The sequence below is a fragment of the Dryas octopetala genome, chromosome 4 (assembly GCF_963921425.1).
Source record: "Dryas octopetala chromosome 4, drDryOcto1.1, whole genome shotgun sequence".
Taxonomy (NCBI): domain Eukaryota; kingdom Viridiplantae; phylum Streptophyta; class Magnoliopsida; order Rosales; family Rosaceae; genus Dryas; species Dryas octopetala.
Window position 1 is genome coordinate 8,372,323 of NC_141369.1, and position 143,681 is coordinate 8,516,003.

General features: G+C 36.7%; 12 protein-coding genes, 1 long non-coding RNA gene and 1 other non-coding gene across 15 annotated transcripts; 7 read left to right on the top strand and 7 right to left on the bottom strand.

Moving 5' to 3' along the window:
* Nucleotides 1-341: 341 nt before the first annotated feature.
* LOC147286502 (uncharacterized) lies at nucleotides 342-1,793 on the bottom strand. Its single transcript, XR_015122038.1, has 2 exons — nucleotides 851-1,793; nucleotides 342-649 (listed from the first exon to the last, which is right to left on the bottom strand). It is a non-coding gene; the product is annotated as an uncharacterized LOC147286502 (long non-coding RNA).
* A 25,078-nt stretch (nucleotides 1,794-26,871) lies between these two features.
* LOC147286503 (uncharacterized) lies at nucleotides 26,872-32,232 on the bottom strand. Its single transcript, XM_086240780.1, has 3 exons — nucleotides 28,974-32,232; nucleotides 27,990-28,874; nucleotides 26,872-27,860 (listed from the first exon to the last, which is right to left on the bottom strand). The coding sequence occupies exons 1-3, from the start codon at nucleotides 32,230-32,232 to the stop codon at nucleotides 26,872-26,874; spliced, it is 5,133 nt and encodes a 1,710-aa protein (XP_086096906.1).
* On the top strand, nucleotides 31,622-31,728 carry LOC147286504 (small nucleolar RNA R71). The gene has a single exon (XR_015122154.1). It is a non-coding gene; the product is annotated as a small nucleolar RNA R71 (small nucleolar RNA).
* Nucleotides 32,233-38,534: 6,302 nt separating the features above from the next.
* LOC147286505 (Clathrin light chain protein) lies at nucleotides 38,535-41,676 on the bottom strand. The gene is made up of 3 exons (XM_086240781.1): nucleotides 41,339-41,676; nucleotides 39,230-39,383; nucleotides 38,535-39,020 (listed from the first exon to the last, which is right to left on the bottom strand). The coding sequence occupies exons 1-3, from the start codon at nucleotides 41,674-41,676 to the stop codon at nucleotides 38,535-38,537; spliced, it is 978 nt and encodes a 325-aa protein (XP_086096907.1).
* A 2,277-nt stretch (nucleotides 41,677-43,953) lies between these two features.
* Nucleotides 43,954-46,314, top strand: GCL2 (GCR2-like 2). Its single transcript, XM_086241421.1, has 3 exons — nucleotides 43,954-44,623; nucleotides 44,723-45,040; nucleotides 45,638-46,314. The coding sequence occupies exons 1-3, from the start codon at nucleotides 44,036-44,038 to the stop codon at nucleotides 45,974-45,976; spliced, it is 1,245 nt and encodes a 414-aa protein (XP_086097547.1). The 5' UTR covers nucleotides 43,954-44,035; the 3' UTR covers nucleotides 45,977-46,314.
* A 6,236-nt stretch (nucleotides 46,315-52,550) lies between these two features.
* LOC147286507 (epoxide hydrolase 2-like) lies at nucleotides 52,551-71,808 on the bottom strand. 2 transcript variants are annotated; one of them, XM_086240324.1, is made up of 5 exons: nucleotides 71,651-71,808; nucleotides 71,351-71,565; nucleotides 53,462-53,614; nucleotides 53,023-53,258; nucleotides 52,551-52,931 (listed from the first exon to the last, which is right to left on the bottom strand). In XM_086240324.1, the coding sequence occupies exons 1-5, from the start codon at nucleotides 71,718-71,720 to the stop codon at nucleotides 52,682-52,684; spliced, it is 924 nt and encodes a 307-aa protein (XP_086096450.1). In that variant the 5' UTR covers nucleotides 71,721-71,808; the 3' UTR covers nucleotides 52,551-52,681. The 2 variants fall into 2 exon arrangements, with proteins under 2 accessions (XP_086096450.1, XP_086096449.1); XM_086240323.1 differs by having other exon boundaries at nucleotides 52,556-52,931; nucleotides 53,462-53,632.
* LOC147286508 (uncharacterized) lies at nucleotides 54,650-62,496 on the top strand. The gene is made up of 7 exons (XM_086239216.1): nucleotides 54,650-54,790; nucleotides 60,022-60,507; nucleotides 60,943-61,155; nucleotides 61,251-61,343; nucleotides 61,418-61,531; nucleotides 61,632-62,030; nucleotides 62,143-62,496. The coding sequence occupies exons 2-7, from the start codon at nucleotides 60,037-60,039 to the stop codon at nucleotides 62,494-62,496; spliced, it is 1,644 nt and encodes a 547-aa protein (XP_086095342.1). The 5' UTR covers nucleotides 54,650-54,790; nucleotides 60,022-60,036.
* On the top strand, nucleotides 56,292-59,701 carry LOC147286509 (uncharacterized). The gene is made up of 3 exons (XM_086239214.1): nucleotides 56,292-58,720; nucleotides 58,810-58,915; nucleotides 59,015-59,701. Exons 1-3 carry the CDS (start codon nucleotides 56,292-56,294, stop codon nucleotides 59,699-59,701), a joined length of 3,222 nt encoding a protein of 1,073 aa, XP_086095340.1.
* On the top strand, nucleotides 62,498-64,051 carry LOC147286510 (uncharacterized). Its single transcript, XM_086239217.1, has 5 exons — nucleotides 62,498-62,730; nucleotides 62,814-62,984; nucleotides 63,087-63,194; nucleotides 63,282-63,351; nucleotides 63,472-64,051. The coding sequence occupies exons 1-5, from the start codon at nucleotides 62,498-62,500 to the stop codon at nucleotides 63,616-63,618; spliced, it is 729 nt and encodes a 242-aa protein (XP_086095343.1). The 3' UTR covers nucleotides 63,619-64,051.
* An 11,738-nt stretch (nucleotides 71,809-83,546) lies between the features above and the next one.
* Nucleotides 83,547-86,021, bottom strand: LOC147286511 (epoxide hydrolase 2-like). The gene is made up of 7 exons (XM_086241084.1): nucleotides 85,941-86,021; nucleotides 85,619-85,833; nucleotides 85,074-85,118; nucleotides 84,925-84,928; nucleotides 84,462-84,583; nucleotides 83,999-84,234; nucleotides 83,547-83,904 (listed from the first exon to the last, which is right to left on the bottom strand). Exons 1-7 carry the CDS (start codon nucleotides 86,008-86,010, stop codon nucleotides 83,655-83,657), a joined length of 942 nt encoding a protein of 313 aa, XP_086097210.1. The 5' UTR covers nucleotides 86,011-86,021; the 3' UTR covers nucleotides 83,547-83,654.
* A 6,200-nt stretch (nucleotides 86,022-92,221) lies between these two features.
* LOC147286512 (putative polyol transporter 4) lies at nucleotides 92,222-95,282 on the bottom strand. Its single transcript, XM_086240529.1, has 2 exons — nucleotides 94,696-95,282; nucleotides 92,222-93,951 (listed from the first exon to the last, which is right to left on the bottom strand). The coding sequence occupies exons 1-2, from the start codon at nucleotides 94,922-94,924 to the stop codon at nucleotides 92,591-92,593; spliced, it is 1,590 nt and encodes a 529-aa protein (XP_086096655.1). The 5' UTR covers nucleotides 94,925-95,282; the 3' UTR covers nucleotides 92,222-92,590.
* A 10,182-nt stretch (nucleotides 95,283-105,464) lies between these two features.
* On the top strand, nucleotides 105,465-108,901 carry EMB2770 (pre-mRNA splicing factor-like protein). The gene has a single exon (XM_086241563.1). The coding sequence runs from the start codon at nucleotides 105,582-105,584 to the stop codon at nucleotides 108,651-108,653; it is 3,072 nt and encodes a 1,023-aa protein (XP_086097689.1). The 5' UTR covers nucleotides 105,465-105,581; the 3' UTR covers nucleotides 108,654-108,901.
* Nucleotides 108,902-117,058: 8,157 nt separating this feature from the next.
* Nucleotides 117,059-119,709, bottom strand: LOC147286514 (uncharacterized). The gene has a single exon (XM_086239135.1). It carries the CDS (start codon nucleotides 119,294-119,296, stop codon nucleotides 117,872-117,874), a length of 1,425 nt encoding a protein of 474 aa, XP_086095261.1. The 5' UTR covers nucleotides 119,297-119,709; the 3' UTR covers nucleotides 117,059-117,871.
* Nucleotides 119,710-138,807: 19,098 nt separating this feature from the next.
* Nucleotides 138,808-140,071, top strand: LOC147286515 (ribulose bisphosphate carboxylase small subunit, chloroplastic-like). The gene is made up of 3 exons (XM_086239210.1): nucleotides 138,808-139,066; nucleotides 139,234-139,368; nucleotides 139,615-140,071. The coding sequence occupies exons 1-3, from the start codon at nucleotides 138,881-138,883 to the stop codon at nucleotides 139,843-139,845; spliced, it is 552 nt and encodes a 183-aa protein (XP_086095336.1). The 5' UTR covers nucleotides 138,808-138,880; the 3' UTR covers nucleotides 139,846-140,071.
* The last annotated feature ends 3,610 nt before the right edge of the window (nucleotides 140,072-143,681 follow it).

A 143,681-nucleotide genomic window follows, 5' to 3' on the forward strand; every position in this document is an offset into this window, starting at 1 on the left:
ATATACACAATTGTTTATTATTTAAAACTGTTGTATAATTTATTTCCCAACAACAGGTTTAAGAAAAACATGTTGTTTTAATCACATATACACATCCGTTTTATAACATAAAACCGTTGTGTAATTTAATTATCCACAACTTGTTTTCCTCTAAAACCGTTGTCGAGATTTGACTAACACAATGATTATTCAACTAAAATCGTTGTCTAGGTTTGACTAACACAATATCTTTAAATTGACAAATGTTGTTTGTTTGATTCACATTTTAACATTCCTACTTGCATCCAATTGGAATTAAATCCCACTAAATCCCTGCTTGCATCCAATTAAATCCACAAATATGAACTCAAAAAGATCCATGAATTCATTAAATTGGAATTGGAATTTACAAAGTCATAGCAAACCCATTCACACATATATTGCCAATTAACACCCCAAAAAATTAATTGTAAAGTAGCTTGATATACATTGAAAAAAAGTACTTGTTACACAAAATATAAAGGCATGGCTTAAAAATTTGGAGACCAACTTTTGAACCTTTCTACATCCGCATTATTCCCATACTAGCTTCTTGCACTTTTTACAAGGCTTGTAAACAAACCCTTCCTCTTGTGCACAAGCATAGATATATAGTTGCAGACTTTCCACTCTGCAAGATAAGAAACAACAATATTCAACAAAAAAGAAAAAGAAAAAAAGATTTGTATTACTATTAAACTCAAGCAAAAGATGCAAACATAACAAAAGGGTATGCACACAAGATACATTAAAAATACAAATGAAACAAGTTTGCAAATGCACACAAGAAATTCAAAAACAATAACAAGGAGAGCCAATTGTAATTAATTACCTACAGCACAAATATAACAAGTGAATTTCCTGGAACTTTGAAGCTTTATGTCAATCTGGTTATCAATAAATTCAATATCTACCAAAAAATAAAGGCAGGCAGAGTTGAACCCTGCTGTAGGAAGGCAGAGTTGTTAGAGCCCATATAGCAGGAATCTTTAGGAACCTGCAGTGGAAGCAAATCAATGATACATCAAACAGATCTTAAGTTTCAAATTTGTGAATCAAATGTTGTTAGTAATGGAGAAATGGCTTCAAAGAAGATAAGCAATAACAAACCACAGGTCCACAACTTTAAGGTTTTCAGGGAATTATAATAAATTAACTATCATAGTAAAATCATGAATATGTATGGAAGAGACAATTAATTAATAGACTTGTTGTTCTCAGCATTTCAACATGGCACAAGTATAAACATAAGATGCATAAAGAAATATAAAGATAAAAACAACATAGATGAACAATTTTGTATTGTGTTTGTTGTAGTAGCTTTGAACAGTTTGCTGGTTGATAGTTGATTATTGTACATTTAGTGCACTGCCCATTCACTGATGCTGTACCTTTTTTTGGTGAATACTGAATACTGATGCTGTACTTTTCACTTTAAAGTTGTTCTGTTATTTTATTCCAAAAACTGTATTCCAAAACCCCAAATCATATCCACATCATCCACAGCATAGAACATGATTAAGTAAAACCAATGAAGAATAAAATTGTCATTCTCTTGTTTGTTCCTTCTTTTTTTTGCCAGGAATGGTTATTCTCTAGTTAAGACTACTCATCTTTCACTATTTTCCATAGAAGCCAATTATGAGAACATTAAAACATATCAAAAACTTATTGGCAGAGGACATTTTTCCATTTGATATAGACAATCATTTAGGGTCGTGGAATTGGTTAGGTGCAAATTAAAGAATCATGAGTTCTAGTCCTAGCAAGCCAGAGAGAAAACATCAATCAATCATATAACCAATTACAGTAGTTAATTGCAGGTACAGAGAAAAAAACAGTAGGAAAAGTATTGCTAAAATTGCAATAAGAAAAAAAGGAAGCAACTATTTCATGATCATATTTTACATAGAAGAAGAAAAAAATCACCAAAAGAGAAAACCTTCTGTGAAGAAAAGTCTATTTTTTATATGCCTCTAGAAATTACAAGACTACAAATTTTGTTAATGTAGTATTTTACCTGCTTCAAGTAGCATATGACTCCAACATTAACCAGTTCTCCAACATCACTTTCAGTACTTTGTGACAGCTTTTCTCCATCTATCCATGATGTAGTAAGAACCTTTCTTGAAGTATATTTCGGGTAGGTTTTTGGTACAACTACCTGAATAACATGAATCCATACTGACTATCACACATGTTCTCATGCATATACTACTACATATTAAACAAATTACAACTAGAGGGAGAACAGTTCTGTTTGGGCAATTGTATGATTGAATCAGAAAAATTTAACAAAAAGAAAAAGAGCCTATCACTAGTCCGATTAGTTATAATTTTTCAATGTTATGTTTGAAATATGGGGGCCTTGAAGAGAATAGATGCTGTATAAGCGAGGTGCTGAGGCACAATTATTTCAGTCAAATCGCATCCACAAACAATATCAGACATTTTGTCAAATTTTAAAGGATTCCAGTCTCCAACATTGTTGCTTCCTGGAATAGGGAAAGGTTGAAAGAAAAATTAAGTAAAACACCAACAAAGTAACAAAAAGATCAGCATCTTTCCAGCATCCATTCCTAGGTTAACCCACAAGCGAGCCCAACCCTGCCTCAACACCTCATCAGACCAAGCACAAATGCCTTTGAAGGCAACGCCCAATGCCATACCCTGCATTCAATATGATGCCTGACATTGGAGACTTTGAGCTGCTTGCCATCTAGACTATCAATTAATACTAAAAAGACCAGCGCTTGAATGGAGCTACTTAAAAATCCAACAAGCTTCATAATCATGTTAACATTTCAAAATAGAGGCTGCAAAAAATATACTGAGACAACAATTCCATCCATATAGGGAGAAAGTGTACTACTTTGTTAGTCAAGATGGTATGTGAAATATACACCTAGAGTTTGGTTTGAAATTAGAATAAAGATTTTATGTTGTGTGAGTGTGTGTAACTGCAACTTCTCTAGCTATTGCATAGTCTGGGTTGAACCTTCGACCATCTAACCTCCTGGTGATTATAATTTAAAAACAATGATTTAAAACCAAACTTGGTAGGAAAAAATCAACAAGAACTTCTCCAGATATAACAAAAGCGATGCTAGAACTCATCAGACTCACCTGTGGAAGGTCCTTCCTCATCATTTCAGCAAAGAGTATTCCATTTTCACCCTCATTAACATAATCAAGCTCTTCAAAAAAACGAGCTGCCCATTCATCAACTAATCCAACCACATCTATAGAGATCTGGAAAGATAAGGGAAGAGCGAGAGGAAGAGGAAGAGAGGGAAGGAGGTAAAATCACTTAGTGCCATGATATTCACCGCTTAGAAAGAAAGCTAGGTAATCTTAAGAATAAAATGAAAATCAAAAGCCCTAGAAAACGAAAATAAAAAACATCTAAAGAATAAAAGATCCAGAAACTCAAAAAAAGAAAAAGAACCTAACCTTGAAACAGTAAGAATGTCATAGAAAACCCCAAACCCTCTCAACGAAAACCCCAAATCGCGAGCAGATCGAGAGGGTTTGAGAATCGTGAGCATATCGAGAGGGTTTGAAAGGAAGAGAGAGAGCAGATCGAGGGAGAAAGAGAGCAAATCGAGGGAGAAAGAGAGAGAGTAGATCGAGAGCGACAGAAACTCGATTAGACGGAGGGCTGAGCGCGAAAGTGATAGAGAGAAGGTGAGATGCGCGCAGTAGTGAATGGTGTTGCAAAGTGAGGGAATAGAGGACGCGACGGTGTCTCGGTGGTGAGAAGGAAAGGATGCGACGAGAGAGAGGGCGGCGAGAAAGAGAGTGAGAACTGAGGGTGAGGGTCGAGCTTCAATAATAAGGAAATGAGAAGAAAGAGCAGATCGATGGGTGGCTTATCTCTCAGAGGGTCGGGCTTGTGAGGTCGTTGGAGGTCAGGTGGGTGCATTTGGAGCAGATGATGACTTATCTCTCATATCTCTTTTGGTTTTGATAATAAACATTGCTGGGTTTATGACCTAAGGGTGGGAAGAACGAACATTGAGAGGGAAAGTGAAAATATCGAAGGACGGCAACAAGTTCAATGCACAATAAATTTTTTTAATGAAATTAATGTAGACCGGTTTTTTCATTTTCTTTCGCTTACACAATGGTCGTAACTTAAAACCATTGTGTAGGCAAAACCAAAAAATTTACCCCTCTAAAAACCATTGGATTTTATGCATAAATACAACATTTTTTTAAAAACCGTTATCTGTTAAAACTACACAACTGTTTTAAAACAACCGTTGTCTAGGTAGTGTCGTCTATTAGCATTATTGTAGTAGTGGCGTGCTTATTATGGGAGTTGTTATCTCAGATTTGAAATTTACCGCTTTTTTAGAGAACCTCGGTTAAACAGGGGCAGGTGGAGCAACGGCCTTAAACCGATGCAAGTGGAGCACCCACATATGGCCCACCAAGTTAAAGGGCCCCCAATTCTTAACACATGAGCACATGTTTTCTTTCTTTAATACATTGTGTGTCTTTGGTTTTACCTAGAGTACCATGGGTCTGTTTATGTTACTTTTTCCTCCTTGCTCTTGAACCATAATGACAAGGGCCTACTGCAATTTTGTTTTCTTAATCCCATGTCTATTCAATTATTCAAGAGTTTTCATGTGTTATTGTGCTTCCACCATATATTATTTATTCATTAATATAATTTGTGTACAAAACCTTATCCCAAAATTAACTTGTTTGTAGTCCAAACGGGGTAATTGAGAATAGAAAATATATATATATATATATTATGTTTAAAGAACTAAACACAACGCTTTCCAGAATCTTTCCTTGTAAATGACTTACATATGTGTATACGTTACCATGGTTTTTTTTGTTTCTTTTTTAAAAAAATGCAAATATTATTTATTTATTAAAGTTTCACGACTCTAAAAAAATTTATGTTTTCGAAGGAATGGATTTTATGTTCATGATTTTTTTTTTCTTTTTTACATTGGTCCATTTTTCATTTTTCGCAAAGGGCCCCACAAATGTGAGTAATGGTCTTCTCGAACTAATAACTAAGACCATGCAATAAAGACTTTTCGAACTCTCATTGTCAATGTGGAGTAAATACTATATCAGTATAGTTCGTAAGCCTCCATTGCATATGCTATATATTTATTATAGGGATCTTCCATTAAGGAATCTCTTAAATAAGATGATTTCAGGGATCCCTTATGGGATCCACTACATGTTGTAGTTTAATAATTTGACCATCTATTTTTTAGGTTTTTGTTTAAAGATCATCCTTAAGAACATTCAGACAAATTAGAAATTATTAAGACATCTAATTGGGACGAAATAATAGATGAATACAGAGTCTATCTCCTCATATCATGCTCTTGGTGCTTGTTTCAAGCCATATAGAGCCTTTTTCAGCTTATACACCTTCATTTCTTCTCCTTTGATTACAAGCCTTCAGGTTGATCAACATAGATCTCTTCCTTCAAGGCTCCATTAAGAAATGCATATTTCACATCTAGTTGGTGTAGAAACCACCCCTTTTAGGCAACTATGGAGATTACACTTCCGATTGTATCAAGCATTCAAGCTTTGCCACTGGTGCAAATGTTTCTTTGTAGTCAATTCTGAGTTGTGGAGAATACATTTTTTGCAACCAGCCTTGCTTTGTTTCTTTGAATGGAACCATCTTGATTTAGCTTTGTCTTGTAGATCCTCTTCACTCCTATGACATCTTTGTCACTAGCTCTGTCCACAAGCTCCCATGTGTTGTTCTTCTTAATCACATTGATCTCTTTCACCATAGCTTTCTTCCAACTTTCATCTTTCACAACATCTTCAAAGGTTTCTGGTTCAATGAAACATAAATTAAACCTTGCATATGTGGACTGCCCATCAGAGTTAGTTGTTGTTGGGATCCTTCAACAAGCTCATACATCTTCATTTTCTGGATTCTCTACCCCTTCATATCAGTAGCATGGTAATTGTAAGGCAATTTGCATCACCTTTGGTGGGTTTGTTTGTTTGTTTTAAGAGAAAAGTAGCCGTTGGATTGCACTAATGGCATCCAATGCTCTTTCTTTTCTTTTTTTTGTTCTTTTTATTCTCATGTTGTTTTTTTTCTGCTTTGCATTGTGCAACTGGTTGTGTAGATGTGTACCGATGTAGCCCTCTCCAAAAGGAGAGAGAGCGTGTATTCTTGCTATTTAATGCCATGTAAGATTGTGGGCCCAGTGAATATGGACCATTTTTTTTGGCTAGTAATGAATTTGGACCGTTGATTGCACTAATGTTGTCATTCTAGGCAGTAGGCACAAGTATTTCCATAAGTTAAGCTGAATACTTAGAAGCCCCGCAACCAAAAGATCTAGAAATTTAAAGATTAATAGAACACCGGTGTTGTGTTAGTCAAAAATCTCCGGTGCATAAATTAGTACGAATGAAAGCCTTTTTTAGTGAGTGTTCTTAGTTAAGGATCATGTACCTTTTACATGGAGTTCTTGTTAGCAATTAATAGGGCCTGTTCGCGATTTAACTCGGAGCAATTTAAAGTAAAACCTACAAAAATGTTGATTTCTAGTAAGCTAAGTGAGGGAATAAGTGTGTAAAAAGTAGGTATATTTTATGTCCAACAACTAGATATGAGTCTTTATAAGATATAGTCAGGAAGACACAATTCCCGATTATTATCTCACTTAACTGCTTCGACCAAAGTCTTTACAACTCATATTAAATCAATCGCATAGGATATCATCCTTCCTCTTGGATAAGGTGATAAATCCCTTGTTGAGCACTCATATGTTCTCGTACCCTACTCAGTTACACCCAGCCAGTTGCACATGTCATTCTGCCTCATTACAAGCGCATTGTATAACCAAAGCATAACGACCATAAGCATATAACAGTCATAGTGTCTTAGGTCTAAGGACTAATTTGAATATGCTAACTAAAACCATATGAGAACTTAATCGATAATTAAGCACTCCGAAAATACTCATTCTATATCAAAAACTGAAGTGCAACTCTTTTATAAATACTCTAAAATAAATTCATTCTCAATTCGTAATCAAAAAATGCCAAAACCATTTTCCAGAAACTATCCATATAAAAATCATGTAATGCTACCAGAAACTCAAAACCTCATGTCCTTGACTCAGATTCGAAACAATTATTAAATAAATGATTTTCCAAACTCATATATGCTTTTTGATCAACCTAATTCCATGCATATAAAATCATTAACCGAAAGACAATGCAATCATTTCCAAAAATGCAAACATTCATATTATGAATATTAAATCGACATTTCTGATGAATCCGTACTAAAACCAAAATAGAAAATATTTATTCCTCATATGAATATAAATCTCAAACTAAACAAATAAGAACTCAATATGGAAAATCATTAAGTAAATCTTAATCATAAATAAGTTCAATTAAATTTCTCAAACTATTAATATAAATCAAATCATAAATTCATGAAAGCATTTTTAAAACAAAAGTCCAACTCACTGTTTTAAGCGAGCCATACTCAACCCTTTTTGAGACTCATTTCCAACTCACGATTTAATATTCGTTGCTACTAAACGAAGCCGAGAGACGAATTAAGCTCAATTGACCTAGTATAAAAACACGCCCACCTTAATAATTTGGAAAGTTAAATATACAAATTTCGAGTTAAGAGGTAAAATGATCGATATGCCCTCCTAATCGAACAATGTCTAAGTTTTTGTTTTCCCACAACAAATCCAATCCGGTCAACACAAATCATACCAACATCAAGAATCAGCGTATACCTTAAATAACAATCTTAGTTTTCCAATCAATTGAACTAAAGATATAAATAAAAATCCTCAAATCATACCAATACTTCCTAATTAATTAATTGGATCATTTTGGCAGAACAATTGCCTAATCATCAATCATTAACCTCAACAATAGACATTTGTCACCTAATTCAACAATTATTCTCAGAGCATCTCTATAATTCCCAATTAATCCCTTAGCCTCAAAATCTCATCAATTCATTCTCATGATCCAAATCTTACATTTAGCCTCCTTTAACATACAATCAACAAATCACACAAAACAGACAATTCACTCACGGTACTCTACAATATAACCCGATAAGTTTCACTCACTGCGCAACTTGTAAAAAGACCCATTTGCCCTTCAACAGTGCCCTTGCTCGGATTTCCAATCCGATAATCAACAACGTTCTTAATACTATTCAATTGAATAATGATCTACCTTTGTATAACATCATTTGTTAAAATAAATTAATTAATAGCATAAGACTCTTTCTAGCATATGGACAAAACATAGATATATGCATATGAACGTATGCATTAATATTCTAGAGCAAACTACATTTTACAGGAGCATACCAAGGGGCGGCCTCAAATAACCAAAAGGTGGGGTTGTGTACGATTCCAAACGCAAGATAGAGCATAGACAATAATTTAGTGGCTACTAGAATTGGGATGGGTCACCGATGAGAGTGTCAAAGTGTCCATATGACCTTATAAAAAGCAATGGAGAATGAGGAGTGTGATGGAATATTTAATTAAGTGGCTTAATACTATTCAATTGAATAATGATCTTTGTATAACATCATTTGTAAAAATAAATAAATTAATAGCATAAGACTCTTTCTAGCATGAAATGGACAAAACATAGATATATGCATATGAATGTATGCATTAATATTCTAGAGCATACTACATTTTTAGTCCCTGTGTTTTGGTCTGAAATCACATTTGGCCCCCGTGGTTAATTGAAATTTTGGCAAATTGATCCTTATGTTTTATGTCGTTTTTCAATTTTAAGACAAATTCGACAAAATCCATATTTTTAATTTGGGCTGGATAAATTATCCGTTTATTTTTTCTAAAAATTTTGTTGGGGGATTGAAAGACAAAAAATATGGGTTTTCTAAATCTAATTTCCTTTCAATTTTCTTGTTTATTTGCTATAAAAAATGACACTCACAAAATTTTTAGGGTTTTAAGTTTTAAGTTGGAATTCGTTTGAATTCTTGTTTGAAAATCAAATTCAAGGCTAGATATATGATTTTTGGCCATTTTTTAGTAAAACTCGCAAGTTTAAACATGTTACTAGTTTCGATTTGAAAATATTACAACATTGCAAATGACATTAAACACAAGGGCCAAATTGAAAAAATTTAAACCATGTGAACTAAAAAAGATTTCGGGCCAAATCATAGGGACAAAATTGTACCTTACGTACCCATATATATATATATCATGGCTCTTGGAACTTGTGAAAGGCAAATGTGATAAGAAAAAATTACATATATGTAAGATTAATAGCTTCTAATTTTTTTTTTATTATTAATTATGTATACTACTACATACAAATCATCTATATAGAACTATAAATATATGTCCATAACTTCAAATTAAATAGTCTTATGTGTTTGTTTTAAGATAAACTAAATTGAATACATTTAAGGTTCAATTCTATATTATGAACATGTTTTGCTCAAAACCATTAATCGTAGCTATGAGTCTATTATGTTCCTCCCTTTTTCTGCATATGGTTAGAGGTTTTTATATGGAGCACATATGTTTTAGTAAGCTAGAATTTCCAGCCAAGGGGGGTTTTGAGGTTAACTTGAATGCATTACTCAAACAATTACAGATATCAACTATTTATAACGGATATGTTGTACGCGTGCATGGCATAAAGAAATTACAAATAAAGATACCTGTATATGGGCTTGGGCAATGCTAGTCCCCAAGCAAGATCACTTTTTGCAAAAAATGTTTGACTACAGCAAGTGAAGAGCTTCGTAAGCGTTGCCCTCACAGTCAAGGAGCTCTAATTTGGTACAATGACTGCCTCATAAAGTATGCAAATGCACACTTCTTTGGTATAAGTGACACCATTAATGGAATTTATGTGAAGAGTAACATATTCGTTGATGGTGATCGCATCTTGTTTGATCAGAAAGTTCATTTTTTGTTAAACCAATTATCTGTTAGAGCTTCTCATCATGAAAAGTTTTATGCTCATGGGGAGCTAGCGCTTGGGATATCAAACAATACCAATAAAGTTTATGGTGTGGCTCAATGCACAAGAGACCTTGATGACAATAATTGTAAGAAATGTCTTGATGTAGCATTGCAGGAACTTCCAAAAGAAAGTCATGGAATAATAGGTGGGCGTGCTTATTATGGAAGTTGTTATCTTAGATTTGAAATTTACCGCTTTTTTATGAACCTCGGTTAAATATGGGCAAGTGGAGCAACGGCCCTAAATCGATGCAAGTGGAGCACCCACATATGGCCCACCAAGTTAAAGGGCCCCCAATTCTTAACACATGAGAACATGTTTTCTTTCTTTAATACATTGTGTCTTTGGTTTTACCTGGAGTACCATGGGTCTGTTTATGTTACTATAACCTTTTTCCTCCTTGCTCCTCAACCATAATGACAAGGGCCTACTGCAATTTTGTTTTCTTAATCCCATGTCTATTCAATTATTCAAGAGTTTTCATGTGTTATTGTGCTTCCACCATATATTATTTATTCATTAATATAATTTGTGTACAAAACCTTATCCCAAAATTAACTTGTTTGTAGTCCAAACGGGATAATTGAGAATAGAAAAAATATATATATATATATTATGTTTAAAGAACTAAACACAACGTTTTCCAGAATCTTTCCTTGTAAATAACTTACATATTTGTATACGTTACCATGGTTTTTTTTTCTTTTTTAAAAAATGCAAATATTATTTATTTATTAAAGTTTCACAACTCTAAAAAAATTTATGTTTTCGAAGGAATGGATATTATGTTCATGATTTTTTTTTTCTTTTTACATTGGTCCATTTTTCATTTTCGCAAAGGGCCCTATAAATGTGAGTAATGGTTGAAAGCTTGAAAGAAATTGAGAAAAAATTAATAACTGCCTCTGTTGAATATTTACTTAAAATGAGAGCGAAAACTGTACAGTATGATGCTTTATACTAAAGCTATCACCAACAGAATACAAGGCCATGGCTAATTACGTAACTAACTAACAAAAACAAGACACATGTAAACAACTAACTCTTAAGTCTAACACCCCCTCTCAGCTGAATGAGTAGATCCAATCATCAAGCTGGAGCAAAGATAGGAATGTTGAGGTGAACATAGACCTTTAGTAAAGATGTCTGCAAGCTGTTCTGCAGAGGAAACAAACTGTAACAAAAGAACCCCAGCCTTGACTTTTTCTCTAGTAAAATGAATATCCACTTCAATATGCTTAAGTTTGGAATTATGAATAGGATTGGAAGCAAGTGCAAGAGTAGAGATATTGTCATAATGTAAAATAGGTATGGTTGGCAGTGAAAAATGCAAATCTGCAAGTAAATTCTGAAGCCAAAGAATCTATGATGTAGTGTCTGCCATACTTCTGTACTCTGCCTCAATGGAGGAACGAGAGACAACATTTTGCTTTTTGCTACACCAAGAAACAGGAGCTCCATTTAGTAGAATGACAAAACCTGTAGTGGATCTTTTATCTTTTGGATCCCCTGCCCACTCAGCATCACAATAAGCCTTAAGGTGATCTAACTGAACTGGACTCTTGCTACTTCTTCGATATGTAAGTTCATAGTCTAATGTACCTTGAACATATCTCAAAATTCGTTTGACTGCTATAAGATGCTGCTTTGTGGGATGCTGCATAAACTGACAAACACTATTGACACTATAAGCAATATCGGGCCTAGTAAATGTCAAATATTGCAAAAAACCTACCAAACTCCTATAAAGAGATATGTCACTATCAGAAAGAGGATCACCTTCATCCTTTAAAAGTTTCCCACCAGATTGACGAGGTGTAATTTGTGTATGACAAGTATCCATGCCTGCCTTATGGATGATTTCCCTTGCATATTTGTGTTGAGAGACAAACAAACCATCCTGCAAATATTTAATCTGCAAGCCCAAAAAATAATGTAGATCCCCTAGGTCCTTCATATCAAACTCCCTTTGTAATTCATCTTTAACTAGCTGAATACCACCCTCAGAATTCCCAGTAAGAATTATATCATCCACATATAATAGTAAATAGACTCGAGACGAGCCTACAATCCTGACAAACAAGGAAGGATCTATATGTGAAGAATGGAAACCTAGAGAGGGTAAGTGAGCAGTAAATCTATCATTCCATGCTCTAAGGGCCTGCTTCAGACCATAAAGGGACTTTTCCAATTTACACACATAGGTAGGATGACTAGAATCCTCAAAACCACTTGGTTGAGACATATAGACTTCCTCTTTTAAAATGTCATGCAGAAAAGCATTTTTGACATCTAATTGATGCAACTTCCATCCAAAATGAGCTGCTAATCCCAAAATAGTTCTAACGGTAGTGTGTCGAACAACAGGGCTGAAAGTTTCATCATAGTCAACTCCTTGTTCTTGACTAAAACCCCTAGCCACTAATCTGGCCTTGTGCCTAGCAACAGAACCATCTGAATTTTTCTTTAACTTGTAACTATATTTCTGTTAGGAGGGAGAAGAACAAAAGTCCAAGTCTTTTGTGAGATCAATGCATCAAATTCTTCTGCATAGCTAACTTCCATTGTGGAATTTGCATGGCACTTTTATAATTGGAAGGCTCTCGAAGAAAAGGATCAGAAGTATCTGGGGACATGATTGACAAGAACCCTTTCTTTTTAAAAATTCCTCTTTTACCCCTTGTAAGCATACTATGGTCATTGACAACACATTGCTAGGACCATGCATGAATGGGATGTAATATACTAGCATCAGAGGAAGGATTATGCAGATGAGGATCTTCCAAGGCAACCGAAATATCAATCCCATTAGAACTAATAGACACACCTCCATTGTTGTTCTCAAAGTGCATAACTGTATGAGTAAGGTCACTAAATGCAGAACCAACAAGAGACTCATGTCCATTCACCATATCAGTAGAAGAAAACATTGTGATGTCAGGTGCTATAGGACATTGTGAACTAGGCTGATCTGAAACATGATCATGAGTGTAGCTATTCTGATGGGATGTCTGATCTGTAGCACCAATGGGATCACAACTAATAGGAGAAGTCTCAAGGGCAGATGAGTCTTCATGGACAGATGCAGGTATGGAAGAAGGTGGCTGAGTAGTAGCATGCTGAACCTGTGACACAATAGGGCATGAAACAGACATAGGAAAAGAAAGAGATGAATGGACCAGATGCTGATTAGCTTTCAAAGAAGATGAAGGCGAGCACACTGATGGGGTTACTGCATAAGGGAAAAAATTCTCATCAAAGATAACATGTCTAGAAACTATATATTTCTTTGCAGCCATATTGTAACAAATGAATCCCTTATATCCCAAAGCAAATCCTAGAAAAACACATCTGACAGTCTTAGGTTGTAGTTTGTTGGAGTTATAAGGTTTCATTAGCGGATAGCAAGCAAAACCAAACACTCTCAAATGCTCTAATGATGGAAGCTTATGAAAGATTTTCTCAAATGGAGATAGCATTTTCAGATTAGCAGTAGGCATCCTATTAATGAGATACACTGCCATAGCACAAGCATGGTACCAGAAGGAATTTGGTAAGGAAGCTGTTTGCATAAGAGTAACAGCAGTTTCTCTTAAATGTCTATTTTTCCGCTCCGAAACCCCATTCTGTTCAGGTGTGTAAGGACAAGACACATGATGAAAAATACCTTTGGAAGCTAAAAATGCTTTAAACTTAGAACTCATGTACTCACCCCCACCATCAGTGTGCAAAGTTTTAATAGAAGCAGAAAACTGATTAGAAACATACGCACAAAAAGATTGAAAGAAAGCAAACACTCCATTTTTATTGTTTAATGGGAAAATCCACGTGTATCTTGTACAATCATCAATGAATAGTACAAAATATCTAAAACCATCTAAAGAAAGATATGGAGCAGGTCCCCAGACATCAGAGTGAATCAACTCAAAAGGAACAGTGCTTCGAGTGGTTGACAATTGAAATGGTAGTTTGCTAAACTTATCAGCTAAACAAGGTTCACACATGGAGGGATTAGTATCAGACCTACTAGGTATACTACTGTTATGTAACATAAGGGAAATGACTTCATTAGTAGGATGACCAAGTCTTTGGTGCCACAAAGAATGTTGGATGTGTTGTCCAAGAAAAGCATAAAGAGAAGACTGTTTAGATGAATGAGAGTCAGACGAAGAAGTAGATGAAAAATTAAATGGTAGAGGATAAAGACCATTCCTACTCAGCCCCTTGTAGAGAACCATGCCCTACACCTTGTCCTGAATACAACACATATACTCATCAAACCACATGAGACAATTATTATCCTTACACAGTTGATAAACAGAAAGCAAAGAGCAGAAAGATTTGGAATGTGTAAAACATCTTTCAGGTGAAGTGTACCAGCAAGAGTAACTAAATTACTATGACCAGTGTGAGAAATAGGCAAACCCTCACCATTGCCAATAGTCACTGAGTCAGCAGCAGAATAGGCAGTCACATTAGAGAGATTCTGAATTTCATTTGTCATATGATTTGTAGCCCCTGTGTCTGCAAGACAATAAGGAGGAGCAGAAGCATACATGGCAGATTGAGCATGAGAAGTGTGTTGTTGCTGCTGGCCAGGAAAACCAATGATGAAGTAGCATTTATCAGCAGTGTGATTCGACTTGCCACAGAACTGACACGTTATAGGAGAAGAAAGAACACCATGGCCATACTGAAAAGTGCCACGTGACCTACAAGTTTGAGCTCCATGACCAGTTTTGCCACATAGTTGACAGGTGAGACCATTGTGCCCATTATGACCAGGAAACCTTCCTTGAAAAGCACCATTATTCCCAGTAGGATGAAACTGCCCGAAACCACCATGAGAACCAAACTGGCCAGAAGAAGTCCCAAATTGCTTATTGAAATTGTTGAAACCACCATTGTGACCACGACCACCATAGTAAATACCTCCAGAATGACCACGACCTCCATTATTGTATCTCCCCCTTCCTCTGGCAAAGAAGCCTTTCATACCTCCAACGGGATAAGAAGCATAGCTAGATGGTGCATAGTCAAAAGCATGAGCAGGAAAACCGGGTGGAACAACATGAGCCAGCTGTGGAGTGGTAGGAATAGGAGCAGCAGATGAAACAGGAGTTGGAAGAGAGCGATGAGTTGGCACAGGATGAGATGAGGAGGCAGAGACACCAGTTTGTGCCACCATATCTGTGAGGGGAAGTATGAAGCAGCCTTGACTTCATTCTCAATATCACTTTCAGCAGCCTTCAAAAGAGTCTTGAGTTCACTCATGGTGCAGCTAACAAACTGAGCTCGAATTACGGTTTTGATAGCAGCAAATTCGGATGGTAAACCACGAAGCACATAACTACAACATCTTCATCCTCAAGATAGACACCTACAGTAGCAAGAGCATCTCTGGCAGCTTTAATCTTATCCAGATACACTTCAATAGAATCAAAGCCCTTGCGTAAATCCTGAAGATTAGATTTAAGTTGAAGAACATTTTGATGACAAGGAGTAGCAAATTTCTCCTTGAGATTGAACCACATCTCCCTAGCATTTTTACTCCCAACAGAACAAGACATAGCCATAGGAGACAAAGTTTGTCCGATCATATGCACAAGATTTTGGTCTTGAATTCCCCATTGAACATAAGCGGGTGAAAGATCAGAAGGAAAACCCTCAGTAGTAGAGGAAACATATTGAGGCGGACATGGATAGGAACCATCAATAAAACCATAGAGATTCTGACCACGTAGAAAAGATTCCATGCGAAACAACCAGGTCGGGTAGTTGGATTCATCCAAGAGAATGGAGGGAAGAAACACAGTAGTTGTTGAAGAAGCCATGACCAAGAAACTAGGGTTCCAAAAAAAAAAAACGTAACAGATGTAAAATCACAAGAATCAATGAACAAAATCCAAGAACAGAGAACAAATCAAGAAACACTCAATTGAACACAGAAGCCAAGAATCGTAGTAATCGAACACAAATCGAAACGGAAATCGCTAACGCAAAGATCCCCAAACGAAAATCCAACTTACCTAAGAAAATCCAATCTAGAAATGAACAGTAGAAGACAGAGAATTACCCAACGAAGATCAAGAAGATGCGTAAATAAAAAACAAAAACAAAAAGAAATTAGAACCACTGTGAAAGAAAGAACTGGAAGTAAAAATGAAATTTTCTGAGGAACCAAACACACGGATCAAAGCCTCAAGGCTCTTCCTGGAGTTGATACCATGAAAGCTTGAAAGAAATTGAGAAAAAATTAATAACTGCCTCTGTTGAATATTGCCTTAAAATGAGAGAGAAAACTGTACAGTACGATGCTTTATACTAAAGCTATCACCAACAGAATACAAGGCCATGGCTAATTACATAACTAACTAATAGAAACAAGACACGTGTAAACAACTAAGTCTTAAGTCTAATAATGGTCTTCTCGAACTAATAACTAAGACCATGCAATAAAGACGTTTCGAACTCTCATTGTCAATGTGGAGTAAATACTATATCAGTATAGTTCGTAAGCCTCCATTGCATATGCTATATATTTATTATAGGGAGCTTCCATTAAGGAATCTCTTAAATAAGATGATTTCAGGGATCCCTTATGGGATCCACTACATGTTATAGTTTAATAATTTGACCATCTATTTTTTAGGTTTTTGTTTAAAGATCATTCTTAAGAACATTCAGACAAATTAGAAATCACTAAGACATCTAATTGGGACGAAATAATAGATGAATACAGAGTCTATCACCTCATATCATGCTCTTGGTGCTTGTTTCAAGCCATATAGAGCCTTTCCAGCTTGTACACCTTCATTTCTTCTCCTTTGATTACAAAGCCTTCAGGTTGATCAACATAGATCTCTTCCTTCAAGGCTCCATTAAGAAATGCATATTTCACATCTATTTGGTGTAGAAACCACCTCTTTTGGGCAGCTAGGGAGATTACACTTCGGATTGTATCAAGCATTCAAGCTTTGCCACTGGTGCAAATGTTTCTTTGTAGTAAAAATTCTGGGTTGTGGAGAATACCTTTTTGCAACCGGCCTTGCTTTGTTTCTTTGAATGGAACCATCTTGATTAGCTTTGTCTTGTAGATCCACTTCACTCCTATGACATCTTTGTCACTAGGTCTGTCCACAGCCTCCCATGTGTTGTTCTTCTTAATCACATTGATCTCTTCCACCATAGCTTTCTTCCAACTTTCATCTTTCACAACATCTTCAAAGGTTTCTGGTTCAATGAAACATAAATTACACCTTGCATAAACATCATTCAAACTCCTCATTCTAATTGGAGTTGAACTAGGGGATGAAGAACCAGATGATTGTGATTGTGGACTGCCCATCAGAGTTAGTTGTTGTGGGGATCCTTCAACAAGCTCATACATCTTCATTTTCTAGATTCTCTACCTCTTCATATCAGTAGCGTGGTAATTGTAAGGCAATTGGCATCACCTTTGATTAATACTACATATACTAAGGCAATTGGCATGGTAAGGAAAATGTAGTACACGTAGTATTAATCAAAGCAGCAGTTCACCCTGCATCTGATATGTAGTATTAATCAAAGCAAATGCATTTGCTTTAAATACTACATGTACTAATGGGATAATTAAACATTGATGTTAAGGAAAATGGAGCATTTTCCTTAATCAAATATATTGTAATGGAGCAACTGCATCTGATCGATGTGAATAATTGTTTAAGGAAATACTACTGATTAACACTCATCAGTTGCTACTGATAAAATCATCTGATGAGTGTTAATAAAAAAATGGAGTATTAATAAAAAATGCAACAAGTTTATTCTTTAACTGCTTTGATGTTAAGGACAATGGAGCATTTGATATCTGTTACACAAATTGGGGATAAATAACAAAAAATTCAACCACTAATCAGATGCAGTTGCTTTAAATATTAGAAGGTGATAAGTGATATATGAAAGTAATTGTTTAAGCTAAAAAGCATGTAATGATCAGTGGTTGGGAGGTGATGTATATGGGTTTGACTGGAAATTGTCAAAAAGAATAGCAAAAAAAAAAAAAAAAAGCAATTTGGATATACTTTTAAATTATTAGATTTCTATTTTTTCTTTTTTGTATTTGGACAAACCTTTGAGCAAATAAACCTACTTTAAGCATTAAACCTCCAAGTAGTGTACATCAAACACAATAAAGACATAATAGAAAGCGTTTGAGCACTTGGATAGACATTTTTTAAACATTGTACCTTATATTTTCAATGTGGATTTCACATTTGCTTTCAATCCTTGCATTGTCAATGTTTTTTTTTGTTCCAAAGGTTGGACAGCAGTTATACGTCCCAATATATCTGCCCATTTTAAAAATAGAATGGTGAACAATCTGAATGTGTAAAACCATTTTTTAAATATAGGTTTGGGAAGTGAAAATAGCTAGGAAAGATGATTACAATTGCTAAATCTAATTATTACCTGTGAGGATTGTGTGCACATTGATTCTTGATGATAGCTTACTGTAATCAATAAGGTTGAAACGGTACTTTGGGAATTTAGGGGGAACAACTGTCAATTTGTTAAAGATTGTTCTTTGATTGAAGATGACCACTGCAGGATGTGGCAGAACCTTGTGGGATGGTTGATTATTCACAGTATGAAAATGAGTGATTTCATAAACAGAGTCTGCCTCTATTTTGGGAGCAACAACATCATAATCTATTTTTTTAATCATCGCTTGGATCCCATTGCCCTTAATGGTTAAAAAAAAATTAACAACAATTAATAACAAATAAATGATGTTTAAGTAGTTTGTGTGTCTGCATGGTATATCATTTTATAAACAATCATTTATCATCCATGGAAGAAGCTTTTCACCAAATTTGTGCGACAATGTTTTATTATTTTGGATAAGTTGTTGATATCACCAAAAAATGCAATATTTTATAGAAATTAGTATAAATTTTCATCATTTAGATGGTATGTTATGGTCAGAATTAAATATGCTTTTTTCATTCATATGCAGAAAATATGATCATAACAGTTATCCAATGTGTAGCTGCTTATAAACTTATTTTTAAACATGTTACAAATAAATATCCAAAATGTTGAGATATCCAATGGTGGAAGGATGAATTTTGGAATTGATATGATGTATAAACACAGGAAGAACATGCAGATGCACCATGGATAAAGAAATATGAAGGTTGTAGATAAAGAAATATTGAAACATTTTTATTTTTCTTTTGTCATATTTATGGTCCAAATTAAATAACAATACCACATGATATTACTTTGGTAATCTAATCCAGTCCCAGTTCAGCTTTTGAAAAGAGAGCATAGGGAACATTTTATTGCTCTCATTTTAATGTTTATATTTGGTCACCAATGGGGAAAAGAAAATGGAAAAACCATACCTGGTTTCTCTCAAAATATAAGAAATAAAGTAGTTTAAAACAGAGATCACTCTTCAAGCAATAGTAAAACTTAATTTGAGCCGGGAAGAAATTTTTTTTTTGCCAGGTCAGCTGAGTAGAGTTGGTATTCAAATATTTTCAACTTGTAAATTGGTCTGTAGAGAATTAGAGATAAACTACTACTTGGACAAAACAGAGTTCAAAAATTGACCCTCAGTTGAAGTCAAAACTTAGTGTACATTATAATTTTCCTTCTTTTAGTAAGCGGTCAAAAGTACAATATTAATCAAAGAGTCAAAGACTGGGATGAATTATTGAAAATGTTTAAAGCTAAAAACAACCCTAACGCATTTCTTGCTACTCTCTCAGTTTGGTCTGTATAACTCTGAACCAAATTCTCACCCATCTCACAACAACCTCACACATATTTCCTGCTATTCTCTCTTTTTTTTTTTTTTTTGTTCTGTATAAGTCTGAATCAAATTATTGCTACTCTCTCATCTTCTGTATAAGTCTGAATCAAATTCTTACCCGTCTCACTAAAATACTTTCATTCTGAATTCTCAATCCACCTTGAGAATCAAAGGTATCACTTGCTAACAAACAAGCATGTAAAATAATCATAACAACAATTGAAAATCCAATGCATCCCAATAATGACAACACTAAGCTGGGAAAAAAATTAACAAAGCCACCGCAAAGAACAAACTTAGAGGCTCAACTACCTTGTACCTCAATACAGACAAAGGAAAAAACAGCAACAACTAAAAGAAATTAGAAGTTGATATAGAAGGCAAGCCCATAGCTGCACTGAGGTAGCAAATAGACAGGCCAATGCCAACGCCATTTTGTTTTGTTTTTTTTTTTTTTTTATTTCAAAGCGAAAATGCCATGAGTGTGGGCAGTCTACAGTAATTAAGACATTTAAGCATAAGGAACATCTATTCATCAGTCAAAAGGAACTTTGGAGAGCAGTAGAACCTAATTGATCTATGAAAATTAATTTAAGAAAGTAGCTTTCTTACCATTGCATCCACTAATACACAGTGTAAACCAGAAAATTGTTCTTCAGATCCATATGCTCTTGGCCTCCAAACTCTACAAATGCAGACTGTAATTTTCTTATTGTATTGGAAGGGGGTTAAATTGCAGATCGGAACCATGGCCATTATGTTGAAAACCTGCAAACATAATATGAGTTTGATTAACACAATGATTAGTAAGTATATGTAAGTGCAACATCTATAAATAATATAACAATGGTTACTGTCTATGCACAATATTTTGAACCTGCAACAAAATTTTGAAGAACATCTTTGTAGACTATGTTTTTAGCATAATTATTTGGTGCTTCTCCATTATTGTGTATCATGATGTTGAGCCCCTCCCTTGATGTAACTCTAGACAACACAAAATAAAGTTGTCCATGGCTGAACACAGATTGAGGAAGATATAATCCAACTCTTTTCAAAGATTGACCTTGGCTTTTATTTATTGTCATTGCATAGCATGGTCTGATTGTGAATTGACGTCTTTAATTTAAAGATGAAAGGCTATTTTTTTTCTGTGGCAGAAAGAACAATTCTTGGTAGAAACACTTTGTGGCCAATGTTGTTACCAGTGACAATTTTTGCTTCAATGGCTTTATCAAGCATTTCAGTGATCACCAATCTTGTTCCATTACAGAGCCTTGAGCTTGAATTTAAATTTCTTAATAACATAATAGGCATGCCTATTTTTAAAGTCAGAATGTGTGAGGGCAAACCACTACATTCAAGCTGGTTAAGGAATTCTACAGGGTACATAATGCTAAGATTTTCAAAATTGCTAGATGATGAACATAAAGAATCTGAACTCAAATAAGTGCGTTGATTCTCGGGTAACAAATTTGTTTATTTCTGTAACTGGCGAATTCCTAGGTGTAACAATGGCTCGTTCTCTTATATAGGCAACATTGTGGAAATTATTGTCAAAATTTGGGTACGTAGCTAAAAAAATTGAATGGATGAGATTTGTGTATGATTGTATAAGCAAATCTTCCGGAATTTCTATCCAGGTTGCTTCCTGATCATTTGCATCATCCATATCATTAATTTGATCATCACCAATTTTAAGAATCTAGTCGGCAAAATCAGCTATAATCTGCTTGTCATCAATGTTCAACCTCTTTTTTGACAGCCTCATATATATTCATTTTCAAAATAAATATTTTAAAATAAGGCCATAAATAAGAGTTATTAAGGGAGACATCTATTATTTTCTTCCCTTGTTCCTCATGGAATAACTGGTAGTATTTGTCTAAAATCACCACCTAGCAAAAAAGATTTTCCACCAAATGGGCTGTTACTATATGAATTGTCTAAGGGTGATAAAATATCAGATGATGTTTTGTCCAATGCCTCAAAACAATTCTTATGATTCATAGGCACCTTATCCCAAACAATTAAATCAGCTTTTTGAATCAATTTGGCAAGATGTGTTCCTTTTTTTATTTAGCATGTAGAACAATCAGTAAGGCTCAAGGGAATCTTAAACCTAGAATGAGCTGTTCTACCACCTAGCTATAGCAAAGAAGCTATTCCTGATGAGGCAACAGCTAAAACAATTCTACCCTCAGATCTAATTTTGCTTATTATTGTATACCACAAAAAAGTTTTTCCAGTTCCTCTATGTCCATAAACAAAAAATTGGCATGGTTTTTTTTTCATTCACAGCAGCAATAACACAATCATACACATTTCTCTGCTATTTGTTTAGTTGTGTGATCAAAGTCAAATGTTCATTATGTAAATCATGCACATTGTAATTCAGCTCTTCCCTCAATAGGTTATTTCTAATTTTTGACATTCTATTTTCATCAGGCATTGGAAGGTTATGGTCTTTTAAAGAGCTAGATGATGCATTAAAAAGCTGTTATAATTCATACAAAAGAGAATTTTTCAACTCAGACTCTGGCACAATCAAATTTGGTATGTCAAAAGTTTTTCTAAGATTGTATAAAACATCTTCACACATACTTTGCCAATGAGTATCCAAAAGGAGTTTAGAATTGACTACATCACAAAATAAAATGATTGTAACGAACAATTGCCTTAATTAAGAAGATGTTGATGTACTAATAACATTTTGTAAGGCCTCGACCCATTCCTTATCATCCCCTAACAGACCTATAGACTTCCATGCCGACTGATTTGATGAATGTTTAATGTCATTAATAGTTTTGATATGATCAAAATCAAAGGCGCCTTTTTGCGAATTCAAAATCATCCTGAGATAATATAATTCACTAGATGCATAATGAACATAGGCTATTCTACCTATACATCTTCCTCTTTGCCTAGGCTTCCAAATCTTGTTGCGAGAATCCATACAAATTTTGAAGGGAATTCTGAGTAAGATAACTCTCGTGCTTCAGAATAATTTTTATTTGCCTAAAACCAACTTGTTAGCATTGTATTATGAGCAGCTTAGAAAAATATACAACCTGTTGTCACTCAGAAATTTGTGATAAAGGGCTATATCCTCAGTATGTTTCATGGGACAAGGCTGAATTGCATCAATGTCCTGCCACAACTTCTGCAAAATCCCAAAATAGGCACCAACAGAACGACTATTTTGACGAGTAGAATTCTGACAATGAAGAGAATAGATTTTAGAAGAATCTTGGCTAACCGAGTATTGGCTCTTCAATGCCTCCCAAATCTCCTTTGCAGTAGGTAAATGGATAAATAAAGAACGCGCATATATCCTTGGTCATGGCATCTAAAATCCAAGACGACACCATACAATTCTCATTCTCCCAAGCATCATACTCAGGAGACTCAAGATCATCATATGCAGCATAGGCACCAATGATCAAATCCCAACGTTGAAGACCACGAATCTTACGTTGAGCACTAAGAGCTCATTCCCAATTTCTCTGGGGTAATTAAGCTATCATTGATGGAGATCGAAGGACGAGATGAAACCAAAGTTGAGGGACCCATAACCTTCTTCCCATCAGCCGTGGAGGCGTCAACATTGTTAACGTTATTTTGTTATCTTGTTGCTTTGCCTATATTTTAATTAATTTTGTCTTATTTATTTACTGTTACTTCAATATCTTCGTTTAATTGAGTTGGTTAACCAATCCCTGTGGTTCGACCTCGTACTTGCGTAATTCTATTCTACTACGGACTTGTGCGCTTGCGAGTAATTTAATTTGGGGTTTCTATTTGTCTTTTCTTTTAGGCAACTAAAAATACCTATCAAGTTTTTGGCACTTGATAGGTATTTTTAGTTGCCTAAAAGAAAAGACAAATAGAAACCCCAAATTAAATTACTCGCAAGCGCACAAGTCCGTAGTAGAATAGAATTACGCAAGTACGAGGTCGAACCACAGGGATTGGTTAACCAACTCAATTAAACGAAGATATTGAAGTAACAGTAAATAAATAAGACAAAATTAATTAAAATATAGGCAAAGCAACAAGATAACAAAATAACGTTAACAATCGATTGAATAAAATACTAGAGCGAAGAATCCACCACCAAGAATCCTATCTAACTTCTAGTCACCTTATCTTCAGTTCACTTAATTAATAATGTTGGCTATCCTCTTAGACACGACTTGCCTATGATATTTAGAACAAATCTATTACTTTCACACACGAGTTGCCTATGGTATTTAGAACAAAACTGTCATGCAAAAGAGACTTTCGAGCTCAGAGAATCCAATAACTAGCCACGCACACCCCAAGGGTATGGTATCTACCCAAAGCATATACAGATTTTATCCACAAGAAGCTGAACCCAAACCCTGTATGGTATCTACAAAAGTTTGCATCAAATAACTCAACTAACAACCCAGATGGTGATCAAGCATCCATGTAATTATTCAAGTATAAATCAGTGAATAATAATCCCATTATCAAGGAAGCAACCAAAGACAAAGTAACAATAAAACTAGATTATCATCTTAGGGCTTCATCCTGCCCTAACAATATATTTAGTTACACAAATCCATCAAGAAAAACCAATAAAAGTCATGACAAAAACCACCCAAACTCCTACTGCTCTCTCCAAAGTGGCGTCCTTCCTTCAGCCAACGTCTCCAGTCCAAGTCTCCTTCACGCCCTCGCCAAGAACCACCCTTTAATCACGCCTCTGCCCCCTTATATGTAGTCCCGTTTTCAGCAAGTAATCTCCTTCCCTTGGACTAGGTTGCGGCACCACTAGGAAATAGGGGCTGACTTGGAGTCCTTCTTTCATTAGGAACGTCACCTAGCCTTGTCAGCAAATAGCCATTCAAAAACTCCTCGGTGGTCCCAGCAAACTGAAAGTGTAGAAAACAAAGTAATAAGTCCTTATTTAACCCAAAAACCTTACAAAAACCAATTAAAATAGGCTTAAAGACAGAGACATTAGACACCCATCAAATTCCCCCAAACTTAATTCCTGCTAGTCCTCGAGCAGAACACACAATAACTCAATTAAAACAGAACTAGTTACAAACCCCAAATGCCTCAAAATTCCACTATGTTAACAGCCCAAGGAAATGACTAAACATTGTAAGGGTTCTACACATGATACCAAGATTAATAATATCTCACCATAGTCAAATTAAAGTGTGTATGTGAATAGCCAAAATCAGAACAACAACTTGCAATCCAATAAGCACATGCGCACACACTTTACTCACAGCCACAAATTCATACCCCATAAGCTTGCTCTTTATATCATCTCTCCACTAATGTAAATAAATGCAACATCACAAGATCAAGAGGGCTTTGCAATGGTTGTGGCACTGGATGGGATACTTGGCTAAACAAGGACATGAGAATGAGAACTGCAAAGTCTAGAGAACTAAATGAGCACAAAGTGGCAGCACAGAAGATTTGGATTTTGTTATTATGCATAGGATTTGAGCACATTTAGAAACATCTCACACTTTGCAACACTTTGAAAACAATATAGTTGGCCCAATTTTTACGGCTCTTCACCCTAGATCCTCCTGATTTTCACCTCAATGATCCCCTAGGGTCGTGACTTCTTTGGTCACACTTCATGACATTTCTCTTTTTTTTTTTTTTTTTTTTTTTTTTTTTTTTTTTTTTTAACAGCACCCAACTTGTTTCTAACAAATCACACAGGGCTCAATTCCTATGGACTTCCTTTGCTGCCACACACCTTGCTTTTTTTTTTTTTTTTTTTTTTTTTTTTTACTCACTAGTTCTCTAGATAAGGAACAAGAAACATGTTTGAGGAGTAGTAAAGTAGAGATGTGGGGGCTGTCAAAGAAATAGGCGCACAATGGGAAGTCTACAGGGGTAATGAGGGTACAACAGGTTGGTTAAAAACAGTACAAAGATGGCCCAAATCATCTCCCAGCTATTGCATTTATTTAGGATTTCGCCTCAAGTGATACTCAAGACAAGTTCTAGAGTATGTACTGACATTTAAAGTAGAATAACATATGCCTCTTAGAATAACAAGAACTTGCATTGAATTGACAAAGTGCTCACTCACAAAATTTTGATTGACCATGAGAGTAATAGTTAACCACAATATCAAATGAGAACACAAACAATACCCAGCCATTTCGTCCAAACCAATGAAAGTAAGAAAAATGTATAAACAAAAATTTATATCATCGGCATTGGGGCAAATAAAAATTGAATCAATAGGAGTATTACCCAAACAAAAGGGATACCCATTAAGAATCACACCCTCAACCCAAGTAAATTCCCCCAAACTTGAAATGAACATTGTCCTCAATGAGAGACACAGTAAAATCACGCAAGGCCAGAAATAAAACAGGGAGATGAGGGAAAGAAAGCACCTGGTGGGCTGTGCGTTGCGGCGGACGGCCAAGGAGTGGGACGACGGCGTCGATGGTGCTGCTCAGACCGCGCAGACGAAGGGCATGCCCTAGCCTTCTCACGTCGCCCCTGCTCTCCCAAAATATCCAGCCAAACTTGATAACTAAAGCTGGATATTTAATAAACGTGACACAGCTTTAATAGAAACCTTTAAACACCTGGTGGGCCACATGGGCCTCAAACTGAAAAAACCCCCCCCAGACTTCCTTCAACATTGGCCCGTGAAAACAGCCTTTCTCAACCCAGCATCATCCTCTCTAGAGCATTTGCAGGAGAACACCACCGACTACCTCAGATGTGCACGAATGACACGAAAATCCCTTGGGGCAGTGGAACACGAACTGGCTGCTTCCACATTGGAGTTGGTGGTGGAAATGTATGCCCCCCCCCCCCCCCAAACTTATTGTCCTCACACTGAAGGTAGCAACAGACCACTGAAAATTGAAAAAGAACAAAGTAAGTGCAGGATTTAACGACAACAAAAATGAAAAGTAAAAACAAACAGAAATAAACAAGGAAATGCTTGGGTTGCCTCCCAAGGAGCGCTTAATTTAACGTCATTAGCTTGACATATCGAATGGCTAAGGTGCTGGTGATGGTTCGGCCAAAGGTATTGAGGACTTCTCAATGTTGAATGGTGATTCCAGATAAGGCTTTAGGCGATGCCCATTCACTTTGAAAGTTGTTCCATTCTGAATGTGTCTTACTTCTACAGCACCATGTGGAAAGACATGTACCACCACATAGAGACCATACCACCGTGACTTGAGCTTGCCTGGAAACAGGCGAAGTCTTGAGTTGAAGAGCAACACTTTCTGTCCAGAAAAAAACTCCCTCCTTAAGATGGTTTTGTCATGAAAGAGCTTGGTCCTGTCCTTATATATCTTAGCATTTTCGTACGCATCATTACGAATTTCATCAAGTTCATTGAGCTGGAGCTTCCTCTGTTCACCAGCAGCACCATGGTCGAAATTGAGTTGCTTGACTGCCCAGAACGCCTTATGCTCAAGCTCCATAGGAAGGTGACATGCCTTTCCATAAACTAAACGGAATGGGGACATGCCAATTGGTGTCTTATAGGCTGTCCGATATGCCCACAGCGCATCATTAAGCTTTGGGGACCAATCCTTGCGGGAAGTACTCACGGTCTTTTCTAGAATTCTCTTTATCTCTCTGTTGGAAACCTCAACTTGGCCACTGGTTTGTGGGTGGTATGGGGTAGCAACTTTGTGAGTGACATTGTATTTTGACAAGAGATTCTTTAGGGGTTTGTTGATGAAGTGTCGCCCCCCATCACTGATTAGGACACGAGGGGTTCCAAACCTGGGGAAGATGGTGCCTTGTAAAAGTTTCAAAACAACTTTGTGATCATTAGTTGGGGCAGCCACTGCTTCTACCCATTTGGAGACATATTCCACAGCCACTAAAATATACTCATTGCCATATGAAGAGGGAAAAGGCCCCATAAAATCCACCCCCCAGACATCAAACAATTCAATCATTAAAATCCCATGCTGAGGCATCTCATTGCGATTAGAAATATTGCCCACTCTTTGGCACCGATCACAAGCTGAACACCATGTGTGAGCATCTTTGAATAAGGAAGGCCAATAAAAACCACTCTGTAGGATCTTTGCTGCTGTCCTTTTTGAGCCGAAATGGCCTCCACATGCATGATCATGTGCAAATTGTAATATGCTTGCTTGTTCAGTAGCTGGCACACACCTCCTTATCATCTGATCAGAGCAATACTTGTAGAGGTACGGTTCATCCCAAAAGTAAAACTTGACGTCATGGAGAAACTTCCTTCGCTGTTGGGTACTTAATTCAAGAGGCATCACCCCTCCAGCCAGATAATTGGCGATATCCGCATACCATGGTGTGACATGTTGGACCGCAAACAACTGTTCATCGGGGAAGCTCTCACGCAATGGTACAATGGTGTCTTCATTTTCGTGAGTGTGAGTTAGACGGGAGAGATGGTCAGCCACCACATTCTTCACGCCTTGCTGATCCCGTAATTCAACATCAAATTCTTGTAATAATAACACCCACCGAATGAGCCTTGGTTTTGCATCCTTCTTGGACATAAGGTACCTTAATGCAGCATGGTCAGTATAAACAACGATCTTAGAGCCAAGCAAATAGGACCTAAACTTCTCAAGTGCAAAAATGACAGCGAGCATCTCTTTCTCAGTAGTGGAGTAATTGAGTTGTGCATCGTTCAAGGTTTTTGAGGCATAAGAAATAACATGTGGCAGCTTGTCCCTCCGCTGTCCTAAAACAGCACCCACTGCGTAGTCACTAGCGTCACACATTAATTCAAATGGGAGGCCCCAATCTGGAGCTATCATAATCGGCGCAGAAGTAAGAAGAGATTTCAAAGTGGTAAAAGCTTGCAAACATGATTCATCAAAGTGAAACGGAGTGTCCTTAGAAAGAAGATTGCACAAGGGTCGGCTGATTTTGGAAAAATCCTTAATAAAACGCCGATAAAAACCCGCGTGTCCTAAGAAAGACCGTACAGCCTTGACTGATGTGGGTGGTGGCAAATTGGCAATTAAATCAATTTTCGCCTTGTCTACTTCTATCCCGCGGCTTGAAACCAAGTGTCCTAACACAATTCCCTGTTTCACCATAAAGTGACATTTTTCCCAGTTGAGAACAAGATTAAATTCCCTACACCTTTCCAAAACCATCTTCAAATTTCCGAGACAATTGTCAAAAGAGAAGCCGAAAACAGAAAAGTCATCCATGAAAATTTCAATTATTCTTTCGACCATATCGGAGAATATACTCATCATGCACCGTTGAAATGTGGCTGGAGCATTGCATAGACCAAATGGCATACGCCGGTAGGCAAAGGTACCATAAGGGCATGTGAATGTTGTTTTCTCTTGGTCTTCGGAAGCGATAGCAATCTGATTATAACCTGAATACCCGTCAAGAAAACAATAATGCGAGTGCCCGGCTAACCTTTCCAACATTTGGTCAATAAACGGCAAGGGAAAGTGATCTTTCCGAGTTAAGGAGTTCAACTTCCGGTAATCTATACAGACTCGCCAACCTGTTTGCATTCGAGTGGGCACCAACTCCCCAGTTTTGTTCTCAACCACTGTAATGCCTGACTTCTTTGGTACAACTTGGGTAGGACTAACCCACTGACTGTCAGAGATGGGATATATCACACCTACATCCAGAAGTTTGAGTACCTCTTTTCGGACTACTTCTTTCATGTGTGGATTCAAACGCCTCTGAGCTTCTATGGTGGGCTTCGACCCTTCTTCCAAAAAGATCCTGTGCATGCAAACCGCGGGGCTTATACCCTTGATATCAGCAATGGACCAGCCGATAGCTGATTTATTTTCTCCTAGAAGCTGCAGCAGTTTCAGTTCCTCAGTCTTGCTCAAATCTGATGCTATGATCACTGGCAATGTGTCAGCTTCGCCCAAAAATGCATACTTCAAATGAGATGGCAACGACTTGAGTTCTAATACTGGTGGCTTAATTACGGAAGGTACAGCAGCTGGTGGTGGCGTGCCAAGAGGTTCTACGGCTTGTCTCCATCGCGGCGCTGCAGCGGGTGTCGCCTCAAGTGCAGCCACTACCTCGAGTGTCTCATCCTCAGCAAATTCTTCAAACTCCGAACACGTAAGGCACGTTTCCAGCTCATCATTAGCTGAAGAAATCAAAAATTGAGCATGTATAATCGGGTCAAGAATATCCACGCGATGACACTCCTCCACATCACTGGGTTTCTTTAAGGCGCCAAACATACGAAACTCCACTGATTCACCATCAATTCTGAGCTTGAGAGTACCTTGCTGCACGTCTATTAATGCACCAGCAGTAGCAAGGAATGGCCGGCCAAGTAAAATAGGAAGATTCCTATCCTCTTCCATGTCAAGCACCAGAAAATCTGCCGGTATCACAAATTGCTCCACTTTAATTAACACATCTTCGACAAGGCCCTTAGGATAAGTGACTGAACGATCCGCTAGCTGTAGTGAGACAGACGTCTTTCTTAGCTCTCCGATGCCTAGCTGCGAGAAAATAGAAAAAGGCATAAGATTAACACTAGAACCGAGATCCAAGAAAGCCTTATCAAACTTAGATTCACCAATAATACAAGGCAAAGTGAAACTCCCTGGATCTTGTAATTTTGGGGGCATCTTATTGAAGAGGACGGCGCTGCACTCCTTAGTGAGTTCAATTTTTTCATGGTCCACAAATCTTCTCTTGTTCGTACACACATCTTTCAAAAACTTGGCATATGTGGGAATGTGCTTGATGGCTTCTAATAATGGGAGATTAATTTGAACCTTCTTAAACACTTCCAAAATATCCTTCATGTGCTCACTCTGCTTCTGTTTTTGCTGCCTGGAAGGAAAGGGTAAAGTAGGCACATATTTGTTGACAAGAGGCAATTCGGATGCAACATTTATTGGGCTTTCAATTTCGCCACTTTCAGGTGCAGCGGCAGGTATGGTTTCCTCGGCTTCCTTTTGCTTTTGTGCTGCAACTTCTTCTCTCCGGTCATATGGCTTACCACTCCTTAAAGTCCGGACAACCTTAGCATGCTCTAATCCTCTTGGATTCGGTTCAGGCTGGCTAGGTAGTCTACCCATCCCCCTTTCGGTCAAAGTAGAAGCTAGTTGGCTGACTTGTGTCTCCAGACTTGCTATGGCTTTGGTGTTAGCTTGCTGGCCCTTTTGAGACTCTTGAAACATTTGTTGCATCTGAATTTGATTTTGCATAAGCTGCTGCATCATGTCTTCCACCCCAAGTTTTTTCGGCTCTACTGGAGCTTGAGTCTGCTGAAAGGGAAGGTTACGTGGAGCTTGTGGTTGATTATTGTTGCTCCATGAAAAGTTAGGGTGATACTTCCAGCCAGGATTGTATGTATTTGAGAATGGGTCAGTCCTAACATTTCGGTTGTAGGAATTCACCAAACTTGCTTGTTCTTGAACAAACTCCGGAAAATCAACCCCATTGGGACAAGAAATCGTGGCGTGACCAATGACATCGCAAATAGCGCAAATTTCTTGTGATGGCGTCCTCCCATTCATAGCAAGTAGCGCATCCAATTTGCTGGCAATGGAATCAACCTGTGCCTTTGAAGCAAAAACATTCGAATGGTTACTCTCATTCACTCCAGCACACCTTTCTCTTGCATCTGAATGTTGTGTTTCCATTGCTAGGCTGTCAAACAGAGTTTGACATTCAACTGTGGTCTTATTTTTAATGGATCCACCTGCATAGTTATTCACTGCAGCCTTACTAGAAACGGTCAGTGCCTTATAAAATATACGCATTAAAACAAGGGAAGGCAAACCATGATGAGGGCACTGAATTAACAAATTATTAAATCGCTCCCATGCCTCAGAAAATGACTCATTTGCTTGTTGATTGAATTGCATGATCTTGTCCCTTAATGCATCGGTTTTCTGGGCTGAGAAAAACTTCTCCAAGAACTTGTTTTGAATCTCAGTCCAGCTGGTTAGTGATCTCGGCCTCAAAGAATTCAGCCACATCTTTGCCTTGTCCTTCAAAGTGTAAGGAAAGATCTTCATCCTTAAGTGCTCCTCCGTGACTCCTTCTGTCAAAGGCATATTAGAAACCATGTTAAAAATGTCACGAATATGAACTAATGGATCTTCATTATTTAAACCATGAAAGGAAGGAATCATATTGAAGTGAATATTTTTTAATTCATAATTCCTGGCTGCTGCAGGGAGAATAATGCTGGATGGTGATGTCGGAATTGTTGGGATGTCAAGGTCTCCCATTGTCTCATTGGGTACAAGAGCCATCTTTTCCTCCTTCTGACGAATCTCCTCTTCTCTATCCTCTCTACGTTTCCTGCGGATTTCCTTGAGCTTTTGTTCAATCTCCGGCTGAAATTCTACAAGTTCACAATCCGAAGATCGTGTACCAGTCATCCACCATGCAAAGGACAGTTTAATGAATTGAATTAGACGCAATCCCCGGCAACGGCGCCAAAAACTTGATAGGTATTTTTAGTTGCCTAAAAGAAAAGACAAATAGAAACCCCAAATTAAATTACTCGCAAGCGCACAAGTCCGTAGTAGAATAGAATTACGCAAGTACGAGGTCGAACCACAGGGATTGGTTAACCAACTCAATTAAACGAAGATATTGAAGTAACAGTAAATAAATAAGACAAAATTAATTAAAATATAGGCAAAGCAACAAGATAACAAAATAACGTTAACAATCGATTGAATAAAATACTAGAGCGAAGAATCCACCACCAAGAATCCTATCTAACTTCTAGTCACCTTATCTTCAGTTCACTTAATTAATAATGTTGGCTATCCTCTTAGACACGACTTGCCTATGATATTTAGAACAAATCTATTACTTTCACACACGAGTTGCCTATGGTATTTAGAACAAAACTGTCATGCAAAAGAGACTTTCGAGCTCAGAGAATCCAATAACTAGCCACGCACACCCCAAGGGTATGGTATCTACCCAAAGCATATACAGATTTTATCCACAAGAAGCTGAACCCAAACCCTGTATGGTATCTACAAAAGTTTGCATCAAATAACTCAACTAACAACCCAGATGGTGATCAAGCATCCATGTAATTATTCAAGTATAAATCAGTGAATAATAATCCCATTATCAAGGAAGCAACCAAAGACAAAGTAACAATAAAACTAGATTATCATCTTAGGGCTTCATCCTGCCCTAACAATATATTTAGTTACACAAATCCATCAAGAAAAACCAATAAAAGTCATGACAAAAACCACCCAAACTCCTACTGCTCTCTCCAAAGTGGCGTCCTTCCTTCAGCCAACGTCTCCAGTCCAAGTCTCCTTCACGCCCTCGCCAAGAACCACCCTTTAATCACGCCTCTGCCCCCTTATATGTAGTCCCGTTTTCAGCAAGTAATCTCCTTCCCTTGGACTAGGTTGCGGCACCACTAGGAAATAGGGGCTGACTTGGAGTCCTTCTTTCATTAGGAACGTCACCTAGCCTTGTCAGCAAATAGCCATTCAAAAACTCCTCGGTGGTCCCAGCAAACTGAAAGTGTAGAAAACAAAGTAATAAGTCCTTATTTAACCCAAAAACCTTACAAAAACCAATTAAAATAGGCTTAAAGACAGAGACATTAGACACCCATCAAACATCACCCATCTTGAATCAAGTAAGAAGCGGAATCACACAAACAGCGGAACAGAAACACAATCAACAACAAATTTTATTACAATCGTGCGTAATAAAAATTATGGCGCGCAAGTAACTCAGCAGCAAAAACAAAGAGAACACAATCTACAAGTTTTCTATGAAAAATTAAAAAACCCGGGAATCAAGAACAAACCCTAAAACACCACCAAAAACCCTAAAAAAGATTAATAGAAATTTTTGGGTGGCTCTTATACCATGCTAAAGAACGTTTTAGGGTTAAAATTCTGAATACATGCATTTATTCACCCCTTCAAGGGGTATAAATACAACCATACAAACTCTCTTATTTCCATAAGGAGTAATTACACAAGTAACCCCACAATTCCTAATATTACACATAAACCCAAACTAACTAGGAAATCTAACACTTTTTATATTACTAGGTAATCCAGATACCATTGCTGGTATTCCTGATGGAGATCAACGCTACCCTGTCAAGCTCTACCAAATGGTGACCAATTCCAACAATCTTCCTTCTGTTGGTTTGACTAATAACAATAATGGTTTTGTCACTCACAATCCGATCAGCTTTGACGAAGCACTATTACCTAAATACTTTCGGACCAAGCATTTAAAGACATTTCGTAAACAGGTTTTGAATCTTGTAAGTAATTTCGTTATTTACATCTCTCTCCAATTTGTTTGATTTAAAATGAGTTCTATTGTTTTAATTAAGGTTTTTTTAATTATTATATAGGGATTTGAGATTGATGGGTACACATTCACCCATCAATCCTTTTGTAGAGGGCATCCAGCGCTTCTAAGTGATATCGTACCTACAGTTGCCCCTCCCCCCAGCTCTAGCTGCAGCAATAGAAGTCGTAAACTAGTCTCGAGCAGCAGCTGAGAATGCTTCTGTTGATTGCGCAGAATACAGCTGATGCTGCTTAGGGTGCCAGGATACAACAGAGGTTGCACAGGCTGCACCTGAAGCTACCACAAAGGCCGTAAATGAGCTTCGTGATGTGGTAACTGCACGCCTTGGTTGAATTAATGCTGTCAACGCACCTAACTTCAGTTTATATAGATATTCTAAGATGTAAATGAATTGAAACGATTTGGTTGACTTGATGTAAACGACTTGTTTCAAACTTTACTTCACCTATATATAATCTACCTGAATATTAGACAATTTTTATACATGCATTCTAAGGTTGTTATAGTAATTACACATGCCAAGAACTGATAATCTATAAAGTGCAAATTTAATAAACCAAGAAAATGACTAGTTGCATAATTTATCAATACTGCAGATCGATTGAGACTATTTGTGAAGTAGCCTATAGGATGCCTTTACATTCATAACAAAAATCCACCTCAAACAACATATCTATCCTTTTGTGGTTTTTCTGTACACATAAACAAACTTCTAACACATTCAACCGCAACTAGAAAGAATTTAGTACAAACAGCAAGTGCATGTGTTAAGAACACATGAGACTAAAACATCCTAAGCTACACAAAATCTATTGAGAATAAACATGTATCTTGTTTGTTCTGTAAACACGCCTATTCCATCTTTTTCCCAATCTCCTTTAAGGGAAGAAATAGAAGCTCGAGATGGAATACCAAAACCTATATCCAAAATCTTTTGATTCTTTTCCTAAATTCAGTGCATTATTCTGGATAGAAAAAAGAACATTTGAAATTTTTTGATACTTAATATCAAAATGTTGATGAAATGCTAATTACCAGTTGTATGCGGCCTTTCATAGGTATACTCAAAAGGTTATTTTCTGCTTGTGAATCATTCATGCTAAGGCTCCTCTTCATCTTGAAATCTCCATAATTGTTTGATGTGATACTCCCAGAACGATCTCTCGATGAATAATACAGTAAGTAGTTATCTCCATCCACACTGGTCACTACAAACGTAAGTTTTCGTGATTTTGGCTAGAAATTCTCTCCAGAGACATTCAGAACAACAAGAAAACCATCAATTCTCTGCAAATGGAAAGTTTCAAGAGACCTCAAATCAATAACAGAAATCGATCAAATATGGAGCTCGATGGGTTATAAAATCATAGATGCAGTAACAAGACCTTATATCACATTACTGAAATGACAAATGCAAACCTGATTAGCCTGTGCAGATAGTAATCGACTAGACAACATGGATTCCTTAAATGAACCAACCAAGGACCTTCTAATAGACAGTCCAGACAGGATTCGAACTAATTTAACACCTTGAGGCTTAGATTTCAAATCATGATTCCAGTGATGTCCCATCACAGTGGTATTCTCAGAACTAAAGAGGTCAAACTTTTTATGCCAAAAATCAACATGTTTTGATGAGTTACTTGGCACCCTAAAAGTATCCTATTTCCATGAAGATGAGATGCCTGAGATAGTTCTGTCAAGTGACTCTTCAATGTCCTTTAAAGTTATATTGTAATCATAACCCTTTGGTGTATGATCCCTGCATAATTCTCAACATTTCACTAGCTCTTTCTAGAAATTCAGACCAAAGATAAAGAAAGCGGAGGCAGCACTACTTTTCTTGAAGTTATGGCTATTGACCCCGACTGTACCTTAATTGTCTCCAAATTCCAGTTGAGGGGTATTTTCCAAAGTCGGGTAGGAATGGACTGAAAGTGAATATATATGGAAAAAAGGGGTTTTTAATGTGATTTACTATATTTCAAAAGTAATATATAAATTAGGGTGGGGCATCAAACCGCCCAGCCTAACGAAACTGCCTCCACTGACCGCTAAAAACTCGACAAACCATCACTCGTCTCCTCCCGCCACCCCCAAGCTTCAACTCGCCCAACCAAATCAATAACAGGTCGATTTCGGTTCGGAGCTTCCACCAACCGTCGGCAATCGACCCGCCCGTTAGCCACCATTTCTCCAACCCAGCCTGCATCTTCTCCTGCAAATCACTCACTCATTTTCTCTCCTTCAGCTTCTTCTTCTCCTCTATTATCTCCGCTAAAGTCTCTCTATCACACAACCACCTTTGCAACCTTATCGAAATTTTCATCTCTGATCCCCAATTCAGCCATGGAAACCTTACATGTCTGCCCGAGCACCGACTCGCATAACCCGCAACCCGAAAACACCCCAAACCGAGCAGACCGAAAAGAAATGGGTCGTTGGCGGACCAGCACGACTACAAACCAAGCCTCTCGGGCGGCTAACCGTTTGGGTCCCAAACTGACCCACCCTGACCGATGCCCACCCTAATATTATAAATTGAAACTATTTACTCAATTGCATTTGGCAAGAATTGAAATTTTAGGAAAAAAAATATATGGGACCTACAATTGTCATGTCATCAATTACGTTTGATTAAACAATTAAACAGACAACAATAGTCAATGGTAAGTAAATCAAAAGGCTTTTTAGCAAGATACCCACCTGAACTTTGACTCGATTTGCATGTTACCACCTAAATTAAAAATTGAAGCAAGTTGCCCCTGAATTAAATTTTGTTTGCAAGTTACCACCTCCATCCAAATCTTCATGGGTTTTTTAGTCTTTTCATAGAGAAGAAGTTGGGTGGGGAAGCTTTTGCCACCTCACCATGCTGAGTGGCAAAGCCCAACCAATTACAAGTGGCCACATGTACAACTATTTTTTTATTTTTCTTTTCCTATTTTTACAAACTTTGAAAATTAATTAAAAATAGTTCCGGACTCAGAAAAATATATGGAAAATTCTTACGAACTCGTCTTGACTAATAGTAATTTACTATGGAGTCAAATTATCAATTTGCCCTCTGAGAGTTTCCAAATAGGAATGCAAATTTATTTTTAAAAAATTAAAATACTCTGAATTTTTTAAAAATTCATAGGATAATCTCCCGAACTCCAAAAATACAAGGTTTGCACCATTGGTCTTCTAAAAACTAACACTACCTTTCTCGTGAACACTTGCTACCCAAAAGACTGAGAGGTCTTAGAGGAAAATAAATTCAAACTCCGAAATGTTAATTTTTATGAAAGGTAGTGTTATTAGGGTAGCAAGTGTTCACAAGAAAGGTAGTGTTAGTTTTTAGAAGACCAATGGTGCAGGCTTTGTATTTTTAGAAGTTCGGGAGATTATCCTCTGAATTTTTAAACAATCCAGAGTATTTTAATTTTTAAGAAATAAATTTGGACTTCCTAAATTTTCTGGAAACTCTCAAAGGGAAAATTGATAATTTGACTCCATAGTAAATTACTATTAGTCTAGACGAGTCCGTAAGAATTTTTCGTATATTCTTTGAGTCCGGAACTATTTTTAATTAATTTTCAAATTTGTAAAAATAGGAAAAGAGAAATAAAAAAATGGTTATACATGTGGCCACTTGTAATTGGTTAGGCTTTGCCACTCAGCATGGTGAGGTGGCAAAAGCTTAATTCCCCACCCAAGTTGTGCTCTTTGAAAAGACCAAAAAACCCATGAAGATTTGGATGAAGGTGGTAACTTGCAAACAAAATTTAATTCAGGGGGCAACTTGCTTCAATTTTTAATTTATGTGGTAATATACAAATCGAGTCAAAGTTCAGGTGGGTATCTTACTAAAAAGCCAAATCAAAACGTTAAGTACTAAACTGAAAAAATTGAAACAATAGAGTACAAGTTGTGAAACACCCTAAACTTCAGGGGTGTAAATTATAATTTTCTCTAAAATTAAACGTCCTTAATGTCCTAAAATCACTCCTTAGGACGCATAGTTGAAAAACAGTCCTCTTTACCCTTTACCGATGCGTCCTCTAACCCCATTTTTGTAAATGTTCACAAGAATGTTATCAAGGCATACCAACAAACAAATAAAGAACATAAGTAATTTCAAAGAGCTAAATCATGAATGTCCAAACAGTGAACGCAATAAAGTAGTTTTGCTTACAAATCTAGCCTATAATATCCTAAAGCAAGTTAGGAAGAAATCTCTGCAGTCTGTACACTCCATGCTGACTCTGGAGCATCAACAGATAATTGTGCTTATTCTTTGTCATGAACTGTAAGCAGAAGATTTAATAAATGAAAATGATCTGAATTTTTTTAAAAAAAATATATATATGACGAGTCATTACTCTGCAAGGGTTGGCCGGGTTTCAACAGGTTGCTCAACCTCCGGTTTAGCGGGTTGCTCACCCTTGGGTTCAGCCGGAGCCTCTGGTTTTGATGATTCAGGAGTATCATTAGCAATAACATCTTTGGCAGGTGAAACAGGTGTGCTTGCAGCTGCAGTTGGTGAATTAGTTTTTCCATTCTTGGCATCCTTTGCATCCTTCCCATCCTTCCCGTCCTTGCCATCTTTGGTGGGTGGGGGAGGCATCATGTGTGGCGGAGGGTTCTGTTTCAGCTTGATGAAAATTTGCCGCATTCTTGCAAGATCAGTTGGTTTCCCAGGTTTTGGACCCTGGATTACCACAATTGACGGGTTCTTGTCAGGATCTTTCTTCCCTCTCTTCTTCTCAATATTAGGGACCTCACGAGGAATGAGCTCTGCTATTGCTTTCCAATAATGTTTGTCAGCTTCTTTGTGGAACTTCTCTTGGTTGGCCAGGTATAGCTGCAAAGAAAGTCCATTCATTTATGTTAGTTATGAAGCATGGAAGATGATTTTGTGTGCATGTGTGCGCCCGCGTGTAAAAGTGAGAGAGAGAGACAGACAGACAGACAGACAGAGACAGAGACAGAGACAGAGACAGAGACAGAGAGACAGAGCAACAGAGAGAATTAGGATTAGGAATAGAGAATGATGACGTTTAGAAATACTACCTTCTCCCTTTCTCTGTTGTTAGCCTTATTAGTTTCACAATTGAGCTTCCTTTTCTCATAAAATGCTTGTTTAAACTCCTCGGCTTCGTTGATAATCTGGTTCCGCATCTCCCTTTCTCTGTTCTCCTTTTCTTCAAGATGGATGGTATTTTGACTGCAAGATTGGACGTCAAAAGGTCAAATATAAAAATGTAATGCCTTAATGGAAATCATTGCAGATAAAAGCAATGAAAAAGAAGTGGAAAAGATTTTTAAACACACTTTTCTTTCCAATAGTAATAAGTAAGATTGTGCAAACTAACAAGCCTTCATTCTTTCATTTAGTAACAATAATGCAGAGATCTAGGATTTCACTATGTTCTTAGCTAACTGTACAAGGAATTTCAATATTTGAATTGAAACTCTATATGGAAGGTAAAAAACACAGAGGATGAGAAAATTACGCTTGAAAACTAGTTGTACAAATGTCGCATTGCCTACTAAAATAGAAAGAAAGCTGAGTCTACATCTACGTGAAAAATCCATTGAAGCCCATAAATAATTTGTAAGCTTCAATTACCTCAAAATAACAATATATTATCAGAAAATTGGTTCTCAATAAACTTAAAAATGAGGCTTTAATGGCTCCAGGCCTCATGAAAATTTACAAGAATTAAACACGCCAATCAACCAAAACAAATAAAGTATGATTGATAGAAGTTTTACGTACAACAGCTTATAAGTTTCAGTCTATAGCAGCAAACAATGTCACAATTAAACTATATACAAGGTAGTAAAACATGGAAAACCAATATGGGATTTGGTAGATATATATGAAATCAATTCCAATTAAAGGATAAAAAGAATTTTTTTAAGCCAATTTAAAAGGTCTCGCAGTAACATCCATCAAAATAAGAATTTACCATCAAATTGACCAAAACATCTAATGTCTTGGAAAGCAGACAAATCTTTGGTCTTAGTATGCTTAAAACTAGAGCTTCTGCCCCATATTTCCTGAGAAAAGCAACATAAACCAGCTAATGATCGAGGAGTCAATTTGGCAATTCAAAAACTTCTAGTTCCTTTTCAATATTCAAATTAAATAAATTGACCATAACATAGACATTATTGGAAAATGGACACTGCAAAAGCCTTCAACAACTTAAGCTACATGGGAAAATAACAAAGCTAATTGAAGTCAAAACTAAAAAATAGATAACAGAGGAAAAACACGTATTGCTGCATTCATTCAAGTGAAAAGCCAATGCTGGGTCTCCTATCGAAGAGAATTAATTAGATGCGTCATTGCAACCCATCTTATATGATTAGCTTAATGGTTTGCTACAAGCCAGTAATTCCGGTAACAATCGTTGGCATCAGCTAAATGGACAACATATATTCACAAGTGCAGCTTGTTAATTAATTCTAACTTTTTAACGAAATGTTTTACACTTCTGATTTTCATCAATGCAAAATACATAAGTAGAACTAATTAATCTATATCTATAAAGGAATGTTCTCATGCCACACAGTCTGCCAACACAAGATCGTGAATCTGAACCACACAGACAATAATTAACCTAATCATCTTATGTTGTCATACTATCTGTCAAGGTAACATTTCCGTACAGATACACACATTAGCAGAAAAAACCATTTTATGAAAAGGATACAATTAATGAAGATTTAAGTAGCTCATTGGAAGCAACTAAATGAAACCCATTTTATACTTATACTCAGTACTCACACTCAGACACAATAAGTATGATCCGCATGCAGTACCCAATTCCCAAATATATGGACAATCATTAATTCATATCCCAAATTTTATTAAAAAAACAAAAATCTAACGTTAATGAACACATATACACACAAAAAAAAAAAAAATGCAAGTAGATGTTTGTGAGGCTCATGCCCATGCATGCACAAGATCCATGCCAGTTGCCACTCAACCAAAAATAACATATACAGCTTCTAACTTGCATTGAAGCATGTAATGTAATGTCATGGCCAGACGATATTTTGCAAGTAAATTAATTCCAACCATTAAATCCACATAAACATAACATAACATAACACACATTATGCAACCACCAGAAAATCAATCAAGACCGATTTGGGTCAGCTCACCGACGCCACGCGCGGCGAGCAAAGCCTTCCTCTCGCATCTCATCGGGCGGCGGCAGCACCGGCCCGTCATCCGAGGCAGCGAAAATGTCATCATCACCACCTAGGCCAACGCCATTGTCCTCGGGCACAGCCGAATCAAATGGGGACACGTAGTCGGGGTTGGGGCTGGAGGAAATGCCGAACCCGTAGGCGTCGGGGGAGTGCTGCTGCTGATCGTTGATGTGGTTGTTGAAGTCATTGGGGGGCAGGACGACGTTGTCGTGGAAATCGGAGTGGAGCGGCGGAGGCGGAGGGTCGGCGGCGGAGGGGGAGGAAGAGAAGTCGTCGAAGGACGACATTGAGATTGTTGAGATTGTTGGAGTGGTGGATGGAGTTGAATGGGTTGTTGGGTTTTGTTTTTCTGAGAGAGGAATGAGAGAGATCGGTGTGTTCGGATCCAGAGGGTGGATGATGAGTCTTTTTCTCTCTCAGTTGCTACATCTTGGGAAACCATAATTGTTGATGGAATACGAGGAGCAGACACGGTGGCGTTTTTCTCCCTTTTATTTATTTACTACCTCAACATTCCATAAGTCTCCAAAGCTGAGAATTTTATTTTCTTGGCTTAATTAATACTAGTATTTGGCTCACGTGTGGATTGACATTTTTACTCGTGATTTTTTTTTATATTTTTTTTCAATGTTTTATAATTTTTAATCATTATTTCTACATTTTAAGGTGGTGGAGTGTTTTTTTATTATTTTTTTAAATTTTATTTTAAAATATATATTTTAGAATTCTATATTTATTTATTAGGTTAATTTTGTGTGATTATTTCGTTCAATGAAGAGTATATTGGGCAATCTCATTTTTTGTGAACCCTGTAACACTAAATCCTTCTTATGGCTTTATAATAATAATAGCCTCTCCGCACTCGCTCCCACGAATGTGAAGCAGCTCTTTCTATTGCGCAAATACTAATATTTTGGCAAACGCAATCAGTTTAATAGATAACGAAAAGTAAATTTGAAAAAATTAATTAAGGAGAGAGGTGACAAACCGATTCTCATGGGCAGGAAAGTAAATTTGAAAAATAAATAACAGATTATTGGATTTAAGCCAAAACGATCTCAGCCATTCGGACTCAAAGATAATTCAAAAACCATTCTGTTTTATTATATAGATAGATTTTTTTTTTTTTGCCAAAGATATAGATAGATTCATTTGTACAATTTTAAATAGTAAATAAACACAATTTTTTTTAATAAAAAATACAATGTTATAATTGAGGGGACAAAATGACTATTAAGCCTACTAAGTAATTATCCAATCCAAAATATTTTTCCACAAATGAGACCTAACTCGTTTGACATTGCTTTTTAGGAAGCGCTTATACTCAGTAGCGTTTTTGTTGGAAACACTTCTACTCATAAGCACATAGAAATTTTTATAAAAATTTCAAGTTGTTCATGGAAAAGCACTTAAAAGTGCTTTTTGACGAAGCACCTGTCAAATGATTATAAAAAAATAACTTAAAAGCACTTTTATAATTCAGAAACATTTTTATTTAATTTTTTCCAAACGCAACTAGAAGTGTTTTTATTAATATAAAAGCACTTTTGACAGTTCTAAAAGCAATACCAAATAGGCCCAAGTTTGCAGTTGTTAGGTAGCCCAGTTAGAAGGGTCGTAGAATTATAGACCTACAATGCACCCAAGTTCAATCCTCCTCTCCCCAACTTAAAAAAAAAAAAAAAAAAAAATTATTAAGAAAATGTTTATTGTCTAAATTTTTTTTTTTTTTCAATTTCTGTTTCCCAACTTATGTGATATCAATTTATCTATTTATTCTTACTTTTGTATTTTTCTTTATAGAATTCAATGTATGAATGACATATAAGTTGAGCAATAATAGTTTTCACTTTTGATAGTAAGTTGAGAAATAATAGTTAGGACAAATAAAATGTTCTATTATATTATGGCATGACACTAGTCTTTTAAATTATGAATTACACTCTCAACTTTATCTTATAGAAGGCCTTTAACACTTATGAGATTCTCCATGCATTCCTTTTTAAATTAGAGCAAATTACAATTTAAATTTACATTCCTGAGTTTTGTCATGTTTTACAACTTGCACTTTGTAGTTTTAATTTTTTTTAATTTAGTAAATGATATTTTAATTTACTTACAATTGATTACTAACATATTTTTTTTTTGTTTAATTAAATGTTAATTGGTGACTTGGCAATTGCCGATCTCACATTTTTTCCAATCTATAAGACCGAATGTCCTCTCTTTATGTACATTTTTAGTACATCAACTTTGATATAGATTTTGGGAAGTCATTCGAGACTGTAAATCTATATCAAACGCTGAAACACTTTTAATGGAATAGTCTGGAAGGTCATTTGACTTTACAAGTCAGCAAAAATATGAGACACACAACTGCTACGTCATCAATTAACATCTGATTAGACAATTATATACAACTTTCCATACAATGTGAGACGTGACATGGAAAAATTTCTCAACGTTAAAACTTGCCACGTTGACAGGCAAGATTCCACGTGTAATGACAAATGAGCCACCAACTTGAGCTTGTTCCAAAAATTCTTACCGTCAAACTAGTTTAGCCTTCCTCCCTTCCCTCCTATCTCCTAGTCCCAGAGGAACCAGACCGACCCACAAGCTGAGCAGTCAGTCCAGTGGGCAACAATGGCGGACCGCTTCTTCCCGAATCTAATGCCAGACTTCGTAGCCGAAACCCCAAATTTGTCACCCCAACAACCCGAACCCGAAACTGGGTCCGACTCACTCATGAAACTCCTCTCCATCCCCTATCCATCTCTCTCCTCTCGCTTCAAATGCGCAGCTCTGGACCTCAAACAAACCGCACTCACAGAGACGTGGGGGGGACTCACCGGTCGAACCGTCCAAGACTTCACTCTCTATTCCGGGGCTCTCGGCACCGCTTTTCTGCTCTTCAAAGCTTACCAAGTCACTAACAACACGAACGATCTTACTCTTTGCTCTCAGATTGTCAAGGCCTGCGACTCTGCTTCTCTTGGTTCGAGGGATGTGACATTCATATGTGGGAGGGCTGGGGTTTGTGTTCTTGGGGCTGTCGCAGCAAAGCACGCCGGTGATGGGAAGTCGATGAATTACTATTTAGACCAATTTCGAGAGATTAAGCTGTCAAGAAATCTCCCTGATGAGCTGTTGTATGGGAAAGTTGGGTTTTTGTGGGCGTGCTTGTTTTTGAACAAACATGTTGGTGAGGGTTCAATTCCTTCAACATATATGGTAAGAATGGTGGTCCAATTTGTTGTATCTATTTGGGTTTTTGTTTGTTATATCATTTTGAGCATTGGGTTTGACATATGTTGTGGGTTGTGTGTGTAGAGAGCGGTTGTGGATGAAATTATGAACAATGGTAGAGCATTGGGTAAGAGAGGAAGATGTCCTTTGATGTTTGAGTGGTATGGGGAGAAGTATTGGGGAGCTGCTCATGGATTGGCTGGGATTATGCATGTTTTGATGGACATGGAGTTGAAGCCGGATGAGGTTGAAGATGTCAAAGGCACTCTCAAATACATAGTCAGTAATCGATTTCCGAGTGGTAACTTCCCGGCTAGCGAAGAAGATAGCAAGAGAGACGTTCTTGTGCATTGGTGTCATGGGGGTCCTGGAATTGCCCTCACGCTTGTAAAAGCTGCTAAGGTAAAAAATTTGATGCTGACAGTTCCTCTAGAGACTGATTTTTAACCCTTGATATGTTGGAGAGATGATACATGCTTGCATTCCAATCCTTTTTAATGCTCTCTATGAAAACACTGCAAACTTTAACCTTCATTGGCTATTGGCTATGCATCAAATAGTATAATGTGTTAATCATGGTTAGTATTGCAAACAGAATTCATGTGCTTTTCTCATTCTAATTATTAAGAGATTCGAATTATACTGGTTTTTCAATATGGTATTGAAATCATGGCTTGGAACATTTAAGCTTCTTTGTAATTCATTTACTAGCCATTTATTCGAACAACGAACATTTAATAAATTATATAAACTTGAACACCGTTCATCACATAATGAACTCCAATCGAAGTTGTTTGCCATAGAAACTCCTCCTTAAGACACTCATTTCATGGAAAAACTTGAAGTTGCATAGTGCACCTCATGCTGACATGGGGAAGGGTTTTCCATTTTCTAATTTTTTAAATATTCACTGTTAACTTGTATTTATCTTTCCTGTCTGAGTTTATCTTTTATAACTGCATTGTATTAAACTATTATTAAAGATATCATAAATCCCAGGTTTTTGGAGATAAAGAATTTCTGGAAGCAGCTACTGATGCTGCAGATTTGGTCTGGCAACGTGGGCTGCTCAAGCGAGTTGGGGTTTGCCATGGCATTAGCGGGAATGCATATGTGTTCCTCTCACTTTACCAACTGACAGGAAATGTAAGGTTCTTATACAGGGCCAAAGCTTTTGCTTGTTTTCTACTTGATAGAGCTCACAAGCTTATATCACAGGGAGAGATGCATAGAGGTGATAGTCCCTATTCATTGTTTGAAGGGATTGGAGGTATGGCTTATCTTTATTTTGACATGATTGAGCCTTCTCAGGCAAATTTTCCTGCTTATGAACTGTAAAAAGTGTTTGTATGAGGGGAAGAGGAAGTCTCATGTGTAGAAATTACCTTTGCTTGTTGTAATTTACCTCTGCTTAAATATAGGAACTTTTTTAGCCATGAACCAGAAAATAAACAGCTCCAATTAGTTTAGTTTAAACTTTGATCGCCTCTCTGTTAGCTGGATTTAAATTATACCTGCTAGTAGTTTGTGTTGGAGAAAAATTTAAACTACTGAAGCTTCCCCTTCATCAGTTCAAGGCTATTTTAATCACTTTCATCCAATGTAAATGAAGCCACATTTTTTTCCTCTTTCCTTTTTCTCTCAATTTAATGTTTTCGAATGGATCAAGTGCACAACCTTCTGTGCTTAATCTCTAGTATTATAACCTATGGGGTTTATACATCCTAGAGAAACCAAATCCCAGATGCAGGAAATCAAAGTCATCAAGTACTTTTTTTTTTTGGTTAACTAAAGTCATCAAGTACTTCATTAGAAGCAGGTTGAAGGTTTCTTAGTGCTAACCAACTTGAGATGATGATCTATACTAAAATATGAGAGCGGGAAGATTACACACAGTGGTTGTGCCGGGTGGACAACCTTTATTTTCCCTTTTTTATTCTTTATTTAAAAAATTATGTTTTGTTGTAATGTGCATGCATTGGTATGGATCAGGCACATGCATTTTATTAATATGCATTTGATATGAATCATGCACAGGATTGTTTTTTGTTTTATACATGCACTGCATTTGTAGTGTAAATCAATGCATATAAATTGGCAATTTAAAACCAAATTTATACATATACATGCATCCATACTATTTGAATACCTATCAAGAAGAATAATAATAATATGCTATTGACTATTGGAGTAATTCCCCTCCCCCCCCCCCTTCCCCCCCTCTCTCCCCCCTCCCTTCCAAACTGTGTATGGTCTATTAAGCCAAATAAATGAGAAAGAAGTATATTTAAGAACTTCGCTCTTGGGACCTCCAAGATCATGAAAATACCTTTAGCTCTTGTGGAAAAACTTGTCAGCAACATAAGGTTAGTAGATGGTGCAACATGGTTCACATTCACAGGTATATCATGTGTTTATAGATATTGCTTTTGTGAAATCCTTTCTCCTTTCTTTTCTACATTGCCTTTGAATCGGTGGCTTGCCTAGTTCATATTCTGCAATTATGCATGATGAATTAGAGTATGCACTACAAACAATAGATGAGATGTACAATCCTTACAGCCTTTTGAGAATCAAATATAGTTGCAGTTATGCCTTAGGTGGGTTGTATTCTAGTTTCACTCTGAAGTATGACATAACAGGGGAAATAAGTCACTCTTCCCACACATGTGATGCAATTTTCTACCTTAAGCATATAGCGAAGAGTACAGTTCAGTTTTCCTATTTGATAATAATTTTCCACCTCTGGACTTGTAGATTATTCACATCAGGTGCTATATTTGTCAAGGGAAACTATTACAAGTGGACTCACCTGGTCTGAAACATTGTTCATTTATGAAATTTGGACCTTCCGGTTTGGTGGTAGCATCCAAATTGGACGCAAAATTCCACTAAGTATGTAGTCATTCTCTTGGAATTTATAGCATAGTCCTCACTGATGGTTTCTCTGCAAAATCAGCTACAAATCTGAGCGTAAAATAGAGATAAATATCGATCTACAAAATTGAAAATCAAACGGAAATTGTAGCTACAGCAAAAATAAATTTGAAAATTTGATTATAGAAATTGACTTCAATGCAATCAGTTACAAATTTGAGCGTGAAATAAAGACATATGTCGATCAACAAATTTGAAAAGCAAAAATAGAAAAAAAAAATATATATATATATACCATACAAAGAAAGCCAACCATGTCTTAAAACTTAGATTGAATCAAGAAATCAAAGAAGATCAAATTGCGTGAAAAACTTAGATTGAATCAAGAAATCGAAGAAGATCAAACTACGTGAGAAATCACTGAAGAGAAATTGAGAAGAGAAAAGAAGATCGACGTGCGAATTTGAAGAAGTCGATATGCGAAATCGAAGATAAATGATGTGCGAAATCGAAGAAGATCGATGCGCAAAATCGAAGAAGATCGTTGTGCAAAATCGTCAAAGATCGAAAATGGAGAAAAGTGAAGAAGATTGTAACAAGTTTGAAGATCTCTTGTTCTGGAAGAGTCTGAACACTATGTTGAACGTGTGTGGGTTAGGTAGGTGACTAACCTAATTGTTAAATATTTAACCTTGTTATTACATTTTAAAAATAGGTGTATTATAGGGTAAATGGTATGACTATCATTAATCCTAGAGTAATTAATTCAATTTTGAGTTTATTTATCTGAAAATGAAAATATTATTCTATATACATGACAATATCAAGAATAATTTTTCCAAATGATGAGAGAGCAAGAGTCGAACTTCAATCAAATACAAGTGATCTTTCTTTTTGTTACAAAAGAGGCCAAAGAAAGAAAATGAATTCAAACTATAACCTTGAGTATAAAAGTAAATATTCTCAAACTACAAGTCTGCATCCCAATATAAGTAGGCTAAGAATGAAATTATAATTTTCCACTTCTTATTCAAAAGTTTGAAAAGGGGACTCTTATTGGAATATTAGATTACTGTTACTCACTTTGAGATTTCTGACTATAATAACATTATAGTTAATTAAGGGTGTGTTTTGGCCGGATGGGATTAGAAATAGGGTGTTTCAATTTTAATAAAAAAAATTGGAATTTCAGTATCTCATTCCGATTCGGAATTTTTTGGATTTCTCGGAATTTTTGAATTTTTTCAAAATATCACATTTCGGAACTTTTAGATAAAAATCAGAATTTTTCACTTTTTCTTATTTTTGAAATATTTATTAGAGCATCTTCAGATTTGACAAAAGATTATGATGCGTTTCAATGTTTATATTAGAATGTAATTAAAGTATATGTCAAAATTTTAAAAAAATATACAAAATATTAATTTAAATAACATCGAGAACCATATTATACTAGAAAAAAAAATTCCGTTAATTCCAAAATACTAACAACTAAAAAAATAAAAGCACTACCCAAGCCCACAAATTTAACTTGCAAGTAACATTCTAGAAGGCCTAACATCCAGACGCCACCAATAAGGACACAATACCATATGCCAAAATAATTGTTCATATTTCACTTTACCAAAAGCAAAGACACTGCTACAATAAATAGAAAATTTCAAAAAATCAGAACATCATCAACACAAAATCTGCAAAATTTGACTCAAGGCAACCCTAAACCCATAATCATTTACTTCTAAATTTGCAAAAAACATGAAATTTATGGGTTTTCTATTCTAATTTTCTTCTTTGTTACTTTTACAATAAACGGAAACTGCGAACTGAAATTGAAACTGCACCAGACAACTAAAACGACCATAAATGTAGTACTTTCCAGCAAACCAAGCATCAGTCCCTCTTCATCATAATTGCATCTAGAATACTTCATGCCTTCCATACCTAGAAAACCAGAAATTAAACAAAATAACTAGAAAAACAAAGCATACAAGTTAACTGAAACTGCACAACAACAAAAACGAAAACTGAAAAGCATAGAGCAAATCTCTGTGAACTGAAAAGCTTACAAGTCACCTACTACCAGTGCTCCCTCTTCTCTTTCCTAGTTTCACCTTTTCTCAGTCCCGGACCATAATAGAGTGAGGTAGAGAGAGAGAGAGAGAGAGAGAGAGAGAGAGAGAGAGAGAGAGAGAGAGAGAGAGAAGGAGAGAGAAGGAGGAGAAGAAGAAAGGGAAGAGCAGAGCATGCGGTAATGCAAAGTAGAGTTTGTTCATCGTGGCTGGGCTGGGCTGGGGTTCGCCTTTAATGGTAGAGAGAGAGAGAGAAAGAGGAGGGCTAAGACTAAAAAGGCTAAGATGCTGTGGATTATGAGGTTCTTTGACTTTTTCTATGCTGCAATGCTCATGACAAAGTGGACAGCTGGCTACTGCATTTACCTAAGTGACCTGGAGGTTACAAAAGTAACCTTATTGTTAAATTTTAAAAATATGTGTAGTGCAGCTTAACTAGGATGCGTGTCATACATCCTAGAGTAATTAATTCTAAAAAAATCTAGAAAAGCAGGAAAAAAAATAATCCAGTAAGTTTTAATTGCATGGAAAAACAAGGAGGTAGTGTTTGTACGAAATCATAAACTATAAAATATATAATATTAATATTAATATAAATACGGAATCAATTAGCATAATTTCAGAAATATCGATCGGAACGGAATGGCTTCGAAATTTTTCGGATCGGAATTTACAGAAACATTCCAATTTTTCAATCCAAATCACACCCCAATAGTTAATTAATGAATTAAAATTTTGGTTTGGACAATTTAATGCTAGTTGCTGCATGTGGGGAGGATGCCCAAGGTTCCAATTGAATTTCAGATAGATTGTGCAGTCTGATTGGCCCTCTGATAACATAATAATCCAAGTCGATCATTGTGAGTTGTAAAATAAACAAGTTCTAAACTTGTGCATCACACAGAAAATATATTATCTCTATGGAAAAATTTTAGCTAAAGAACTTCAACTATACCTTATGTCCCTATCTAGGAAATGAATTTCACTTTGTGTCAATTAAGGACTGAAATTTCATTTTGTGTTAAATAAGGACCCTGTTTTTTAGTTTTTATATCAACTTTGGCCCTACATTGGACCCATCAAACCTTAACCAAATTCAGCAAACTTATACTGGATTTAAAGCTATGCATCTCCTCTTTACAACCATGTAACGATCACTCAAATCGGATCTCTACAACTCCAAATAATCGGCCCCAAAGTTCTAAACTTGTGCATCACACAGAAAATATATTATCTCTTTGGAAAAATTTTAGCTAAAGAACTTCAATTATATCTCATGTCCCTATCCAGGAAATGAATTTCACTTTGTGTCAACTGAGGACTGAAATTTCATTTTGCGTTAAATAAGGACCCTGTTTTTTTAGTTTTTATATCAACTTTGGCCCTACATTGGACCCATCAAATCTCAACCAAATTCAGCAAACTTATACTGGATTTAAAGCTATGCATCTCCTTTTTACAACCATATAACGATCACTCAAATCAGATCTCTACAACTCCAAATAATCAGCCCCAAAGTAGGGTGCCCAAACTGTCCAATCCGACTTTTGAAAAAAATTCTGGAAAATTGGACAGTTTCGGGTACCCTACTTTTGAGCCATTATCTGGAGTTGTAGAGGTTCAATTTGGGTGTTCTTTATATGGTTGTAAAGAGAAGATGCATAGCTTTAAACCAGTATAATTTTTCTACGTTTGGTGGAGGTTTGATGGGTCCAACGTCGGATCAAAGTTGAGATAAAAATTGAAAAAAAAAAAAAAACGAGGTCCTTAATTGACACAAAATGAAAGTTTCAATTATTAGTTGACACAAAGTGAAATTCATGTTCTAACATTGAATATAGTTGGAGTCCTTTAGCTAAACTTTTCTCATAAATATAATAAGAAATTACATTTAATCAATATAACATTTTAGTATTATATAATGATCAATGTAAATTTTCTTTTCCCATAAAAGCCAATAAGTTTTGAAATTATACCTCACTTTAGTCACTAAACATAATCCACTTGATGATATCATGTATTTAGGTGCGTTAGAAAATACTAATTTTTCCATCCTTTTTTTTCATTACTTATGGGCATAAAATTACAACTTTGCCCTTAATTTAGTTTATGGTATAAAAATGAGATTCATGGTATATAAATGGGTTTAGGGTTTATAATTAAGATTTATAGTTTAAAATTAGGGTTCTAGAGCTAGCTTATGGCTTGGGGTTTACGTCTTTGCCCAAAACCCGGGAGCTAAACTCTAAGCCATTTTGCTGCATAGCAGTACATAGTAATGTATGTTTTTTAATCTATTGTAATTTATTTTTTTTCATTTTGGTCAATAATGACTAAAATAAAATTATGAAAAAGTGCATTAATTAATATGTAATTGTGAAAAGTTGTATTGATTTATTTGTGATTGGCTCTAAATATAAACTACCTCGTCGGCATGCACGAGAGGAGAAATATATTTTCAATAAATATAAGGGTACTTTAATTACATCAAGGATAAAAATTATTGTTGAGTGCTCCGCAGTATATTTGTGTTTGACATTAACTACATTCAGTTACAATATTGAATATTACAATGCCTTATATATTCTCAATAAAAAAACACTAATTTTGAATCTTCAATCAATAAAATTTCTTAATCAATCCCACAAATATTAAATCAATTAAAAAAACAAGAAAAAAAAATGGAACACTAACTGTAGATGCAAATGCAGATGCAGCTACCGATCACGCCGAGCAGTACTTGACAGCTCCATCTGCATTTGCATCGCTCGACGGTTTAGTACGATGACCATTAACGCACTTGACATGCACAAACTGTCTTTTTGATTAACAAAGTGTTTGTCTACTTATTGGCACGTGTTGTCACGCACAAAGAGAATTTTTCTATCAAGCAGGAAATCGAAAGTCATATGCATATATTTTCAGAACGAGCTGATCATGTGGAGATGACACAAGATAGAATGAAAGGAGCAAGAGTTTCTTTATTCCCAAATTGTAATGTAAAGACCAAGCCTTTTTAGCATATATATGCCACACATATTTGACATTATTTTCTTCTCCTAAATTATATTGTTCCCAGGCACATTGAGCATCTATATTAGATACTATGCTTGTCAAGGAAACCGATAATCAGCTGATTAATTTGCTCTGGAAATTGTTCATGCACAAAATGACACCCTTCTGCAATGAATGTAATGTCCAAATCAGGCACGAAATGCTTCACTGCCCCAGATCGTATGTAGTCCTCCATCCCTGGAAATTTTAAGATGTAGTCCTTCTCACCCATGATAAGCAGTGATGGAGCTGAGACTTTTGGATCAGTTAAACCGCAATCCGTTTCCAGAGTTCTGCATCAACAAGAGAATTAGATTATATGGTTTCTCGGGTACGAATTTTGGGAAGACTAAGCATCATATGTTAGACTAGGACAATATCTACCTGTATGGAACTCGCAATGGAAAACGGAATCCAGATTTCTCATACAGAGATGCATAGACTGCAAGATCTTCCTCAGAAAACCATGGTGGTAGAGGAGTGGTTGGGTCAAACAAATCCATGATTTCTTGGTCTTCAGCAGCTACTGGGACCTCACTTCCAGAGAAGAGAATGTAGATGTTCCTTATCACACTCTTAACATCAAAGCGGCCGAAATCTTTTTCTGCCCGTCCTGGCTCCTAGAATTAGGTACATAGGTAACAACTCAGTTAGCGGTGATATATCATAATTGAATCAACCTTGTAATGATTACAACAGATGCTGGGATGAAAAGATTTATCGAGAAAATGAAGATGTTGATAGAAAAATGATATATACTGAAGAAACTGAAGCATCCAACTCAAAACCAATTGGTGAGGATCGACTTTGTCTCAACATATACCTGCCACCTTGTTATGTAAAAGCCTGGAGGAAGGAGATGATTTTGGACAGTAGAGGGACCTGGTAGAGTGAAAGGAACACCAAGTGTTACGATGCCAGTTACCCGCTCTTGGTGGAGAGCAGCTACTAAGTATGCAGGAACAGCTCCAAAATCCTTCCCAACAAGAAAAGCCTGGTTTCAACAATCAAATATTAGAACTTTTTAAGCTATATGCATATAATGAACTTCGATTTCTACCACTCAACAATTTAAAAAGGAAGTCAAGATATTGTTCACTTGCATTTATGCAGACTGTATTTAAATACGTAAATGAATAACAACAATCACTACTAGGAAGTACCCCATTAGACATCACTAAAAATATATCGGTTTTACACAAATTGATATTGTCAAAGTTTTTTATATCAGTTGGATTTTTAGTTTTTTAAAAATGATGTCTAAATACATTTATATATCGCCAAGTTTTCAGGTTCGATATCTAAATTTTTGGGTAAAAATTAAAATTCTACAATAACCGATATCTAAACTATAAACTGATATTAATTGTTTCAGCTCAAATTCAAATATAAAAATTTTGGTTCCAACTTAAGTGTTTTGACTTAAGTTAGACGCGACACTACTCCCGCCCTCTCAAACACAATAACACAGAAACACTATAGCTCAACACTCCTCTCACACTCCTCTCACCCCGAGCTCTCTCTCTCTCTCTCTCTCTCTCTCTCTCACCCACGCCCTCATCGTGGCGTCGCCGTTCTCACAGTCCGGCCTTGTCATCGTCGCGTAGTTGACCTTAGCCATATCGTCCGCCCTCAAGAGCTTTCTCTGCCACACTCATCGTCTTGGGTTGCAGCCAAAAGGTAAGATTAGTCATCGTCCTAGGTTCTCTCTTTCTCTCTGTCCTCGATCTTCTCTCTATCTCATCCTGGGTTCTCTCTTTCTCTCTGTCCTATTCTCTCTTTACTGAAATTAGGGTTTCAAAATTGGGCTTTTCTATTGTTTAGGTTTTTCTTCAAATTATGGATTTCTTAGCTAGGTTCGTATGCTTCATGAAATTAGGGATCTGGTGCATTTGTTTCTTCAAATTAGCGTTAATTTTTTGTGGGCTTAATGCTTCATTTGCTTCTTTTAATTAGGGGCTTATTCTGTGGTTTTCTTGGCATGATTGATTCTGTGAATTAACTTAGGAAGTTTGGGTTTTTATTTGTGCTAATTCTGGCTTTTGGTTTCAGCACCACAGGAGCTTTGGTAGGTGTACAATTGCTTTCGACTTGGGAGCTTGTGAGCCTGAGCGAGCTGCAGCGAGTGTATTGTGATAACGAGCTATATAAGGTTTGCCTTTTCTCTAGCTATATAGCTGTATTGTGATAACGAGCTTGTGTATTGTGTTTCTCTAGTAGCTCATTTCATTTTCTTTGCAAGTAATTCCACAGATAGAGTACTACAGTATCAGCAAGATCTCTGCTTTCATGGTTATACCCTTGACACATAATAATTAATAAATTATAATTTAATTCATTACCCCTCCCAGGTTCAAAAAAAATTAAAACATGCATATATCAGATTCAAAATAAGGTACAACTTGACATAGCTAGCTGCAATATTATTTCATGCGGTTGAATTATGGAGATGTATTGTGGTTCATGTGGTCCTGACCCTTGGTAGCTAACAGTAGTCAACATATATATATTCCCTTGCCTTGTGTACAAGCTAGGATAGATTGATTGCATGGTGGTGGTTGTATGAAGTAAATGGGTATTTACACTCTGCATTCAAATTTGGGGTCTAAAAAGCACAAGCAGCTAGCATGCACTCAATTAGCTGATCGACCAGCTATATAGCCCAGTTTAATTATATATGTACCTTATTAACAAGTACTGGTCACTGTCCCTCACTTAATGCCTAGCTAGCTTCTATGATCTGATCACATAGTGACTAAAATTAAGTAACTACTCATTCAAATGATCACTTCAATACATCTAGCAATATCATGATCATCTTGTATTCTGTGCACCTGCTAGCTGTTCGAATTTTGTTCAATTTCCAATGGTAATATTCAGCTAGCTTTATGAAACCCATATTTTTGTTTGGGTGCAAATATGCAATTTCCAAGAAAACCCAACAATATATATCTACTAGCTAGATGAAATAAAATGAAAATTTGATTCTTTATTTTGCAAAAGTCACTGCAGTTTCGAAGATGAAAGAAGTATGAAACCAATATATATTGCTTCATTCATAATTCATATATGCATCCAATTAAGTTCCCAAAAATTAATCTAAGATTATGTATAGAGGCCAGTATATGGTACATACTACATATATATAGCATGGTCGATCTAAAACAAGCAAAACATATGGAAATTTAACATATAAATCTCTGTACAATGTGGTATATAGCAGTCATAATAAATTAAATACAAAGCCTGCAGCAAGAAAATATACAACAGTCAATTAAACAAAGATTATCTGGAATCTAAGTGGTCTTACATGGGTTTTCTTCAAACTTCTATATATGAATATTTGGTGATCAGCTAACGATCTATAGCTGATTCCTAGTTTCCAGGTTAAAAAAAATAGGGTTATGGTATGGTCTGTTTGTGTGTTAGGACCTTAAAAATTTGCTAGTTTGCATGTTTTCATGTGAGGAATAGCATGTTTGTGTGTTATGAATGCTTTAAAATTTGTGAATCGTGAATTTTCTTGATTGCATGTTAGGGAAAATACGCTTATAACCTGGTTGTTTCTTAGTGGGTTGTGATTTTGCATCTTGAACCTTTTATATTGAATTAATTTGCTATCTCTTTATGTGAAGTTGATATCAGTTATATCCATGGATAAAACATGGATTCAAGCTGATAGAAGGAGTAAGGAATATGATGTGGGAGTTGCCAATTTTTTGAGTTTTGGATTAGCCAATAATGGCAATCGTAAGTACATTCATTGTCCTTGCGAGAGATGTGTCAACTTGAGTAAGTATACTGTTGCAGTAGTAAGGGAGCATTTGTATTTTCATGGATTTGATCAACGGTATACGACGTGGATATGGCATGGTGAAACTAGAGATGAGGAAAGATACAACGGTTTTCTTGGGTCCGAAACAGTAGATATGTGCGAAGTAGCATTTGATAATTTCGATCATGATCCAGATAAGTTTAGGAGTTTCATTGAGGAAGGAGAGAGACCCTTATATGCTGATTGTGATAAGTACAGCAAGCTATCTGCATTGGTCAGATTGTTCAACTTGAAGGCAAAGCATGGGATTTCTGATAGTTGCTTCTCTGATTTTTTGGTCGCATTTGGAGATATGCTGCCAGATGGTAATGTGCTACCCTTGTCTACGTACGAGGCGAAGAAGACATTGACTGCTTTAGGAATGGAGTATGTGAAGATACATGCTTGCCCGAATGATTGTATCTTATATAGAAAGGAGTACGAAGATGAAACAAGGTGCCCCAAGTGCGACCTCTCTAGGTGGAAGGTAACCAAGGAAGTGGTTGAGAAGAAAGGGGTGCCAGCCAAAGTGTTGTGGTACTTTCCACCTATTATAAGGTTTAAACGAATGTTTAAATCTTGTGAAACTTCAAAGAACCTAACTTGGCATGCCGATCAGAGGGTGACTGACGGCATGATGCGTCATCCAGCTGATTCTCCAGCTTGGAAGTTGGTTGACCATAAGTGGCCAGATTTTGCTTTGGAGCCTAGAAATCTAAGGCTTGCCCTTTCGGCTGATGGGATAAATCCACATAGTAACCGTAGCCGATATAGTTGTTGGCCCGTGATCTTAGTGACTTACAACCTTCCTCCGTGGTTGTGCATGAAGAGGAAGTTTATGATGTTAAGTTTGTTGATTTCTGGTCCTAAGCAGCCAGGAAATGACATAGATGTGTATCTAGAACCATTGGTTGAAGATTTGAGAGCATTGTGGAATGGAATTGATGGAGTGTACGATGGTTTCAGAAAAAACACATTCACTTTGAAGGCCGTACTTCTATGGACGATCAATGATTTTCCAGCGTATGGTAACTTGTCTGGGGCCTCAGTGAAAGGGTATAAGGCATGTCCGATATGTGGAGAAAACACAGATTCTATTAGGCTGAAGCATGGTAAAAAAATCAGTTTTCAGGGCCACAGAAGATTCTTATCACGCGACCACCCATATCGAAAACAAATGAAAGCTTTTAATAACCAGCAGGACGATCGTGAGGCTCCTACACCTCTAAGTGGAGAGGACATCTTAGAAAAAGTATCAGAAATCAATTGTATCTTTGGGAAGAAACAGAAAAAAAGCAGCTTAGGTGGTGAAAGCCATGCTCCATGTTGGAAGAAGAGATCAATCTTCTTTGACTTGGAGTATTGGAAGACTCTTTATATAAGGCATGCCCTCGATGTAATGCACATTGAGAAAAACGTGTGCGACAGTATCATTGGGACTTTACTAAACATTCCAGGGAAGACAAAAGATGGGGTGGCTGCCCGTTTAGATCTTGTGGAAATGGGGGTCAGATTAGACTTGGCACCAGAAATTGGGAAGAAAAGGACATTTCTGCCTGCAGCTCCATATACGCTGTCTCGGGATGAGAAACGAGCTATGTGCAAGTGTTTTTTGGGTATCAAGGTCCCGGAAGGTTACTCTTCAAATGTACAGAACCTCGTGTCCATGGAAGAGCTTAAACTTTTTGGTCTTAAGTCTCACGATTGCCACACTTTGATGCAACAATTGCTACCAATTGCCATACGTTCGGTTTTGCCCGAGAATGTGAGATATGCTATTACTAGGTTGTGTTTCTTCTTTAATGCCCTCTGCACCAAAGTGGTTGATGTGTCCAAGTTGGATAAAATTCAATCCGATCTTGTTATCACCTTGTGTTTGCTGGAGAAGGTTTTCCCTCCTTCGTTTTTTGATATAATGGTCCATTTAACTGTGCACCTTACTAGAGAGGTTCGATTGTGTGGACCGGTTTGGTATAGATGGATGTATCCATTTGAAAGAGGCATGAAAGTGTTAAAAGGTTATGTCCGAAACCGTCATCGTCCGGAAGGCTGCATTGCTGAATCTTATGTTGGTGAGGAAGCCATGGATTTTTGCTCAGAGTATTTATCCGGGCTAAATGCAATTGGTATTCCCTCTTCGCGCATGGGTGACCCAAACACTAGTAGACCTCTATCAGGTTGTAGGGTAGTTTCAGTACCCCGTGAAGAATGGGAACAAGCTCACCGGTGTGTTTTGGAGAATTCTTCTGAATGTGATCCTTATGCCGAGTAAGATTCGCTGATTCTGTTATTTAAACACTTAGCAGTTTTTTATACCAATTTATTAACATGTTGTAATTATTGTAATCTATTTATAGATTGCACAAGGCCTACTTGAATACTATTTATTCAAGTAAAAAGAAAAGTGAAAAGTGGCTGCTAGAAGAGCACAACCGCAGATTTAGCAATTGGTTGCGTGATAAGGTATCACTTTGTTACCTTTAACAGCACTTTTTGATAGACATATTTGGTCTTGTGTTTCCGTTTTTGAGTAATAATGACCCCTTAAATCTGTTCATATAGGTGGTAGAGTTAATAAATCATGGAGCCAGTCACATAACCACCTCATTGAGGCGGCTAGCTCTTGGTCCACCTATGAGTGTGCTGCAGTATGAGGGCTACCAGATTGGGAGCTGCCATTATCACACAAAGGCACGTGATTCTATATGCGCTGTCCAAAACAGTGGGGTGAGCTTGGTGGCAAAGACAATGCAAGTGGCAAGTGCGAAAGATAAAAATCCGGTCTACACAGATATGACTTTCTATGGTGTAATCCAAGAAATATGGGAGCTGGATTATAACGACTTCAAGGTGCCTTTGTTTAAATGTCAATGGGTAGAGAACAACAAGGGCATTAGAAAAGATGAGCTAGGGTTCCTTTTGGTTGACCTTAATAGGATAGGTCATAAGGGAGATGTGTTTGCTTTGGCTGCCCACGTGAAGCAAGTATTTTATGTAGAAGACCCCATGGACTCTAGATGGTCAGTAGTGCTTGCAGCCCCAAATAGAGACTTTATTGATTGTGCTCAAGAGGATGAGTTGGGGGACACCATTGTTGACCATCAATCTTTTAGCCTTGGATTACCACCCGCTGAGGATTTCGATGATATCATGGGGGAGGATGCTAACACTTACAAGAGGGATAATTGTGAGGGTGTATGGATTGATCACTCAAAAAGCCAGCTGGCAGGATGCAAGGGGGATAGTTAATTAGCTGTGAGGGTTGTAAACTTTATTTGTGATTATGAATTGCAAACTTGAATTTCAGTGTGCTAATTAATTTGAATTTACCTGTATTACTTGCTCTGATCACTTTGTAACACTGTGTAACCCTATTTTGACATGAATTTCAATGGGTAACCCTATTTTTAACTTGTTATTAACTGTGTTAACTTGTTATTAAATTCAGTATTTTAAAATTTGTATTATGAATTGTTTTACTTGTTATGATCATTGTGTAACCCAGCTTAGGTGCTAATGTATTTCTGTGTGCTAATGAATTTGAATGTACCCTTTGTTGTAATTTTCAGGTCTAGGAGTTTGTTATGGCAACACCAAAAGGAAAGAAATCCAAGGCCAAGGCAGCCTCGACACCCAAGGGGAAGACGAAGGTATCCACACCAAAGTCAAAGGTATCCACACCAAAGTCAAAGGCCAAGAAAGCTGCACTATTGAGGGCCAATAAAGCTGCAGTATTGAAGGCCAAGAAAGCTGCAGTATTGAAGGCCAAGAATGCCTCCACCAAGGAGTGTTCGACTTCAAAGGCAACCGTTACGGATGAAGGCACCAGCAGATCCTCTCGCGGTGTTACAAAGATGCATGGAATCATTGTTAGGAAAGCTTTAGGTCGGAAGCTGAAAGTGGAGTACAATCCATATGGAGTGCCAGTAGGAGACGCGCGTCCGAATTTGGCTTCTTACATAGGAGTTGTGGCAAGGCAATCAGTGCCGATTACGTATGATAACTGGCCGGCTGTGACAGAGGACGAAAAAAATAAAATTTGGGATGATGTACAGGTAATTAAGAGCTGTTATATCTGTATTTAATCTTTCTTCACTTGCTAATCACATTTCACTGTATAGGAATTATTGTAAAAATGGCTTATTTTGATAATTTTGATTATGAACACATGTGCACATTCGTTCCACACTTAATTACATATCCATTTTAATATCAAAATTTTATTTCAATTGGACATTTTTTTAAGAAAATCTTACTATATAAACTAATGAAATTGATGGATAGCTAAATGGTTCATTCCAAGTTTTCCGTAGAAGGGGAAGAAATCAGCTCCATGATAGATAAAATATATCTACTCTTCTTGGTTATAAAAGGGAAAAGGTGTTATTTATAACGATAATTACAAGCATGCAGCTGTTATTTATACATATGTGATTAAGCAGAAACCTATAGAGTGCATACTAAGGGTTTTTGTATTTTTTTCATTGTAGGCTGCATTTGATCTACCACCAGAAAGCAAGAAGTGGGTGCTGTCCTCTGCTGGCACCAAATGGAGATCTTTCAAGACTGCATTAACCACCAAGTACATTTTGCCATTCAAAGACGATCCGGAAGCTTTAAAGACCCGACCAAAGGAGTATGACTTCATTGAGCAAGAGCATTGGACTGCTTTTGTTGCTAGCCGATTAACAGACAAGTTTCTGGTAGATATGCTAGTTTTCTTTTGACATTTCTGGTACATATGTGTTTAATAGCTTCCATTTAGGGGATGATCAAAAGGTACGTGTTGACATTGTAGGCACTACACGAAGCTCAAAGTCAGAGAACTGCAAAACGGAAGTATCCTCATAGGTTGTCAAGGAAAGGATACATTGGCTTGCAGGAAGAATTGGTAAAGGCTATTTGAATTGTGTCTAAACAATTGGGAATTCGGTTGGACTAACCATGTGATTTTATGCTGAATAGAGGAAAAAGAATATGGAAGAATCTGAGCTAGACCGATCTGTCCTATGGAAGAAAGCTAGGGAGGACTCTACTGGCCACATGAATGAAGAGGTGGATCAGGTGGCCAAAGTCATAGTAAGCAAGTGAATGAGTGTCGTTTGGATTAATTTGATATATAATAAATTGTTTTTAGATATGCTTAATTGATACTTGATATATCTTGTTGTTTTGGCAGGATGAGTTGTTGGAAAAAAAGAAAGCTGGAGAGTTGACTGTCGAAGGCTCTAATGATGTTCTAAGCATGGCTTTAGAGACTCCGGAGCATGGAGGTAGGGTAAGGGCTGTGGGGGGGAACGTCCCTCTTTCGGTGTACTTCAACATTCCAAGACAGCCAAAGGATGTGATGACAAAGACTGAGATGGTGGCTATGTTGCAAAAGGAATGTAAGGAGCTTTATGAGAGAATTGCGAAATTGGAGGAGGCAAAGAACAAGGCTGCAGAACCATCTACACCAATGCCGGTTCCCGGTACAGGGAATGTTTCCGATAAAGCCAGCTGTTTGTACGAGGCAAAGGTCGAAAAGGAAGATGTCGATGTAGTTGATATTGAAGAGCTGAATTTGGCAACAATGAAGGTAACTTATGAATCTTTGGTGCCCTTTTTCATATTATTAGATCTAAGACAAATAAATCAACATGTCCATACTAGTGGAGGTTTAATCCCCATGATTTTTTATATTTATGTAGGGGAAATCGTGCAAATTGGCTGTGGGAGATGTCAGCAACATTGTTGCATACGGTACAGTAATTGATATGGAATCGGACACAGTGCATGGTGTTCCTTTGGGTGAGGGAAACATGCGGGTTGGCATTGACATTGCTGACAAGGAAGATGCTTTGCTGCCAATTCCTGTGCGAGACGAATTAATCACAGTTGGGCAGGCTGTTGGCAGTCACGTGGCGTGGCCCCAAGAACTTGTTATTTGCATGAAGGAAAAGGTAAATGTTGCCTCACCTATGGTATTGCTTCAGGCTACATGCTTGAAACTAACCTGGTTGTTTGTATTTGATACCCTAGAAACAGATGAAGCATGTTCCTAACATGGCGAAGGAGCTATTCAAGAAGGATTCACTTGAAAAGAATGTCCCGAACAAATGCAAGTTGCTGTATCGCTTAGCATTACAAAAGATGGTCTCTAGTGGAAAGGCCATCACAGTTGACATAGAGGAACAAGTCTTTGGAGCTGTCCGAAAACTTTATATCTTGTACGAGGATATAGCTGCAGTATTGAGGATGGAGGAACTTTCAGCAACCTGCATAGTTGTGTACATGAGGTCAGTGTACTCTTTGATTCATCTACATTGTTTTTTTTCCTCATAAACTGTTGTGATACAAATGGATGCTTGAAAATTGTTAGGTACCTGTACGATAGGCTTATCGAATCCAACATGGCTGAAATGGTTGGTTTTGTGGACCCAGCACGTGTCTCTGTGGGAATTGGAAATTCAGAGAATAGATCAAAGTACCTAGCAGACAGGTTCCAGCAAGGAAAATGTGACCGTGTCTTTTTAGTGCCGTTCAATTCTAGGTAAGGGTATTTATTTGGTGAACCTGAATGTCAGTCATTTGTAATGCTATTTGTATATATGCTTCCCATACATGCCATGGTAATAATCGTTCTATTTGGTAGCAACCATTGGATTTTGACTATCATTAGCGAGGAAAAAGACGTGGTTCACATCATGGATCCTCTTCCAAAACTGACTCGTAACCAAGAATGGGTGGAAGTGGTGAATACGTAAGTTTCTGTTCCCTCATAAATTTACCAATATGCATAGTTCTTTGATAATGGAGCATAACTTGAATTTAAATTGTGGTGATCAAGTGCCATTAAAATATTCAATGGCGTTACGGGAAGGCAAGGCAGAAAAACACCACAATGGAAGAATCTCGCTGTAAGCATCGATCTATGTACTATACTTGAGTTTTTTAAGCGACTTATGTCATTCTGATTTGGACTAAGGATGCCATTGTTATATATAACTCTATGTGTGCTGTCTTTTGCTTGTATGTAGTGTCCTAAACAACCAGGTGGTGTTGAATGTGCATATTATGTGATGAGGTACATGAAAGAGATCATTGAGGACACAAACCTTGCCTTTGAGACCATGGTTAGAATTCTTTTGACTATTTCAGTATATATAAATTATTATCCGATGTAATTTTGATTGCATTTTTGTTTTGGTTATGTCATCAATCTGTTATTTTGGAGATTTTGAAGTTATATATATAGGCATGTACTGCCTTTGGATATGCTGTATGATTGGCTTGAACTGCCCTGCATATATTTGTCCTTTGCATGAATGTTTGCAACTTTGCATGTTGAACTTGGAACTGCCCCTTGTCTTTAGAATTTCCAACTGCATGCAATTGACTTTTTTAATTTCATGGATATGCAGCATAATTTATAGGAAACTTGGATATGGCTTTCTCAATCTTTAAAGTTGAAACTGGTTTTGGATTGATAGGAAACTAGGATATGGTTTTGGTTGTTGTAAATCTGGTAAATTGAACTTTAAAGCTTGCTGGACCATCACATGTACTTAAGCTTGTTGCTGGGGGCTATCACATGCAACTCTTCCTTTTGGATTTTGGGATTGCTATCAGCTGCCTAGCTTCTTTATTTGAACAATTGCATGTCTAGGTGGCTCTGATAGCATGCAGCTAGCCTTATATATATTATTTGCACTCTGCCATGTATAGGTTTTGGGATTGCAGCAAGACCATAACTTTTATCATTTGAATATATAATTGCATATCTTTTGGTGGCTGATCATGCACTTGTCTTTAATGTTTTCAGTGGTCTAAGGCGAAGAACAAGCGGTCTGGTTACACCCAAGCCCAAATTGATGAAGTCCGAGTTGAGTGGGGAGACTATGTCACCGAGCATTATTTTTAGACATGCATGTTGGTATACTGTTTTGACGTACATTTTGTGGATATGGTATTAGTGCTGCCATTCCAATCTTTTGTAGAGGAAAAGGCAGAATTTAGAACTAGCTAGCTAGCTAACTAGTGTGCATAATTTAGAACTAGCCATGCCTTATATTTTGTGCAGATTTTTGAAGTTTCTTAGGGGGTTAAAAATGGATTAGCTAGCTAGGGTTATCCCTACTTGTTGAGGGATTTGTAATTTATTTTTGTTAACTTGAATATGGTTGAAATTGGATGTTGGAAATATTGTATGAGAATGTTGGATGAAATTGATGGAAGCATTTAAATTGCACAAATTGGATGGTGCATGTTCGAATTTTGATATCAAATATTTGACAGGAAAAACTGATATCTAACAATCCATTTTAATTTTGTTTTTTTTAATTAAAAAACATTTACAATATCCGTTCAACACTGATATCTAATGTCTTAAAGCTGATATTTATACAACCATATACATCGAAAAACAAAAAAATAGCGATATCTAATATAATTTTTATATCACATGGTAGCTCAAACATGATATTTATACAGGCATATACATCGAAAAACAAAATAATAGCGATATCTAATATAATTTTTATATCACATGGTAGCTCAAACATGATATTTAAAAGACTTATAATATCTGAAACAACGGACGAACAGATATCTAATCTATATAGATATATCGGTTTTATTTAAAACTCTGATGTGTTAACAATATTAAATATCGCTTTAATAAAAAAAGTGATGTAACAACTTACCAAACATAGCTTTTGCTGAGTTTACAATATCGAAAAATATAACTAAACCGATATATAATACACACTTTAATGTCAGTTTTTAAAAAACTAATGATATTGAAAGTACATTAGATATCGGAATCCATGCATATAGATAGCGGAAACTTGGAAATTCGATATATATTATGTATTAACAATATCGGAAATTAAACAAATAGGATGTCTAAGTTTTTATAAACATCGGGTAAAAACCGATATTGAAAATAGGGTACATTAGATATCACGTCTGCCCTTATCGGTCGCAAACCTAATAGACATCAGTTTTCCACTGATGTCTAATGGGGTACTTCCTAGTAGTGAATACAATGATAGTGGTCTTAACAGTTGCATTAAAAATGAAGATATATGGTTTATATATAGAAATTTGGAGAAAAGTGAACCATGCTATAGTTCTTTTCAAGTGCATGGTGTCTGGCCTGCTCAAGAAGTCAAAATTAAAGTTGCTAATGTTATTCTACAGGTCGTTTCTTAAGAACTCGAATGTCATTGACCATCTTTTAAGAGGTGGGAATTGGATTTTTTTTTTTTTTTTTGAAGTTTATTTATAATTTTCTTAAGGTGCAAAATATAAGAAGTTTTGGGACAAAATATTATCTTATGCAAGCGTTTAGTTGGGTATATATAGAATTTAGGCAAATGACCATTTTGGTCCATTTAGTTTGACCTTGGTTGTCCTTGTAGTTTCTATTTTTTCAATCAAGTCTCCATAATTTTAATTTTGTTATAATCAAGTTCAAAATTAAAATTGCGTCCAATTTTTGGAATAAAATTCATGTAGAAACCATGTGTAATAGTTTTAATTATTTTTTATTTTCATTTTGTAGTTTTAACTTTGAAAATTTTAGTCATGCGCTTTCATTTAATAAAGTCTAAAATGTTAATTTAGTTTATTTTGAAAACAAAAAATTGATGTGACACAGGCATGAACCCCGTCCATTTCAGACAAAAGTGTCCAAAATGCTCATGCATAAACCAAATACGTGTGTTCCACACGAAATTTATATATTCAAAATTGATGGGTTTTGTTAAGCAAGTTCCCTTGGCACTCAAGGATTCCTCACCCGACTAGTATCCTAGTTGTATTCTCTTAGGATTCCTTGTATATTGTTTTCTTGTAAACCAAGTCTCTCACTTGTATAAATATGTGCACGTATGATCAATAAAGTCAAGCCATTCAATTACAATCTTCTACATGGTATCAGAGGTTCTCACGAACTAAACCCTACTCTCCTTTTTATTTTTCCTAAATCCTTGTCTCTTCCTTTTTCTTCCCATGACGACTTCAGCCTCCTCCGATCCTATTTCTCCTCTCTCGGCTGCTGCTCCCCTCTCTCTCCCTGGCCCGAATGTGGGTCACTTCTTCAAACTCACCGAAAGCAATTATCTGATTTGGGAGAGTCTTCTTCGCCCGTTTCTTGTGGGTCATGGTCTCTGGAAGTATGTGGATGGTACTTGTGAGGCACCTTTGGCTTTCCTTCCTTCCACTGATGGCCATCCTATTCAACCTAATCCTGCGTATCTTACATGGTTTCAGAATGACCAATTGGTGGTTAGCTATCTTAACTCCACCCTCTCCGAGCCTATTCTTGCTATGACTGTCGGTCACTCCACTGCTAAGGCCATCTGGGATTGTCTCAAACAACATTTTTCGCAAATTTCTATTGCGAACGCAGCCAATCTTCGGTTTCAACTCATGGGATTGCAAAAGGGTACTCGCTCTATCTCGGAGTATCTTCGACATGCCAAATCCTTCTCTGATGCGCTTGCTGCTATCCAACAACCAGTTTCGAATGATGACTTGGTGACGGCCATTCTTCGCGGCCTTGGTCCGGACTTCGCTATGCTTGTTACTGCTATTTTGAACTCTCCCCCGCTTCCTATGTTTCCTGACTTGCGTGCTCGGCTCCTTTCTTTTGAGGCCCAATCTCTTTCGCTTTCTTCGACCACGGCATCTCAGGCGTTACTTGCTGCTCATCAGCCTCGGCCGTCCTCCTTCTCCAATTCCACTGGTGCTCCTCCCTTCGGCTACTCTGGTGGAGGTCGTGGCGGTTCCTGGCGTGGTGGTCGTGGTGGCGGTCGTGGCTGGCATCGTGGTCGCGGCCAGCGTGGGCGTAGTCGCGGACACTGGCAGCAGTTTTCGACACCTCCGTCTGCTTCGTCGCACCATCAGCCCTCTGCTTCTCCGCAGCAGTCCTATTGGTCTGCCCCGTGGCCGTCGCCGTCGCTGTCGCCGTCGCCCTCTCTTCCTGCTCCGCCACCGTCCAGTGGTTCTGGTCTTCTTGGTGCTTCTCCACAAGCCACCTGGTGCACCTACTGTAGCAATCCCGGTCACACCTACCCAATGTGTCCACATCGCCCCATTCATCCTGATTCTCCATTTGCGGGTCTGCATACCTCGCATCCTGTCTCTCAGCCGACGACTTCTTCTGATCAATTTTGGCTCCCTGACACTGGGGCGACTCACCACATGACAAACAATGGTAGCGCTTTGCAGGATCCTGTCCCTTACACTGGTAATCATGCTGTTTTTATTGGCAATGGTGACAATCTTTCTATAGCTACTACTGGTAACATACCCCTTCGTCTTGGTTCCTCCTCCTTTCGTTTGAATAATGTTTTCCATGTGCCTCACATTGCGCATAATCTTCTTTCTGTTGCTCAATTTACCAAAGATAACTCTGTTCGTTTTGTTTTTGACCCCACTGGCTTTTCTATTTTTGACTTATCTTCTGGTCGTTGTCTTTTTCAGGGCCCATGTAAGAATGGTCTTTATCCATTACCTATTGCCTCTCCTCAAGCTTTGTCTGCGTCTGTCTCTGCATTATGGCACAATCGTCTTGGACATCCATCCCGTGCTGTTTTGTCTCGCCTAGTTCCCTCTCTTCGTTTAGGTTCTAGCTTTAAATTATCTTCTTCGTTTTGTAAGCCATGTGCTTTGAGCAAGTCTCATAAACTTCCCTTTATTTCTCCTAATAATATTGCTCCCTCTTTATTTTATTTGGTTCATTCTGATGTATGGATGTCCTCTGTTCCGTCCAATTCTGGCTATAAATATTATGTCTTATTTACAGATGATTTTAGTCGTTTTTCTTGGATTTTTCCTATGCGCCAGAAATCTGAAGTTCTTCATCACTTTACTACCTTTTATCATATGATTCTTAATATTTTTGGGGTTTCTATCAAATATTTTCAGAGTGATGGTGGCACGGAATTTGTTAATAATTTATTCTCTGCATTTTTTAGAACTCATGGCATTGTTCATCGTATTTCGTGTCCTCACACGCCCGAACAAAATGGGCTTGCTGAGCGGAAACATCGCCATATAGCCACCATTACTCGTATTTTATTGGACACCTCCGGTGCTCCTCTTTCTTTTTGGGCGGAAGCTGCTCTTACTGCCGTCTTTCTCATTAATTTGTTGCCTTCCGCTGTTCTTGGTTGGGCAACGCCTTACTCTCGTCTATATGGTCGTCCTGCCCCTTATTCTTTTCTTCGTTCATTTGGTTGTGCCTGCTATCCTCACTTGGGGTCGTATGTTACTAACAAGCTTATGTCCCGTTCCATAGAATGTGTATTTTTGGGTTACAGCTTGCAGCATAAAGGCTATCGTTGTTGGGATCCTACCACACATCGTTTATATATCTCCAGACATGTCGTCTTCAATGAACAACATTTTCCTTTTCGCCAACCCCGGCCTGCATCGTCTTCAACTCCTTCTGTGGAACTACTACTTCGCCCACTCTCCGCGCCTCCTGCTCTGGCTCCACCACCACCGACGCCTGCTCCTTTGTCTCCGCCGCCTACTCCTCCACCCTCTCCGCCGCCAGCCCCACCGTCCCCATCGGACTCCTCAGCTCCGCCTTCCTCGTCAGATTCAGAGCCCGACGCTCCTCCTGCTTCTCAACACCCCATGACAACTAGACTTCGCGCGGGTGTTGTCAAACCCAAAGTTCGAACTGATGGTACTATTCGGTATCCCTTACCTGCTAACCTTGTTGCTGCCTTTTCTTCTCAGGTTTCAGAACCCACCTGTTTCAGTCAAGCCTCCAAGTCTCCTGAATGGCGCCAGGCTATGACTGAAGAGTTTAATGCTCTTCTTCGCAACAAGACTTGGTCTCTTGTTCCTGCTTCTTCTTCTCACAATACTGTTGGTTGTAAGTGGGTGTACCGAATCAAACAGAAGTCGGATGGGTCTCTTGAGCGCTATAAAGCTCGTCTTGTGGCAAAGGGGTTTCATCAACAACATGGGTTTGACTATGATGAGACTTTTAGCCCCGTTGTCAAACCTGCCACTGTTCGTACAGTCCTTAGTTTGGCGGTCAATCGCGGCTGGTCCATTCGTCAACTTGATGTCAAGAATGCCTTCCTGCATGGCTTTCTTGATGAAGATGTTTACATGGCTCAACCACCTGGATTCATTGATCCTGCTCGTCCTACTCACGTCTGTAAGCTTCATCGTGCCCTCTATGGCCTCAAGCAAGCCCCACGCGCATGGTTTCATCGCTTCAGCACCTTTATTATCAAGGCCGGGTTTCGCCAAAGTCAAGCTGACTCTTCCCTTTTTGTTTACTCTCATGGCACTCACTTTATGGTATTACTGTTATATGTTGATGACATTGTGCTTACAGGCAGCAGTTCATCTCTCCTCACTTCCTTCATTACTGTGCTTGGGCGTGAATTTGAAATTAAGGACTTGGGCCTTCTCCACTACTTTCTTGGTCTCGAGGTTCTTCACACTGCATCTGGGTTACACCTCTCTCAATCAAAGTATGCTGCGGACATACTTCGTCGTGTCTCCATGACTGATTGCAAGCCATGCAACACTCCAGTTGCGGCAAAAACTCAGTTGTCTCATCAAGATGGATCTCCTCTTCCTGATCCTTCGGCATTTCGCCATTTGGTGGGCTCCCTCCAATATTTGACTCTCACCCGTCCCGATATAGCTTATGCAGTCAATCACGTTGCGCAGTTTATGGCTTCCCCCACGCATACACATCTCATTGCCGCCAAACGAATCCTTCGCTACATTAAAGGTTCTATAGACTTGGGCATTGTTTTCCGCCGCTCCCCTGGTGCATTGACCATTCGTGCCTTCTCTGATGCTGATTGGGCAGGCTGCCCTGATACTCGCCGTTCTACTTCTGGTTACTTGGTCTATCATGGTGCCAATCTCGTCTCTTGGAGTTCTTCCAAACAACACACGGTCTCCCGCTCTAGTGCTGAATCTGAGTATCGTGCCCTGGCTCATGCTTGTGCGGAATCTGTTTGGATTACTTATCTTCTCCGTGATCTGTGTCAACCAGTCTCTTCTAAGATCACACTTTATTGTGACAATCTCAGTACCACTTATATGGCTTCCAATCCTGTCTTTCATGCTCGAACAAAACACATTGAGCTGGACTATCACTTTGTGCGTGAACGAGTTAAGTTAGGATCTCATACAGTTCAATATCTTCCCTCACTTGATCAGCCCGCTGATATTCTCACCAAAGGCTTGCACAAGGCTCGGTTTTTGCTTCTACGATCCAAACTTGTCTTCCCCAGGCCGCCAAGTTTGCGGGGGGCTGTTAAGCAAGTTCCCTTGGCACTCAAGGATTCCTCACCCGACTAGTATCCTAGTTGTATTCTCTTAGGATTCCTTGTATATTGTTTTCTTGTAAACCAAGTCTCTCACTTGTATAAATATGTACACGTATGATCAATAAAGTCAAGCCATTCAATTACAATCTTCTACAGGTTTAATGCTTTAGACTTGGTTGTGACCATTATGAAAGTATACGATGATTAAAATTTTCAAAACTAAAATTACGGGAGAAAAATGAAAAATGACCAAAAATGTCATTTAGCCTATTTTAATAGATCTCACTACGGAATAATAAGTTAAAAAAACATAAAAGAAAAAGACAACTTGCTATGACATGCAGGGCCTAGAAAGACTCTAGGATAAATGCCGACAAATTAGAAAACAGTAGAGCTCACTCTTGAGCCGTTGATAAGCGTGTGGAATAGTGGAACCTAACACTCACCAACCATCAATCAAACTAAAGTGCCTAAAATTGAGAAATTAATTAAAGTTCCTAAAAGGCTAAAACTGAGAAATTAATTAATTAAAGTGCCTAAAATTAATACTCTTGCAAGAAGTGGGTGAATTAGTGTGTTGATTATAAATTATTACCTTGTCAATGGCCAGAGAATCCAAAAGGGCAACAACATCGTGGACAAGGTCGATGAAGGTGGCCTTCTCCGGCTCAGTTGGCTGCTCCGAAAGCCCATACCCCCTGAAATCAATGGATATGGCTCGGTAGCCCTTGTTTGCCACAGCAACCATCTGGTGCCTCCACGTGTACCAAATTTCTGGAAATCCATGCAGGAATACCACAACCTTTGGACCTGCAATATATATGCATTGTTCTAAGGAAAAACAGGGAAAGAAAACAGTAGAGAAAATGAAGAAAAATCAGAATTTGGATGTTACCAGTTCCAATTTCAGCTACATGGAGCTTTAGTCCTCTTACTTCCACATTTTTGTGCTGGATCTTCTCCATGAGAGCGATCGATTTAATAGATACCTTCAGTGAATGGTGAAAAATTAAGAAAGAGAGAATGGGAGTGGGATTTAATAGATAGTGTCAATGCTCAAGTGTTTGTCTAATTAATGTCATTGTTGTCTTTAGTGACAAAATTGTCATTTCCCAACCTTAGCTACTCACCTCTTTTCACTTTTTCCCAGGTTAGTTTGGTAAATGACACATCAGAGTTCTAATAGATAAGTAAGGACAATACATAGCAAATTAGTCGTGGCTGTCCAACTTTAACTTCATGCGAATCAGAAATGTTAGATACCTTCCTCTTCCACCTTTTATCTCTTATTATTCTCGATTCGTAATCTAATAATTACCATCGTTTATTTTTTAAATTATTATTTCTAAAATAAAAAAATTAACCATATAATACTTCTAAATAATTATGATTAAATAAACAGATAATTTTAATAATAGATAATTAAATTCACAGTTTATTTATTTAAAAATAATTATATGACAATAAAATTTTCAGTTTGATTGATTTTTATAAAGATAACTTTTAAATAGTGATTTAAAAAATAAATGATTTCGATCATGAACTACACATACTGTAAAATAAAACTAATAAAATAAAATGTCGAATGAGAAAGTAAAAAAAAAAAAAAAAAATAGGAACTAACATTTCTCCCTACAAATTACAATTTATAATTAATTGTTAGTTATATCTGAAAATTACTTATACAAATGTATTTTTATCACATAATATAAGACATTAGTACAGACAAAAATTTTAACTATAAGAATGGCCATAAGAATCGAAATTGCCGAGCATAAGTAACCTCTACCAGTATAACTACACGGCTACACTATGAGAATTCAAAAGTTTAAACAAGTATGCTCTAACTGTTGCTCACTTGGAGATTCTGAATTTAATATACCATATTAAATAATTAATAAATTAAAATTTGATCTGGAAAATTTAAGGCAGGGGTCTCCCTGCATATAGGGAAGATGACCCATGTGAAATACAGGTAGATTTACAGTCCAAGTTTGACTAATCCTCTCATATATATTTTAAATAACCCAAGTTTAAATAAATTGTGAATTGTTTCGACCAAAAAAAAAATTGTGAATTGTAAAATAAACAACTTCTAAACCTGTGCAACGCGGGAAATATAATATACTTCTAATGATTATAAACTAAATAACTGAACTAATTTTGCTTGATTATTTTATTAGTAGTCATGTAATTTATAGTGATAGTGTATTAGTGTTATAAGAGAGTTGCTATAGTGCTTAAAGCCGGAAATACACCTTAGAGACCAACGTTTAAAGCTTTTGGCATTTTTGATGAGCTTAAAGTTTAGGATTCTCAGTTGTTGTACTATTTGTTTAGACCCCTCAATTATCCCGCCCTGCGGTGGTCATGCATCGTGGCCCGAAATGAGAATTCAAAGATCTCACTTGGGCCAAAATAGGATGGGCTATCACAATTCCTAAAGCCCAAAGAAGTTTGAGAAGCCCAAAAAGTCGAGATAATGCTAAACGACAAGAAATGTCAGGCCAAAGGTATAGTTTCTCGGGGAGACACAGTTGAATCATACTAAGACATGAGGAGCCTCGAATGAACATGATAAGAACCTAGGCCTAGGCAAGACATCAACATTCCTAGGAGTTCCTGACATCAACAGCTTTCTATTGGTACAAATTTGTACCTATGATCCTTAGCCGTACACGTGTCATCAATCTGAAAATTTCGTGAGAATCAAGCTGCCTCCATTATAAATCTCAACCTCAAAGAAGAAGGATAGGCACTCAACAAAACAAAAACTCAAACTATGTCAATTTATCTCCAGAAATTCAGATCTATCTTTATTTTCCAAGAGTTCTCGCAATTTCCATTTCCAGCACTTGTAATTCCCTTTTTAAGTCATTTTTTTCCTTGTTGTTAGCTCTACTAGGGTTTTACTTTAAAGCTTTAGTATTGATTTTAGTATTCTTACATAGAATGTTTACATTTCTAGCACCCGTTTACTTTCCATATATTTCAAACAAGGATGGGTAGGTCTAGGATGGGAATGAGTCGGTTTTTACCTGACAATCGACCCAATACCAACTTGTTTTTGGGGCTGATATGCAACTGAAAATCGACCCACAAAGGTCGGGTCGGTTGTTCCAACCCGACTCAATATAGTTGGTTCGGTTGGTGGTTGTGAAAATGGCTAAAGCCAGTTAGCCGACAACCGATCCAACAACCGACTTTAGGAAGCTTGGGTTGTGTAGCTCCTGGTAGAATATATATGACAAAATTATAATATATACAGCAAAGCCAAACCTACCCAGAAGCAAAAATCAAAATGTCATTGAATGATCAACTGATCAATAAAGAGCAGAGAAGTCAACACAGGCAAGGAACATATCTTTAGGCAAGAATGAACAAAAATTTTACACTGTGCTGAGAGATAGGCTATAGAAGATGGAAGCTGTGGCAAAGAAACAGAGGTTCGATACTCGGATCAAGCAGTACTAGCAAATCTGGATTGGGGTATTGAAGCTCTTGAAAAGGCTATATGACAAAAGGTCCACTGCGGCTTCCTGGCCTCGAAACGCCTTCTATGGTGGTTGATTGAATGATCGAAGGGCACCACCATGTTCACCGGAATGATCGAGGAGAAGAAGATCCAACTGGTCCAGTGTCTCTACTCTGCCAAAAACGGCGAATCGTCAGCAGGAGGGCAAGATTGGTTTGGGCTGGGTTCTGGGTTTTCTGTTAGGTTTCTGGGTGATCGAAGGCTGGGGAAGGAAGATGATGGAGAGAGGAAGAGAACAGTGGTAGTCTTGTCATCGTTGGCCGCCTAATGGCCAAGAAATCACAGGAGATAGTGATCGGTGAGAGAAAGAGATGAGAGAGAAGAGACAGAGATAAGGGTGCGCGAGTGAGGAGAGAGAAAGTCAGATGTTTTCTGACTTTTGGGTGTTTAAAACCCTTGTGTGAGTTTTTTGAATGAGAGCTGCTATTTGCACACCTCTAATTTTTTTTTTTTGCACACCCCTAACAACCTAATTTGTGAATTTACCTAATTGACACAAAGAGAAATGACCAAAAAGGACAACCTTTATTATTTGAAAAAAAAAAAAAAAAATCTCCTTACACACCCAACCTAACACTCTTACACACCCCACCCAACACTCTTAAACCTTAGCCAAAAAAATCCTAAAACTCTCATTGCACACCCCCTCCTCTCATAACCTCATCTCTTCATCTTTCTTCCATTAAACCCTAAGTTTTCTCTCTTGGTCACATATAGGGAGTAATATTGTAGAAATACATATTAGTTTTCATGAATGGAGCATTCACTCGTCCCATATTCGCCTTCAGACGAGGTATGATAGTAATTTTTTTTCTTTTTTTTCGTTTTTTTTTTCATTTTCTGTTCGCGGTTCGTTCAGCGAACCAGTGCCGAATGTTTCTCAATTGTTCGACAGATGGGTATCTAACATAACTAATATATTCGGTGGTTACCTGCCGAATGAAAATTTCAAAAAAAAAATCCATTCGATGACTGTTCGCCGAATGAACTTATAAATTTCGACAGAAACCTACCGAACGTTTTACATATGTTCAGAAGACATCTGTCGAATGAAGTATTTTCTTTACGTAAAATCGATATTGTTCGGTAGTCAACTGTCGAACGAAGGTTATTGGTTCGGCAGATTACTAGCGAACATATTCATTTCGTTCGGTAACCTTCTACCGAACAGATTCTTTTCGTTCGGTAACCTTTTACCGAACGTACTGTTTTAACATTATTTTCATGTTTTATGTGTAGGATGATGAACAATATGAGCAATATGGTGGTGCTTCTACTCGAAACAGCAAGGTTGAGGACTATATTGGGGCCGAGGTCGAGGCCAAGGTTTTGACCGAATACTCACGTGACTATAGTAATGAATTCACAACACATGAGGTATGAATTTGTTATTTGGGAAATATATGTTGTAAATGTAGTTGAAATGTGAATAATGTAAATTATATATGTGTAGATATTTCATTCGAGGGATGCATTGGTTAACTGGGCACGTGCATAAGGAAGGACGAACAACATAGTCATTGTCATTATGAGGTCTAATACAGCAGGGGTGGGGAAGAAGAAAGCTAGAATGTTCCTTGGTTGCAAACGAAGTGGTCGCCATAGGCCATCCAAGTATGATGCCGATAGTTGTATAGTAAAACGTCCTAAGGATGGTAGGGACTCTACTACAAAAAGATGTGGATGCCCCTTCTCATTAAAGGGTGTGCAAACTGGTAATGAGGATGAATGGAAGCTAAGTGTGGTATGTGGAGTGCATAACCATAGAGTTTTAGTTACTGGTGAAGGACATTCATTTGTGGGGAGATTATCTGAAACAGAGAGTTTTTTATTGGGGGATATGTCTAAGAGTTTAGTGAAACCGAAGCAAATTTTGACCATCTTAAAGGAAAGGGATTATTAGAATACAACAACAATCAAAACAATATACAATGTCAGACACTGCAATAGGGTGAAAGAGAAGGCTGGAAAAACCGAAATGCAGTGTTTGCTAAGTAAGTTATCTGAACACAAATACTTTGAGTGGCATAGATGTGCTGGTGGTGATGATATTGTGACTGATTTGTTTTGGAGCCACCCTGGTTGTGTTGATCTCTTACGTGTATTTCCACATGTATTGATCATGGATTGCACGTATAAGACTAATGGTACCGTCTGCCACTATTTGAGATTGTTGGGGTCACATCCACAAACATGACTTTCTCAGTTGCATTTGCTTACATTAGTTATGAGAAGGAAGACAACTACATTTGGGCTTTTACTAGATTGAGGTCGTTACTCAGCGATGATTGCCTTCCTGGTGTGATTGTCACAGACCGAGATCTAGCACTCATGAATGCAATCTTTGCAGTTTTTCCTACTGCTAGACATTTATTGTGTAGGTGGCACATTAGCAAAAATGTGATGGTAAATTGCAAGAAAAAGTTTAGAACCAAGGATGATTGGGATAAGTTTTATAGTTCATGGTATTCCTTGGTAAATTCAACGTCAGAAGATGTGTATTTAAGAGACTTATAGCAGATTGAATCTAAGTTCGGTTTGGTTCCTAGAGTTATTGACTATTTGAAGGACACTTGGTTGATACCTTTCAAGGAGAAGTTTATGGCTGTATGGACAGACACATGTATGCATTTTGGTAATACAACTTCCAATAGATAAACACTTTCACATATTTGGCATTACTAGTTAATGATTATATTGTGTTGCATATAAACTAACTTGACTTATTAATAGGGCGGAAAGTGCACATGCGAAGCTAAAAAGGGAACTTGGCTTTAGCCAGCTTCCCTTTGATACCTCTTGGGCACATATACACTCATTGTTAGTATTGCAGCATACACACATTAAGGCATCATTTGAGAAGAGTCGAACGTTTATCCAAGTGAAAATGAGACAGCCGGAATTGAAGGATTTGATATGCTTCACGAACCACAAGTCATAGTGTCAAATCCACCGGTTCAATCAACACTTGATAGACTAGCAATATGGATGGAAGGACAGAATGAAAATACTAAGAGGATGATAAGTTTGAAAATAGAAGAGCTTATGAATTCAGAGATAACGAGGCTAAAAGAACCGCGTGCGAAGGTAAAGACTAAAGGGCGCCCTAGTAAAGCCGAAAATTCTACCCGCCGTTTGTCATCTGCCTTTGAGTATGCACTTTCGGGTCAAGATAGCCACTCACCATCACCTACAATATGTACAGTTGGCACCAATTAGTCAAAGAAGATGCCAAAGGCAAGAATATTCAAATTGAAGGTATATAATTCATTCAAACCGGATGATCTTACTTTATTTTACTAATACTCATTGTATAATCGAATTTATTTATATTTTTCTACAGGCATATAAGACATCACTCACGCCATCTGTTTCGACCCACCGGTATACACAGCAATTCAAAGCTAGCATTAGGCCATTCATTACAGGTGCCACTGATGTGAAATCCGACGGTCATTGTGGCTATAGAGTCGTAGCTTTGGCTTTGGGGTTGGGTGAAGATGCGTGGCGGAAAGTGCGCATAGATTTATTCCACTCGTTACGGTCATTGTCCATCCTATATGAGTCCATATTTGGTCAATCTCGAGTTGATGAGCTAAAGCATTCGATTGAGTATTTTGAAAAACCTCTTCTTGCACCAAAGGATTATTAGATGGACATGCCGGAGATGAGATATGTTATTGCGACATGCTATAGTGTAGTGGTGACCCATGTATGTAGGTCGTTATGCCTAACATGCCTACCATTTAGCGTACACCCAGATATACTAGAGAGATCCGAGATTCGTGAGATTGGTATCGATTTTGTCAATGACGATCATTTCGTACAGGTACACATTGAACTATATGGTTTGTTTTATTGGATATTTAAATTATCTTTAAGACTCATGTATAATGCTATTTTATAGATACACTTGGTACCGGATCATCCCATGCCACCTATTCCTACCGTGTAGACCTTGTATGTCACCGAAAGCGCAAAAATGTGGTATACTAGATACCAACATCGCCTTGAGCAATTCAAAGAACTTGTATGCCATAGTGATCCATCCACACAAGAACCTGTGTCTCTTGATAGTGATTAATTATGTTCTGGACTTGATGCATTTGTATTGACTTATGATGAGATTATTGTATTATTTAAATATATATAAGTATGTGGATTTATCATGGCAAGTATATTCATTTTTGTATATTTGAATTTTTTTTTTTGCATGAACCTAAGTATTTCACATAAATAATGAGGTAGTTCAATTATATCAATTAATCATAGTATTTGACATAAATAAAACCTTATCTAGTTACACAAACTACAAAAATATCAACGCATAATCATTGGCGGGGACGTCGTCTCGAGCCGCGTTGGTATGTCATAGTGTCCTGCAAGTGCGTCCCCTGTAAAATATGTTGCAAACTCTGAATCGACTGATAGAGGTGAGTAGGACGTGTGATAACAACTTCTTCGCCCATGTCAATAATCGGCTGGGTAATCCGTAGCATACGAGCCTCGCGCTCCTAAAAGCCAAAATATGCGAACAGTAGCAGATACAGTCGGAAAATGAGAAAATTTATTGTGTAAATTTACGTACCCGATAGTATGAAATATCTGATGTGGCGTGTGGGTCAAATGCACCTCTGCGAGTAGGGTTGTGAACGATTGGATGTGATATAGAGGTGAACCAATCGATATACCCTCTTACAGTATCCGATGGCCGCCTCATCGGTATACTGTGCGCCTCCTTAGACAACACGTGATTCCCCCATGCCTCCCACATATCAGCTAAATAATTATACATGGGTCTGTACGAGTGCGCATTCGAACCTCGAACCCCCTGAAAAATCGCACGTGGTGCAGGGGGAATCGTCTGTACCCTCCCAAACTGCCTAAGTACTCTCTCAGGGCAATAAGGCTCAACAACATCAAAACAACTTATCATCCCTGTGAAGAATGCTATAGCTGGCAACGAGTGTGTTTGTCTTTGGAATTTGTATGGTTCCCAAATAACTTGAAAAAAAAAAAAAAAAAACAATAACATTATATAGTTGAAAACATTAACATAATAATATAATCCTAAATTTATAAAAAGAATTCTAAATTACAAATATACCTCGTCAGCCGACAAAACATTAAGTCGTTGCCGTATTCTTTGCACTGCTTCAAGATCACTGCCACAATCCCGCCTTGGAGTCCAGCAGAGCGCACGAGGTGAATTCTCGGAGTAATTTATATCGTACGATGGACCGAAAATGGTGTGCATGTGCTCGTACACCCAAGCCTCTATCAGTGTCATATATTCGCCGATTTGTTTGACACTAGATCGAGAGGCAAATCCAAACTGCCTAAACAACCATGCTAGGCATCCAGCGCCCCATGCATAATGGCTAACGGTGTCTAGATCAGTGAGCAGTCTGAGATATTGGACTTGTACCCTTGTGCCAGTCTTATCTACAAACAGGGTACAACCCAATACGTCCAGGCTGCACATTGGATTTCATGCTTAGAGTCGGCATCAGTGACATCACTAAAGCACGTACGTAACCACTCTAATCGTACGTACTCAGCACGAAAGTCCATCAACTGCTCTGATGCCTGATCCCCACTAACTCCTAAATATGCAATTAGTAGATATTCAGAAGCAATGTTATCCTCGACAAGTGTAGCCACTGGTGCACCACCAACCGGAATGTCTAAAATGTTGGCTACATTATCTAGTGTGATGGTCATCTCACCAAAACGCAGGTGAAATGTATTGGTCTCCGGATGCCACCTTTCAACAAAAGCGGACACCAACACTTTATCAACTGTACAGTAAGAACACTGCACCAGTGATGTCAACCCAGAATTAATGACATATCCCTTCAACCGGTCATTATCTGTTCTGGCCCACAACTTCCACTCACGAAGCTTGGTGGTTTTGGACATGCACCTCAAAGGCTCCCGTTCCTAATTCAAACATAACCAAAGAAATTCACTCATTATTACTACAAGTTACACAAGCATATAATACCAACTGTTAAAGATCATACCTCGTTGTTCCAAATGTCAGCAGCTACGTGAGTTCCATAACTCCTCAACAGGGACATGTCAATGAGACCTCCCGGGAAAGGCTCAGCAAGCTCGTTGGGATTATCCTCATTGTAATCCTCAACCGGAACCTCAGCTTGTTCAGGAACTGCCTCACGACTAACTCGTGCTTGTACTAGCCTTCTTCGCCCAGAAGCTGTGGGTCGTGTTCTGTGCACATCATCGGCAACATCGAGGACTTCCCCTCTGGATGAAGATGCACCACGTCTGACTCTTCTTCTGTCCATCCTATATTTTTAAACAAGAAATTGAAAATTGTTTTAGCAAATATATGATTTTTCAAAAACTTAAAAAAAAAAAAAAAATTCAACACAGGTGGTTCGGCAGTTGGCTCTCGAACCAAGTGGCAACTGTTCGACAGATGGCTGTCGAACCAATATGAATTCTTCGACAGTCATCTGTCGAACCAAAATAGGAAAATCTGAAATTTTGCATTCGTTCTGCAGGTAACCACCGAATCAATTCATTTCATTCGGCAGGTAACCACCGAACCAATATTCATTATTCGGCAGTTGGATGTCGAACCAATATGAATTGTTCGACAGTCATCTGTCGAACCATGACTGTCGAACCAAAATAGGAAAATCTGAAATTTTGTATTCGTTCGGTAGAGTACTGCCGAACCAATTCATTTCGTTCGGTAGCTGGCTGCCGAATGAAATGAATTCGTTCGGCAGACCAGTGCCGAACGAGCTGCAAACTCAGAAAAAAAAAAACCCCAAAAATCCTCACTCTAAAACCCGAAAATCTTCGCTACAAATCATCTCAAACAGACGAAAACGGTATTTGGGATGGATTAACTAATTGAAATCACTCAAAAACGTATTACATTAACATTTACATAAACAAAAAATGTGGCACTCGGGAAACTCACTTCCGGTGGCTGTGAAATAGACGATGGCGGCGCTGACGACGGCAGAAATTTGATGGGGTTCACGGCGGCGCTGACGACGGCAATGACGGCGGTGATGAAGCTGAAGGTGGGTGTCGGCAATGGTGGGGTGTTCGGTTGGGTGTGTGCTGGTTGATTGGTTGGTTGTGAGGTGGGGTGGGGTAGGGAGGGTGTGTAGTGTAGATGTGTTTGTGGGGGTGTGTAGTGTTTGGGTTGAGAGGGTGTGTAAGGATAAATTTAGGTATATTTGTGAGATTGGGGTATTTTGGCCATAAAAGGGGTGTGTCAAAAAGAAATTTTGCATTTCAAACATTGAAAAGGGGTGTGTAGGAGAAAATTGTGTGCAAAAAGAAAATTAGGGGTGTGCAAATAGCAGCTCTCTTTTGAATGTATTCAACCAATTGACCCGACTCAACAGACATAGTCGGTTGTGCAACCATCAACTGACCAACAATAGTCAGATCGGTTGTCGATTGTAAGAAATAGGCAAAGTCGATTGGTCGGGTGGGTTGGTTGTTTGTCCAATATGGACCCGACCAGACCGATTCACAACCCTAGGTAGGTATGTGGCCAAGACCACTATCATTTACCAGTGTCTTGTTAATGAAGTTAGATTTACATTTGTTTTCAAAGTATTTTGTTTCAATTTAAGCATTGTCCATTTAAACCTAACCGTAAAATCCTTCAAGTGTACCCATATGCCATAGCCATTAGACCAAATTAGTCAAGTCCTAGCAAGACTGAGCGGAAAAATATCCTAGGCCGAGTTTGGCGCTTTCTCGGCCACGTGGTCGCTCGATGAAGTCAAGTTCAACCCATTAACCCAAAAGAAGCAACCAAACACACACTCTCAGTATTGGGCTTTCGACACAATTGGTGGCACGCCCGCATAAGAAGTTAAAAAAAAGTCCAAAATTGTAATCAATCTCGGCTGCACAAGTAGCCAAGAGACTTTTTTCGCTACAACATAATTTGGCACCTCCGATGAAACCTACTAAACTAGTCTTTTGTTTTGGTACATGGTTGAAACAAGCCAAGAGTTTGCGAAACATATATGAAAGAAGTGTTACGCTGGTCGAGTTGGTCACTATGGCAGACATGCACTTAGATGAGTCTATAGTGACATAATAGGACAGATGACGGTGGAATCTGGCCAATTGGCCCCATTGCTGCCTACTGCCTAAAGAGAATTTCAAATAAATCTTCATGTGAATATATTTTCTGCATTGATATAGTATTTTGTCCATCGACCTTCATTTAAATCCAATATAAAATAAACCCTAATCCTATACGCTTAATTCTAAAGTTTAACGAGATGTTGTTTTGATCATAAGCACAAGTAGCAACACAAAAGTTAATCAAGCAACAACACTCGAATATAGGAAATCAACGATCATAACCATATATCTCGAACGAGACTGATTATGTAAGATGACAAAAGATAGAATGACAGAGGCTTTTATTCCCATATTGTAATTTAAGGTCGAGCATTTTTAGCATATGCCATAGAACCTAGACATTATTTTCCTCTCCTGAATTATAATGTTCTCAAGCACATTGAGCATCTACATTAGGTACCGCATGCTTGTCAAGGAAACTGATAATGAGTTGATTAACTTGCTCTGGAAATTGTTCATGCACAAAATGACACCCTTCTACAATGAATGTAATGTCCAAATCGGACACGAAATGCTTCACTGCCCCAATCCGTTTATAGTCCTCCATCCTTGGAAATCTTAAGACGTAGTCCTTCTAACCCATGATAAAAAGTGATGGAGCTGAGACTTTTGGGTCAGTTAAACCGCAATCCGTTGCCAGAGTTTTGCATAAACAAAGGAACGTACTCTAATGAAATTATATTTTGGAAGGTACTTAATTTTAAAAATAATTAGATTCCATGTTTTTTCCGTTTCCAGAGTTTAGTATGTCCTCCACCATAGACTAGAAATATGTCCTTTGTTCTTCTCAAGTATTTAAGAACACATTTAACTGCAGTCTAATGGACATCTCCTGGGTTGGACTGAGCACTCGACAGCTACATCTGCATTTGCATCGCTCGATGGTTTAATATGATGACCATTAACGTACGCACTTGACATGTCCTTTTGATTAACAAATTGTTTGTCTTTTTTTCTTGAATATAAACCAACTTATTGGCACGTGTTGTCACGCACAAAGTGAATTTTTCTATCAAGCAGGAAATCGAAAGTCATATGCATATATTTTCAGAACGAATGTGGAGATGACAAGATAGAATGATAGGAGCAAGAGTTTCTTTATTACTTCCCAAATTGTAATATAAAGACCAAGCCTTTTTAGCATATGCCACACATGACATTATTTTCTTCTCCTAAATTATATTGTTCCCAGGCACATTGAGCATCTAAATTAGATACTATGCTTGTCAAGGAAACCGATAATCAGCTGATTAATTTGCTCTGGAAATTGTTCATGCACAAAATGACACCCTTCTGCAATGAATGTAATGTCCAAATCAGGCACAAAATGCTTCACTGCCCCAGATCGTATGTAGTCCTCCATCCCTGGAAATTTTAAGACGTAGTCCTTCTCACCCATGATAAGCAGTGATGGAGCTGAGACTTTTGGATCAGTTAAACCGCAATCCGTTGCCAGAGTTCTACATCAACAAGAGAATTAGATTATATGGTTTTTCGGGTACGCATTTTGGGGAGACTAATTAGCATCATATGTTCGACTAGGACGATATCTACCTGTATGGAACTCGCAATGGAAAACGGAATCCAAATTTCTCATACAGAGATGCATAGACTGCAAGATCTTCCTCAGAAAACCACGGTGGTAGAGGAGTGGTTGGGTCAAACAAATCCATGATTTCTTGGTCTTCAGCAGCTACTGGGACCTCACTTCCAGAGAAGAGAATGTAGATGTTCCTTATCACACTCTTTACATCAAAGCGGCCGAAATCTTTTTCTGCCCGTCCTGGCTCCTGGAATTAGGTACATAGGTAAGAACTTAGAAATATTATTATAACAGATTCCGGGATGAAAAGTTTTATCGTGAAAATGAAGATGTTAATGGCAAAATGATACTAAGGAAATTGCAACATCCAACCCAAAATCAATTAGTAATGGGTAACAAGGCCCAAGTTCTTATTAATCGTAACACAATGCTTAACATTCCCGATGTTGGATACTCTGTCTCAACCATATATACCTGCCACCTTGTCGTGTAGAAGCCTTGAGGAAGGAGATGATTTTGGACAGCAGAGAGACCTGGTAGCATGAAAGGAACACCTAGTGTTATGATGCCAGGTACTCGCTCTGGGTGGAGAGCAGCTACCATGATGCAGTACAATCAGCCAAAGGTTTACAAACGTAAACCTAAAAGAACAAGAAGCCTGGAATCCACTAGGAAATTGAGAGAAAACCTCAACAATTAGTTTGATAAAAATAATAGAATGATCCGCTAGCAATTGTAAAAATTGCTTAAGTACGCTTAACGAAACCCTAGGGCGCAAACAACCATATAATTAAGGCCCACGGATAATTACAAACCCAAATAAAATAAAAACGAAAATAAATAAAATGTCTAAAAGTTTAGAATGCAGTTTTGAGGCCCTAAACGATCTCGGATGGCCGAAAAAGCCCATACGTCATGGCATAGCGATGAGTTTGACTCGTCTCGCGATTCCCTTCGAAACGATATGCATTAATACCACTTTCAGAGCCAAACCCTCCGACTAGTAGAAATTATTTCTCCAATTTCTTGGGTTTGCAACGATCAAGCTGTTGCATAAACTTCTCCGCCATCCGTTCTGCATCATACCATGTAAACAGGCAGAGCTCCAAAATCCTTCCCAACAAGAAAAGCCTGGTTTCAATGTACAAACAAAAATTAGAACTTTAATTTTAGGCTTTATAATATGCATGTAATGAACTTAATTTTATGTAATTTTTCTTTCAGAAAAAGAAAAAAGAAAAATTTGCGATATATAGGATGGTTCTGGTGTGATCCTTTTTTTCACGTGTGGATTAAGACTCACTCATGATTAAGGGCCTTACCCTACATTTGTGAGAGAAATTTACACTAAAATCACTCAATTGAAGAATTGATCGAGCACAAAATTCGGATTTTTTTTGTTTGTAAAATGATATTAGGAAATGGGGGTGCGAACCTCAAATGCAAAATTAACTGATGTTTGGGTTTTTAATCACTAGAGATACAAGACCCACATAACACCGAAGTCTGATTACTCTTTTTAAAATAGTTTGATAAACAAAAACCACCAATTAATTAAGAAACTAATTAAAGCTAATATTAGCACCCTTTGCAACAAGTGGGTCAATTAGTGTGTTGATTATATATTTTACCTTGTTAATGGCCAAAGAATCCAAAAGGGCAACAACATCGTGGACAAGGTCCATGAAGGTGGCCTTCTCCGGTTCAGCTGGCTGCTCCGAAAGCCCATAGCCCCTGAAATCAATGGCTATTGCTCGGTAGCCCTTGTTTGCCGCAGCAACCATCTGGTGCCTCCACGTGTACCAAATTTCTGGAAATCCTTGCAGGAATACCACAACCTTTGGACCTGCACATACAGTTGATCATTGTTGTCAGTGTTTGAAAAATAGTAAGGAAAATGAATGATGGATCGATCAATCTAGTAAAGAATTGGTAATATTGGATGTTAATTACCAGTTCCAATTTCAGCTACATGAAGCTTTAGTCCTCTTACTTCCACATCTTTGTGCTGGATCTTCTCCATGAGAGCGATCGATTGAGAGACACTGACTCTTGAGTGAGAGGAGAAAGTTGAACAATAAGACACTATTAATGGGAGAGGGAATAAATAGACAAAGCCTCAATTTAACAAGCGTTTTAATTAATGTCAATATTGTTGACTTTACTCTTTAGGGACAAAATTGTCTTTGCCAACCTACTCACCTCACTCACTTTGCTTTAGGATTAGTTATGTTACGTAAAGCACTAAACAAGCTCCAATAAACAAAGCTCCCTCTATCACATTTTAAGTTTCTAACACTTTGATTGTTCGTCATTTACCATTGTAATTGTTATTATCATTCAGTTACAAACTGCTGGTTATATTTGAAAATTACTTATACAAATATATTTTAATTACATACTATATTCAAAAAATTAATATGCTAATACAAGACACAATGCACACAAAGCCGAAGAAAAATTAATCTCCTACACTAGAAATACTAATTTTGTCGATTAGAGTTTGTCGATCTAATGACACAAGAAAAAATATCAAGTACTAGCCTCCAGATGTACTAAATAAAAATAAGGTTATGAGTAAAGGTTTTTTATAAATATTAATTGATAAATTAAGGGGTTTTTTTATAGTTATTTTAGTGTGGGGTGAAGAAACGAGTATTCAGAATTGTGTAATAAGCCATATACAGATCCATATAAACACATGCAGCAGTCCATATATACTTCAATTAATCCATCTCTAGCTAATTAATATATAATTATTTACACTTATACCCTCGAAGTTTATCGTTTTTTCACATATACTCCATAAAATTTCAAAAATTATACTTACACCCCATATGCAAAAAATTAAATTAGTGTAAATAACTCAATCAATATAGGACATATATATATTAGGTTAACAAAAAAGAAGAAAAAAAATTAAATAAGAGATCGAATAAATGACAGATAAGAAAAGAGATATCACCCAAGGAGGCGTGGTTAATTGACTCTATATTCTTTTCGATGCCACTTTCTCTATTCTCCTAATTGTCTCTTTTGCACCACTGAGAGGTGTAATGATGCTTACTCATTGCAAAATTAATTTTCATGACTTGCTTGATCCAAATGCATCCACTACATTAGTCAACACAAACAATTCAGATACCACGCTTGTCAAATTTCTTCCACTTTTCAATTCATAAGTCTTCATATTTTCATTGTCATTTTCTATTTATGTTTGAAACTCTGATAAGTCTTAAACGAGGTCTTAGTATCGATTTACTTTATTGTTTTTATTTTTCAATTTTATTTAAATAAAAATCTTATTTAATTTATGTTGATGCAAATTTCAGTAAGATTGATACAACAACTTAAATGGATGATCTGGTTGATAAGAAGCCTTATTGGATGATGAGTTGGATGTTGAATAATGATGATCAAGATTTGTTGGATTGCTGGTTGAAGCTGACGAGATCTTCCTGCATGAACACAAGATCAAAGGAGATGGACCGGTGTGGTGCGGCCAAATACACTCCGATGGTGAAGTCAGTGGGATGTGTTTGATGATGTTTGGGTAAGAACAAGCAAGAACAAAGCAAGAACAAGATATGAACTTGGGAGAATATGAAAGAACAATGTAAATCTTCTGGGTTATTCTCAGCTGATTGTGTGTAGTTTGTAAGGAATTTGTGAACCCTTCCTTTGTGCATATAAGTGGCTTTATATAGGCAAAGGAAGAGGTAAGTCTTTAGGTTACCTGCATGTGGGTGAATGGCTGAGAAGATGTCACATCTCTAGTCAGGAATAGCATGCACAACTACCAATTGCCTTTGCATTCAATGCTGCATTGAATGCAAGCATGCTTGATCAAGTGGAATGCCCTAATAGTCATGGTTGTGAGCTGGGATGTCAAGTTTGTCAGAAAGTCATGTCAGATGCACTTGAGTATAGCGGTTCATCCCAACTTGATCTTCTAGAATGGCGGTGGGAGGCCGAGCCTTTCTAAACACATGTATCTCACCATGCGTAGATGTGAAACCTATATGTGATCGGATCGAACGTGGATGACCCGGGCTGAGCTAATCAGGTGATTAGTGTAATGATTACTCCAAGTGTAAACCAGCCATGAATGGTGATTGGATAACATGCAAATGCAGAGCCGAACTGAGATGTCTAGGAAAAGATGAACCCTCAAGTTCCTAAGAGATCCCAATATCGGTTCGGTTCAGATAGGACTCAGGCAACCCGAAGGTAAGAGCCGAACCGAATTGTACAATGTATGAAGTGCCGAGCTGGCCTGGTGACATGGATGGTTAGGTCTGACCAAATTGACCGTTGAAAAGTCAGAGCAAAAATAAAACCTGATATGCCACGTGTTGATCTCTGATTGGCCATTGAATCCATGTGGATTTATCCACAAACAATTTCTCTACACTTTACTTTCGAGCTCTTTAGTTTACGTTTTTGTCTTTTAATTCCATTTAAATTTAAGTTGCATTTAATTATTCAATTTTTTTTCTTGCTCGACCACACAATCTTCTGACGAGAGGTTAGATTTAACTTATTCTCAATTTTGTTCAGGCTGAGATCAACTTGGTGGTAGCATGCCTTCGCAATCCTCCCGAAAAAAAAACCAAGAATTGGTTAGCTCAGTACAAAATTCCGTCAAAAATTGGTTATGTGATCACTTTTACAATATTATTTATTCGGATTAATTATAATAGAGTCAATTTGAGTGAACTAGAGTTAAATGCATGTTGGAAATCATAATCTAATTATTTGTATTATAATGGACTCAAATTTGACTCTATTATAATTGATTTGACAAAAGTAGCTCTGAAAAAGTGGTTATATGACCATTTTTGACGGATTTCTTGACTAAGCTGATGGCAAGGGATCTTGTGTCAAGCCCCAAAACCTCGGCATGTGATAGCGGCACGTACTTTAAGGATCCCGAGGGTACAACACTAAATCGCCAAGGCATTATAGTCTCAAGTTTCTTAAAATACGTTAAGCCCTTTTGTTTAAAACAGGTTAGACTAGAATTTTAATTATGATAACGGAAAATTAAACATATTTTTAAAAAATATTTATTTAAAGAAACCAACCCCACTCAAGGTTACATGTGTTTTGAGTAACCTTGACCTATTTATAAAATTTGCAATTTAAAACACCCAACCCTGAATAAAACATTTGGCACGTAGCCTTGCAAATCTCATAATTGAAAAGTGAAAAGTAAGAAAATAAAATAATTATTACAAACCTTTTTGGAAATAAAGGAATAACGAGACTAAAATGAAATATACAAACTTAGAATGATTGAATAAAATTGAGGCTGAAATGTAAATAAAATGAAATTAGCTCCAAGGCTGACAATAATGACATCATTAGAGAGCGTCTGCTCAACCTCAATCCAATTCCTTTGTATTTGTATCCACAATACCTACAAAATTCATATAAGAGTGAGCATCACATACGTTTATCGCTTAGCAAGGGACTACCCCGGCTAGGTTTGAAACTAGTAAATGCAAATAGTTAGTACATATAGTGAACTCAACGAAAAACACTTAAAACAATGCAATACACAAATCTTGTTTACTTTGTTCACAAAAGGAATTCATAGCATGCTCATACATCCACTTATAAAGCATAACATGATCCCACATGTCAATCCAAGAATTCTTTCAGTTCATCCTTACATCACCACACCGTACTTGAAGTGATTAGTCAAATCACCTAAATTCGATATAATTAAGAGAAGCCTAATGATAAGTCCAAAGTTAATTAAATCCAAACATCTACCCTAATTACACAAATGAAGCGGAACGAACAATGCATACCTTAGCCGGGGATTAATAGTTAATGATCGTCGCCATCCTAGCTAGTTTCGTATTCGATAACCGATCGATCTCATCCCCAAGTTCTTTGAAATCTCTAAAATTTTCAATCAAAACCAACAACCAAACTAGTTCAACTCCAACTCAATAATTAACGGTGGTGATATATATAAAGTAAATACTATTGGATTTTATTTTCCTCACCTTCTATGGTCGATCATCTCTATTCGGTTTCGATTTTGATAACAGATCGATTTCGAAATTCAAATCAATTCCCAAGATAACCACAAATTGCCCTACATCAACTAGTAGCAATTACATAATTAAAATCATTTGAGAGGTCATGGGTGGTTGGAATCCACGGTGACCGCCGGATTCGGTGGTTGCCCAAATCAATTTCCACACCAAACAACAAATTCTCAAGTTCCAAAGTTAGGAATTCATTAATTCATTTAAGTTCAATAGGATGAGAGAGAGTCAAAATCGATTTAAAGGGGCCCAAAACAGCCACCATGCGTGTGGCCGTGGGTGGACGAATTAGGGTTTTCAAATCTACCTAATTTCATACCAATCATATCCAACTGACATGTAGAGGACGAAAAGTAGATGAAGTTTGATACCTGGGTCACAACTAACAATTGTCAGAGTTGTTGGAAAACCGACGGAGAAGCTACTGCCTTTGAATCATTGATTCACCGTCATCGAAGTAAAGGAAGGGTACTAGGATGAACAGCTCACTGAGAGGAACCTTTTGGTTCCAGTGAGAGCCTACGCCATCGCCAGAAAATGGAGATGGCCGAAAAAGGGTCAAATCAATTTTGACGTCATTCTGTCATTGTCGTGATTGATTGGCACATAGAGGTTGGCATCGTCAAGGTGGTAAGAATGCCACTGGTCCGGCGTCGAGCAGTGATCGAACGACAAAACGCTGATTAGGTTAGGTTAGCGAGTAATCAGGTCCTGTGAGCGAGTTTGGGTGTGCAATCCGGATCATGCCCAAGTGTTACTGATGTTGGCCACGTATATATACTAAACCCTAGAAGGAAAAATGACTAAAATATACCTCTGAACTTCTAACGTCCATAATTTCTTCGTCTTAGCTCTGGTTTGCGTTCTGCTTGCGCCTACATGCTCATAGCTTAGGCTTGAGCTGTATCTATCCAGACTAAAATCAAATCATAAATCTTAATGAATTTTCTTATTTCTCAATGATTCACTTAAAACCTTTAAAATCTCATATAATTCGCTAAAATTAACTCCGAAGTCCGAAAAGCATTCTGTAAAATCCTATGGACTCGTCTCGACTAATATTATTAATTATTCTACAACCTCAAATTTATTTATTGAATTCCAAAATGTCTTAATTAAATATTAATATCTCCAAATTGATATAATAATTAGAAATAAATCATTATCACTGCAAATAATATGATTATTGTAAAATAATTCTATTTGACCACAAATAAATTTTTAAAATTCTCAAAAATTATCGTTGTCTCCAAAATAATTTATTTTCGGGTTCTCACATTTTGCACCAAAATAAAGTTCAAGGATCGATTTGGCAAAAAAAAAAAAATTATAACAATAGAACAAGGGTCAAACTTTAGAGGCCATAGCTAAACTTTTCCGTTTTGTGTTTTATGTGTTTGTTTATGCAGGTTCTTACTGGAGGATCTTCTTCATCTTCGTCTTTGTTAGTTAGCGAAAGTTTGTGAGTAGTTCACACACCGCTGATGTATCCTTGCATGTACTGATGTGCACATATGTTGCCACTGCTTGAAATTTGCAACACTTTCATAGCTTAAAGAATTGTCAGATACTGATACATGGACATCCTCGGGATATGTTTGTCCATTACAATGCTTTAAGATCAAGTTGATAACCCTGGCAAAAAAAAAAAAAAACAGATCAAGTTGATAACCCTTTATATTTATAAAAAAAAAAAAAAAAAAAAGGCAAACCTAGCTTTCTACTACCGCCTACGTTTTTCCATTAGAAAATGAAAAAAGAAAATAAAAAAAGGCAAAGCAGCCATTATATATTGCCCATCCAATAGCTTGAGCTTTAATTTGCAGGGTTCAGGTTCTCACCTCCATGCATAAAAGCTTAAAATATCCCATGAACAAATACCATGTCATTTTTAATTGTTAAAATTGTTCATTGATTTGAAATTACATATATAGCATAAACTGAACCCAAAAGAAAGAAGATTTTAACTTTAGTTTTGCTTACATTGCTCCATTTGCTGCTGACTTGTATGCTTTGTGGAGCATTTGTGGTTGCTTTTGTATGTGGGGGTATGTTCATTGTAACGCTCAAATACACAATCATGATTCATCAAATAAACTGGACCAAACTAACCACAAAACTGGAAATTATGCAGCTCTATAATAATGATAAGACAACTAATCAATTCCATTCTCCATCTCTAATAGTTGTGAAACTTTATTAAGATTTTGTTTTGGAACATTCCAAATGTAATTCAAGTATCCCATTGTCAAACCCCTGTGGCAACTCAAGAGATATACATTGTACGTTAACTTAACAAGATACAACTCAAAACATGTTTTGTGCTCCCTTTGGTAGCTATCTTATTTGGCTGCAGAGAACTATCTGTGCAAGCAAGGTTCTCCATAGAAATCCACATCCTGCAAATTCACACTCACAATCGTTCCATCAGCAACGTGAAAGTTCTGAATTATGAACAATCTGTATCCTCATTCAAACCAGTTGAAGGGTAGTGAGACCGGGAAGATTTAGGCTCATCAAATGAGCTTCCCTGACCAATCATTCTTTCTGCACAAGATGCTCAACATCTCCTAGTTCCACTTGACTTCCTTGCCATTGTTCAGTCTGGAAAAGCAACTCAATCTGCTCCAATGACTTCCCTTTGGTTTCTGGAACAAGGGTGTAGACGAATACAATAGAAAGAGCTGAAATTGCAGAAAAGGTAAAGAATGTTCCACCAAATGAAATTGCACCGGAAACTGAGAGAAAAGACATGGCAACTAGGCCACTGCACACCCTGTTACCCACAGCCCCAAGCGCTGAAGCTTGAGCACGCAGCCTTAGAGGAAAGATTTCGGATGTCAAAACCCAGCAAATAGGGCCCATTCCAACAGAGAAGAAGGCTACATTCCCGCAAACTGACAGAATTGCAAATGCAATCCCAATCTGTCCTTTCCCAAGTACAGAGAGAGTAAGGCCCAAACTGAATAAACAAATAGTCATTCCAATAGTGCTGACATAGAGCAAGGGCTTCCTTCCAATCTTGTCAATAAGCAAAATAGCAACCAATATAAAAACAGTCTTCGTGACACCCACAGCAACTGTAGCGGAAAGTAGGTTCGTTTTATTCACAATTCCAGCTTCTTTGAAGATTTCGGGGCTGTAATAGACAGTTGCATCTATTCCTGTTATCTGTTGGAAACATTGAATTCCAATACCAGTGATAAGCATCCGAAGAAGTGAAGGAGAAGGACTCAAGAGTTCACGTGTCACAGATTTCTCCTCGTACTTCCCTGCATTGGAAGCTCCAGCAGCTACTAGTATTTCATTCAGTCTATCCTCCACCTCACTTTCATGCTCATTTGTTTTCAACAACACTGATCTTGCCTCATCAACACGGCCCTGCATGACCAACCACCTTGGAGACTCGGGGATTATGAAAAGGGCAAAACCAATGAAAAGTGAAGGCAGAATTCCTACTGCAAGCATTACCCTCCAGTTTATATGTGCTGGAAGACCAGAAAATGCATAGTTCGAGACGTAGCCAAGTAAAATTCCCAGATTTATGAAAATTTCTGGGAATGAGGTAAGTGAGCCTCTGGCAATGGTGGGCGATATCTCAGCAATATAAATGGGGGCAATCATGACACCAAAGCCAATGCCAACGCCGGCAAGGAGTCTTCCAATCATCAGTACTTCAAATGAAGGAGCAAGTGTCATTACACCTGCACCTGCTTGAAAGACAACAGCAGCTAAGGCCATTGTCCACTTTCTACCAATAATATCTGATGTTTTACCACCAGCTAAACTACCGAAAAGCGAAACAATGCTCAAAATCCCAACAAGTACTTCTTCTTGTACCTCAGTTATCTTTAAATCTTCCTGAATGAATATGATTGCTCCACTCATGACACCTACATCTGCCGATTGAGAAAATCCAAACAATTTTAAAAATGGGGAACATTGAGAACAGGTATAAACTTGATTACTTTTATTTACTGATACTACATGAAGGACTTAGTTGCAAACAGAATTAATACAGCCAGAGTTCCTATGTAGGTGATTAAATATGAAAGATACCAAATATGAACATAAAAACAAGAAGTATCCCTAATGCTGAAAGAAAAATGGGTGACTCAAATTATCTCTAAAGTGTTTAATTTACTCAGGTCCCACATTACTGGAAACTTGAAAGCATAACTTTTCCTTTGACCTATTTTTGGAGGGCTACCTTTTGTTCAAAATCACTCAGAAACATAAGTTAAATAGCTCCTCGATGTTTACCTTACAATGTCGATGAACTCATTTCCGTGAAAAATAAGGCAAAGACCAAAGAAAGAGATAATATTTGAATTGTCATATAATTCCAAGTTTTACTTTTTTTCCTACTAAATTTAGACAATCAAATAAAGCAAAAATGATTATGAGCAACTTTTGGTATTCTTAAGAAAGGAATGGGAGATTCTTAGACCAATTAAGCATTATAGTTAACAAAGCAGAACATAAAGAGAACAAACCAATGAAATGTTTATCGACAACAGCAACAAAATAATACACACGCAATTCATACATTTATAGAAACATTCATAAATACACTTGGGTCGTTTGAATAAAAGAACCAAAAAAATGAAAGCTAATTAGTAAAAAAGAGCATATATACGTACCATAGCCAAGAAGAACAGAGTTCAGAGAAGCAAATATGGCACAAGCAAGGACATATTTCCTGGTGCTTCTACTCCTTTTTTCTTGATGGTGGTGGTGTGAAGCATCATCATCAAATTCCTCATTGAGCTCGGCTGAGTCCATCCTCTTGTATTTGTTCTTGGCTCCCAATGGAACTCCAGACAACCCCATTTGTCCATTTCCATTTTCTCCAACACCTACCAACCCCATCTCACTTTTCTCTGCAAATCTGCCTGTTTCCAATCATAAAACACAAGAACAAGGCAGACCCAGAAGTTGTTTTTAGGGGGGCTTTTGGTTGACTTTTAAATATCTTAGACTAATAGGCCATGGACTGCTTCAGATCTGAAACAAAACACAGGAGGAGGAGGAGGAAAGGGGGACCTTTGCAGCTTATTCTCAAGCAAGCAACCCACTTGACATTCTTACATGTGCAAACGATTAACGTCATAAGACCTCGACCTCTTACTAAATAAGCTAAAATGGCGCTATCGAGGTAACAGCTGTGGGAGGGTGTGTGTGTGTAAAATATGGAATTTTCTATTGCTGAATTGCCAATGGCTCTTAGTTTTTTGGATGCTACTTTTTTAACGATTTGTAGTTTTGTACTGTCATTTGTTTATGTTCAATCCAGAAGAAAAGACGGTCATGTTGGGTAAGACTTAATTTTTATTAAATTCGGGTTTTATATTAAATTTTAGAGACCGACTATAGTGTATACATATCTTATTATATATTAGACGGATCCGTAGTAATATATTTTTGATATAATATTTTATACAAGTTTTTAGTGGGGTTTATTTCATATAAGACTTCAATGATTCGAATTGTCTATTTTTTAGGTCTCTATTAAAAGATAATTTTTGTAAAAAATTAGGTAAATCAAAAACTATTTATTAATAAAAATTAAATGGTCAACAAAATAAATACTTAAAATATTGACTATTTAATCTTTGTAGGTAAATAGTTTTTGATTTACTTAATTTTTTGTAAAGCTTATCCTTTAATGAAGTCCTATAAAATAGACGGTTCAAATCATTAAAATCTAATATGAAGTAAACCCCATTAAAAATTTGTGTCAAGATTTGTGTGAAAAATAAAATGTCATGATCCTAAAAAATAATATGCATTTAGATCTAGTTATTTAAAATTTATATTTTAAGAATGTAAAAAGTGAACCTTCAAATTCAAAGGTCAAAAAAACGTCTGCATAACATTTGATATCTACATGTTAGCATAATACATCTATGTATGTATTGATAATTTGGTAATAATAAAACCACAAATAGATCTAGGATCAAAAATCAATCTTCTGATTATGAAAATTAACTTTATTTAGAGATGACAATTTAATAAGCCTAAATAATACAAAACGTAATTATCTCTAACCTAGCTATCTCAGGTGTTAAATGGTAGCCGTTTATTAATTAGTAAACTTAATTGATACTTTTAATTCTTTATTATTAATAATTATGTGTTTAGATTCAGGATTATGTTGAAGAAAAGTCCTACCCAAAGAAATTGTAAATTTGTCAAAGATTGAAATTCATGGAAGAGAAAGAATATAGGAGAGGAGAGTCAATGGAGAATGGGTCAAAAATTGGACAAAAGAGAAAGTTGATCTAACGCGTGATAAGGTATAGGATTATTCTCATGCATGTCTCTTCATAAGTTGGAAATGTCAGTCAAATATATAATTTATATTGACCATTTCTTTGTGTAGACACATCTACGAGGCAACCAACATAACATTAACAGCCAACACAATCATAGCTTCATTTCTTCCAACAGTATTTCCATTAACTTGTTAAACTTATTTAGTGGCTTAGTGGCAAGCACCATATTTGTGCTAGTATTGAAAATATGCCTTCAAATCAAGTCATATGATATATATAATTTGTATGATAGAATAACTCTATTCATATCCTTCCAATTTCTCCCCCATTGTTTATACCCATTTATAATTATGCGACGTGGCATAAGTTTTAAGCTTGACCCAAGACCAATTCTAAGGCCCAAGCCAACAGGTTGGCCCACTCTCAAGGCCCATATAAGTGCAAGCTCTTTCAATTTGGGCGAAAAAGAAACAAAGCTCTCGGAGAGACCTTGCCGAGAGAATCTTCAAAGGCAAAAGAAATGAAGCCACTTACATGCTGACACATGTCCGAGAAAAGTTGTCAAAATCTAGTCCCAACTGTCAAGATTGTACTAGGTTTTTGCAAAATCATTCATGAACGTACACTTGTCAGCAATCCAAGATGGAAGGACTAGGGTTTTGTGCCTTCTCTCTTATAAATACTATGCTAAAAAGAGAAAAACGGACGCCTACACACACCCAACAGATTTACAAACACTGCAAATTCTTTTGGCACACTGCCATGCTTTGACTTCTCTTTTTTTTTTTTTGGTCATTTTCAAGAGCTTGTTTGTTATTTTCTGTAGTTGATTTTAGTGCCCTTGCATTTATTTTCAGAATTTATTTGATACTTGTACTCAGCTCTACTTAAGTGAGATTTTCTCCCTTTATTTTCAAATATAATTAATTTAATTTAGATCTAGTTACCAACATTTACTAGCATTTATTGTGTCTTTTCAATTAATTGTCGGTTTATTATGATCTCACATTCAAGCTTATGGCTAGATTTGCGGTGAGAACTACTGTTTTGTATCAGCCAAGTCCGGATGCGATCGGATTAATTTGTTTTCCTTTCAAAGATCTTTGGTTTCTATTTAAGCCCTATCACCCTCAGCCTCACAGTCAATGTTTTCGAGTTTACCAACACTATTATTGTTATATTAGAGCTTTAAAAGTCTTGGAATGCTTAGGCAAGAACATGAATCTTGACCAAGTTAGTTTCTCTTAGTCCACAATCGTTTGATTTACTTTTGCCTTGTCTTTACTTTTATTTTCTTTATTATTCACATTTTGTATTTGTCCAAGTACGAGCAATTACTTGGTGGCACGCCCTAATCCAAAAACGAACTAGTGATATGGATTGAATCCTAGCTCAACACGTGGCAGGAAACATTTTTGTCCATTAAATTAAAATGGCAACAAAACTGAAAAGAAAAATTAAAAATAATTAAAAACTATATGATGACTTGCTCCCTTGTAGACCTCTACCCTTTCTGGTCAGCTTCTCCCTCCCGTATAACTCTCTCTATCTATCTATCTATCTATCTATCTATCTATCTATCTATCTATCTCTCTATCTCTCTCTCTCTCTCTGTTGAGGAGGGGGGAAGTCGTCCAAGTGAAAGAGATCGACGAGGAAGGGAGGTGTCAAAGCGGTTGCTAAAAAGCGGGTATGTCGAAGTGGGTGTGGTTTTTGGGATTTTTTTTTTTATGTTAGTTTTTATTTTTTATTTTAATAAGGGTAAAAGATGAAGTTTTGGAGAAAAATTGGGTGTTGAGCATTTGGTAGAGTACATATAGAAATTCCCTTTGGAATATTCCTTTGATAGACATAAGTATTATTCATGATTATATTTGTTGACTTAATGCATGAATAATAATCCATGGAATCCAAGTAGGGAATATAATGAGTTAGCCTTTCTTTGATAGGCATAAGTATTAGGGAAAATGTTAGCAAAACCACTATAACTATATATACCCGTATTTTCAGTTGAGGATCTTGTTTTCACTTTGCTTCAATCAAGAACTATTATTTTTCAAGTGTTTCAATTAAGGATATTTCGTCAACTTCGTCAAATTTTCTGTTAAAATTAATCACAGGAGGGTCACGTGACCAATTCATAAGAACAAAAAAGTAATTTCTCCTAAAAAAATATTAAAAAATAAAACTAAAGAATTTAAAAAAAAAAAAAAAAAAAATCTCCCACCACCGCCACTCCCTGCAACATGCCGACCCGGCCCTCCCCCTTCCCCTACCTAGCCCCGCCCCTCCCCTTCCCCCTCCCAGCCCGACACTCCCCTTTCCCCCTCCCAGTCCAATTTTTCAGCATTTTCTTCAATATTTAGTGACTCTTTGTAACTGTAAGTCCTTCAAATAATATCAACTAAAAAACAAAAAGGAGGTGAGAGGGATTTCAATTCAATACCTCAGAGGTGATGCAATCTTGTTATGGAGGTCCGAAACAGCTAGGCCTACGTACTTGTCTCCTACGTCCAAACCAAGCAACCGCCTGCGTTCAAGAGCATTGGTCCATACCAAATCTTGGAACAAGCTCAGAGGCCTTACGTACCTCATCTCTGCGGCTTTGTCGATCAAAACGTAATTTATTCAGTGAAGCATTTCGTTGAACACTTAGTGGTCGACTGAGAGAGACAGTGGTTGTCAGCTACCTTCAATTCACTTTAATATCAATCACGAACTTGTAAGAGAGAGAGAGAGTAAAACGGGTCGACCCGAACCCGGGAGAGAGACGGGGCCAGGGTTGGGTGGGGGGCGTGACGAGGATGGGTTGGGGAAGGGGAAGGGCCGGAGAGAGAGAGAGAGAGGGATAGAGAGAGATGAGAGAAGGTCGGGCTAGGTGGTGAGGGGAGAGGCAAGGCTGGGTAGGGGAAGGGGGAGGGCCGGGTCAGCATGGTGTAAAGGCTGGGTGCGAGAAAAAGAGGAGAGGCATATAGAGATCAATGAGAGAGAAATAGAGGAAATGCAGAGAGAGATGAGAGAGAAAGAGAGGCAGAGAGATATGAGAGAAAGGAAATGGGCGGGGCTGGGCTGATGGGGAAGATGGATGGCCAGTGGAGAGGGAGTCGTCGGTGGAGGGGGAGTCACCGATGATGGAGGGGGAGTCGACGGTGGCGGCTGGGGAGTAAATTAAGGTGGGTCGGTGGTGGCTAGAGGTGAGGTATGTGTGGCTGGGTTTCAATTCCCAGTTTTTTTTTATTTTATAATTATTTTTTAAATGCACAAAAAGTACATAAATGCCCCTGCAAACTGGTCACGTACAAGTCACGTGACAAGGTTTTAACAGAAAATTTGACGGAGTTGACGGAATATCCTTGATTGAAATATTTGAAAAATAATAGTCCTTGATTGAAGCAAAGTGAAAACGAGATCCTCAACTAAAAATAGGAGTATAGTTATAGTCTTTTTGCTAACATTTTCCCTAAGTATTATTCATGATTATATTTGTTGACTTAATGCATGAATAATAATCCATGGAATCCAAGTAGGGAATATAATGAGTTAGCCTTTGAGAATTATGATCTATATATCACACTTGAGATTTCTTAATATTTGGTATGTTAAGACTTAAGAGATTGTTAATTGGGCGTTAACAATCCATATATAAGACTAGCTAGCACAAACTAATACATGTTCGTTTAAGGAGATGGTGTTGTGACACTAGAGCAAGTGTGTGAATGCACGTTGGGGAACCTAGTCACTGAACGTGACCAACTAAACGGTCTTGTATGGAGTTTGTAAAATATTTCAAACAAAAACTCTTACACATCTAAAAAATTACATCTGTGATTGACTCCATAACATACATTACGTATCTAACATTAGGGTGTTAATGTCATGTCATGTGAAATTATTTTAAACCCAAACATGACTTGTTAATGTATTGTGTTGTTTTCAGGTCATTATCGTGTTAATCTGCTATCAACCCCACTTGATAAAATTCAAATAAAAAAGAGAGCTGATATTTACACACCTTTTTTTTTTTTTGCACACATTTTTCTCATACACACCTCATATTCTTTTTTAAAATTTAAAATTTCTCTTTAACACACCCCTCCCATTATCAAAATACTTCAAATTAAACATCTCACCAAATTTCTCATTACACACCCGCTCCTATCAAACTCTACACACCCCACCCAACATCCAAACAATACACACCTCCCACTCAAAATCACCAAACACACCACACCTCCCACCCCAGCCACCCGCACCACCGTGCAGCACACCCAACCCAACCCAACCTAACCCACCTCTTTCTCTCTCTCTCTCTCTCTCTCTCTCTCTCTCTCTCTTTTTCTCTCTCCTCCTCCCTTTCTCTCTCTGACTTATCAACTCCCCACCCCGCAACGACACCTGAACCCATTCTCTCTCCCGAACCCACTTTCTTAGTTGGCTCTGGTCAATGCAGTCGGTGCCGAAGATTACGGATTGGCGACGACCCAAGCCGGAGAAAGGAGACAGAAGTCGGAGAGATGAGAGAGATACTGGAAAGATGAGAGAAATGCCAGAAAGAGAAGAGAAGCTGAAAGGCTTGGGCTTGGGGTCGGGGTGGTCGATCAGAGAAGACAAAGACAGAGAAAGGGAGATAAGAGAGAAGGAAGAAGAAAAAGAGGGAAGAAGAAAGAGAGGGAGAGAGATGAGGTATGTGGTCAATTGGACTAGACAGAGACAGAGGAGCGGGGGCTGTTTTCTAAGTTGGTTTTGCAATGTGTAGGGTGCATGGCCGCTTGGTGGGAAGGAGGGTGGGGGTCTGCGCCGTCAAAGGAAGCTCGCCGGTGGTCTCTGCTTGCTTAGAGGTAGCCGGTGATTGGGAGTGTGCAAAAAGAAAAGAAAAAGTGTGCAAATAACAGCTCTCATAAAAAATTATGCTTGTTCGTTTGCATTATGGTGTCTTGTTATGAATTGTACGGTACATCCAGCATAAGTTGAATTAGACTCAACCCACTATGCAAGGCCTATCTAAATCCATTTTGTGAGAAAAGTTTAATCAAATTAAGCCCAGCTGTTTAGAGAGCCATCAAGTTCCCGATCCTTCCTTCAAGCCTTTTAGGGCTCGTTTGGTACGTCGGACTGTACTAATTAATTTTTGTCATATAGTATTAATCTGTTCCGGAAAGTACTGAATGTTTATCCAGAATATTATCAGGCGTTTGGTACTGTTCCAGATAAACAATTTGACTAAGTTATACTGTGTTTGGTGCTTCACCGGATAGCAGCGAATCAAAGTATTTTTTTAAATTCTTTGATAACTTAGTGAAAATTGAAGAAAAACACTGCCTAAGCAAAACTTTGAAGAAAAAAATCATAACCTAATTCCCAAAAAAATGTAATAAAATGATCTATTGAATAAATCTAAAAGAAAGGATAAGAAGAAATAATCATACATCATGCATAGAAGAGGAAATATATAAAGAAAGAAAAGATGAAGAGAGAAGAACATAGAAGAAGCATATTGGAGAGAGTATGAGACATAGAGAGAGAGTGAGAGATGATTACCTGGAGAAGAGTGAAAAGAATAACCTATGGAGAAAATAGCGGAGAAGAACCCTAGGGAGAAAAAGATGAAAAGAGCGTCTATTGGTTTTCAGCGTGTTTTTGTTTTCCCAATTTTTTTATAATTAAGCGTGTATTATCTAATCTCAGGTGTGTGGGTTGTATTAGTTAATCAGATAAGGAGAGTATTAAAAGCCCAGTTCAGTTTACATAATCAGGTAATTAAATAATACAAGTTGACACCAAATAATTGATATAGACTATTTACTCCTCTCCAGAGTCTAATACGATGTACGAAACATGCCCTTAGATATAACAATATGTGGCTTCATCACAAGGATTTCAAGGACTTTGTGAGTTCTGCTTGGCATTCTAAGGATCTTGATATTTTTGGTAAAATTGCTTGTTTCACTGCTAATGTTAAGCAATGGAATATTGATGTTTTTGGGCATCTTTTTCATTAAAAAAAAAAAAAAAAAACTTCTTGCTCGTTTAAGAGGGATCCATAAAGCTTTATGTGTTAATCCCAACCCTTTCCTCCTTAATCTTGAAGTTGAGCTTCAGAGTGAGTATAATGCTTTTTTAGATCATGAAGAGATTTTCTGGAAGCAGAAATCTAGAGTTAAATGGCTTCAATAAGGAGATAGGAACAATAAGTTTTTCCACCTTTCCACTCTTGTTAGAAGAAGAAGAAATAAAGAAATAAGATTGAAGGTTTACTTAATTTTGATGGGGTTTGGGTGACGGATAAGCCTGAGATTAAGCAGATTGCTGTTATGCATTTTCAAGGCCTTTTCTCTGCTGATCCTTTGGTTGAGAATAGTTTTGTTATGCCTAATCTTTTGGGTGCTGAAATCACTCATGAAATTGTGAAAGATAGTATGTTTTTTATTGGTGCTATGAAAGCCCCTGGCCCTGATAGGATTCTTGCTGGTTTCTTTCATCATCATTGAGACATTTGTGGTGATGATATATACAACATGGTGAAGCAGTGTTTCAATTGTGGTGTTCTCCCTTCTGGTTTGGGGAGCACCCTTATTGCTCTAGTTCCCAAGATTTCTGGGCCTCAATTGATTTCTCTATTTAGACCTATAAGCCTTTGTAACACCCTTTACAAAGTGGTTACTAAGATTTTGGTCACCAGGCTTAGACCTTTAATGCAGCGTTTGATTAGTCCTAACCAGGTTAGCTTTATTCCTGGTAGGCAGATCATTGATAATATAGTTACTAGTACTTTCTTGGAGCTTATTATGTGTTGTATTTCTAGTGTTGATTACCAGTTGATTGTTAATGGTAAATTAACTCAGAAATTTGTTCCTGAGAGAGGGGTTAGGCAATGAGATCCATTGTCTCCTTACCTTTTTGTTTTATGTGTTGAGAAGCTTGCTCATCTCATCAATGATGCTGTCTTTACTCATAAATGGAAGCCTGTTAAAATCAGCAGGAATGGGCCTTCAATCTCCCATCTTTTCTTTGCTGATGATATCATCTTGTTCAGTGAAGCCTCTTGACAGCAAGCTCTTGTTGTCAAAAACTGCTTAGATAGGTTTTGTGTCAGCTGGTGAGCTTTGAGAAATCCAGAATCTATTGTTCTCCTAATACGCCTCGTTGTGTTGCTCTTGAGATCAGTAGTATTTGTGGTTCCCCCTTACTCAGAACTTGGGCAAGTATAGGTGTGCCTTTAATTCATTCCAGGGTCACCAAAGCTACCTATAATGAAATTGTGGAAAAAGTTCAAAGTAGACTTGCTTCTTAGAAGGTTGGTTTTTTATCTCTGGCTGGTAGGGTTACCTTGATTCAGTCAGTTTTTTCTGCTATCCCTATTTATGCCATGCAATCCGTTAAATTTCCGGTTTCTGTGTGCAATAAAATTGATAGACTTTACAAGGATTTCCTTTGGGGAACTACTGAAGCTAAGCATAAGACTAACCTGGTTAGTTGAAGCCAAGTTTGCCTCCCTAAAGCTTTGGGTTGCATAGGTCTTAAGAAAATGAGATTGATGAACCAAGATTATTAGCTAAAGCAAGTTGAAGAATTCTGCAACATGATGAGGGTTTATGGGCTAGTTCTTTCAAGAGTAAGTATCTCCAGGGTGCTGCTAATCACATTCTTGACTTGCCTAATCATTCTGGTTGCTCTAGTACCTGGATAGGTGTTATTTATGGTGTTAAGATTCTTAAGAAAGGTCTTGTCTGGAGACTTGGGAAGGGTGACTCTATTCTTTCTTGGTCTGATAAATGGACTCGATTTGGTTGTTTGCTTGATCATGCTATTTCTTATGTTCCTGATGATTATCTTTTCTCTTTAGTGTCAGACTTTTACACTGATCAGGGGTGGGATATTCCCCTTCTTAGGTCCCTTCTTCCTGTTCATATTGTGGACCATATTTCTACTTTGCCTATTAATATGGAGGGTTGTAGTGGTGATAAATGGATTTGGAGTCTTTCCCCCTCTGGCTCTTTTTCAGTCAAGTCAGTATATTGTCTGGCTATTGAGGATGGTGATCTTCATGCTTGAGACTGGCACTTTCTCTGGAAAATGAATATTCCTCCTAAGGTAAAATCTTTTTTCTGGTTGTTGTGTTTGAATAGGCTCCTTGTTAATGAGCAGAGATGGCGAAGACAAATGACTAATAATCCTACTTGTGGGGGGTGTGGTCATCCCCTGGAATTTGTGCAACATCTTTTCAGAGATTGTGAGAGACCTAAATCCATATATTTGGGCTAGTTTGTCAATGCCCCCTCTCATCCTCTCCTCTCATGGGCTGGTTTTTCATGATTGGTTGTTGATAAACCTTAAGTCCAAAGCTAGTTCTATTGCTGGCATTCAGTGGAGATTTGTGTTTTGTTTTGCTTGTTGGTTTATTTAGAAGTGGAGAAATATAGTTACTTTTTAGGCTGATTTCTCTCTTCCCTCTAATCCCAATATGGTTATTGAGGCCTCTATCAAAGAATGGTTTGCTACTATGGCTACTCAATCTTGCAAACCAGCTAGGGTCCAAGTTCATTTATGTTGGTATCCTCCTCCTGTCAATTGGGTCAAATTAAATGTGGATGGTAGCAGACTTGGCTCTGATGGATCCATTAGTGCTGATGGAGTTTTGAGAGATAGTAATGGCCATTGGCTTGTTGGTTTTGCCTCTAAATTGGGTAAAGGTGAAATTCTTTCTACTGAGATTTGGAGTCTTTATTTAGGGTTGAAGATTGCTTGGGATCAAGGCTGTAGGTTGGTGCAGGTTGAAATGGATTCTATTACTGGTGTCCAGCTTGTTACCAAGGCTACTTCTGGTCTTCATCCTCTGGACTCTCTCATTTCTACTTGCAGAAATTTATTATTCAGGGATTGGTGCTGCCAAGTTTCTCATGTCTTTAGAGAAAAGAATAGGCTTGCTGATGGTCTAGCTCATATTGGTCATTCCTTGGTGCTTGGTTTGACTATTTTTGAAGATCCTCTTGCCTGTGAGATGCATTTGGTTGGGCTCTTTAGAAGTTGTTTTGTTAATAGCTAGTTTTTTAGTTTGAGTCTTTTAGGCCCCCACTCTACCAAAAATAGCCATCGTCCTTGCCCACTTTGTAGCCCACACATAACTCACCGACTCTATCCAAAAAAAAAAACAAAAGTATACTCTATCTTCGTCAGTCTGACTGTCTGAGTTCACTATTTCAGCTTCTTCCAAACCCTAATTCTCTCTCAAACACAGAATCACAGGAACTACAATGGTGTTCATCACATCCCCGAACCACAAAACCCTAACCCTAAACATAAACCCCAAGACCACCACGCTCGAAAACCTAAAGCACCAAATTGAACAAAACTCCCACATACCCATCTCTCAGCAGCGTCTATTCATATCCCAAAGCCTTCAATTACTGACTCAAAGCGACTCCACCGTCCTCTCCGACCTCGGCATCAGACCCCTCTCGACCCTAACCCTTCACATCCCTGTCTTTGGCGGAACCCAACCCCCCGCCGTCCCCAAACCCCGCCTTGAATTCCTCAACTCGAAGCCTCCCCCAAACTATGTCGCCGGGCTCGGCCGTGGAGCTACTGGGTTCACCACTAGATCCGATATCGGACCCGCCCGTGCTGCCCCGGACCTGCCCGATAGGTCGGCGACAACAATCGGCGGTGCTGCGGCGGCGCCTGGGGTCGGCCGCGGGCGCGGGAAGCCCGAGGAAGAGGAAGAGGATGAAGGGGAGGATAAAGGGTACGATGAGAATCAGAAATTTGATGAATTTGAAGGGAATGATGTTGGGTTGTTTGCGTCAGCTGAATATGACGACGAGGATAAGGAGGCTGATGCAGTGTGGGAAGCTATTGATAAGAGAATGGACTCGAGGAGAAAGGATAGGAGAGAAGCTCGGTTGAAACAGGAGATTGAGAAGTATAGAGCTTCGAACCCCAAGATCACGGAGCAGTTTGCGAATTTGAAGAGGAAGTTGTATACTTTGTCTGCCCAGGATTGGGATAGTATACCCGAAATTGGAGATTATTCATTGAGGAACAAGAAGAGGAAGTTTGAGAGCTTTGTGCCGGTGCCCGATACCCTTTTAGAAAAGGCCAGGCAGGAGAAGGAGCATGTTACGGCATTAGACCCGAAGAGCAGGTCAGCTGGTGGTACAGAGACCCCGTGGTCCCAAACCCCAGTTACAGATTTGACTGCCGTGGGTGAGGGCAGAGGTACGGTGTTGTCCTTGAAGTTGGATAGGCTTTCGGATTCGGTTTCAGGGTTGACAGTTGTGGACCCGAAAGGGTATTTAACTGATCTTAAAAGTATGAAGATTACCAGTGATGCGGAGATTTCGGATATAAAGAAGGCTAGATTGCTGCTCAAGAGTGTAACGCAGACGAATCCTAAGCATCCCCCTGGTTGGATTGCGGCTGCAAGGTTGGAGGAGGTGGCGGGGAAGATTCAGGCAGCCAGACAATTGATTGAGAAAGGGTGTGAGGAGTGTCCCAAGAGTGAGGATGTATGGTTGGAGGCTTGTAGGCTTGCCAGCCCCGACGAAGCTAAGGCTGTTATTGCTAAGGGAGTGAAGTCAATACAGAATTCGGTGAAGTTGTGGATGCAGGCTGCGAAATTGGAGCATGATGATTTGAATAGGAGCAGGGTCTTGAGGAAAGGGTTGGAGCACATTCCTGATTCTGTTAGGCTGTGGAAGGCGGTTGTGGAGCTTGCCAATGAGGAGGATGCAAGGCTTTTGCTTCATAGGGCAGTGGAGTGTTGCCCGTTGCACATTGAATTGTGGCTTGCACTTGCGAGGTTGGAAACTTATGATAATGCTAAGAAGGTCCTTAATAAGGCAAGAGAGAAGCTATCGAAGGAGCCTGCCATTTGGATAACGGCGGCGAAGTTGGAAGAAGCTAATGGGAATACGTCCATGGTTGGGAAGATTATTGAAAGGGGTATAAGGGCTTTGCAAAGAGAAGGATTGGTCATTGATAGAGAAGCATGGATGAAAGAGGCTGAAGCTGCTGAGCGTGCAGGATCTGTAGCAACTTGCCAAGCAATCATTCGGAACACAATTGGGATTGGTGTGGAGGAAGAAGATAGGAAGAGGACATGGGTTGCTGATGCAGAGGAGTGCAAGAAAAGGGGCTCCATTGAAACAGCCCGAGCAATTTATGCGCATGCACTTACGGTGTTCTTAACCAAGAAGAGCATATGGCTCAAAGCAGCACAGCTTGAAAAAAGCCATGGGACTAGGGAATCTCTTGATGCGTTGCTTCGTAAAGCAGTGACCTACCGACCACAGGCTGAAGTCTTGTGGCTTATGGGCGCAAAGGAGAAGTGGCTTGCTGGGGATGTGCCTGCTGCTCGTGCAATTCTCCAAGAAGCTTATGCTGCCATTCCTAATTCTGAAGAAATTTGGCTTGCTGCGTTTAAACTTGAATTTGAGAACCATGAACCAGAGAGAGCTAGAATGCTTCTTGCCAAAGCCCGGGAAAGGGGAGGCACAGAAAGAGTGTGGATGAAATCAGCAATTGTTGAGAGAGAATTAGGGAACCTTGATGAGGAGAGGAAGTTGCTTAATGAAGGGTTGAAGCGCTTCCCTTCATTCTTTAAATTGTGGTTGATGCTTGGACAGCTAGAGGAACGGCTTGTTCATTTGGAAAAGGCCAAGGAGGCTTATGACTCGGGTCTGAAGCACTGCCCGAATTCCATACCACTCTGGCTTTCTCTTGCTAATCTTGAAGAGAAGATGAATGGGCTGAGTAAAGCTCGTGCAGTTCTCACAATGGCCAGGAAGAAGAATCCTCAGAACCCTGAACTGTGGCTTGCTGCTGTTCGAGCTGAATTGAGGCATGGCAATAAGAAGGAAGCTGATATTTTGATGGCAAAGGCTTTGCAGGAGTGTCCCAATAGTGGTATCTTGTGGGCAGCATCTATTGAGATGGTACCCCGTCCCCAAAGGAAGACCAAGAGTATGGATGCTCTCAAGAAATGTGATCATGATCCCCATGTAATTGCTGCTGTGGCCAAGTTATTCTGGCATGACAGGAAGGTGGACAAAGCTAGGACTTGGCTCAACAGGGCAGTGACACTTGCCCCGGATATTGGGGATTTCTGGGCATTGTACTACAAATTTGAAATTCAGCATGGGACTGAGGAGAACCAGAAGGATGTACTGAAAAGATGCGTTTCTGCAGAACCGAAGCATGGTGAAAAATGGCAACCTATTTCAAAGGCCGTTGAGAATTCCCACCAACCAACTGAAGCTATCTTGAGGAAAGTGGTGGTTGCACTTGGGAAGGAAGAGAGTGCAGCCGAAAATAATAAACAGTAGTTCTGGCTTCTCTTTTTTAGGTTATGTTGTAAAAGATCTTATCAATACAGAAAAAAAAAAAAAAAAATGGACGTGTAGTTCACTTGTTATCTTGATAGCATTCGTTACTTGTTTTATTATGAGCTTTGCTCATTTCATTTCTCTTTCCTTGCATGAATGTTCTGGATCGGTGATTTCAATGGTGAAGCATGGCTTAATTGATTGTTCGGATTACTATGGTATGTATTAAAGTATTAAATTTTCATCTATGTTCCTATGTGTTTTCTTTTACCTTTGTATTTTCCATACTTGCTTGTGAATTCTTTTGATATCATATCTACCTGCTTCTTGATGCTGGATTTCAATCAATTCTCTTGTTTGAATTCAAATGTGGTACGTTTTGTTGCAGTTTTATTTATCACAATTGGTTGCACCTTTGTAGTTGTATGTAATGTCACACCATTGTCTGCCTTGTCATCATTTTTGGCTCTTTGGCACATCTTGAAGCATCCTGAGCATAGAAATAGCTTACTGCTTGCCTGCTTGAACTTAAAACACAATGAGAACCAGTATGTTCTCTTAATGATAGTTGTGCCTTGTTTTTAATTCTAGATGCAATGGATAATATGATCTTAAATTCCCACGATAGCAAACAAAATGCGAACTTAAAAATCTACTTATGTGAATGTTTGTCTCATATAGGTTATTTAGTAACTCAACCCTGAATTTGGAAGTGACATCAATGGCAATATATAGTTTTTTATCTTTATTTTAAAAAATAAAAAATAAATTTTGTCATGTCAGGCTTTGTAATCTACCTTTGTGTAAAAAAAAATGTTGACATGTCAAGGAACTGGAGCTTCTTCAATTGAAAGGAAAATTAAAACTGTGTTTGACTTACTGAGTTCCACTCACCCCAAAATTCATATGCTGTTGACCTTTTTCTATCATATTTATACATTTTCTATTATGTTCCTTTTTATTATGTCTGGGTTTGTGGTTTGAGTTTATAGAATGGTTGCCTTGGTGGTAGGGGTTTTCTGTAATAATCTAGCTCAACCTCAAGGGCTAATAGAGAGAGGGAGATATAATGGAAAGGGTTGCCTGGTAATAATCTTGGAGTATCTCAAGGGCTAATAAAGAGACTAAGAGAGGGTGATATAATGGAAGGGGTGGTGTATTGAGTTGTGTATTCATGGAATTTTGTTCCTAGTAGTTTCGGATTTATTAAATTAACAAGAAGCTACTTGAAGATTATTAGCTATTATTTAGGAATTTAATAGTAATTTGGGGTAAAATCAGTATGTTCTTTTTTAATTTCTAAAACTTAAATTGTACATGTCATTTGTCATATTCCGTGACGTATCCATTGTGCTGAATATTTTATATTCCATTTGGAGATGGATAGACAATGGCAATTCTGTAGGTCAAACAGAGAATTGGTTTTGGACCAAGTAAGAGGTACTCTTGCAGAAATTATTAGGGATCTGAGATAAGAACTGCATTCTGCATTATACTTGATTATTCAGCGTGTATCATGTTATGTTCTAGTGCGGAACATTGATTATAGTCTGCAGTAACTTCAGTGGGTGCATGTGCCTCATGAATTGGAGCAGACAGTTTTTGGGTTATTATAGTTGTTTTCATACTCCATGCTAGTCATTAACTCTATGTATTTTGATGAACCATATTTTTGTCCTTCAGAAAGGGAGCTTAAAATCTGCAAGACTGTAACATGCACACCCTAACAGAAAAGAAACAAACAACTAAATTGACTACAGTTAATTTTTTCATATTCCTCCTCTTTTTCTATGGTGCTGATATAGATGTTGGTACAGGGACCTTAACCGCATCTGCAAGATCATGAACAGTGTACTCCTAAATCTGAGTTGTTGGGTTCACTGCACAGCAGACATTGTGATTCCCAACAAACATGATATCCAACTATCACACAGCTTCCTATTTTTGGAAGAACTTCGAAATTTACAGTAACCTACCATTTTAAACCTAACATCAACTATATGTTGCATAACTTTCTTTTCAGTGTTCTGTTTTTCTCTCAGCCCAAGAATGACAGATTAAACTATCCCAAACTAGTCTCCCCAAACCTAAGAGCCAATGTCCAATTAGTAATCTACACCTGTTTTATGGGTTTGTCTTGTACAGTTAGCTTGGAAACAATGCATGCCTGGGAATAACTTGAGGAACTTGAATCAAGTGACGCCAATGTATAGTACGAAGATGTTTCCTGATGAAGTTCCAGGTCTCACTGCAATTGTAGATTCCTGATTTCCAAATTTCCCAGCTACCCAACCAGAACTGCCCGGCCTTAGGTGAATTCCTACTCACCCTACTTAAATATGAGAATATCAACAAGCTCTTATGTTCTTGATGGTCGCCAGTTCCACCTACCATTCGGAATTTAGTTTTGCTTCACCATAGATTAGGCTCCTTCCTTGTGTTTCCATTAAGGTCCTTCAGGTTGCCATGAATAAAACTGTATGAAAAATTACCCGTGTGCTGTTGAATAATATAGGATGTTAGATCAATAAACATGTACTCTCTAGCACTGACTTGATGAGCTCTAATCTTACTGCTTCTCTATGTCTATATTTTCTCTATAAGAGGAGGGAGGACAACTTCAAAGGATGGTTGACTGGAAATGCGGGGAACCCCTAGGTACCTTAGTTTCTCTTTAACTCATCAGTGTCGGCAAAGAATACCTCACTTTTATCTGAGTTTGGTTTCTGCAATGTTGGAAAATAGATCAAGAACTGTTTTAATTTTCCTGATAGAAGTTACATCAACTGTGGGATGAAGTCATTAGCAAAACACAGATGGGAGAGTTTGAGTTTCACATATCATGTGAAATTTAAAGTCGCATGCAGTTTTTTGATTCATCACTTTTGTAAAAGCCTTCAAAGAGGTAAGGTGATAAAGGGTCATCCTGCCATAAACCTCATTCTCCTTAAAATATCCAACCAATGGCTATTTAAGGGCCACTGAAAACTTTGGATGGGTTATGAATTCTCTGGTCCAATGAATAAATTAAGTTGGAACTCCAATTGCAGCTATATATGAGAATGAACTCCTTGCTTCTTGAGTTGTAGGCTTTCGTGAGAAATCTTTATGGCACATCTAGCAGGTCCTGAATTTCTGTGATAGCACTTGAAAAGGTCTTGAGCTAATATCATTCTCTGCAATATTTCTGCCTTGGACAAAGGCAGTCTGATTTAAGCTAATGAAATCTGGTAAGTTTGCTTTTATTCTATTAGCTGGAATTTGTGATGCACTAGTATGTAACACTGCAACAAGAAATTGGACCAAAATTCTCCCATCTTTGAAAAGCTTTTTACTTAACGATCAAGGTCATTGATATTGCATCGATTTCACCAAAAAGTTTCCTGTATTGAGGAAAAGATTTTATTGCAGAAAAACTACATCTTTCCTTAAGATACCCCAAGCTTTCTCATGACCAATTAATCATCAGGTCCTGGAACTTTGTTGCTATCCATGTTAAACAAAGTTGTTTTCATTTCTTCAGTGATAGACTTGATCAATTCCCGGCAGTCCTCACTTTGGTATTGTGCTTGTTATTTGTAAACACTCTTTATATGCAAACAAAGTATGTAAGAGCGGTAATCACTCTTAATTCAAAACAAAGATGAGATAGTTATCAATTGGATTTGTATGGTCCAATAGGGTTTTGAGATTTGGATTCAGTTTAATACTTCAACATGGGTTCATGCAGTTGTGCCTTCTGAATTATAAGTATAACAATGGCAGAGATGTTTGCAGTACAATATTTATTGTCTGCCTGGAAAGCAATTACAAATTTCTTCAAAATTCAACCCATTATCGCTTTTGAATTTTTAGCAATGTTCAATTTCTTGCCTTGTCTTGTTCTCCTTCAAAGTTTTTACCTGGCTGAGTTTGTATTGATTGTTCTTGAATTGATATTTATTTTGGTTTTACAAATTATGGTTCTTAAATTGGATTACTACCAGAAAAAACCCTTCAATTGAATTAATTACTGCCAGAAAAACTCTTCAATTGAGTCCAGGTCTACATTCTTTCTCCACAACTGCATTCTTTTCTTTGTACATATTGTTATTCTTGCACAGATGTTGCTTCAAAACCCACTGGAAGCTGTTACAATGGTGTGTCTGAATGCATAGGATCAGCCTTTAGGTTTCGTAACTTTCTGACCAAAGTTTAGGGCCGATTTTGTGGCTACCGAGAGCATTGGCCATACTGACTAGCTATTGACCGAGTGGTATATCTCTCCACAATGTTAGAGGTTCTAAGTCCGAATTCCCCTCCCATGACGGAAGAGAAAAAAAGAAAAAAAAAGAAAAAGAAACTATTGGCCATGGTATAGTTAATGTTTAGGAGCAACCAAGATATGTAAAGTTCCAATGCTAGAGTAGGGCTGATCAAGGACAACAAACTATTTTCGCATGGACAATTGAAAATGGATGTTTTGTTTTTGTAACACCTTCATAAACAATGGATTCGATTGGTTAAACTTAACAGTCACTTTATGAGCTGTGTGACTTGACAGATCTTGAAAAATCCTACCTTGTTAGGTTCGGTCGTTTAAATTTGACATTGTGGTTACTTTATAGAATTGACATCTGATTTTTGTTTTGGCCGCTAATGGACTTTTGACCTTAATATCAAGAGTCATAACTTATCTTTGATTAGGAAAAAAAAAAAATCTATGAGTCTCCCCACCTGGCAAAATACTCAAAAGGATAAGAAATTTTACGTAACGCTTGCCCAAAGTTATGTGCAACTGTATCTGCAATTGTATCTAAACAAATACAATTAATCTTTAATTATAAACTAATAAATTTTCTAAATTACACTAAAATGCACATTCACACACTCAAATCACTCATAATAACACAAATAAATCTCTTAAACTATGCTATAATACACATTGACACATCCATATCACTCATAATAACATAAAGAAAATACCATTGTAATGGTACTTTTTAATTATTGCTATTGCAATGCAGCTATAAAAATATAAAATAAAACAAAAGCGTTTGAATACTTCAATGAACGTTAGAACACTCAACGGAAAATTGAAAAACCTGCATAATTTTGTCATGTTCTTAAACTAATTCCTCATCAATTTGGGTATTTCTCAAAGTTATCAAGGTGTTTTGTATAGTCTATTATGATATTAATTGACCAGATTGTCAAATTTTGACTAGGCCATTATTTTCACTTTGTATTTTTTTTTTTTTTTTAGAAAAATGATAAGGCAAGCCGTGGAGGCTTGTAGTTCAAATAGTTGAGTGCATTTATTCATATACTTAAAGACCAGAGATCCTCTGCTCTCCCTTTAATCTCCCTTGTAACCCGAAAAACAAAAGATAAGGAATGTAAGATTCAAACTCTTACTGAGAGCTTAGAAAGTAAATGCTTTATTACTTGAGCTAAACTTCTTTTCTCTCATTAAGGAGCTTTCTTAGTCCAAATTTTCAGTTGTTTCACATTGTTGAATTTTCAGACAAAACAAAATGGTCAAACTTGAACATATTTGTTTTCTTCCCAAAATTTTTGGAAAGTAGGCTGAAATTAAAAATAATAAACTTTGAAAGATATTTTAGACATAAAATCTTGAATTTTATGAGCGAAAATTTACCTAATCCAAACTTGGTTTCTAAAATCAATATTCAAGCCCGGCCAAGCAACAAAACTAATCCCTTTAAGAAATTAATTATCATTATCTTGTACTTGTAGCAGCCGCACCCTGACATAAACATTGGGGTTTGGTTTAAAGAAAGGGTTTGTTTATTACTTAAGTACACCATGGCTGGCTGGGTCGCCACAATTTGATTTGAGATAATTGAATTAATTTATTGTTTTAATAATAATCAATAATTAATATCTATAGGATTGATTTATTTATATTAATTAGCCACATGATTTGTAATTATATCATGTTTGTTTGTTGTGAGTTGTGACCACTTCATCATCGTTATCGTGCCGTCACAAATAAGAAATGGGATTGATCTCACCTCATGGGACGGCCGATGGGTCCCACCTTTCCTCATCATTCAGTCAATCACTCATTTCAAAATATTCATTCATTCATAGCAATTAATGTGAAAAGTGTTCGTTCAGCAATGTGATGTGCTCTGTTACTGACTTCTGTTCTGCTCTGTTAACTCATCTTTTTAAAGTTTTTTTTTTTTTTTTGGCCAAGATATTTTTAAAGTTAAAAAAAAAAAAAAAAAATTTCTTTTTAAAGTTTTAAACAATCACAAGAAATAGGATTGTTTGTTGATTATTGAATGAAGATTTCGTATTTATATTTGAAACCACGTCGTTTTGAAGTTTATGAATTGAATATAGTTATGGAAAAGTTATTATTAACTTGAGTTTAGATACAAGTTTAAAGCTGATTCTAAAATATAAATAAAAGATCATATGAGAATTGCATAGCTGAGGAGTGAGGTACCAAGTTATCTGAAAGAAACTGTGCAGGTGACTGGATTACAGAGGTGAGCAATGAGAGCTATAATTTTAGTTAAATTGATTTTTAAATTATATTTAGGCTTTCTTTTACGCAGTGGCTATGGTTATGCCTTTTCCTAAGCCCATGTCTGCATGTCATATTCCACGGCTTTGAAGTAAGACGGAAGAAAGGTTTCGAGTATTGAGCAAATCGACGAGAAGTCTGCTGTAATTTTTCTATTGAACCAATAATGACTGCAGTTCAATTAGAGAAACTACATTATTGATTGGTAATTAAGTTTTGTTTTAGATTTCTTAGCAGAGTGCAACTTGTAAATACGAGTTATTTGCATTTTATCACAAGGTTAGGCTCTCTTCAAGCGTGTTGAATGGTTAATTATCCTGCAGAGAAACATATTATTGTTGGCTTTAGCCAACCTCTCCAACTTTTGTTATCAGCCAAGAGAGCATAATAGGATTGCTCACTTTGTGTTAAAGGAACATGGTATGTTCTTTTGGTTAGAAAATGGTCTTGCATGTGGCTTATATATTGTATTTAATCTGTATATCCTATAACCAATCTTTATTTTTAATAAAAGTTAGACTTTTCTTCTAATTTTTTTTTTTTTTTAGGCTTTAAACTCCTAGGTTCTAAACTCTAAAACAATAATAAATTCTAATATAATAAACCCCAAATTGTAACACTCCATAAAATAGTCACCCTTTTGTCATTGAGTAAAAAGTAGAATTAAAAGACAATGTTCGAATAGACATATATTTTTAAGGGTTAAATACAAAAATGGTCTACGAACTTTATACTGATTCTCAATTAGGTTAACTAACTATAAAAATTATCAATTTGGTCTATGAATTTTTCTAGTTGTACCAAAGCAGTACAAACGTTAATTTCCATATGAAAATTAACGAAATTGATCACATAAAAATGTGATAAACAGACTAAAATGCCCCTGAAAATGTGGTCACTTGCTGTGCATATAACCAGTTTTCGTTAAATTTTTCGATGAACCAAATTGACACTTTTTAGAATTAATAGATCAAATTGAGATTCATTGTAAAATTTATAGACCAATTTTGTATTTAACCATATTTTTAAACTTCTTCATGTGCCTTAAAAATATGGGTTCATTAGATTATAGGATTGGACCACTAATGATGTTGGTGAGGACAATTATCTCAATCACTTGAGTTCTAGCCTTCTAGGACAAAATTCAAAAAGACGGTCTTACTTTTTTTTTTTCACGGTCAAGTTAGCAAGTCAATGTCTTTAATGCTAATAATATTAGTGGTTTGGTAATATAATGTAATTTACTATAAAAGTAAATAAAACTTTTGTCGTTTACTCAAACACATGAATTTTTATGGGTCTTGACAGATTTAACTTTTTTTTTTTTTACATCTACACTGAACCTAAAATTTAAACCTTGACCCACCCCTCACCTTCCAATACCACAAGTATATTTAATCCCAGATTTAGGTATGCTGAGGTGTGAAAAAAAGTATATTTAGTCCCAAAGGTTGTTACCTCAAGTAGATAAGTCCTAACATAGCAGAGCCCTTTTGTTCACAATACCACTCAATTTACGTAAATTCTGGGGTATTGTCATTGTCATTGATGTTCAAGTCACAAGATTACCCACCTAAATTTCAGTTTTGTTCCTAATCTCCTTGGTTGATAAGCGTTTTTGAACTAGCCACTTACTCTCAAAATGTAAATAATTTCTGAACCCCACGACACATCCTGAATAGGAAGAAATCATTTCTTGAAAGGAAGACGAAAAAGAATAAACAAAAATAATGCATATATACAATATAAGCAGTAGAACTAGAAAGTGAAGGCTCACAATGAACGATATAAATACACCTACAATCAAATTAAGTATATAAAAGCAGACATAATACTATCACAATTCACAATGGGGTAGAAAAAGTCCAACAAAATGTACAAGTTCTATATATAAATGGCTTCCATCGCCGGAGCTGAAAAACGAAAGCTCGTGATGGCCGGGCGGAGGACCAATTGAGAAGGAGATCACAAAACCGTCTCCCTCTGCGGTGGTCCAGCACACACTACATCAAATTACACCCAACAACTTAAAAAAACTACTAAAAACATGTTTCTGAATAATACACAATATATAATGACTGATCTGCCTAGCTTTAAGTAGTACATATATGATAATACTCTACATAAGACATTACTATAATACCAACACTAGCTAGTAGCTAGGAAGTGGGAACAAAATGCATACATGGCCCGCAAACCATGAACCAGCTAATATAGCATTGCCTCTGCTGAAAGGCCTGAAAAAACATGCAGCCTTTGTGGAGCAGATGGAGAAGAGTGTGAAGTGAAGAAATTAAATGCATGAATTTTAAGGAACTGAAAAAGTCAGAACCAAACTAAATTTGAAGCTTTTGTAAGAAAAAGTCACAAGGCTCCAAAGGATCATATATGGGTTGGTTGTCTATGGAAAATCTGCAACCAGATGTGAGGAGAAATTAAGGGGAGGGGAGCTGAGGACTAATAATAATATGATGATCTACCATGAAGTAAAGGAAGGAGATAATTAAGTGGTGGAGGTGTTTTGGGTTTGAGTTTGAGTTTGAAATGCATGTAATTGGGTTGGTGTTTTTTTGAAAAATTGGACCAGTGAGAAATATGCAGAGGGGATTGATTTTCCTAAAACTAGTCCTACAACCTCTAGAGAAATGCAAAGCTCTTAGGAATATTGAATGAACCTTCAATCATGGTCCTTCCAAAAGAAGGGCTTCATGGGACATGAAGGGGATAAAGATGAAGCCGAATCCGGATCCTCTTGCTGGCTTTGATGAATTAGTTGAGGAGGATTGTTAGTATCATAGTCCTGCTGCTGATTTGGGTTTGGATTGGTAAAAGAGAGATGGGATTGCAGCAGAAAATTGTTGGTGGTGTCCAAATCATCCCACACAGGACTGCCTGGACCCCAACCTGCAGGAATTGCATTCATCCAAGCCTCAGCCATTTCCCCCCAAATCAATTCTTGCGAACCCGAAATCCCTTCTTCCTCACCACCATCACACGCTTTCACCTCACTCGACCCCAATCCCGAATCATTGTCACAATTCTCTTCTTGGGACTGTGGCACTGGTGGCGGTGGCATTGCCTCCAAATCAAGACTTTTCTCAACCTCTTGTTGAGGCTGCTTGCGGGTCCTGCCTGGCTTTGAACGTTGATAACTGGGAGGTGAAACAGAAGTAGTTGTCGAAGTTGGAGCTGTGGAAACTGCTGGTTTGTCTTTGTTGAGGAAAAGCTCAGGGAAATTAAGCCTGGCATTCTCTCCTCGCAACTTGAAGGCCTCGCGGTCATAGGCCAAGGCAGCATCTTCGGCTGTGTCGAAGGTGCCAAGCCAGAGGCGAGTTCTGTTCCGAGGAAGGCGAATCTCGGCTACCCATTTTCCCCAATGCCGTTGCCTCACTCCCCTGTAAAGCTTGGTTGTGTTTATAGGCATTCCCGCCGGAGGCCTAAACAATGGCCTCCCATCAGGTCCCAACTTGTTCATCATCATCATCCTTCCTCTCGGGCTCAAATTCAAAGCATCGCTCCAATACTGAAGCACTTGCTGCTGCTGCTGTTGCTGCCAAAACGCCGAGTCTCCGAGAAAGGCTGGCGGATAAACCATGCCATGTTGCTGCTGCTGCTGCTGCTGCTGTTGGGAGGAAAAAGATATCATTTGCTGCGGATTTTGCTGTTGTTGTTGTTGTATTTGTTGTTGCTGTTGTTGAAAAAGTGGCAGGGGAGGAAATATAGGCAAAGTAGAGGTCCTAAATTGGTGTGGAAATTGCATAGGCTGCTGAGACTGAGACTGAGATTGAGACTGAGACCCATCAAAAGCAAAAGGGAAAACTATTCTAGAAGAAGATGAAGATGGAGGAGGACAAAGAGAGGTTGGTGAATCTGAAAATGGTTGGTGAACTGGGTCTTGACGTTTGGGGCTTTTGATCTTCTTGAGAGGCCTTGGGGATAGTGACATGGAAGCTTCATCAAAAACTGGCTTCCATGGCCGCCTCTCGAAGCAAAGACCAAGATCGATGCCTTTGCCAATCTCCCAATCTCGGCTTGTTTCGTCCATCTGGGTTTCATCAACAACACCCTTCTTGGACTTACCACTCTTTTTCGTTGCAGCCATGCTTAACCTGCTCGCTTTCTCTGCCTCAAATAGAGATTCAGAGAGAATTTGAGATGCGTCACCAAAGCAAACACGCAAAACAAAAAGGCAATATTCGAATCCCAAAGGAAAAGAAGGGAGGAAAATTCAATGGCCAGATAAAAATTTTGGCCAAGGAATAAAACAAAAAGAACAAAAAAAGAAAAAGAAACAGAGACTGAATTTTAGAATCTGGGTTTGGATTTCAGTAGCTAATCCGATCGAACCAAAAACAGAATCGGATACCAAAAGCGTAGCAACCCATCTCAATTCAATGAATGTAGAGCGCGAAATCGAGCAGAGAGAGCGAGCAAGAGACGCAAAGAACAAATATCCGAGAGAGAGAGAGAGGGGTGTGTGTCGTCGCGGGTGTGAATGTGAAAAAGTTGGGTGGCAGAGAGCAAATTGAGCAGAGTAAGTATCTTTGCGAGAGAGAAGAGCAGAGGGGGTTTTATAAGAGGGGAGATAAAAGATTTTTGAATGAGACTTTTTGAGGATAGAGATAGAGAGATAGAGAGAGAGAGAGAGAGAGTATGTAGAAGTCTCGGGATTGGTTGGCTTTGTTTGGGCCCCACACGGCTTGGTCTTTCTGTCTTTGCTTTCACTCTAATTTCTCTCTGCAACTCAACTCCCACTAACCAACCCACATCTGTCTTTCTCTAGTTTTTTAATATTTATTTATATTTATTTTGGGTTTTGGTCTGTGCATTTGTCTCTGTCTTTGTTTTTATCTGTTCCTTCTCTTTCTTGCTTTCAGCTCCGGGGCAAAAATCTGAGGGCGCCGGTGAATGGTAATAGTATAAGCTACGGATGGGTTGTATCCGTACGATTGCGTGGCGCGTAGGTATTGGTGGTGGGGGAATGTGACTACATTTGAAGCCCATGATAATTTCACGGCACTTGGTTTCACTTTGAGTAAAATATTAAGATGGCATTGGCGGTTATGGACAAACCCTTTTGTTTCTCATATCACACCCTTTCTCATTACATATTTATTTTATATTAATTTTTAGGCTTATTCGGGTAAATACTCTTAAAAGTTGAAAATACCTTGTATTCTCACTTTATTCTTTTAAATTTTAATTTTCTCACTTTGTTCTCGAATTTTACAAACTTCATATTCTGTTAAGTCCGTCAATAGCTCCGTTAAAAAATCTGACGTGTCGCTTACGTGGATGGGCAACACGTCAATTTTTTTTACGAAGTCATTAACGGACTTGATGAAATATGACTTATTAAAAAAGTTTGTAAAATTCGGGAAATAAAGTGAGAAAATTAAACTTTAAAGAGGCAACAGTAAAAATAAAAGTTACTTTCAAGAGACATTTGTGCAAATAAGCCTAATTTTTAAACAAGCTCTCACTACACACCCTCACATATTTTGAAAATACTTCCAATAAATAAAAATGAGAATATCCAAATAAATAAGAAAAGGAAAAAAAGCTCAACCCTATATCTGATCCCAGCAAGAACTGGTCTCTTTCTACCCCAACGCCATTCTTGTCGTTAGCAGCTGGACCCACATCGTTGACAAATTACCTCATATCCCTCTCTCCTTCCCTCCCTCTTTCTCTTTCTCTTTCTCTTTCATTCCTCCTCTCCCTTCGCACTTCCCCTGTCGAACGTAAGGGCTCTAGATCGGTGGTCACTCACCTCCAATTTGGAGGTCGGCAACCTCCTTCACATCCAACAAGGGGAGTGCGAAAAGAGAGAAAGAGAAAGAGAGAGGATAACAATTGAGGCAATAACAATTATATAAACCAACATAAAAAAAATATATTCAAACTTATGAAGTCATATCCACCGTAATTTCAACAACAATAATGGATGTCATCGTTTGACAGTGGTTGTTACTTTTTGAAGTGACAATTGCTCCAAGTACAAAAAAAAAAAATTAAATTAAAGAGCATGATAAGCACGCGGCATTGTAGAATTAGCGCCTCCGCATTATAATGTGGGCTTCTTTATTTTTTATTTTTTAAATAAAGGGATGACCTTTTTTAGTTTGCAAATATTAAGTAGTTGATTTAATATTAGGGAGTGTAGAATGAACTTATTTGTCATTTACTTAAATATTATAAAATTGAAGGTACCTTTGATGATACTTTTGTTTTGTATTTGAAGTTTTTCAAGTTTAAAGTATATAGGAATATAAATTAAATATCAAATCTCAAAGGTTTTTTTGCAAAAATAGTACATGACCATTTTTTTAGTTTGGGTATTAACCTGGAGAAACACTTTTTAGATTATCAATCTGCAACGCATGGATCTCTCGACATCTCTACGAAACAGTGTTTTGGTATATTGGAGTGACTGTCATGCAATCGTAATTGTGACTATATTAAGTTCAAAAAACTTTATGGTTCATAAATAGTTCAAATTTAGACTTGAGGGCAGAACCCTTGTAGTCTACAAAGTAAAACTAAAGCCTAAAACTTAAACAAAAATACAAACAGTGAAAAATCAACAAATGAAATAAGTTGTATGATGCAGCGCGTAGTGGGATTGACCGATAGGATTCACAAGACACGACTTTCCTTAGGTCTTTTGATTCTCTAGAATGAGAATAGCCAGTTAAACTAAAAGTCCATTGATTTTAACTACTAAATTTTAATAACTTTTTAGTTTAGGTATCAAAATTAAATAACATTTTAGATTATGTACTAGTTGAAAAGTCAAACAAATTAATAAAGTAAAAAGTATTAGAATTTACAAATATTACATCACATGCCACTACAATAAAAAAATAAAAATAATATTACATCACAAATATTACATTAATTTATACTATATTGCATTATAAAAAATAAAAAAATCAATTCAGTCACAACTTAATTGTGACTATCTTGGTAAATTAAAAAAGACAACTCACACCACTATACCATATATTTTTTTGAGTAAAAGTATTGTTTTGACCTCTATTTATACTATATTGTAGTATAATTTCTCTAAAAAAATTCAATTAAGTCACAATTTAACTGTGATTGTCTCACAACTTAGATGTGACTGTCGTTTAGTCACAACTAAATTTGAAGTTGTGAGTGTCGTACAGTCACAACTAAATGTGAAGTTGAGATTACAAGACACTCACAACTAAATGTGAAGTTGAGATTACAAGACACTCACAACTAAATGTGAAGTTGAGATTACATTAGCAAATTTTCAAAATAATATAAAAGCCTCAAGGGCAATTTTGTCAAAACCTTATAAATTTTAACTAGCACTCTTCATATGTGGGCCAAAGGATAAAAATGTCAAATAGAAAAGGCTCAAATCAAAGGGGGCTAACATATTAATTTGTGACCTAATCTAAAAACTACATTTAAATTTGGTAGTTTAATTGAAATATTATATAGTATTCATGCTATACCAAAAAATTATTGGAATTTGATATTTAATCCTAATTTTCTATTAAACTAATAAATTTTTAATCTATCAAAACAATAAGAAAAGAGGTGAAGTTCTCTCTCATATTTTCATTAATAATAATCCAAAAACCAACTATTACATCTTTAAACTTAGGTTTATATAGAGAACATTAAATCTAAATACCCAAAAAATCTTAAAACCCAAGAAAAGTAAAATCTTAATTAACTAAGTAAACAATTAAAAGGAAAGTCTTTACTTGCAAGAAAAGACTTCCAAAACATGGAAAATTAAATCCTAATTTGACTAGAAAAACATAAAGGAAATTCTTGGAGCAAAAGAAATCCTAAAACTTACAAAAAACACTTAAAAATTGAAAATAAAACCCAAAATTTGCCAATTGGAAGGAGTGAGATCGATCCCCTGTGATCCTCCTTCATAGGGATCAATCTAAAAACTAGAATCTCACGCCTTGTCGTGGGATCGATCCCACAGGTCATTTGATCCTCTTCTTCTTGCCATCAATCTATGGGGTTGATCCAAATGAGCGGGGATCAATCCTCAACTGCTTTGTACATTGTTTTACACTTTTTTTTTTTTTTTGCATTGAACATGCACAATCCCCAACTCTTCCTTTTCTTGGACCTCGTCGTTTCATTGAAGTTAATGCCAGTGCGGCCCACATCATTATGACTACAACTAAGTTAAAAGTTGTGAGCGTTCAAATATGGAGGAGTGCTCTATATATATAGAGGACTGTTCTAAAATTAATTAGTTAGTAAGTTAATATGAAACTAATCATATTTTTGGGTCCACCACGTAACAAATGTCATAATCCGAACCGTCCATTTGTTAGGTCATACTTCAAAGATCATTATTGTAAAAAATCAACTACATTAGAAATTATTTAGTCATCTAATTATGATTAAATAAATAAATGATCATTGTTTTCGATAAAAGCATATAAATAATTATTATCATAATCAAATGACTAAATGATTTTCGATTTTGGAGATTTTTTATAGAGATGATTTTTGAAGTAAGACTTAAAAAAAAAAAAAGGATACTTCGGATTTTGAGATTATCTTGTATGGTGGGCCCAACATAGTGGTTAGCTTTGTATTAACTTACTAACCAGTTAGTTTTAGAGCATTCTTATATAAAGCTAAAACTAACTGATTAGTAAGTAAATAGAAAGCTAACTACTTTGTTGGGCCCACCGTACAATGTTATCTCAAAATCCGAACCATCCATTTTTTAAGCCCTACTTCAAAGATCATCTTTATAAAAAAAATATCTAAAATCGGAAGTCATTTAGTCATTTGATTATGATCACAATTATTCATATGCTTTTATAGAAAACAATAATCGTTTATTTATTTAATCATAATTAGATGACTAAATGATTTCTAATGTAGTTAATTTTTATAATGATAATTTTTGAAGTATGACCTAAAAAATGGACGGTTCGGATTATGACATTTGTTATGTGGTGGGCCAAAAAATATGATTAGTTTTGTATTAACTTATTAACTAGTTAGTTTTAGAGCACTCCTTCATACATATATATATATATATATATTGCATTTATATAATGAACGTTTATGCACTCAACCCAAAATTCATCCAAATAATTACTAAGTAAACGGTAAACTACTTTATATATGATTTCTCTCATTTAAATTTATTTTCACTGACCAAATTATATAATGGTAAAAGCCTATAACTATAACTATTAAAGTAATATATACGTTGACATGCTATTTGGTTAATATATAGCAGTTGGTGGGTTGTAGGTCAATAACCACTACTCTTATTTGATTTTCTTCATGTTCCAGAAAAATGGGTCTACTCTCTTTACATTGCACAAGCCCAGCCTCTATTTTATTGACAACTTCTTTTCCCTCTTTTTCAATAAAAAGGGATACAATTTGTGGAGAATTATTGTTTTTTTATTTGTTTAGATGACGGATTTCTTGTCGAATTACATGATTTTTTTTTTTTCATTTTTTCATTTATTTTTTTTATAAAAAATACCTCAACATTTATGTTTTTCACAATACCTCCAAAATTCTAGGACCCAATCTTACAATTGCGTATGGGCATGAGGTAGTTAGCATCAATTTTTAATCCAAATATATAATAAGTAATGTTAAAAAATTGTCTTTGCAAACATTACATTGATAAAAAATACCCACATTTTAATTCTTTTCCGGCTAGTTACGGATTTGAGCATTGAGACCATCGTATAATTGTTAGTTAGTGACAGAATATTAGTGAGTACAATAACTATTATTTTTAGATGCATTAATGTAATAATATACCGCTATTATACAATAATAAATTTGATATAATTACTAGATGTTACTGATAAACAATATTAATGGTAGGTACTATTATTACTTGAAAACAATAATAAAAAATTAATACGATTACTTGAAAACAAGATAGAGTTGTCCTGATATTTGCAGAATTAGATTTTTAACATGTGATCAATCTCATTTGAACTTAATTTATCAATTATGTAATATATAATAATTAAATAAATACATTTACGAAAAGAAAAAATGAAATGGAAAAATACTTGTCTAGGTTGAAACATAATTACATGAAAGGATTAAGCATTTGGGTAAAATAGAAGTCAAGTCACAGTGAGGGAGTGGTAAGACTTAAGAGTTACTAGTGATACCGTTTTTGTGGGGGTATGTGTTGTATGAGTGATCCACGTTTGGCTCTCACTTTCGGTGGAAGCATTAGAAAATAAAATTGTCAGGTCCCGTTTGTCGTTCCCCTAGTCAACAAACATAAAACGGTGTCCTACAAGGGTCGGTGACAATCGGCACGTGTCGGTGCTCCACCATTCTTCTCTAATCATTTTCTATGAATATTTGTCAAGTCCACCACAGAAAGTTCTTCATCTTTTTAGAAATATCATGTCCATGCCCGAAAGATATTTTGTGAGTTTAAATGAAAAGAAAACGATAATCACCGACAGAAGATATATAACTTGAAATTGGATCAGAATGAAACATTCGGACTTGAAATATATGATGTAAGCGATAATCACCGACAGAAGATTTATAACTTGAAATTGGATCAGAATGAAACATTCGGACTCGAAATACATTATGTAATTATATTATTTAGAGTCCGAATGTCTGTTTCTGATTCGATCCCATAATTTATTATAGGGTAGAAGAATATTGTAATAGGATGATCAAATTCTTTAGATTTAATCTTTAATTTAAGTTGTTCAATTAGAAAAAATTAAAGATTATGATGTATTTCAAGTCCTACTATTGAGCTATAAGCTAGATGAGAGAACTCTTAATTTGTAATACATGATTTATGATCGGTCAAAACAATATTTCAATTCACTTTGGTATTACTATTAGATATCTATATATAACAAAGCTTTCCTACTGTGAAGTTGAGGTGACTAGATATATAATGAAACGTGTCTTTTGTTCCTGCATATTGTGGTTGCTTTCACTATCAATCTAGAGAAAGGGAAGATCTCTTGTTCCTCTTAGAAGTTAGAACCATTATGATTAATGGACAAATGAAGACTAGTCTTTTTCTTTGACCACCAATACTACACAAATTCAAATATCACAAACCTTTCTAGCTCTCGAGCTACATGAAGTTAATGGGCATTGATGCACATGCATGCGCATGTCATGGAATAATGGGACCCACGATATTCTCTACATATATAGTTTCTTGACATATATTGAACATGCATAAATAAGTGTGTCACAAATGATGGGCTATTTTTTTAATGTGATTCAATGGCATTATCACTGTTTTTTTTTGGCAAAAACAGATTATGTATGAAAATATTCTCATACTACTACGAGGAAGTTTTAAGTAAAGATATCCTATTTAAGAAAAATAAAGATATTTTATTTTGAACTTATAATTTAATGATTGAAATCATTTATATATTAGAGGACATTCTTCAAACATCATTTATACAAATTAAAGTTTAACCAAACCAAAAACTGATTATTCATTTTATTACTATTCACATTATTTTAATTTTATGTGATGGACTTTAATATCTATCAACATAGTTTAAATAACCAATCAATTACTAACTTGGCTAATTTTTACAAACATGATCTTTAAGAAGGGAATTAAAAAATTTATTGTTTCGATCATTGAACTCATTGTCAGATGGTCCGTAGATGTTCATATTTTTTCTTAAAATGAGAACATTCTTATTTGAAACTCTCTTTATATTGCAATTGAACACATAAAAGTATATGTTATAAGAATGTAAATTTGGATTATCTAAAATTATATTGACTCTTGATTGAAAGTGTAGTCTAATTCAAAATCTAACAATATAATTAAGTCTCTTATGTTGTCAAACTATATAATAAAAAAAAAAAACATTCCTCTATATATTTGCCCTTTTCTAAATCCAATTAATGAAATCATATACACATATATGTATATAAATAATTCCTGTTTTTTTTAAATCATTTCAAATAATAGGAATGGTGCATGACATTAATTCATCATTGGTGGTGGTAGTCTTCTTTGAAGTGACACTGTTAGGTGAAATGAATCAAGTTATGTATGAACAAAATAGATTTAAATTAATTATCTATTTATCTTGTTTTTTATTTGATTTAATCAGAATAATATATTTCACAATTTGTTTTCTATTATTGGATAATAAATACATAGTTATGACTGAAAGTCAAGCAAAAACAAGAAGAACAATAACAAGTAGAAGATCCGAATCTGAACAAACTAAACATGACCTACCTTTCCTCAAGGCCGGCCCTGAGCATGGGCCACTAGGTGCAACCGCCCAAGGCCCGAACTTCAAGTGGGCCCAAAAAAATTATATATATATTTTTTGGTCGAGAGAACATGATATTAGAAAAGCCCCAAAGGCAGATATACAAACAACAAGACAATCAAAACGACAACTAAATTTCCCAAATTTCTTCAACAAAAGCAAACCCTAAGCAAAACCTCAAGTAATTAGCTTAATTTCTACCCAAACCACAATGCAACTTATTGGAAAGTGTTTTTTGTTAAAGAATTTGGAAAGGCTGAATTGAAAGGGCCCATCGCTTTTCTCTCTCTCTCTCTCTCTCTCTCTCTCTCTCTCTCGCAGCGATCTTCCCTTCCCACTTCCCAGGCTTCCCTTAGTTCATTTCTTCAAGATCTGATTTTCTCTCTGACTCTCTCCAATATGTTATCTCAATTTCAGCTTTCTCTCAATCTCTCAAACTCTTCTGGAAATCCCAAATCCCAAATTAGATATTTCAAAGAAATTAGGGTTTGAATGTTAAAGAAAAAATTCAAAAGGTTTGATTCCTCTCTCTCTCAATTCTTACTCAATTCCTTTAACCTCATCTTTGATTTTTAATATTAACTGTGATTTTATTGTCAATTTGATTGCATAATAGAGTTGCTCAAATTGGACAGCAAGATGGACTTTGTAGGATGCATATCTACCTTTTTTGGAGATGATTGATGAGCTATTATATATGTTTGGCAAATTTAATGACTGCAACGTTTATTATTTTTTGTTCAAAGCTTGTATATCAAAAGATCCTATTGTTTTAATTATTTACTCTTTGTTTAAGTATTGTACAAACAATTGAAATTTTTTTATGTTTAATGCAAGAATCAGTGTGAAAAATTTAAATTTGATGTAAAATGGGGCCAATTCTAAATTTCACCCAGGGCCTCCCAAAACTCAGGGCCTACCCTGCCTTTCCGGGCATGCATCTTGATTTAACCAAAAAAAAAAAAAAACTGACCTATCATTTCTTGGGAGGTTGGTTCCTAAAGAACCTTGATGTTTAAGTCATATTCTAGTTTTCTAAGCTGTTTAATCTGAATTTTTGTTACTGAATTCGATCAATGTGCGTACCTTTCTTAGGCCATGCATGACAGAACAAGCACACATATTGATTGGTCATGTTAGATATTCAATTTAATCTTCAAGTACTTCAAGCTTTAAAAATACTACCAAGCTTAATAGCTTATTCATTATCAGCTAGAAATTATTAAGAATTAATTATCCTAAGCTACCTTTTACTTATTGTTTTTACTCTCCAATACACCAATTAATTTTATTTAACAACAAGGTAAGTTGTAGCTTAGGTAGCTTATTTTGAAATCTTATCAATTATCATTTTCTTTCCTTTTTGCCTTTCTTTTTCTTCTCTCTCCCCCCGCTATGTCTCTCTTCTCTTTCCTCTTCACCATCTTCTTGTTCTTGTTCTTCGCAGAGCAAGCACCTCGGGGACGAACACCACCACCACGAGCAGCTCTGCTGTCAACGGCCTTGAAAATCTCAACGTTGACCAAGAAGCAATGGATCTGCTCCGAGCTCGATCGAAGCCTTTTGGATCTGCTCTGACCACTCAGGCTTCTCCTCGATTGGGCATGATCACAGCTCATGGTAGACTCCTACTTTGATTTCTTATCAATAGAAAGTTATTCATTTTTTTTTAAAGCTCAGTTTCTGAAACTGCAATTTCTGGAACGTTGTATGTGAACTGAAACTGCAGTTTATTAGAGTTGCAGTTACTAACTGCAGTTTCTTAGAGTTGCAAGCTTGCAGTTGCAGTTACTAATTGCAAGTGAAACTGCAGTTTATTGTAGACTTGCAGTTGCAGTTGCTAACTGCAGTTTTTTTTTTAAGCTCAGTTCTGAAACTGCAATTTCTGGAACGTTACTAACTGCTGTTTCTGAAACTGCAGTTTATTAGAGTTGCAAGCTTGCAGTTGCAGTTACTAATTGCAAGTGAAACTGCAGTTTATTGCAGACTTGCAATTGCAGTTACTAACTGCAGTTTCACTTGCAATTAGTAACTGCAGTTTATTGCAGACTTGCAGTTGCAGTTTCTGAACTGTAGTTTTTTTTTTTTTAAGCTCAGTTCTGAAACTGCAATTTTTGGAACGCTGTAAGTGAACTGAAACAGCAGTTTATTGAAGTTGCAACTGCAGATCATGTGTAGATGCAGGTGAAACTGCAGATTATGTGTAGATGCAGGTGAAACTGCAGATTAAGTGTAGATGCAGGTGAAACAAGGTTGCACAGGGATCTAGCAAGTTTGTAGCATGTGGCTCACAAAAGAAGAATGAGCTGTTGGATTTTTATACAATGTGGCCCGCAAAGAAATAATGGAGCTTTGGGTGTGTTTGATTAAGAAAAAAAGTTGTCAGTACCTGTTTATTAATGGACTCAATTATTAATTACCTGGTGTCAGGGTGTGGTCTAACATGTATTTGAATCATATATATTAATTTACACTAATTAATTAAATCACGTAATGCATATATATATTTTATTATTGATGATGAATCAATATAGAGTTCTTTATTAATTAGTCACAGCATACAATTTTTTTTAATCATAAAACCAAACTTCTAATCTATTTATTTTTAAGCCACAAAAAAAATTTCTAAGCCACAATTAAAAAAAAAAAAATCAAGTATAGAGCATTCAATACTATTCAAACTTAAGAATACCCAAGTAAGGTATTCAAGCATATCCAAGTTTTAGTTTAATTTTTTTAAAATTTTTTTTGAGAGTTTAGGGTTTATAGTATAGTATTAATTTAGAATTTAGGGCTAAAGCTCTAAAACCCTAAATATGAAGTTATAAAACCTAAATTCTAAATGCTTAAATCTTAAAACAATACTACATCATTCAACAAAGTATAATTCTACAAAATTATAAAGTGTAACTCTACAAGAATTACATTCTGCATCATAACAAAATAAAGTGTAATTCTGTGAGGGTTACATACAGCGTTAGGAAAAAAATTTAGTTCTAAGCCACTCCTTGTGGTTTAATTATAAATAAATAGATCTTTTACATGGGTTTATAAGTGAAACTTATAATTTTTTGTGGCTTTTTGCTAATTTACTTATCTATATAAAATTGATCGGAGGGAGTGCATGAAAATGAGAACTCACATATAAATATATTAATGGACTACTCATCGTGATGGAAAACCTTCTCTGTCATTAGTTAATTAAACCCTAAAAGAAGACCCACTAATTAATTATCTAATTCTTCTAAAAAAAGATAATTATGTAATTAACAATAATTTTAAGGGGCAATTGTCACTTAACAATAATTCCAAAACGAAAAAACCCATGATCACCCGACCCACCTACAAAAATACAGTGACAGGCCGGTCCACTTTCTTAAGCCGAGCGCTCAGCAATTGTCACTGTGCAACAATAGGTATTTAAATTGCAAAAAACACCCTTATCATAGTGTTATTAACTGCCACTATCGCACAATGATTGTCATTGTGCGACAGTGACAATTTGTCCAGTTAAAGAATAAAAAACCCCCTACTGAACCCTCGACACAAAAAACACGGAACATACATATATAACATGAGCTTTTTTGTACAAGGTGAACCTACTTATCATTGCAAATTTTTAGGTGGGTTTGTTTATCATTAAGAATTGTAAAATGAAATTTAAAGTAATTTACTTTAATTATAATTAATACATTATTAATTATATCATCTGCCTCCAATCTACCACAATGTCATTTGGACAACAATGCTTGAATTACGACACTACTTACCTCATCACTTACAAGTTACACCACCCTATTTAGTTAACAATGGTGATTGGTGAATGATAGAGAATGCAGCAAGGTGTGTTTTGCTGTCATTGGTTAATTAGAAACATAGGTTTCCTCGAAATGAAGTGTTTAAGTATCCATGAAAGTTGACAATTAATTAGTTAATTAATTAAAAGATTATCATTTCGGTGGCTAACTTATGAGATCGAGTTAAAGTCAAACCCTAGAGCTAATTGGACAATCAGAGGAAGTGAGTGCACTGACTATATATATAGAACGATATCCTTGTTGGCCCATTTTGGTAATGGCCAGCCTCAATTTCAATAAAATATGCATGCGATTAATATTATATATTCCAAGTAATTAATTGTTCATGCTCATTAATTTGCTCAGTTGGTGATGATCGAGTTGAGAATGAGTGATGGGTGAATAATTAATGGTGGTCCACACGCTTCCCTTCAATTCCAAGAGTTTTAGTTTTGCAAGCTAACACAGAATCGTGAATGTTTCAGCATACAGTTCCTCCCACCTTTGTATGCAGGTGGTGTTTGACAAACATACATATAATATATTATATAGAGAGGAACTTTTATTAAGAGATCTTTTAGATAAGTTTATTAATAAAGGAATATTCTGCATTGTAATTTGATAACGAGGACTCTACTTTCAGGTTTCTATTCAACGGTCATTATTAAAATTAAACAAATTGAAATTCATTAAAATGTATGTATCTATACTTCAATTCAAACCCGTTTTTTATTTGTTCATTTTTAGAATAGATAGTTATAGTCATAATCAAGAACATAATGGAAGAAAGAGAAATAATATAGCCCCATAAAGCTTATATAGCACACTATTTAAATCATCTCATTGTGCAGAAATATTAGCCAGAAACTTTGCTGCGAATTGATAGGTAATGCTTATTGAACCTGGGCTTGATTGCATTACTCAATATTTACTACTTTAGATCATGTTTTATTAGAGTATGCACATTGGTTTTGTTTATAGCTATAGCTATATCATGGTTATAGCTATAGCAAAACCATTATGCTATTAGAGCATGTGCATTGGTTTTAGCTATAGCTATAGTTTTTAGCTAAAATTACAAACTTGTACATTAGTAAATGCTTTTAGCTTTTAGTCATTGGTTGCCTCCACCCAGTCGCAATAACGAAGCTTAGCATGGGTCCCAACCGCAGGATATTCTCCAATCAGCGTGCGCTACATTCTCAATTTCTCTCTCTTGCCGACAACGCCTGTGCACATGGGATCCTATCTTTTCTTGACTTTTGAGCTTTAGCTTAGCTAAATGCTAACCAATGTAGTGGATATTTATGACTTTTAGCTAAATTTTAGCTTTAGCTATGGCTTATAGCTAACCAAGCCACATGCTCTTACAACCCAAAATTTGTACTTTAACAAGAGGATGTACAATGATTTATGCTATGCTAAATTGCTAAATGCTATATTTAGCACAATATTTTAGCTTTAGCTATAATTTTGTGGGTTTGCTCCGATGACACAAAAGTTAAAGATAAAACATCCTAATAAGAAGCCACCACATGGATTCCACTCACAACATTTTTCTCCAATTTTTTTCCACTTTATTCTGGCCAGGTCACTTGTCTTGATTCAAGACATTGCTATGCTAAATTTTGTTGCTATATTTAGCACCAAAATTTAGGAAGTGACAAATTAACATTTAGCAAATTTTGTTGCTTTCCTAAACATCTTATGTTAAACGGAATTTAGACAATATTCAATTAAAAGTCAATTTAATCTATGCTCCAAATTTATGGTATGTCAAAAGAACACTTCTATTAATACTGATAACATTTCAAGAATAAAATATGAATTTTTTTTTCCTAGGGCAGGGGCTGTGCGAATGCAAGCCCCCGGTAAAATAAATTATGACGTAGGCTCTCCCACTTGGGGAGACCCTATGTGCCTCTCCTGAGTGCAATGGAGGTCACCAACCTAGACCATGAGTAAGGTTGTTTGCTTCATAGAACAAATTAAGATGAATAATTTTGTAAAAAGAATTTGGAGTGATGACTCAAATTAGTGGAAGATGGATAATCAAGAAGAATTGTTCAGATGGATGTGAGTAGCTTTTATTCATAGGTGAATGGGCTCAACTGGCCGTAGCTAAGTTTAGTTGGACCAAAATAAAGAACCCACTTACAACTTCAACAACTAGTTGGACTAAAGTAAAGAATCCAATGAAAGGCTGTGCTAGTTAGACTAAAATTATGAACCAAATAAAAGTCCTACAGTTGCTTGCGCGGACCAATTAAAGGGTCCAATAAAGCAAGTGAAAGTTAATGTAGTCTTTAAAGCAAAGGAAATGGTCCAATAAAGCTAGTATCGGCCTATTGGGCCCAACCCTATGCTATATATTCTCTCGCGGGTTCAACTCATGGTATTGCAATTGGAATGAATTTTGATGGTGTCTGCCATCAATCATGATGTGGCTACTTATGGTAAGGTGTAATTTAGGGGTGTGATTTGGATTGGAAAATATGAATTAGACTAATTCTAATATGAAAATTTCCAATTTTGGAACGTCCGAATCAAATTCGAAATCCAAAAATGTCAAATTCTGAAAAATTAAAAAAAAAAAATTAGAATTGGAATAGGAATATTTTTGTAAATTCCGATTCAATCCGAAAAATTCCAAAATTTTTCAAAGACATTTCGATTCGATATTTCGAAATTATGCCAATTTATTTCATATTTATATTAATATTATATCATTTATTTAGTTTTCTACTATATGTTTCATTAATTTGTTATTTGTTTCAAACATACACATACATATATATATAAAAATAACTAATACTATTAATATAGGGAGGTGATTTTCGCACTTATCTTTTCTCCGTTTGCACTCCATCTCCTTTTTAAATGTATTTTGTATATTTTTATTATATATTTTTCCAAATCTACCCTTTATGGTTGTTGAATTTTTATTTTAATTATTTTTCAGTAATAATTATTTTTTCCTAAATTCTCTCATCGTTATTAAAAAAATAAAAATAAGTAATTTTCTCTCCCCCTCATTGTATTTCTTCATATTGCATCTCTTTACCTTCTAAGCCATTTTTTTTTCTTTTGTGATCCAGTCTTGTTTGTGCTTTCAATCATCATTCTATACTTTCATTAGGAAAATATTTAGTCTGTCATATTTTTTTTTCGTTTTCTTCATGAGGATCATAATTTATGTATCTTCTTCTTCTTTTGATGGTGGGTTTTGTGTTATGAAATCAATTGGGGTTTTCAATTAGTCTACTCCCTCATTTTTTGGTCTTTTGACACTGGCAAGAAAAATGTTCCCATAGCAACCACTACTATTTGTAGCATATTTGATTTTTTTAAAAATGAATGTCACATGATAGCTTAATAAGAAAAGAGAGCTAGATATACTATATATCAAGAAGACAAACAGAAGTGTAGAGAATTACATAAGTTTTTCTTCCTTTTTAAAAGAGAGTTATAGAAATAGATATATTATTATAACAATTTTTAAAAATTAAATGTGTAGGATTTAATGTTGCATATGTGACATTCTATAATTAAAAGCTAAAAGGTATATGTGGAAAATAAATAATAAAAATATATACAAACATTTAAAAAAATAAGGAGTGCAAATGGAGAAAAGAGGAGTGTGAAATCACCTCCCTTAATATAAACATATGTATATTATAAATATATGTGTATCATAATAACATAAATACTAACAAAACACCCACATTTTTTGTACGTGTAATTACTAAATATTTGAGTTTATTATATTTAAAATTTCAAACATGATATATATATATCATGTGTGTGTGTGTGTGTATCTAGTAGTGACATTTATTCTTACCATGTTGGATGAGGTCCAAAGATTAATCCCCTCCTCTAAATATTAGATATGAGCTATTATACTAAAAAAAAAAGGAGTAACGTGAAAATTCTGATTTTTTATCTGAAAATTTTGAATTTTTATCCCAAAGTTTCGAAATGTGATATTCCAAAAAAATCCTAAAATTCTGAATTGGAATGAGATATTGTAATTTTAATTTATTGGAATGGAAATTGAAATAGAAATTTTTTGAATTAGAATTGAAACATCCTATTTCTGATCCGATCCGTCCGAAACACACCCCTAGGTGTAAATGAGCCAAGGTCATCAAATATCAATGTATTTAAGTTCAACCTAAATTCACCTAATAGCTATGAAATCAAAGTGTATTTTTATGTATTCACTTTTACTCAACTAGTTTAGTTGGACATAATGCTTAAATTGATTTATTCCTAGAATTACAAATAAAACTACAGGTTTAATAAGAACTTAGTTGAAAAGCAATCAAAAAATAAATTGTATTGAGTAGATTGGAGTCTAGAGATGAACGTACAACATTTCATTTTATTCAAACAATAATTTAATTGTATTGAGTAATTCAATAATTATAGATAATAAATTGAATTGATAATAGAAAATTTTTTAAAAAGTAAAAATTACTAGCTACTATTGGATTTGTGATGGGTACGTAAGATAGTCTTTCAATAAAAATAATTTTATTTTGATATTGAAAATAAAGAATGATGTGTATAATCACCAAAAAATTAAATAGTGATATATATATATATATACTAATAATTTTATAACATAGGATTAAAGCACAAATTAAGGCACAAGCATTGAGGCCCCAAATTTGTTCCCTTCTAATAACGAGGGCTGGTAAACAAAATAAACCCAACCGTCTTTGTTTTTGTTATTTAATAATTTCATGTGATATTAAGGTTATAAGGAATTGATTATACTGTCAAAACATTAAGGTAAAGATAGTGATGCAAATTCTTTAGTTCATCCCTTCCACATGCAAGTAGGATTAAGGTGTACACAAGATAAAGTACATCCAGTCATTGCTTAAACAAGAAAATAGGATCACATAACTTGACCACAATTGCTGTATTCACCTACTGAGCAGAGAGTGAAGACACATAAATCTAATCCACTTATTTCCCTTTTTTTCATCGATCCCTAACCTAGCTAACCTAACAATTATATATGCATGGTTAGGTATACCACTTGCCAAATATGCTCAAATACACTACCATCTATCTCAATTGAGTCAATTCGTCAATAAAAGGACAAGTCTTAATGTGGGGTACTACTTAACTTTGGACCCTGCGTAAAAGCAAAAATTATTTCCAAGCGTAATTTTTCAATTTTGCCAATTAACTTTGGCCCCTTATGTCAATTTAATTTGTCTCTAAAAACTTCAAAATGCATCAGACATTTAAAATCTGACAACAATTTAAAATGTTAATAGAAATTATCATATTTTTCAGTAATTAACTTACTGTTGGGCTCCGCATGCATCCATCTTAATTAAGTGGAGGCGGTTAATACATGTGAGAGTAATTCATGCATTAACCAATAGGCAACATATAGTTAGGGGTCACCAAAAAACCCAAGGCCCGAAGCCCACTCGAATCCCGCCTGGCCCATTGGGCCTGAAGTCCGATTTGGCCCGAAATTTGGGCTGGCCCAGTCCTGCCCAAATAGTCATTGGGCTGGGCTTGGGCCATCCCCTTGAAGCCCACGGGCCACCCAAAGCTCGGCCCGCTTAGGTCCGCCCGAAGCCCGCCCGCTTAGGCCTGGCCCAAAGCTCATTTACACACAATATATCTTCAATAAAAAATATACGATTTTGGCTATGTTGTGAATCGAATATGAAACCTCATGGAATAAACTTCAATTCTCAACTAACTGAGCTGACTAAATTATTTGTCTAATTGATGAATCATAACATATTTAATAGGTTTTTCGTTTGTATACTCTAATAAATTATTAATATGCTTATTAAGTTATTATATAATACTATAATCATATAATGTTAGTAAATAGTAATAGTGTAAACTGTGTAATATCATAAATAATAAACTTTTAAACTTATATACAACATTACAAATTTACAACTATAGTTATTAAATTTATTATAATAAATTTTTATAATACAACTATAATTAAAGTTATTAAACCACGATCGTTTATTAATTTAACGATTTGAACCGTCCATTTTTTATGTTGATAGTCAGAGATCATCCTTATAAAAAATCGGCCAAATAGGAATTCATCTGCCCATTTGAATGTTCAATTATCATTAGAAAAACCACGATCATTCATTAATTCGACCACCATTACGTCACTCTTACATCTCCAATTGAGTTAATTTTTTACAAAAATTCTCTTTGAGTGGGGAACTAAAGTTTGAACGGTTCGGATGATAATGAGAATTGCTCTACTACAGCGGTAGCATAAAATTACATAGGTATTGGCAGAGATGTTCTCATAGTCTCTGCAGATAACATTTATTCTCAAAGTGAATGGATATTAAATTCGGGCTAGACCCATCATCTTTGCTCCATGAAAAAATATTTTGATACATTACAAGGAAGAAGGGGTTTGTCCTTCTTACCCAATGGATCTAAGTGTAACGCCATAGATGTGAGAACCATAAAGATAGAGAATGTTTGATGAAGTAGTGACGTCATACTTACCCCCAAACAAAAATTTTGACTCTTAGCCCTCCTGAAGTTTTAATATTTCTAATGTGCTTCCCACCATCATCTTTTTCTAACAATCTGTTAAATTTGTGGGCGTTTTTGTCCATTCACTATTAGACCCCGATTAGACTCCTCCCCTTCACTCCCTAACCTTTCCCTCCTTTTTTTTTTTTTTTTTTTTCCCAATAGATTTACCCCCAATATGGAAAGGTTGAAGGAAGAGTGGTGTGATTATTAATTAGGCTTATAAATTGTGGATTCGGAGTAAATATGCAGGACTAAAAAAAGAGGGAACTCAGTAAATGTTAAGGAAGGAGGGGGAAGAGTCTAATAATGTGGGTCAAATGTGGGGGGTGGGTGGGGTAATGATAGTTAATGGAAGAAAATGCCCATAAATTTAACGTTCTATTAGAAAAGGTTGACGGTGGGAGGTATATATATTACAAAAAACTAAAAGTCGAGAAGAACTTAGAGCCAAATTATTTATTTAGGAGACAAATGTGAACTTGAGTGATAGTTCGAAAATGTTGCTAAAATTTTCCTCTGCTTTTTTGGTGTGAATGAAAAATCACTACAGCAGAATCCCAGAAAGACTGCCGGTAAAACAAAAAATTTTACTGCACGTCACGGGTATTTTTGAAATTTGAGTCCATAAGGAGAGTCTACTAGGATGAGGGGGGGGCATGGTATCGAAAGCTACTGCCAGGAAACGACTGACCAGAACAAATTGAACCACCATCACTCATTCACGTTCTCCCTTGGATATATTAGATAAGATTATGGAGTAACCTCCACGTGGCGCGAACACAGTGGTGTCTAGCGATAAGGCTAGCATTCAAAGTGTTACGCTGCTTCTGTGGTCTATATGGTGTAATGTTATCACTTGGACGATCCACTGGTCACGATTTGTTTGAAATAAAGTCCAAGCAATTTGGACCCTAAGATATGGTATAGCTAATCAGACCATTATATATAGGAAGTATAGAACAGAACCTTAGCAACTCAACCAAAAGAGAAAAGCCTCCTCTAGCAAAGAAGCAGAGAAAGCAGCTAGCAATGGCTTCCTCCATGATCTCATCGGCTACCGTCGCTGCTGTGTCCATTGACCGCGCTGCCGCGGCACAAGCCAGCTTGGTCGCACCATTCACTGGCCTCAAGTCCTCCTCAGCTTTCCCCACCAGGAAGACCAACAATGACATTACCTCTCTCGCAAGCAATGGTGGAAGAGTGCAATGCATGCAGGTAATAACTAACCAACTAGATGCATGTTTAGTACAAACTTCGTATGGCCTGGGAAGTGCATTATTAGTTTCGAGCATTAAATTTTTAATTTATGATATTAATTAAATTTACAATTTGATAACATAATATGACGACGGACTACGATTTGTGTGATGTTTTAAGCACAGGTGTGGCCTCCACTTGGATTGAAGAAGTTCGAGACTCTCTCCTACCTCCCACCACTTTCTCCCGAGTCCTTGGCCAAGGAAGTAGACTACCTTCTCAAAAATAAATGGGTTCCTTGCTTGGAATTCGAGTTGGAGGTCAATTTCCTTTAAATCTAATTCTTGTATTTATTAATTTTTTTGGTATTTTGCATTATTACTTTTGAGTACTGAACTTATTTGTACTATCTCAATCTACTATTTAGTGTAACCCGTAGTACTAAATTTTATTTTTATTAAAAAATATTATATATACAAAATGGTTAGTTGAGACAGTATAAATAATTTAATTATTATATTTTTGTAGATTTGTTTCCTAATTGAATATATTATTGTGGTGTATAGCATGGATTTGTGTACCGTGAGCACAACAAGTCACCAGGGTACTATGATGGACGTTACTGGACAATGTGGAAGCTGCCCATGTTTGGCTGCACAGACTCTTCACAGGTGTTGAAGGAGGTTGAGGAGTGCAAGAAGGCTTACCCCAGTGCCTTCATCCGTATCATCGGATTCGACAGTTTTCGCCAAGTGCAGTGCATCAGTTTCATCGCCTGCAAGCCTCCTGGCCAATAAGTTATCTAAGTTTCAATTCCTCCATCAAACTCAATGTCCCCTTCTAAAGGGTCGGTTGCTGTTTAATTGTTTATGTTTGTAATATTTTATCAGGCTGTGCATGCACTGCCTTTGTTTCTCTTTGTTTCTTTCAAGACAATCTCTTTTGTTTTCGAAATTTGGTATTTCTTGGATTCCGAATCGAGCAGTTGAGAATTTATTAATAAAGGGTATCCGTGTTTTGCCATATTGCTTTTTTTTTTTTTAATTTATTTATTGAGTAATACAAATGTACCATGTTTACTAAAATAATCACATAAATTCGTCATGGTCTCACAGAAATGAGAGTCACTCACGTATACTTATATGATACTTTTTAACAGTATAGTTAATGATATTAATTATGAGTAAACGTGGTACAAATACTTTGCTGATAACATTTTAATTTGTCACTTAGTTTTATAGCTTTAATGTGTTAACCATTTTTTGTGATCTAATTTATCTTTCTTGTTCCTTATTCCGAAGTATGTAATTAAGTGTATAATGCTATATATATACACTTGTAGAGGGGAAATGCTTAATTTCATGTACCCAAAAAGAAAAATGTTTTTTAACGTCTGTTTAATGTGGAAATGTTTAAATTAACAAGAGTGATTAATTTCTGGTAGAATACTGGTGTAGTTTGGCACTAGACTCAGCCACTCAGGTGATAATTTGAGAAAAACATTTAACATTTAGTTCAATTGAGCCAAACCTAAAGAAAACCCCAGCACAAAGCGAATCGCGATCCATGGCTTTCATGGCTGGTATTTGTTCAAGCATCAAGCCAAAATTAGGATTCAAATTACTAATTTAATTCCCTAAAATTTGTCTGATAACTGGCATGGATATAAACTTCATAATGGGATGTGCTTGCCTTTTAGTTTTTCTTGTATGTTAATTTTTACACATGATGTTATACAACTTAACTGTTATTATTTTGTTGTTTATGTTATTTTCCAACCCTTTTCACATGTGGAGGCAGATCGGTGAATTTAGGTCATACTTGATTCTGGCCAACCTCGAGCTAATCAATATTTGCCACTCAAGCTTAAGTTTTTTTGTTTTTGCTAGGTAAAATGTCATTATGATTAAGATAGAAAAACACCACGTGGCCAACATCCAACCACATAAAAACAGAACAAACAAAACAGTAAAAGCCAAACATCAACAAACCACAAAACCTAAAGACATGATGAAAACATTGAAACCAAACTCAGTCTTCAGGCTAAGCTCAATCCTTTTAAGAGAGAAACTTTATATAAGCCACAATTAATTCAGCCACTCGTTGATAACCTGCTTCTTCTAGCCTCCACTTGTGCTAGCTTTTTGGTTTTGTTTTTGGTTTTGTTTTTGTTTTTGCTTTTGCTTTTGTTTTTGCTTTTATTTTGTGTTTTTGTTTTTACCAAGCCTTTACTTATGCTCGGATTAATATAGTGGCTGATTTGTTGGACCCTTGATAGCAACGCTTATGGACATCATTTATCCAGATAAAGAAGCAGATAAGAGACTTTTCAAAGTTGACACACTAAAATAAAAAATTTACCCAATACAATGAAGATGGCAGAACCACAGAATTGAGCTCATAACATAATGTTCTTTTTTAGAAAAATCATATTAGGGTTAATTATAATTTATCCAACTAAACTATTGGGAAGTTAATTCGTACTTTGCTTCCCAAATTAATATTTTTGACAGTACGTTAAACTCTCATACTGTGTTCCATCAAACAAAAGATCCCAATCCGTCAATTCTCCGTGATATTATTGTGGGTAAATTTACCCCTTAATCCAGCATGGTAACACTTCACTTGATCTCGGAAAAATCTTGAAATTGCATGTCGTGGAACTTAGGAGGACCACGCGTACATGGACATGAACTCTACACGAACATGATGATTTTATTTGATTAATGTGGTTATTAAGCATGACTTGAGAGTGATGAGTCACATATCAAACGACCTTGAATTTCAATCTCCTAAGCCTTCGAAAAATTTGTTAGAATTGATGGGGTGGATAGCCAACCCCAAAGGCTCTTGGATGGACTACAATTGATATACATGTGTAGATCAGTAAAATAGGCCCTATTAAGAATGGACAGTCTTGTTACTTCTTGCGATGAAATGCAAAGGGGTGGTTTGTGAAATTTAGTATTTGATTATTTTCCAATGAATGCTACAGACAACTATTGTACAAATATATAGGACGTTGAACAATTCTTGGTGAACAAGTAAAAAACAAATGGAAAGTAACTACAAAAGGATGGATTAATTATATTCTAATTGTCCTTAATTTCGGCATATATATCTCCGACATCCATGCAATATCAAATCTTCAAGATTCTCAACACTCTCCCTCAAGTTGGAGCTGAATATTATGAAGTCCCTTTGTATGTCAATGATCCAAATTAAATTATCTCTTTCCAATGGCTTGGTAAAAATGTTTTGAAGTTGAAGGGAAGAGGGTATATAAGAAATTGAGATCAACATATATGACTTGTATCTTTTTGCGAATGACATGACAATCTATCTCAATGTGTTTGGTGCACTAGTGAAAAACTGGGTTGACTACTATGTGGAGTGCAGCCTAATTATCATAATACAAAGTTTTTGGACTCGAATGAATAACATGAAAATGTTGCAAGATATATCTACTACTAAAAAGCTAATAGATCGAGGACGTACTGTTAAAAAGCGTCCTCTACGATCATAGAGTACGCTTGTTAAGTGTCCTCAATCTATGGCAGTGTACTCTATTCTTCTTACTTCACCAATTGCCCTCTATGATCATAGAGCTAGGATACTTGTTAAGTGTCCTCTATGGTTACATTATATATACTATCCTCTGCGCACTCGCGAAACAGCTCTTTCTATTGCACAAACATCAATATTTTGGAAAGCGCACGTAATCAGTTTAATAGGTTGTTCCTACATATATGTTTTTTTTTTGTTTAACATAATCAATGAGTTGAAAATTTGGAATCATATAAAAGCTTAACTAAATAATTTTAACTTGCACAAAATGAGAAAAAAAATATAGGCTAAAGAAGATGACTGTTAAATACTTGACCAACATAAGCTCTAATTTATATAATAGCAAAATATATCCTCTCACATTAGCGAGTTATATATAGCCTCGATCCTCTAATTTTTATTAGCTAGTTGAGCCCCATAATGCAAATAAGCCAATCCCCATCCCAACGCAATCCTTTGGTGAATTGGCCAACTAAGCTTAGTGAAAATAAAAATAAGAAAAAAAATTCATTTAGATAATGCTATAAATAACTCTAAAATTTGAAATAAAAGTGCTAGCAATATGAGTGAATACATAAGCATAAGAAAAAAAAAAGTCAATTATGGATAGCGCTTAATTTGGACATTACAAATACAGATTGATCTAGATTTACATATTAGGCGTGATCTATATGGTATTCAACCATATTCATTAGACCCTTATGTATTTGGGAGGTTTTACCTTAGCTTAGGCATAAGTTAAGCTAGTTTGGTTTTACATCTGTCAGATAGATCAGGAAAATAAATGAGAATTGTGGATCTGATTGATTCAATTATATATGTGAGCGCTTTCTATGGATGATTTCTAGAGGACTTCATTCCTTATTTTCTGTTGAAATTATAGGTGTTATCATTTTTATTCAGTCACAAGATCTGTTTCCACTCGAAACCAAAATCAAGGGTGGAATGAAAATAACACAAAATCTAATGGTATTTTCACTACAACATTATCTAGTAAAGGTCACCAATTTTTTTTGTAGGCTATTGATGCAACTACCACTATATTTGGTATAGATTGCCAATTGCC

Excerpts from the sequence above, each read along its gene's own strand:
- LOC147286511 (XM_086241084.1), bottom strand. The coding sequence starts at position 86,010 with ATGGAGAAGATCCAGCACAAAGATGTGGAAGTAAGAGGACTAAAGCTT. Across the intron at positions 84,235-84,461 it reads TCTACACGACAAGGTGGCAG|GAGCCAGGACGGGCAGAAAA; the intron begins GTATATATGGTT and ends ACCTAATTCCAG. Across the intron at positions 83,905-83,998 it reads CCATTGCGAGTTCCATACAG|AACTCTGGCAACGGATTGCG; the intron begins GTAGATATCGTC and ends TTGTTGATGTAG.
- LOC147286503 (XM_086240780.1), bottom strand. The coding sequence starts at position 32,232 with ATGACTGGTACACGATCTTCGGATTGTGAACTTGTAGAATTTCAGCCG. Across the intron at positions 28,875-28,973 it reads GAAGATGGTTTTGGAAAGGT|TAGACAAGGCGAAAATTGAT; the intron begins GTAGGGAATTTA and ends GCGGGATAGAAG. Across the intron at positions 27,861-27,989 it reads GCCAGCTACTGAACAAGCAA|CTTGTGATCGGTGCCAAAGA; the intron begins GCATATTACAAT and ends CATGGTGTTCAG.
- LOC147286505 (XM_086240781.1), bottom strand. The coding sequence starts at position 41,676 with ATGTCGTCCTTCGACGACTTCTCTTCCTCCCCCTCCGCCGCCGACCCT. Across the intron at positions 39,384-41,338 it reads GCTCGCCGCGCGTGGCGTCG|TCAAAATACCATCCATCTTG; the intron begins GTGAGCTGACCC and ends CCAATCTTGCAG. Across the intron at positions 39,021-39,229 it reads ACAACAGAGAAAGGGAGAAG|CTATACCTGGCCAACCAAGA; the intron begins GTAGTATTTCTA and ends CTTTCTTTGCAG.
- GCL2 (XM_086241421.1), top strand. The coding sequence starts at position 44,036 with ATGGCGGACCGCTTCTTCCCGAATCTAATGCCAGACTTCGTAGCCGAA. Across the intron at positions 44,624-44,722 it reads CAATTCCTTCAACATATATG|AGAGCGGTTGTGGATGAAAT; the intron begins GTAAGAATGGTG and ends TTGTGTGTGTAG. Across the intron at positions 45,041-45,637 it reads CGCTTGTAAAAGCTGCTAAG|GTTTTTGGAGATAAAGAATT; the intron begins GTAAAAAATTTG and ends CATAAATCCCAG.
- LOC147286514 (XM_086239135.1), bottom strand. The coding sequence starts at position 119,296 with ATGGCTGCAACGAAAAAGAGTGGTAAGTCCAAGAAGGGTGTTGTTGAT.
- LOC147286507 (XM_086240323.1), bottom strand. The coding sequence starts at position 71,720 with ATGGAGAAGATCCAGCACAAAAATGTGGAAGTAAGAGGACTAAAGCTC. Across the intron at positions 53,633-71,350 it reads ATTCTCTGGCCATTGACAAG|GCTTTTCTTGTTGGGAAGGA; the intron begins GTAATAATTTAT and ends TGTTGAAACCAG. Across the intron at positions 53,259-53,461 it reads TTTACATAACAAGGTGGCAG|GAGCCAGGACGGGCAGAAAA; the intron begins GTATATGTTGAG and ends ACCTAATTCTAG.
- LOC147286510 (XM_086239217.1), top strand. The coding sequence starts at position 62,498 with ATGGCGAAGGAGCTATTCAAGAAGGATTCACTTGAAAAGAATGTCCCG. Across the intron at positions 62,731-62,813 it reads TGCATAGTTGTGTACATGAG|GTACCTGTACGATAGGCTTA; the intron begins GTCAGTGTACTC and ends GAAAATTGTTAG. Across the intron at positions 63,352-63,471 it reads CACAATGGAAGAATCTCGCT|TGTCCTAAACAACCAGGTGG; the intron begins GTAAGCATCGAT and ends GCTTGTATGTAG.
- LOC147286512 (XM_086240529.1), bottom strand. The coding sequence starts at position 94,924 with ATGGGGTTGGTAGGTGTTGGAGAAAATGGAAATGGACAAATGGGGTTG. Across the intron at positions 93,952-94,695 it reads CTCTGTTCTTCTTGGCTATG|ATGTAGGTGTCATGAGTGGA; the intron begins GTACGTATATAT and ends CTCAATCGGCAG.
- LOC147286509 (XM_086239214.1), top strand. The coding sequence starts at position 56,292 with ATGGATAAAACATGGATTCAAGCTGATAGAAGGAGTAAGGAATATGAT. Across the intron at positions 58,721-58,809 it reads GAATGTGATCCTTATGCCGA|ATTGCACAAGGCCTACTTGA; the intron begins GTAAGATTCGCT and ends ATCTATTTATAG. Across the intron at positions 58,916-59,014 it reads GCAATTGGTTGCGTGATAAG|GTGGTAGAGTTAATAAATCA; the intron begins GTATCACTTTGT and ends CTGTTCATATAG.
- LOC147286515 (XM_086239210.1), top strand. The coding sequence starts at position 138,881 with ATGGCTTCCTCCATGATCTCATCGGCTACCGTCGCTGCTGTGTCCATT. Across the intron at positions 139,067-139,233 it reads GAAGAGTGCAATGCATGCAG|GTGTGGCCTCCACTTGGATT; the intron begins GTAATAACTAAC and ends TTTTAAGCACAG. Across the intron at positions 139,369-139,614 it reads GCTTGGAATTCGAGTTGGAG|CATGGATTTGTGTACCGTGA; the intron begins GTCAATTTCCTT and ends TGTGGTGTATAG.
- LOC147286508 (XM_086239216.1), top strand. The coding sequence starts at position 60,037 with ATGGCAACACCAAAAGGAAAGAAATCCAAGGCCAAGGCAGCCTCGACA. Across the intron at positions 61,532-61,631 it reads ATCAGGTGGCCAAAGTCATA|GATGAGTTGTTGGAAAAAAA; the intron begins GTAAGCAAGTGA and ends TTGTTTTGGCAG. Across the intron at positions 62,031-62,142 it reads TGAATTTGGCAACAATGAAG|GGGAAATCGTGCAAATTGGC; the intron begins GTAACTTATGAA and ends ATATTTATGTAG.
- EMB2770 (XM_086241563.1), top strand. The coding sequence starts at position 105,582 with ATGGTGTTCATCACATCCCCGAACCACAAAACCCTAACCCTAAACATA.